Source organism: Sorex fumeus, unplaced genomic scaffold (genome assembly GCF_029834395.1).
Source record: "Sorex fumeus unplaced genomic scaffold, SorFum_2.1 ptg000021l, whole genome shotgun sequence".
Taxonomy (NCBI): domain Eukaryota; kingdom Metazoa; phylum Chordata; class Mammalia; order Eulipotyphla; family Soricidae; genus Sorex; species Sorex fumeus.
The window spans coordinates 4,628,444-4,772,622 of record NW_026606078.1 but is presented as its reverse complement, the minus strand read 5'-3'; the positions used below and the strand labels follow the sequence as shown (position 1 = coordinate 4,772,622).

The 144,179-nt window shown below is 40.0% G+C and overlaps 1 protein-coding gene and 1 pseudogene across 3 annotated transcripts; one reads left to right on the top strand and one right to left on the bottom strand.

Moving 5' to 3' along the window:
* Nucleotides 1–61,225: 61,225 nt before the first annotated feature.
* On the top strand, nucleotides 61,226–143,218 carry TARBP1 (TAR (HIV-1) RNA binding protein 1). 3 transcript variants are annotated; one of them, XM_056113584.1, is made up of 30 exons: nucleotides 61,226–62,160; nucleotides 64,253–64,350; nucleotides 67,346–67,415; nucleotides 70,465–70,613; nucleotides 71,486–71,538; nucleotides 74,947–75,044; nucleotides 79,840–79,975; nucleotides 80,898–80,994; nucleotides 81,774–81,863; nucleotides 83,279–83,420; nucleotides 90,241–90,340; nucleotides 91,380–91,552; nucleotides 98,457–98,554; nucleotides 105,398–105,559; nucleotides 107,330–107,517; nucleotides 108,311–108,572; nucleotides 108,852–109,040; nucleotides 110,984–111,174; nucleotides 111,333–111,404; nucleotides 113,394–113,514; nucleotides 115,800–115,910; nucleotides 118,658–118,807; nucleotides 122,676–122,762; nucleotides 124,843–125,039; nucleotides 132,598–132,679; nucleotides 134,675–134,846; nucleotides 141,500–141,691; nucleotides 141,891–142,015; nucleotides 142,414–142,550; nucleotides 142,863–143,218. In XM_056113584.1, the coding sequence occupies exons 1-30, from the start codon at nucleotides 61,233–61,235 to the stop codon at nucleotides 143,026–143,028; spliced, it is 4,836 nt and encodes a 1,611-aa protein (XP_055969559.1). In that variant the 5' UTR covers nucleotides 61,226–61,232; the 3' UTR covers nucleotides 143,029–143,218. The 3 variants fall into 3 exon arrangements, 2 of the variants coding, with proteins under 2 accessions (XP_055969559.1, XP_055969558.1); XM_056113583.1 differs by having other exon boundaries at nucleotides 90,238–90,340; XR_008792316.1 differs by lacking the exons at nucleotides 141,500–141,691; nucleotides 141,891–142,015; nucleotides 142,414–142,550; nucleotides 142,863–143,218 and adding an exon at nucleotides 133,453–133,533 and having other exon boundaries at nucleotides 90,238–90,340; nucleotides 134,675–134,808.
* LOC130023092 (uncharacterized) lies at nucleotides 125,512–125,647 on the bottom strand (annotated as a pseudogene).
* Nucleotides 143,219–144,179: the final 961 nt, after the last annotated feature.

The window sequence follows — 144,179 nt, the reverse complement described above, 5'->3', positions numbered from 1 at the left end:
CTATTACTTTTCTGTCGGCAACTGAGCCTTGCTAGATTTGACTTCTGAGATGCTGAGAACAAATTAGAGTTTATAAATCCAGGTGCGTCCAGCCACAGTGGAAGTGCAAACAAAAAGGAACACCTGCTGTGCAGGTGGGAAGACCTGGTCATACCGCCACGGTGGCATGACCAGGCAAAGAAAAGAATGACGGAAAAAATGGACCCACTACTCCGACTGTCATAAGCAGGAAAGTTGCACTAGGGAACAGCTCAGAGGTCACAGGAGCTGGCTTTGCCCTCCAAGCACTTTGCTCTGTGCACTCTCCCTATTCAGATCCAGCAGGCATTAACGTTAGAGGGGTCATGAGGACAAGCAGGGGACTTTCTAGACTAAGAGTCAGACTGTGACGCATTTCCCAGGCATTGTAACATCCAACCAGACACTCGAATCATTGACCTTTCAGGCTTACCTCTGTGAATAATAATCATCAATATTTTATAAGCACCCTTCATCTTTCCGCACACCCATGTGAATGATCTAATTTCAGAGGAGAGCAGAGAAGTCCTAGCCCAGTTTCCTCGTGTGGCAGATAGTCTCTTTAGCCCTATTTTTCAACTACAGAAACCAAACTTGGGTGGGTTAGTGACCTGACCTAGCTCACTCATGCCAAGGACTGTTTTGGATGACACAGAAGTTACCACACAGTTACTCTGGAGGCTTAGGACAATTGATTTTTGATTTCTCCCCCCTACCCCCCCCCCAATCCTGTTTCAGTCACTAGTTTTGTTTTTACCAGGGTACATGCAAAAACTTCTGTTTTTCCATTCCTCCCACCTGTGAGCTTGGCATGTGCTGCATTACCTCTTGTCTTCAGGCAGACCAGATGCCCACCCCTCTACCTGGCCAGAGCTTTTGTGTTATTACTACTTAATTTACTCACTGACAACCACAAAATGAGAAAAATCCACACTTTTACTAATAAAGTTAGTATTCGAAAGGATTGCTAAAATTATACACTTTCAACTCAGACCTACTGATAAGTGTTTAACTATTTTATCAGGTGTGTTTTTCCCAGAACCAATGCCATTTTTGTATTTGCTGATCACCTACTAGCTCCTTAATAGCATTGCGTTGAGGGTCTACAAGCTTAGAATGATTGTGGGTACATCTGGATACCCAAGTATTCTAGAAACGCTCTTCCTGTGATTTGACACAGAAACTCCGATTCTTCCTGTTGACAGCACTAGCTGTGAGAGAAATTAAAAGTGCTTTCTTGGAATAGTTATCTGTTACTTCTAAATATGATTGCCACCAAAGGACCTTCCTGCTATCTAGTTAGTTGAGTAACTGTGTTTATGAGGAAAGAAAGAGGCAAATATAGCTGTCACTTTTGTTTCTAAACATCAAGGACTGTTTTTGTTACCATAGCATAAGTATTAGTTCTTCGTACTATCTTTACATCTTATTTATGTAATACTCAAAGAACTTAAATATTTTTACATATCTTTCTATGATTTTTAGATTTCTTTGATTTCAGACTTGCTAAATCACAGTGAAGAGCTCTTTTATCTATATAGGTGCATTTATTATTTTTATTGCTATATAAAAAATTGTCACAAGTTTAGCGGTACATAAAGCAATACAAATTGCTTATCTCATGGCCTCCATGAATTAGCTGGATCTTTGGATAGAATCTCACATAACTGCAATCATTATGTTATTTGGATCTGGCGTCTCATCTAGACTAAGACTTGTCAACCAGGCTCAAGAGTAGAACACATTTCCTTACAGCTGTTAGATTTCTTGGCAGTTTGCTTCTTCAAGGCCAGCAAGGGAGAGCTTTGAATTTCCTTGAAAGGTTAGAGGCTTCTGATTAGGTCAGACCCATGCAGGATAATGTCTCTTTTGATTATTTTTAAAGAACTGATTAGAGTTTCTAATATACACCTGCAAAATCCTTTCACTTTTTCCATAGAACATAATGAAATCACAGGAAAGGTATCCTGTCACTTTTGTCATGTCCTTTTGGTTAAAAGCAAATAAAGATCCTGCTCTGACTCAAAGGAAGGAAAGCATATGAAGGCCTCAGGCTTTGGTGGATTGTTTTAGATTATGCCTACTACAGTAAGTGATTTGTAAATAGGAAAGTGGACTTGCATCTCTTCTGATCTGTTCTGCCTTAGCAGAGCAATAGGACTCATTAGAAAAGTAACAGAGTCAGGGCTGGAGTGATAGCACAGCAGGTAGGGCATTTGCCTTGCACACGGTCGACCAGGGTTCGATTCCCAGCATCCCATATGGTCCCCCGAGCACTGCCAGGAGTAATTCCTGAGTGCAGAGCCAGGAGTAACCCCTGTGCATTGCCGGATGTTACCCAAAAAGCAAAAAAAACAAAAAACAAAATAAAATTAAAAAAATAATAGAGTCACTGAGAATTTAATGATAGAAAATAAATCAGTATTTCTAAAACACCACATTTCTTCTAGAGTACACTTTAAGAAAGGTTATTTCTTTCCCAGTTGGTCTTAATGGGTTGAGGCTGAGGAAAGCATGTCACTGTCACTGTCACTGTCCTCCCGTTCTTCATCGATTTGCTCAAGTGGGCCCAGTAACGTCTCCATTGTGAGACTTGTTGTTACTGCATTTGGCATATCGAATATTTGACGGGTAGCTTGCCAAGCTTTGCCATGCGGGCGAGATACTCTTGGTAGCTTGCTGGGCTCTCTGAGAGAGGTGGAGGAATCAAAGCCAGGACATCTGGGTTGGCCGCATGAAAGGCAAACGCCCTACCGCTATGCTCTCACTCCAGCCCAAGGGGGAAGCATGACTTGGTAAAAATTAAAAGAGCATACACTAAAATTTAAAAATGAACTGGGAAATTCATTTGGAAATTCTGTCCAAATTCCAGTTTGAGCTTCTTTTTTTTTCTTTCTTTTTCTTTCTGTTTGGGTCACACCCAGTGATGCACAGTGGTTACTCCTGGCTCACGCACTCAGAAATTACTCCTGGTGGTGCTCAAGGGACCATATGGGATGCTGGGAATCGAACCCGGGTTGGTCACGTGGAGGGCAATTGCCCTACCCACTGTGCTATCACTCCACCCTCCCCCCCAGTTTGAGCTTAATAAGCTGGAAGAGTTCACCTTGTCTGGAAAGGCAGAGGACGCAGAATGGGCCTTCCCTTACAGGGCTGCTGGACAGGCAAAATGAGATAATGAGCTCAGAAGACTTTGAAAGAACAAGCTGCAGGTCCAAACATTTTATTGTCCTGGCACAGATTGCTAAGAAGCTGGTGGTTAATAACCTGCTGCTATCTTTGAAAGTGGACATGACCAAGAGAGTGTTTTGTTTGTTTGTCTTTCTGTGGACTCTTTCATGTGATAACTGGCAAACTATTTTTGGGAGACAGTCCTAGCTCTCCCATAAACTAGGAAAAGCATTTTATTGGGGAAGAAATTTTATTTCAAAATTTTTATCCCAAATTTGAGTCCTAGGTTAAACACTTCTTTGTGGGGCCAGAGAGATAGCATAGAGATAAGGTGCTTGCCTTCCATGTGGCCAGATGTGGTTCCCCATGTGGTCCTCCGAGCACCAATAGGTGTGGCCCATACACCCTCCCTGCATCTGATAAGAAGAAAAAATTATTTTTAGCAGATTCCATAGCTGGCTTTCATAACCCCTGTGTAGCTCTCCAAATCACAGTGAAGAAGTGAAATGGTTAGAGACTGAGGTTCTTGAGTGGCAACAACAAAAAGAAAACAAAACCATGGAAAAATATCACAATAGGAATTAGTGTACCTAAAATATAAAATTGGAAAAAATTCAGCATAATAATGTTTATGTATTTTTTTAAAGATGCCTGAACCTGGTAAAGAAACATTATTTACTAGTATCATGGGGACAGTCATAAAAGAATAAACTGAACCATAAATGGGGAGTGTTTTCACCAATGAACTTAACCAAATAGAGGAAAAGTAGAAGCCAATGGAATTACTTGTATTTCACTTCTATTAGTGACAGATTTTTTTCTTTATTTTTTTATTAGTGAAACACCATGAGGTACAGTTATAGACTTACAAATTTTTGTGCTTGGGTTTCAGTTATACAGTGATCAAGTACCCATCCCTCCACCAGCGCCCATCCTCCACCACCATGGGTCCCAGCATCCCTCCCACCCCCCATTCCCCCATCCCAACCTGGCTCTGTGGCAGGGCATTCCCCCTTGTTCTCTCTCTCTTCTTTTGGGTCCTGTGTTTTTCAAGAGAGGCATTGAGTGGCAATCATGTTTGGTTTATAGTCTGCTTTCAGCATGCTTTTCCCACCCTGGGAGGATCCTCCCAACACCCTTTATTTGGTGCTCTCTTCTCTATCTGAGCTTCCTTTTCCCCTAGCACGTATGGCTGGCCTCCAAATCATGGAGCAGAATTCCTGGTACTAATCTCGGCCACTCTTGGGTGTTAGTCTCCTATTTTGTTACTTTATGTTCCCCAGATGAATGCCATCTTTCTATGTCTATCCCTCTCTTTCTGACTCATTTCGCTTAACATGATACTTTCCATGTAGTACCACTTGTATGTAAATTTCGTGACTTCATCTTTTCTAATAGCTACATAGTACTCCATTGTGTAAATGTACCAAAGTTTCTTTAACCAGTCATCTGTTCTCGGGCACTCAGGTTTTTTCCAGATTCTGGCCATTGTAAAGAGTGCTGCAATGAACAAACAAGTGCGGATGAGTGACAGATATTTAAAAAAAAATTTCTTTTTCCAACTGTACCCTGCAGTGCTTGAGCTCTGTGCTCAAGGGTTGTTCCCAGCAATGCTTGCAACCTCCAGGATCAAACCTGAGCCTCCTGCAGACAGAGTATGTGCTCAGCTCAGCCCATATTGAAATATCTCTTAGGTCCTACTTTCTTAAATGAATGGTACTGTTTTCCATGCATTTGTGGTAATAGTGAATTATCCACTGGTAATATTAAGTATTACACTGATGGTAATACTTCATTAATGAATGGCTGCTACAGGAAAACTCCTTCTGAGTCAAAGTGAAATGGCTGTGTGGGAGGGCCATGGTCACAGTCCAGGAGAGGGAGGCAGCTTTGAAGATCGACCACCCACTGAGCAGTCATCTACAAGGAAAGAGTCTGATGATAATGTGTTCAGATCAGATTAATGTAGGAAATAAACACGTAATAAATAACAATAGTGTAATAATAGCAGTTGTCACTGCAACCATTATATCTCTTGAAAATATGAGATCTGGGCTATGGCTTTCTTAAGCTAATTTTGCTCTTATTTAAAAGAAACTGACGGCTGTACTTTATAAAATAAGGTAATTTTAAAATGAAAGGACTGAAGAGCACTGACTCATTTTCCTCATTTAACTATTGCTTTAATATTTTGATATGGAAAGGAAAATTGATTTTGCTTTATTAAAGAACTGATATTTAGATTTTATCCTCCATAGCTCCCACATTCTTCTCACACCCCTTCAGCACCCACTGTAGTTATAAGGAGGCTTTGCCCAGGGTTCTAATTTCTCCAGAAAGCAATGAGACCTAAACCTCATTCCAAAGCCATTGTCATTTACTAGGAAAAACACAGACATTTTTAATGTTATGGGAATGGCTCAATTTATGACTTTCACACTTCAAAGCTTTTGGTTAATGGACTCATCCCAACAGCACTTTCTCAGACTAATATTGCTGACTGGTCAAAAGAACATTCTCTTGTTGAGAGAACCTGGGATGTTATTTTTCTTGTAGTCCCAAATCAAGTTCTAGATTTGGGTCCCAAATCTATTCTAGAACACAAAACCACCTTGCATTTGAATCATACACCTGAGATATTTTTATATCTGCAGTGCTTTAAGTACAACTAACATCTGATGGGGGACATACACAAACAAGGCAAAGTTAGAAATAGGAAGTGAAAAATCTTGTAATTCCCATCCTTTCAGGATTTTAGATTTCCTTGGACTTTTCAAAGGAGGGTAACTTGTTGTTAAAAGCCATATTGACAAATTGATACTATATTTTTAACATGACTTGAATGAAAAACATGTAAGATAATGTGAACAATGTATTTCCAAATATGTCACATATTTATAAAACACAGTAAATGCATGACAGATTGAGAGGGATATGTGGAAAAAAATAACAGCTGTGGTACACCCTATTTCTTAGTAAATTCATACACAACAAATGACATTCATGTCCCATGTTTTGCAAATCTACTTTTTAAGCACTTTAGAAGTAGACAGAGAGAGAATAAAAACAAGTTTCCTGGGAAAAAATCACAAGATGGATGAAAATTAAGTGACATCTAATTATTATCTATAGAACTAACTCTGAACAAGTTACCCCACCTCACCCAGCATGCTTCTTTTAGATAGAAATGGTGTTAAGTGAATCATTTAGCAGTGATCTATATTTTAAAGTGGAGTAAAATGTAATATCTGAGGAAAAGCAAAGAATTCAGAATATGAAACAAGTAATATTGGGCCAGTCATGATGAGATTCACTTAGAATAAAATTTGTGTCAAAGACCACAGTTTGTGGCACCAAAAACTAGAATGGGTTCTGAATAGAGAAGTCTGACCAGGAATACTTGGATTTGAATTATAGGTCACAGAACCTATGGTTAGTTCTAAGGCAGAAATTAACATGAGAAGTGGTGTTTTTGAGGGGACAGCTTTAGCAACTGTGGGTTGCTAAATAATAACAAAGCAACCTTTAAGGAAAAATGTATGAATCCTTTATACTTGTTTTGTATATGCTTGTGAATTACAAATGAGTTTTCTTATTTTCAAATGCTTGATCTTATTTGAACTAGGTAACAATTCTGTGTAGCAGGCGAGAAAGTTTCATCAGTTGCATCTTCCTCATAAAAAATCCAAGAGTTTGTGAGAGCAGGGTCATGGAAAGAGAAAGGACAAGTGCTTATGACAACTAAAGTATTTGCTCTTTTAGGAAAGATGGGGTTACAGATATTTCTTTCCTTCCTCTCTTTTTTACTTTGATTTCTTTAATCTCTTCCTCCAATGAGCAAATGGTAAAACTATGAAAATGGTATGAAACATTATTGCTTCAAAGAAGAGACAAAATAACCACTACAGTGCCTTCTTTTTGGTCCACTCTCTTTTCTCAACTCCCAGTTTGGAAGTGGGTTCTCCTGGACCAGTTAATCCTGGTCGCTGTTCCTGAAATAAGAAATTGAACTCAGAAAATCCACACCTTTATTCATAGGAAGAGCTGGTATAAGTCAAGGAAGAAAAGACCAAGCTATGATTCAGGAGAGTTGAGTTTGTGCCCTATTTTCCACAATGCAGGGAAGTTCCTTCATATCTGTCATGCTAGTTTTCTATTCTGTATTCTTTCTGCCAGATATGAAGATGTTCAAGATTCTGAGGTAAACATCAAAGACAGGTGATATGAAAAATTTCATTCTTCTGGGATAGTTTTAAAATGCTGAAATACTGTTGAGTCCTCTGTTTAGTCTTGTCCTCACTGAAGGAAAAAACTGGCAGCCGGAATGTTGGAGGGTGGGATTGACTGCCACGGGAGACAATAGAGAGTGATTATAGGTCAAGTTGAAAGGAAACTTATCAACAGGCATCCTGAGCTTCCTCTAGTCTTCCTCTCATAAGAGTCTAATGGGACATTCCTGACTAATGGCCATGCCACACTAACTCGTACAATAAGGCTGAACTAAAATTTTAGATAATCATAGGTTGGGCTACACCCTTGACCTTGGGCAAGCAATTTAGCCTCTCAATTTCTCACTTTCCCTACCTGTAAATAAATTATCTCACAGGGAGGCAGAGAATAATCAAATATCTGAAGGATGTTTAACTCCTTGTTATTCATCCTTTTTAACCTTTAGGAGGAAAAGCTTTTGAACTCTTTTGAGAATCTGATGAAAAGTAGGAATTCTCCCAGAAAAATATGTACATACACATCAACTTTCATTAAATTCACGTGGTTTTTAGATTTCCTGAAGCTCAAACTTCTCTTAGGTTAAAAAAATATCTATCTTAGAAGGAAAGTGCCACAAATGTCACTGTCACTTTCTTCCCATTGTTAATCATTTGCTCTAGCAGGCCCAGTAACGTCTCCATTGTGACACTTGTTATTGTGTTTGGCGTATCGAATACGTCACGGGTAGCTTTCCAGGCTTTGCCGTGTGGGCAAGATACTCGCACTAGGGGTGGAGGAATCGAACTTGGGTAAGCTTTTTTGGCTGCGTGCAAAGCCAACGCCCTTCCCGCTGTGCTATCACTCCAGCCCCTCACAAATATGTAAAAAAAAAAAGGAATTAACATTCTTATCATGTAAAATAAAAAATTAACCTTTTTATCACGTTGTTAATCCCATCCTTGTGGACTTCATCCATGCATCTAATGTGCTATGTAATCATTATTGCTCTAATTTAATTATTATTAAAAATGGCTCCTCTATCTCTATTGGTACCCATTCTCCCCACCTCCGTAGTCCCTAATTGAGAGCAGAAGATTGGATTACTTATACTCAGAAGGCCTTGACAACAAAGGTCTTCTGTATAAGACAATATTGTTTTCTTCTCCTAAATACAACTTAATAAATAAATAAGAAGATGCATAATTGAAGTGATTCTTTTAAATGGACTCTTTCTCACTCGTGGAAAGTGAAAATTTCTAGAACTGAAAAAGAAAATGAAAAGTGACCCCTCAATCCATTACAGAGGACACTTGACCTGAGGGTTTAATCCAAGACTTATTACAAGTTGCTTAATGATTATTCTTGTATTTATTCAAAAATAATTGAAAAAGGAAGTTATTATTTTTTGAAGAAAGAAATTTTTAAGCTGCACGCAGCCAACATAGCCGACCCGAGTTCGATTCCTCCGCCCCTCTCGGAGAGCCTGGCAAGCTACCGAGAGTATCTCGCCCGCACGGCAGAGCCTGGCAAGCTCCCCGTGACGTATTCGATATGCCAGACACAGTAACAACAAAGTCTCCAATGGAGACGTTACTGGGCCCACTCGAGCAAATCGATGATCAACAGGAAGGCCTTTACCTTTTACCTTTACCAATATTTTATGCATAGGTTTAAAAGGAACTGGTTCACTGCTTCCTAATGCACATTATTCTCCCATTTCTACCCAATGCCTTCTGTTTTCTTCCATCATCTAGCTCAGTGGGGAATTTGACGTGTTCCATTGTCAGACTTTCAAGTAAATAACTCTCACTGTGAAGCAGTAGTCTTTGTAGAGACTAACTCCATAGGAGGATACCTGAGCATATTAAGGTGCTTCTTAGTTTTATCTTGGACTCTCCCAGTCCCTCCCCTCTTCCCCATGTTTGGAATATTGTCTAGCTTTTCAGCACATCAGAATCTGGAGTTCTCTCTCTTTTTCTCTTTACTGTCTTCTATAAAAAGGAGTCTGCTATTGATTGCTGCTGACTGAGCCTCTTGAGCTGATATCTAAGCAACGCTAACCCAGATAGGGATTAGCATTACATCAGCCATCAGGCGAGGGAGCCTGGCTAAAAGCCAGTCTGTAAAAACGGAAGGCTTTTGCGTCACTGTTCCCTTGGTAATGCTTCTTGGATCTCTGTCAGCTGTCCCCTGAGGTTGTTTCCTTAATATGTCAACAGACATTCCTGAATCTTTAATGCTGAATAGCTCTTTTCCTTTTCCAAAAACACTTAGGTGACCATGCAGCTGACGCATCCTGTTGCTATGATCTTTGAAAGTGTGTTTCTTTCAAGAAATAGGTGTTTGTTCTCTACAAAACATTCAAGGGGATTTACAAAGGTTTAGATTTCTGCTTCTCCATGTTAGCAGTCCTATTTTTGAAGGAACAGGGCCAACCAACTTAATGTAGAGAGCCGCTTCTCTGCTTTTATCTTCCTTAGGAAAAGCCCATATTCCCTCACTGGCTTATTCAAACCCTCCAATTATCCTGTTACAGTGTGACAGGTCATAGAATGAAACAGCTGGTTGAATGACTGGCTAGAATGTGTCCCCACTTGTGAATTGCTCTCTAAACTTGCTGGTGAGACAGAAGCACATCTGGGCAATGACCTTGAGCATTCCCTGCTCACCAAGAGTGGTGCAAAACATAGATTTGTCAACACCGCCCATGTGAAAACTGCATCCTCTTTTTCCTTACTTTCACTTACTGCCCTGTTAACTTGATCTTGACTTTCTTTGTTGAATATTTTACATGCAAACATAATATAGTCAAGTGGATTAAGGGAGCCTCCAGTTAACACCCTATTCTTCTCTCTCTGCAAGTAAACAAAGCTCGTTGAAGTTCAGTCAGTTATGTCCCCTGTGCAATAATCAACCAGATCCTTATGCAGTTACCAGAGTAGTTAATCACAGTCAATAGTTTGAACAGTTGGGAGAGAAATCCTTTGGGTTGGAGGCAAGGGAAGGGGTTGGAGTGTGGGTGTTATCAAACTCACATAATCATGAGTGACAAGGAGAGAGTAATTAGGAAAAAAGCTACTTTCTCCTTTGTGAGGGTCAGATCTCACAGTCAGAGGGGCACCCCGAGGGTTGAGGGCTTGTGCTTTGGAATCATGTGAAGAGAGTTTTGTGGCTATAGAATCTTTCCCCGGCTGGGGCTTCTGTGAGCTCTGCCTCCTCATTCTCCAGCTGATGTAACAATCCCTTGTCTGTCCTGCCTGGTCTATGAGCCCATAACACCAGTCCTCCTGGGAAGTTCAGGGCTATCCCTACTTAAGAGCATTGTCCCTAGTTCCCTTCAGCTGAAAAACATGCAGACAGAGCCGCCCAGAAGGGGAACAATTCAGACTCACTGAAGTTCGAAGGGAACTTTGAAAAGTTAGGGAATTTCAGGCTCTTCCTTTATTTTACGAATAAAAAGTTCTTGAGCTGGAGAGAGAATACAGGGGGGAAGCCTCTTGGCTTGCACACAGTTGACAATCAGGTTCCATCCCCGGCACCCCATATGGTCTCCCGAGTCCCACCAGGAGTGATTTCTGAACTCCAAGCCAGGAGTGAACACAGATGTGTATGGCTCCAGAACAAACAAACAAAAATGACGAGAAATTCAAAGTTCAGATATGTTCAATGATCTTGCTGGCATGGCCAAGTTAGAATCAGACCTGAGATCAGCAACTATGGGGTTCAGTTCCAGGAATGGATCACCTGAACATAGCTCTATTTTTCCTGGCTTAGTCAGATCCCAGAGGAGGGTTTTCCTCTCAGCACTCCATATGCAGGGGAACTTGCCATCCTCAGAGAGCATTTGTCCCCTGGCAGGACTGGAGAAGCAACCAGGGGCAGCCCAGCAGTTGTTATGGGGACAAAGTCAGAGAACGTGGATGGTGCTGGGGACATTGAACCAGACTCTCCCTTTTTTCCCTCTGGAGATCAAGGGGTAAAAATACCACAGAGACATAGAAGACAGAGGCGAGGGAAACTTGCATACCCAGGATATGTTTTCCTCCTTGACACCTTCCCTTTCTCCAAACTTCAAGCCTCCCTTGCAGCAAGGGTGACATATGGCTGACTGACCTTGGTCACCACTATGACCCAGAGCAAGAGTTGCGAGGTCCAACCTCCTGAATTTAATCCAGGCTCTGAGGTTCCCTAGCTGTGTGATCTTAGGCAATATTTTATCCTCTTTAAGCCTCAGTTTCCTCATCTGGAAAGTAGAGATAATACTAGAACATTCCAGAACTATTTTAAGGATTAAATAAGATATTCAGTAGTGTGCCTGGCACAAAAGTGATCCATGCAGCTCCTCATTGCCGTTTATTATCACTTTCAGAACTTTCAGAGAAAACTCCCAAGGCAGTTTATGAACCCAGATCTTTGCAGGTATCAGAGAGGAATGCATCGGTAGTTAGTGTGTTTACTAGAAGCACTGAAAAGGCAGCTGTAGATAAGAAGACAGGGTGGTGAAAACAACCTAAATCACCTACACCTTAAGCAAGCAACCTGTCAACAGAAATCCCATACTAAATATGGATCTACGTTGTCCTTGTGGGGCAGCCCCAAATATTACTTTTAATGACTTATAATCCATATAGAGGGCACCCAGTTCTGCCACACAGTCTCACCCTTAGACATAGCTGTGGGCAAGTGAGATCAAAGGAACACAGAAGTAACCCTGGATAGCACATTCATGGCATGATGCAGATTAGGAAGGAATTTACTCATCTCTAAAGAGCGAAGGGACAGTGTTCCTACTTCTGGTTATAGACAACAATAAAATCCTATCTCCTTTTATAGACAAAAAATTATCTAATTCTAAGTCAGTTTTAAAGGATTTGTCTTAGTTTAAGAGAAAATATTCTTGAGTTATTCCATAAATCAATAAACAATTAGATTTTGATGTTTCTGTCCTTTGTATCTCCCTAACCCTACACACACACACAGACACACACACATATTTGTACAGTCACACATGCACACATGTATAGATGTGTGTACACAAGCATGTACACACATACACAGTTGCAGGATTATAAGCATATTTTACATGAGTGACTGACGTACAGTCATGATACATGCTAGAAAGATTCCATGTCTGGTTCTGGAACCACTGTCTGGTTCTGGGTCTGTGTTCTACTCTGTCAGCTCTTAGAGGGACTTTGGGGTATATGGAAATGATGACAGAGGTCTGGGTTCACTGCATTGAGGATCAGATAATCCAACCCAATATGTCACTCAGAGTCTGAGCACAGGATAAGCTGAATATCACCCTTTTTTATCTGCCTCTCTTTTGCCATCATGACATGTTAGATTGGACTGACTTGGAAATCAGTCTTTCTGATGGTTTGGGCTTAGTCATTTGATAAAGAGCCTCACATGCAAATTACAAGCCTTTCATATCACCTATGGGAATCTAGTCTTTAGAAACCATGGTTGGGTTTTTTGGTTTGTTGTTCAACCTCTCACTTGTGCAGGGGAAGGTGTACAGAGTAACACATACCATAGACAACTGTATATATTCATTCTGCTTACAGCTGGATAAATTTAGTTGAGCCTGGAAGGCCCAAGGACTTCCTTTGTTCACTGGATATCTCAATCTCTCTATTATCAGCTGTGGCTTTGCCTCATACGCCTGTCATTCTATGCAGATTTGGTCAGCTACTCACTGTTACCAGGCCTGAGAGCCACTGCTGCATTTCCCATGATGTCAAGAGAGACTCTCAGGGAACACTTGGAACATGCATTGATGGGGAATTTACTTGCTTCAAGTTTTCTACAGGTTTACTCCTTTGGGAATAACTGTCATTAACCAAAATAAAGCCATAGATCTGTTCATTGAAATGTTATCATTGAAAAGATTTTCTTGGAAAGAAAGTAGCTCACATTTTTGTTTGTTTTTGTTTGTTGTTTTTCTTGGGCCAGCAGTGCTCACGGATTACTCCTGGTTCTGTGCTCAAGGATCACTCCTGACAGGCTCTGAGACTGTATGGGGTGTGAGAATCCAGGTCAGCACATGGAAGGCAAGCGCCCTACCTGTTTTACCAGCCCTGCTCATATTTTATTTTGTGGGACCCGCACCTGGCGATGCAACGGCAGTTGTTCCTGGCTCTACACTCAGGAATCACTCCTGGCTGTGCTCAGGGGACCATATGGGATGCTAGAAACCAAACCTGGGTGGAAGACAAATGCCCTACCTGTGTCCAATTGTTCCTGCTCTTTAATAACAAATACTTTTCTCCCAGCAGGGAGTGATTTTTTTCTTAGTACCGTCTGTGATTCAGGCACTGTTCAGGTAGCTGGAGGTTTATATTGTGCTTGTTCATTAGTTTATTGAATGTGTTAATGGACTAGGATCTGTGCTAAGTGATACAGATACAAAATTTAATAAGCATAGTACCTGCCTTCAAGTACCTGCCTTCATTTCCCTGTCATTAGGGCCAGTGGGTATGTGTGGGGGTACGGTGGGGTGTGGGCAATCGGATAACTGTGATAGTGCAGTGCTTGAGCAATGTCTCATCATTTTACTTAACAGAGGCCAGGAGATGGGACATCTTCAAAGAGAGGACACTTGAACTGGGTCTTTAATATGAGTTTAAAAATACCTAAGTATCTCTTAAGAGCCAGTGTCTTGTTGCCAGCCTTTACTCTCTAACATTTGTCTGTGGTGATTGTAAGGAATTTGACCACGTTATTGGCCACCAAGGCCACAAATAAACAACTGTACCAGCCACTTTTTATCAAGTAAGCTACTTAGTATTCTATTTTGTGCAATCAGAGATTAAATTCCAAATTCACTAGCACTGAAGATGAACCAGCTAATTATATATGTAATTGCATTTAAAATCCATGCCTTTGAATGACTGATTAATTTTTTTTTTAATGCTACTGAAACTCAGGGCAACCATCAAAAGACCGTGTCTAACGAAGAGATAGGAAAAAGTAAGATTGTCTCAATTTACAGATGACATGATTTGTACATAGAAAACTTAAAGACTATCCTCAGAAACCCTCTTAAAATTAATAAAGGAATTAAGGAAAGTTTCAGAACACAAATATCAATATGCAAAAAAAAACAGGTATATGTTTATGGTTAAAACAATCTATGAGAAAGGTAGCACTGTATCACTGTCCTCCGGTTGTTCATTGATTTGCTCAAGCCAGCACCAGTAACATCTCTATTGTGAGACTTGTTACTGTTTTTGGCATTTCGAATATGCCACGGGGAGCTTGCCAGGCTCTGCTGTGTGAGTGGGATACCCTCGGTAGCTCGCTGGGCTCTCCCAGAGGGACAGAGGAATCGAAACTGAGTCGCCTGCTTGCAAGGCAAATGCCCTACCAGCTGTGCTACCTGTCCAGCCCCGTGAGAAAGGTAAATTAGGAAAATATTTCTTGTAAAAGCCCTGAAAGGATAAAATACTGAGGAATAAATGTAACCAAAAAGACAACTGATCTATACATAAAAATCTATAAAACAGTGATGAAAGATACTGGACATACAAATAAACGTAAAGAAAATAACTGTTTATGAATTAAAAGACTAATATTTTATTTATTTATTTTTTATGTATGTTATTTATCTTTTTTAAATAATTTTTATTAGTGAAACACCATGAGGTACAGTTGTAGATTTACAATTTTTTGTGCTTGGGCTTCAATTATACAATGATCAAATACCCATCCCTCCACCAGTGCCCATTTTCCACCACCATGAATAATATCCCTCCTACCCCCATTCCCCTCATCCCACCCTGCCTCTGTGGCAGGACATTCCCTTTTGTTCTCTCTCTCCTTTTGGGTGTTGTGGTCTGCAAAAGAGGCATTGAGTGGCAAACATGTTCAGTCCACAAGGACTAATATTTTAAAAAGTCCATACTACCTAAATAAATCTACAGCTTCTGTGTATTTCTATAAAAAAATTCAATGACATTTTTCACAAGAGTGAGAAAAATAATCTCAAAATTCTAGTGGAATGACAAAAGATCTCAATAGCCAATGTAAACTTGAGAAAGAAAAATAAAATGGAAAGCATAATATTTGCTGGTTTCATATACATTACAAAGTTATAGTAATGAAAACAATATGCTGTAGGCATCTCAGAAATAAACTAGCACACACAAGGTCAATAATTTTTCTCAAAGGAACTAAGGATATATGAGGAAAGAAGAGTGTCTTCAATAAATGATTCTAAGAAAAGTGAATATCAACATTCAAAAGAATGAAACTGGACCCTATTTTATACCACTCGAGATGGATTAAAAATTTGAAAATAGACCTGAATCCATAAAATGTGTAGAACTCTATTTGGAAAAAGACCATTGACAATGATTTTTTGGATTTGATACTTAGGCAAAGTTAAACTAAGACCAGAGAAATAGTACAGTAGGTACTTGCCTTGCATATAGCTTACCTGCATTCAATCCTCGGCACTCTATAAGATCTCCCTAGCCTCACCAGGAGTGATTCCTGATCACAGAGCCTTGAGCACCACCAGATGTGGCCCCCAAACAAAAAAATCAAAGTTAAACAAAAAGATTTCCCACAGAAAAGAAACTATCAACAAAATTAAAAGGCACCTGTACAATGGGAGAAAAAATCGTAAACCACATAACCAGCAAGGGATTAATATTCAAAACCCATGCAATTCAGTAGTAATTTAAAAATTTTGATGAACAAATGACCTAAAATTTTTTCAAAAAAATATACAAATGATCAACAGGAAGTGAAATAGAGTACAATATCACTAATAAGCAGAGAAGTCTTGCAAATCAAAACTACAAAGAGGTATCTCTAAGTACTACATGATGCCTATCGTCAAAAAAAGAGGAAATAAATGCAGGTGGGGATATGGAGAAGAGGAATCCTTTTCTTGTACACTTTGATGTGAATGCAAAACGATATGCTGTTATGAAAAAGTATAGAGGTTCCTCCAGAAATTAAAAGTAAGGGAGTGTGAGGATAGTTCAGTGTCTTGCTTGGAAACTTAAGGTCAAGAGTTGATCCTTAGTGCTTTCCCCTTGCAAAGATGTACTCCTTGCAGTCCTGGAAGCTCTGGCTTTTCTAGCTCTCCAACAGAATGTCAAACAGAGCCAGGTGTGTTTGATTCCAGAGAACACTGCAACCACAACATGCATACCCACCACAACGAAAAGGATAAAATGCCCAGTGAGCATATATGCATCACAGCCAAGTGTGTGCAACCCCTGGCCACCTCAACAACAAAAGCAACATAGTGAAGGGAGGGTGAGATAAATTAAAACCAGAACTACTGTACAATCCAAAATTCCATTTCTTGATATATATTCAAAGGAAAGAAAATCATTATCTTAAGAGTAATCCGTAGGGGGTGGGGGGCAGAGCGATAGTGCAGCATTTGCCTTGCACGCAGCTGACCTTGGTTCGATCCCCAGCATCCCATATGGTTCCCCCAAGCACCGCCAGGGGTAATTCCTTAGTGCCAGAGCCAGGAGTAAACCCTAAGCATCGCTGGGTGTGGCCCCCCAAAAAAGAAAAAAAAAACCAGAATAATCTGTTTTCCCATAGTCACAGCAGCATTATTTGCAACAGAAAAGATTTGGAAACAAACTAAGTCGCCTTTGGTGGGAAAAGAAAATGTGGCAGATGTACATTACTGATATTAAATACTATTCAGTTTATTTTAGAGAAATCCTGACATCTAGGTGATATCTTTATGTATAAAATCACATATACATATTCTTTTTCAAAGTCATTTGCATAGAATGAGAGAGTAGGAATACAGTAGTCAGGGTGGGGGAAATGGGAGAGGTGGTGGTCAAAGAGTACAACCTTACATTTATAAGATGGATAAGATCTGAGATCAATACATGTTGACTATTACTGATCACGCCCTACTGTATAAATGAAATTTTCTGCCTGTAAAATTCGTATTCTCAGCAAAAATAAAAATGTAAATGCATAAGGTGATAGATTTTTTAATTAACTCAATTGTGAGACTCCTCTCACAATGTATATCAAATCATCATGTTGTACTTAAAATAATTATAATTGTATCTCTCATTCATACTTCAATAGCCCTTGAAAAAGACTTTTGTAACCCTCTGTCTGTCTATTTTCCAGTTGTTCTCCTGGTGGAAGTCAATTAAGAAGACACGTGTGGTGAATGGGTGCAAGTATTAGTAACTTGTGTTTGTTGTTTATTTTGGTGCCATACCCAGTGGTGTGTGGTGGTGATGGGAACCATGTGGTGATGGGGATTAAACCCAGGACTCCTACATGCAAAGCATATGCTCTATGCCTTTGAGTCATCTCCTGGCTCAAAGGAAGTGGAAAGAAAAAAACAACAACATGGAAGTGGCAGAAATAAGAAAACTGTAAAGTAACATGTAATGATGGTATATGGACATAGCATATATATATATATAGATTCATATATGTAATATATAGGGTCATAGATGACATAAACTATACTACTTGTGACACTGTATACAACATTATGGCAATTTGTTTTTAGTTTCTAATGTGAATTGTTTTCATTTTTGTTTTTGGGCCACACATGGTGATGCTCAGGAGTTACTCTTGGCTCTGCATTCAGAAATTACTCCTGATAGTGTTCATAGGACCACAGAGGATGCTGGAGATAAAACCCAAGTCAGTCACATGCAAGGCAAGTGTTCTACTCATTGTGCTAGCTCTCTAGTCCTTCCAATGTGAATTTTAAGCTTTATAACATAAACATAACATTTTAAATATATACTTAAAACTATAGTGTTCTTACTCAAAATTTGAGTCATTAGTTATGAAAATGTATTCAGTGGTTTATCCGAATGTATTCATAGAATTCTTTGTTCATTATACACATCTAGGGATGGAAGATGCCTAGACCTTCAGTACCTGTGCTTAAGCCAGTGTGTCTGCTCAGGACATGGCTGAATGTCGGAGTAGTTAGAGGACATTCAGTTTTAGTTTTTCTCTAACTTTATTGCAGTTGAAGATTTTGGAATTGTTTCAGTTGGATGAAAAATGAAGGATGTTATGTCAGATGAATCATTTCACTGTGTGTTGCTTTACAGGTTCACTTCCCCTGGATAATTAATAAAAAATTGACAGGAAGAATGTCCCTGAAATAATTAGCAGGCAGTTTTAGAACTGAAAATTTTATTATTTTTTTCCTCATTGTTCAGTCAAACTGAGAACTCAGTTTTACACTTTGAAAAGTTTTGACAGAGACAGAGGCGGCTGGGAACAATTAGAGTGGTCCTGGGTAGAACAGACTGTGGCTGTGGCTTCTAGGAGCATCACAATCTCCTTCCCCTCCTCCTCTCATGGTAATCTGCCTGTGACCTAGGAGAAGAACTTCTGCCTACCTGCTCCAGCCCCAGCTTCAGAACCACCTGCTCCACAAACACTGGGATTGAATTTCTCAGCTCCATGCGGCATCATCAATATGAGATGAAGTCACTATAGGCAGTGAAAAGTCAAGTGGCATTTTTTTTTACATAAAATAACACAATTTTTGTTTTGTTTTGATTTAAGGCAGTACCCAGCAATGCTAGAGGTTTACTCCTGGCTCTGCACTCAGAAATCCTGGTGTGTGTGTGTGTGGGGGGGGGGGGGGGGCGGAGCCATACACAGTACTTGGGATCACACTGGGGTATCCAGCATGCAAGAAAAACATCATAAACTCTGTACTTTCTCTTTAGCTCAGGGTTCTGAAAAAAATTTTTATGGACTATACCAGAGCGATAGCACAGGAGGTAGGGAGTTTGCCTTGCATGTGGCTGACCCGGGTTCAATTCTGCTCCTCTTGGAGAGCCCAGCAAGCTACCCAGAGTATCCCGCCCACACGGCAGAGCCTGGCAAGCTCCCCATGATATATTCGATATGCCAAAAATAGTAACAACAAGTCTCACAATGGAGATGTTACTGGTGCCCGCTCAAGCAAATTGATGAGCAACGGGAGGACAGTGCTACAGTGATACCAGAATTCTAAATCCTCACTGGTTAAAAAGAGAAAAAAAAGAAGAAATCTTAAAGTTCTCACAATGTCTAATTGCCACTAACACTATAAAATAGTATAGAGACAAGTTTTCATTGGCAATTTGGTTCTAAATTCTCACCTGAAGGATCTGTCATTTCTCTTTTTTCTCATTGGTTTTCACACTTTGTTTTTAAACCAATTTGTTCCCTTTTGCAGTTATCCTTTTATAACTGCTTCACTTTGCTGGGGCAATGATTTTTTACTCAATGGTCATGCTGAACTATGTTACAACTTTATTCATAATGATTATCTTAGTATTTAATCATATTATCATTAAATAATAATAGTATTATCAAGATTTGTAATATTAAATATATAACTCCAGCAGTCATGTGTGTGGCCTTCTGACAGTCACTTTATTGCTATGTACTTTAGTTTGTTCAGCTGTGAAACTATCAGCTTTTTAACTATATCATTTCTAGTGGTAAGTTTTTTTTGTTTATATTTCTTTGTGTTGAGGTCTCATCTAGTGGTGGTAATTAGAATTTACTGGCAAGGCTTGGGGAGCCGTATGGGGTATAGGGGGTAGAACCCAGGTTGGCTGCATGCAAGGCATGCACACTGCTTCCTGTACTATTGCTCCAGTTTTCATTTCTAGTTCTTTACAGGGCCCATGATAAGTACTTCTAAAATATTCCTGGGTTGAGAAAAAATGTTCCTGGTTTCAAAGGTTATTCACCCAATACCCATTCAATAAGGGGTTGATATCAAGAATATACAAAACACTGGTTGAACTCCACAAGAAGAAAACATCCAACCCCATCAAAAAATGAGGTGGTGAAAAGAATAGAAACTATATCAAAGAAGAAATCCAAATGGCTAAAAGGCACATGAGAAAATGCTCTACATCACTAAACTACATCTACATCTGGTAGATGCAGATAAAAACAACAATGAGATACCATCTCACACCACAGACACTGGCCCACATCCAAAAGAACAAAAGCGAGCAGTGTTGGCACAGATGTGGGAATGCCGACTGGTTCAGCTCTTTTGGAAAACAGTATGAACAATTCTCAAAAAATTAGAAATTGAGCTCCCATTTGACCCAGCAATACCACTTCTGGGAATATATCCCAGAGAGGCAAAAAAGTACAGTCAAAATGACATCTGCACTTGTATGTTTATGTTAATTGCTGCACTGTTCACAATAGCCAAAATCTGGAAAAAACCGAGTGCCCAAGAACAGATGACTGGCTAAAGAAACTTTGGTACATCTACACAATGGAATACTATGCAGCTGTTAGAAAAGATGATGTCATGAAATTTACATACAAGTGGTTCCTACATGGAAAGTATTATGCTAAATGAAATGAGTCAGAAAGAGAGGGACAGACATAGAAAGACTGCACTCATATGGGGAATATAAAGTAACAGAATGGGAGACTAACACCCAAGAGGTCTGCTCCATGCCTTGGAAGCCGACAGCACATGTTGGGGAAAAAGGCAGCTCAGATAGAGAAGGGAACACCAAGTAAAGGGTGTTTGGAGGATTTGCTCGGGATGTGAGATGTGTGCTGAAAGTAGACTATAGTCGGAACACAATGGCCACTCAATACCTCTATTGCAAACCACAACACCCTAAAGGAAAGAGAGAGCAAAAGGGAATGCCCTGCTACAGAGGCGGGGCGGGATGGGGGGGATGGGGCAGGGGTGGGGGTGGGGGTGGGGGTGGGAGGGCTACTGGGATCATTGGTGGTGGAGAATGGGCACTGGTGGAGGGATGGGCACTCTATCATTGTATAACTGAAACCCAAGCACAAAAGTTTGTAAGTCTACAACTCATGGTGTTTCACTAATTAAAATAAATAAAATTAAAAATTTTTTAAAATTAAAATAGCATGAAAAGTGTAACTAACAGTATTGCAAATCCTGGTACCTCAATAAAAATAATTTAAAAAAAAGTTCCTGGCTTTATGGTGAAACTCTCTAGTAGCTCTCAGGAGACACTGTCTCTCCCTCTCTAGGTTTTCCTTGTTTCCCTGTCTTCATCTCTGCTCTAGCTGGCCCTAGGCACTTGCCTTTCAGCATTTTAGGGGTCTGCTGCCACAGCATAAAAGCTCAGACCCACAGTCCACGAGGACTCTAACCACCCTCCTGAGGCTTCTGTGGAATGATCCATAACTTAATCTCTCTTTCCCCCCATCACAACCCCCAGTTGGGAGCCTCATCTTCCAAAGCTTATAGTCTCTGACTTCCAAGATAAAATCATTCAGTGGTTTTTAAACTTTGCCATCCTGGAACCCCTGACACCAGAAGATAGAAATACAATTCTATGGCTAGAAGAATGCAACTTCCATGAATTTTTTTTGTTCTGTATGAAGAATCTATGGACATTTTGCATTCCACTTCATAGCATATTGATTTGTTGAATTTTAAAAGTCTTGTTTTAAATGACATCGGAGAACCAATCTACAAATAAGATGAAACTCCATGAAAATATCTGAGAAACGTGCATCGACTTCATTTGAAGCTGCTTTTCAATTTGCACAGTCGACAGAAGGTCTGTTTGCGTTTCTTGAGGTACATAGAGCACTTGCTTCTTTCTTCTATCTCTGAATTTATGGCAAATGTGTATTTTAGTGACTTGGTTCCTTGAAAATATCTTTCTGTCTTTAGCCTTTTGGGGAGGGAGTGGAACACTGGACTTGGTCGAGTTTCTCTTCTGCTCCCAGGCTGGGGTAAGCAAGAGGTTGGTGGCTTTGCAAGCACTCTGCACTGCCCATTTCAAATGATTTGGCTGCTACCTGCTCAGTTTCAGGTTGGGGTCCTGATCCTGGGGCATCCAGCTCACCTGAGTTCAGTCTCCATCAACCATTTTGACTCTATTGGGAAATTTGCTCCCTTGACAAGTGAAACAATCCACAGTTAACCTGTTTGTTCTGTCAAGTCTTTGATGAGTTTTGTTTGCTGTGGCATTGGGGAAGCAGCAGTTAACTCCACATATACCTGATTGCTTTATCATGTCTTTGATGAGTTTTGTTTGCTGTGGCTTCCCGGAAGCAGCAGAGCAAGCCACCTTCCTGCTAGGACTGTGTTGGGCTGGGGTCCTGGAGAGGTGCAGCACTCTGAAAGGAGCATTTTTGCAGGGCACACGGAGTTCAGAGAATGATCTCAGATCAAAGCTAAGTGAGCCTTGCATACCTCCCACTACCCCATAGCTGCTCATTTACAATACGGACCTACCTCACCAGAGGGTGTTGGTACACCTGAATTGATTTTATAAGTACTCCAATAAAAAAAAGAGAGAGAACCACCATTAGCATTTTTAAGCCCTGGGGATACTTGAAAATCAGAAACTCACTGAGACCTAGAAAAACTTGCATACGCACAATCACCAAGCTGCCAGCATTTAACTCATCACTGTGCAGACTAATTTGGATTATATCAGTCTGAAAGAAACTGGAAGAGGTAGTAATTTAAAAAACACAACCCTTTTCTATGTGTTCATTCAATCAACCAATATCCACGGAGAGTCAGGATTTGCTCCTGGCAGGGGGGTTGCCTTCCCATCATGCAGCCAGACTCCCTGAAGGAGGAAGGATTCTGAGGGCAGAGGGGTAGAGTGGGAAGGGCTGTTCCTGTGCTGATAGGAAGCAGCAGGGTGCTGAGGCAGATGGGCAGGAAGTGTCACCTCAGAGACCTCCCATGAGGGCCTGGCACCCTGTACACTCCCAGAAATGTTTGTGAATAAAAGAAAGAAAATGTCACAAAATCCAAATAAGGAAAAGATAAATTCAGTCAAACTAGAGGGAGGAAAGCTCCAGGGAGAATAAACAGTGGTGGCAGGAGGTTGTGAATTGAAGTAGGACTAGGTCCTGGGAATTGAGGTGAGCTAAGTAGTTTCTCTTCAAGCAGTGCTGAATCCTCTGGGCACTGGGCAAGGGGATTTGAGTTCACTTTCTCAGTCCTCATCCATGCCACACGCTGGACCTAGGCTTCCTCTTCAGGCAGACTCCTCCTTGCTTCTCTGACAGCATTTTTTTCTGATCCTTTCTTTCACTTTTGTTCTTGCCATGTGTTTCATACATACTTTTTTAAAACTTGGTCTTCACATCAATGATCTGGTGATTGGCATTGACCTGCGGTTCCAGAGGAAGAAGAATCTAGGTTCAGAGAGTTTAAGTAGCTTGCCCAAAAATCACACAACTAATAAATATTAGAGTGACAACTAGTAAATATTAGAGTGAAGGGACAGAACCAAGTGACTTCCAAATTTGGATAACAGTCTTTTGCACCAAGACATCTCAAAGACTTACAAATTCTCCATGCTAAGAGGATTCTGGAAGGTTATCTAGATGGACCTTTTTAATATAAGGCAGGAATCTTTTCAGGAAGTATCAGTACATTGGAAGTCCAGATAGATTGTTTATACTATATTTTTTAATAAATCTTATTAAAGCACCATAATTTGAAAACTTATTCATAATTGAGTTGTACTACAATGTTTCAGCAATAATCCCACCACCAGTCTCTATTTCCCTCCACCAATGTCTCGATATTCCCTCTCACTACCCACTGAACCTCCCAGCCCTTAGCCTACCACCTTGACAGGCACATTTTTTAGGTTTCCTTGTAGAAGTTTGGATCTCATGTTTTCAGTGTTGTTGTCTCTGTAGTTTGCATATTTATTGATACCATTTTTTTTTTACATCACTGATATATCCATATATATAAAACCCAGCTCCCGGAATGCAGCCACGCGACATCTTATTATCTCATTTCTACTTTGGACAAAATGGCAGACTACCAAATGTAACCTGCCCACATGGCAGAGTCTGGCAAACTCCCCGTGGCATACCCAATATGCCAAATACCAGTAACAATGATGGGGCTCATTCTCCTAACCCTGAAAGAGCCTTGAATATGGCACTTTTTAAAAAATCTCAGGGCTAGGATGAAGGAGACATTACTGGGGCCTGCTCGAGGCGATTGACGAACAACAGGACAGTCCTGATCGGTCGTGATCGTGATCATGATATATCAAAATCTCCTTTACTCCTTTGTCCTACTCCCCAACCCACCCCCATCATCCTTCCTCTCTTTAGGGTAAAGAGCAAAGAAGGAAACAAAGAAAGAGAAGGCTGAGAAGGACAGAGGCAGAAATAAATGAAAGATGAAAAAGAGGGAGAAAACTGCAGCCCAGCTTCAATGAACATACTTAGAATTTCATCCACATGAAACTCTAGAAAGAATTATTTAAATTCAGCTTACCTTTACATCTTGTATTTCATATTTAATGTTGGTTTTCCTTTGAGTAGGCTTGACAAGGTTCCCATTGTCATCTCTGGTTGAAAGTCTCTGAAGGCTGGACCTGCTAACTTTGTCCTGGTCTCTTCCCTTGGAGATGCAATCTTTACTTCTCAGATAAAACTCGGTGTCTCACCAATGGTTCTGATTTGCTGTCTTAGTAATAGATCTTCAATATCACATCCCTCAGCTTGATCAAAGTCAATATCATCCCCAGGAAGCATCCATCTAGCAATCTCTTTTCCTTACAAGAAAGAAGGTAGAAAACAAGAAACAAAAAAGAGGGTAGAAAACAGGTAACAGTCTCTTTTCCTGCCTGCTCAGGTTAGGGAGGTCATTTCCCCAGATCTGCTCTTTGGGTAGACAGAAATTCCTATTAGCCTGGAGTTGAAATGGGTACTGTTAGGTACCTTGATTACTTCTCAAGTTATTGGGGGAAGGGAATCCTTGGACCTAAGCACCTACCTGTGAATCTTTCAGTCTTCAGACAGAAAGGCTTTTGTTCTATTTTCTATAGAGCCTCTGAAATTGTAGGTTGGTGGAGGGGAACAGCCTGCAGACAGCACATGGCCTTCAGAAGAAAGACAAGACTGTGACAGAGCTGGACAACGCCGAGCTTTGAAGTTTCCTAACACCTGGAAACAGGAATCTCAGAGGGCAATGAGACATGTTTCTCTTCTTCAGTTCCTTAGAAGCTGAGTGAGGCCAATGAGCCCATGAGAAGACAAAGGTTGAATTACATGAAAATAATGTAAGGGTAATAGAAATGTTTTTAAAGAAGATAAAAAGGGCTGGTGAGATAATCAAGTTGTAGAGTTCATGTCTGGTATGTACTAAGTCGCCAGCACTGCCAGCTGTGACTCCAGCAGCTTTCAAGCACTTGTGAGTTGGAGTCCAAAATAATCAAGCCTTCAATGCTGGTTTGAGCCTTGTTGGGAATGACCCTGAGTCTCCTCCCTCAATTCAGAAAAAGAGACAGTGAGAATGTGGTTTACCAGCAGGAAGTGGAGCAATTTGATGAACTTGAAACCTGGAATGGATTTAGGTGGAGAGTGGGAAGATGAGAGGAAGGACCCAAGGTTCAGTAAATAATAATAATAATAATAATAATAATAATAATTGCTTCAAATTATTGTGGAAAGAACTGAATCTTGACTCAAATTCAGATCTTCCTGACTTCAGATCCAGGATCCTTTGCCCCTCACCAGTTTCTTTTCTTTTTTTTTTTTTTTTCATTTAGTGAGTTTGCTGGGACTGTGGAACCAAAGACCATACACTTCCTGGTGTAACCAACAGAAATATATTATCTCATGACTCTACATGTGAAAAGTCTGAGATTAAGCTCTGACCAGGGCTTCTCTGTGGAAGAGAATTGATTTTTCCCTTATCCAGCACTTGAACCACTCCCTGTCCTTGGTCTAAACACATGGTCTTCAACGCTCTGTGTTAGTCTTATTTGCTCATTCTTCTTCCTTTGTGAGGACACTACTTCTTTTTTTTTTCTTTTTGGGTCACACCCAGCATTGCACAGGGGTTACTCCTGCCTCATGCACTCAGGATTTACTCTTGGCAGTGCTCGGGGGACCATATGGGTTGCTAGGAATTGAATCCGGTCTGCTGCATGCAAGGCAAAGCCCTGCCCGCTGTAGTATTGCTCCAGTCCCCAGGACACTACTTCTTTTTTTTTTAATTAGTGAAACACCATGAGGTACAGTTGTAGACTTACAAACTTTTGTGCTTGGGTTTCAGTTATACAATGATCAAATACCCATCCCTCCACCAGTGCCCATTCTCTACCAGCAATGATCCTAGTAGCTCTCCTATCCCCACTCCCATCCCTCCACCCCATCCTGCCTCTATGGCAGGGCATTCCCTTTTGCTCTCTCTTTCCTTCAGGGTGTTGTAGTTTGCAATAGAGGTATTGAGTGGCCATCGTGTTTGGTCTATAGTCTACTTTCAGCACGCATCTCGCATCCTGAGCGAGTTCTCCAAACATCCTTTACTTGGTGTTCCCTTCTCTATCTGAGCTGCCTTTCCCCCCAGCACGTGCTGCCGGCTCCCCAGCCCTGGAGCAGACCTCCTGGTACTTATCTCAACTATTCTTGGGTTTTCGACTCCCATTCTTTTATTTTATATTCCTCAGATGAGTGCAGTCTTTCTATGTCTGTCTTCTATTTCTGACTCATTTCACTTAGCATGATACTTTCCATGTAGTACCACTTGTATGTAAATTTCATGACATCATCTTTTCTAACAGCTACATAGTATTCCATTGTGTAGATGTACCAAAGTTTCTTTAACTAGTCATCTGTTCTCGGGCACTGGGGTTTTTTCCAGATTTTGGCTATTGTGAACAGTGCAGCAATGAAAATACAAGTGCAGATGTCATTTCAACTGTACTTTTTTGCCTTTCTGGGATATATTCCCAGGAGTGGTATTTCTGGGTCAAATGGGAGCTCAATTTCTAAGTTTTTGAGAATCCTCCATCACGGTCACGGTTCTCCCGTTGTTCATGGATTTGCTCCAGTGGGCCCAGTAATGTCTCCATCGTGAGACCTGTTGTTACTGTGTTTGACATATTGAATACATCACGGGTAGCTTGCCAGGCTTTGCTGTGCAGGCGAGATACTCTTGGTAGCAACAGCACAGCAGTAGGGCATTTGCCTTGTGCTCAGATGGTCCAGCTGAGTCGGGTTCAATTTCCCTGTCCCTCTCGGAGAGCCCCGCAAGCTACCGAGAGAATCGTCCATACTGTAGAAAAGTTGCAGGCCAGAAAATCAATACCCAAAAGTCCATGACTTTCCTATATGCAAATAATGAGAAAGAAGAAAGTGACATTAAAAAAAATCCCGTTCACAATTGTGCCCCAGAAAATCAAGTACCTAGGAATCAGCTTAACTAGGGACATAAAAGGCCTGTACAAAGAAAACTACAAAACGCTACCTCAGGAAATAAAAGAGGACACGAGGAAAAGATAACCCCTGCTCATGGATTGGGAGAATTAACATTGTCAAAATGACAATACTTCCCAGAGCATTGTACAAATTCGATGTGATCCCTGTAACAATACCCATGACATTCTTCAAAGAAATGAGCAAACACTCCTGAAATTCATATGGAACAATAAGCACCCACGAATAGCTAAAGCAATTCTTGGGAAAAAGAAAATGGGAGGAATCAAGCTCCCCAACCTCAAACTCTACTACAAAGCAGTAATAATTAAAATAGCATGGTACTGGAACAAAGGCAGAGCTACAGACCAATGGAACAGGGTTGAATATACTTACAGCTCCCCTCAAACTTATGATCATCTAGTCTTTGATAAGGGAGGAAGAAATGTGAAGTGGAGAAAGGAAATCCTCTTTAACAAATTGTGCTGGCAAAACTGGACAGCTACATGCAAAAAAAATGGGCTCAGATCTCTAACACCATGTAAAAAAGTAAGATCAAAATGGATTAAAGACCCAGGACACCACATATAACGGAGTAATAGCACCTTCTTCTTTGCCTTAACTTGAGGACATTTGCAACCACCCTGTTTCCAATTCACTGGATTAGGAAACTTTGGGAATTAGAACTTCAACCTATCTAGGGAGACAAAGTAAAACTCTTTCATAAGAATCCTCCTGAGAAAGAAACGTTCTTGCTAAGGGAACTGAGGCAAGAGATACAGTGATATAGCCAGGTTACCCGGATATTCAGTGGGGAGCTAGTATTCAGAAATCCCACCCACTCTCTTCTCTTTCCTTTACATATGTGTGTAAAGTGCAAAAAGAAGTGTCAGTCCTGGTTAAAGAAACTTTGGTACATCCACACAATGGAGTAGTATGTAGCTGTTAGAAAAGATGAAGTCATGAAATTTACATACAAGTGGTACTACATGGAAAGTATCATGCTAAGTGAAATGAGTCAGAAAGAGAGGGACAGACATAGAAAGATTGCATTCATCTGGAAAAGATAAAGTAACAAAATAGGAGACTAACACCCAACAATAGCTGAGATAAGTACCAAGAGGTTTACTCCATGGCTTGGAGGCCAGCCACACATGCTAGGGGAAAAGGTAGCTCAGATAGAGGAAGGAGCACCAAATAAAGGGTGTTGGGAGGATTCTTCCAGGATGGGAGATGTATGCTGAAAGTAGACTATAGACCGAACGTGATTGCCACTCAATGCCTCTTTTGCAAACCACAACACCCAAAAGGAGAGAGAGAGAACAAAAGGGAATGCCCTGCCACGGGAGGGAGGGGGGAAGGTAGGGATACTGGGATCCGTGGTGGTGGAAAATGGACACTGGTGGAGGGATGGGTACTTGATTATTGTATAACTGAAACCCAAGCACAAAAATTTGTAAATCTACAACTGTACCTCGTGGTGTTTCACTAATAAAAAATTTAAAAAAAATAAATTAAACTAAATGGGACATTATAAAAAAAATAAGTGTCAGTCATCTAATACTTTATCAATGACTTCATGTTTGTATATTCATTCTCTTGCTGCACAGTTTTTTCTTCTTGTCTTTTGTTATATGTCTTTACATAATTCTAGGGGGAAAAATAGCATCATAGTGTCTTGAGAACCAAGATTTGGGCATGCTCCTTTGTTTGGACACTGTCACTGTCCACTGTCCTCCTGTTGTTCATCGATTTGCTTGAGTGGGCCCAGAAACGTCTCCATTTTTGAGACTTGTTGTTACTGTGTTTGGCATATTGAATACATCATGGGTAGCTTGCCAGGCTTTGCCATGTGGGCACGATACTCTTGGTAGCTTTCTGGGCTCTCCGAGAGGGGTGGAGGAATCGAACTTGGTTCGGCCAGGCTGGCTGCACGCAAGGCAAACGCCCTATTGCTGTGCTATCGCTCCAGTTCCAGCGGTAAATTCTTTAGGCTAATGTCCTTTGGAAGGAAGCAGAATTAACTAAGTAAAAGGTAAAGGTAAAGGCCCTCCTGTTGATCGTCGATTTTGCTCGAGCGGGCCCAGTAACGTCTCCATTGGAGCCTTTGTTGTTACTGTGTCTGGCATATTGAATACTCTCTGTAGCTTGCCGGGCTCTCTGAGAGCGGTGGAGGAATCGAACTTGGGTCGGCCATGTTGGCCACTTGTAAGGCGAACGCCCTACCCGCTGTGAACTAAGTAAGGGAAAGGAAAAATAAATCTTAAAAAAAGTAACTAACAAAAGCAACCGATGCTGGCGTGGATGTGGCGAGAAAGGGACACTCCTTCACTGTTGGTGGGAATGTCCACTGGTTCAGCCCTTCTGGAAAACAGTATGGACGATTCTCAAAAAATTAGAAATTGAGCTCCCATTTGACCCAGCAATACCACTCCTGGGAATATATCCCAGAGAGGCAAAAATGTATAGTCGAAGTGACATCTGCACTTGTTTGTTCATTGCAGCCCTCTTTACAATAGCCAGAAACTGGAAGAAACCTGAATGCCCAAGAACAGATGACTGGTTAAAGAAACTTTGGTACATCTACACAATGGAGTACTATGTAGCTCTTAGAAAAGATGAAGTCATGAAATTTACATACAAGTGGTACAATATGGAAAGTATCATGCTAAGCGAAATGAGTCAGAAAGAGAGGGATAGACATAGAAAGATTGCATTCATCTGGGGGATATAAAGTAACAAAGTATGAGATTAATACCCAAGAATAGCTGAGATCAGCACCAGGAGGATTACTCCATAACTTAGAGGCCAGCCGGGTATCCTAGAGGAAAGGGCTATTCAGATAGAGAAGGGAGCACCAAATAAAGGATGTTTGGAGGATCCTCCCAGGAGGGGAGATGCATGTCGAAAGTAGACTATGGACTGAACATGTTTGCCACTCAATGCCTCTTTTGCAGACCACAACACCCAAAAGGAGAGAGAGAACACAGGGGATTGCCCTGCCACAGAGACGGGGGGATGGGGGGATGGGGGTGGGAGGGATATTATCCATGGTGGTGGAAAATGGGCACTGGTGGAGGGATGGGTATCTGACCATTGTATAATTGAAACCAAAGCACAAAAAATTGTAAATCTACAACTTTAAAAAAAATAAAATAAAATAAAGGGGGAAAAAAAAAAGAAAAAAAAAGTAACTAATAACACTAAATATAATAATTTGGTTCATCTTTGAAAACAGTCCAGCTCTAAGACATACTTAATATTCTAATGAACAGATTTGGGTTGGAATATCCATCACTTTCACCATCTCCAGTGCCACTTTAGTTTCAAGAAAACCATACAATGGCCAAGAAATGGTAGAAGAAAGTCCATAAGGATGTGGATTTCTAGATCATCTAGACTTAGCTGATCTCTAAGATTTATATGGACACATCTAGTGGCTCCCAGAAAGAAGAGGTGTATAATGGCAGATTTAGATAGACTAAAACTTCAGCAGTTAGGGACTTAAACAGTTCATTCTGATTGTTCCCCAACATTCTCTCCTTTTCTTTTAACAGGAATACCTTAATTATTTTACTTTTCCACTCTCATAGGGTTGCATTTGCATCCTTCCTGGACCCTCTTACCAGCATTTACATCCCACTGAGCCCATATAATGGGGGAGTACTCATTTGCTTTTGAAGGGATCCTTCAAAATTGAATCCCTCTCCTCTTATATCAATATGTCCAAATGTTTTCACCTTTCAAATTAATAGATAACTATATAAGTGCTAAGTTTGGTCATGTTGGGTACATTAACATGTCGTAAATTCCAGATGTTTGAAAGAACTTTTAGAGTCTATTCTTTTCACATTTTGAGGACAATTCAGTGTCCTCTGGAGTATATCTGGAACTATTCAATTTGGGACTCGCTCCTAATTCACCCTTCCCAGCTGACCCCTCACTCTGCTTTGAGAGTATCATACCCATCTGAATTGGGATTCGTGGGTCCTACTTACAATTTCCCAGGAACTGGGTTAGGGGTTTGCTTTAGCATCTAGTAATACACCTCCTCTTATCATTGAACTTTCCTAACTTGCCCCAGCATCCAAGAGGCCTGTTCTAAACTCCTGATGATTTCTCTGGTTTGGCACTTCCTTTCCCTTCCAGCTAGATCTTGACAGAGTATGTGACAATGGATTGGCACCTCACCAAATCCCCTAGGTGTGTTTTATATATGTCAACAGTAGATGCCAATCCCAAAATGCAAAGAAAAAAACCCATCACTTACCTCCTTCACTGAATCAAAACACATTATAATTTAAAAAATCAGTCCTGAGCAGACTCTGCCTTTCAGGTACAGACATATCCTCAAGGCCCCTCTCAAGCACTCACAAGGATTGAAAGCGTGTTTTCAAACCCTGAAGCAGGACAAGCATGAAAAGAAGCCATGTTTGTCACCATTTCCATAAGCAAGTTGCACTCTGAGTGTTCAGAATAGTAAATTAGTATGTAAAGTGTCTTTCCTTCATTTTTCATCGTAGCATGAATATTTATTTACGCTCCTGACATTAAAAGAAAAGAAATGGGACTGGGGCGATAGCACAGCGGGTAGGGTGTTTGCCTTGCACACGGCTCACCTAGGTTTGATTCCCAGCATTCCATATGGTCCCCCGAGCATCACCAGGAGTAATTTCTGAGTGCATAAGCCAGGAGTAACCCCAGTGCAACACCGGGTGTGACCTCAAAAAAAAAAAAGAGAGAAAATAAGATAATCATAGTCCATTGGTGCTGCGATGTATGTCAGTAGGGTGTACATATGTGAATATCTCTATATAATAATAGATTTAGAAAAGTGCAAAATACTAATTTGTCAAGAACTGATTATCCAGTTGGAGTGAGATCCAGCCTCTTATTCTTCTTTATTCCTTTCCCTACATCCTCATGCATTTTCATAACACCATTGCAAGCCAGCAGAAGAGAGCCATTACTGTTTTACATAGGAGTTTGAGCAAGTTCTTTGGATTTTTTTAAACTGTATTCTACATAATTTTCCCAATTTCTTTAAACTGGATAATTTCAAGCTTGCTCATAGAATCTTTTTTTTTTTTTTGCTTTTTGGGTCACAGCTTGCGATGCACAGGGGTTACTCCTGGCTCTGCACTCCTGGCAGTGCTCAGGGGACCATATGGGATGCTGGGAATTGAACCCAGGTCAGCCGCTTGCAAGGCAAATGCCCTACCCACTGTGCTATCTCTCCAGCCCCTGCTCATAGAATCTTAATGATTCAAAATACAACAAAACATTTTCTACCTGGTCATGCCAGGCTGTTTTCTCTGCTCCTTGGGCAGGAGTGGAAAGGGGGCAGGGACAGGCATTTAATACATGTCCAGCACAGAGATGGACATAGATATGGACATTTGGGGAAAGAACAAATGGATAGACCCAAAGAGCTGCCTCATAGGAATGCTTTGAGGAATTACTAGTTAGTGGAAAGAAAATCCTATAGAAACTGAAATTGTTTCTGAAAATGCTAAACAATAAGGCATTTCAAATAAATACCTCAGCCACTTCAGTATTTTACAGGGATTCTAACTCCAGCAGCTTTACACAGCCATTATCACTTAATTACAAATATAAATCTCACCAGCACTTCCATAACTTTATTCAAATGATATGCACACCTCCTAAATCATTCCCTCCTTTTCTTTCTCTCCCACAGTCCCCCCTCCACTATTTCTTCCCTCACTAGAGTTTAGAGCAACTTTCTAACAGCTGGGGTCTGTGGGGACCCTGGGCTTGCCAATGTCATTCCAGGCCAGTGTGCCCCTGGAACATGGCAGTGACTAGACGCAGAAACTGTGCTGGGGGGCTAGCGCGATAACACAGCGGGTAGGGCGTTTGCCTTGCACGCGACTGACTTGGGTTGGATTCCCAGCATCCCATATGGTCCCCCCAAGCACCGCCAGGAGTAATTCCTGAGTGCAAAGTCAGGAGTAACCCCTGTGCATTGCTAGGTGTGACCCAAAAAGCAAAAGCAAAAAAAAAAACTGTGCTGGGTTCCCATTCAGCCCCCTGAGTCACCCCCTGCCAAACTTCACCCCCCACCCACACACACCAGGGCAGGGGTGGGGAGAAGTCGAGGTGGACAGACACATGGCAGAAACCTGTCTCCCTCTGCTTGAAAAGTTCACAAACTCCAGTGAACTTCTTTAGAGATCTGAGGCCAGGTTTCCGGTATGTAATGAAAACTGAAACCTGGTTTTGGGTTTCCTTACCCAATTCACACAGAACTGGTCATGAAAAGAGCCACGTGAGCTAATAGGGATAAGGACAACTGAGACACTTGTGTTAGCTTCTATTTCTAGCTTTCCCACCAACTTATGTAGTCTGAAGCCTGTTACTCTCCCCTAGCTTGATTTAGTTAGCTTCTTCCTGCATCCAGACATACAGGCACCCAAAATTTCTGGGATCTGGGTAGATAGTACAGTGGGTAGGATATTTACTTTGCACAAGCTAACCCTGGTTAGATCCTGAACATTCCATGTGATTCTCTAAGACTCACCAGGAATGATCTCTGAGCACAGAGTCAGGAGTAAGCCCTGAGAACTACTAGGTATGGCCCAAAAACAACAACGAAATTTTTTTTCTTATATCTGGGGTAGGGTAGGCTGAGAAGCAGGGAAGTTTTTTTGAGATAGTAACATTCTTTGAATGCCATTTAGTTAAAGCATATTTAACTTCAGAATATTGCAGTAATGATATCTGGCTGCCATTATATTATTTATTTGGTGTTCAATGTTTGGAAAATGCTGGGAAAGGATTCCTGCATTATTTAGAGAGTTTATCTAAGTGATTCATCAGATCCCTCCCAATTTGGCAAATTTGAGTTTAGGAAATGGCTTAATGAGAACAAAATCAAACTTTGAAGTCAGACTAACCTGGTCCAAATCCTACTTCTTACCTTCACTAGCTGTGTGACTAGACAAGCTACTAAGCCTCACTGGGTCTATTATTTCTCACTGAAAAACCTGGGCTAATGCCAACCACCAAAACATTGCCATGAAGATTAAACAAAGTACTTATAAAAGATAGAACAGGATGCCTGATATATAATAGGAGCCAAGCTAAATATTAGATTCTGCTTTTTAAAATTTGCATTCATCTCTGATGTGTCAAAAAGGTAGGTCACTATACATTTGAATATTACTTCTGTCTTCACTGCAGAAAGAGAAAGAAGGAAATAAATGGTAATTCTCCAAGGTCCTTTGGAAAGCATCAGCCATTCATTGAAATGTACTTTCCATTCAAAAACTAGGTTATTCATTATTCGTTGCTATTGGAACTGAAAATAAGAACAGAGCTCACTGCTTATGACCCAGGGTTTAACAAGAATAGAATTCCAATTGCCTAATTTCAATAATTTCCGGGTATCTATGTAATAATATATCCCACAGTATCACACAGTATTTGAGAGTCAACAAGTGTTAGACCAAACGTCTGTCAGAACTATTTAGTAAATGCCCTGGAAGGACTGTTCACTTTACTTTCATTTCCACTCCAGGCAGTGAATTTCTGGGTAATTATTTCACTGCATGGGTGGCCCAAATCCCTTGGCCTTCAGCCTTGTGGCTCATTCCACTCCTCTGGGCAAGCAATAACCACCCCCAAAATGCCAGTCTTTCTTTCATGCCCCAGTGGCATGAGTAACATCATTAACTGTTGGGGCTGAGGCTAGGGATTACGTAAAAACCTTACACCCCACGGTGTTAGCCATCAGAATTCCCAAGTAACAAAGTGTTTGCAGAGTTTGTTTTCATGCCAGAAATGTGGTCACCCTAATAAACAATCCTTGAGGGTGTTTTTTTTTCCTCCCTCACGATTACATTTCATCAAGCTTGTGGGTTTCAAAATGGAAGCTAAATGTTCCCTACTTCTGCTTCCATTGACTCTAAATGTGCCCAGAAGAGATAGGGCTCTGAAACGCTCCTTAAACAGGGCGAGATGCCGCTGACATGGTCCCCAGGAGGGACAGGACAGGAAAAACACAGCTGGCAGCGTGGTGTTTAACATGCATCTCTATCGATGAGTTTTCTAAAGTGTAAAAACGTTTCAGGGCGCTCCATTAGGAGGAGACACAGTAACACATTTCCTACCAGCCTTTGGGCCAGCTCGGAAACAGCCACGCCGACGCACGTGCACTGTGGATCCCGCGTGCCACCTGGTGGCTAAAAACTGGTACTGCGCGCACCATCCGCGTTTTTAACCCTTTTGCCATAGGCTCAGAGAGGGGATGCTTTTACCTCCTGTTAGGAGCTAATAGCTGGGACCTTGGTGTGGAAGACTTGAGGACTTGATGTTCTGAATTGCATTCCTAATTCTGCAGCTTAATTAGCAGCCTCCGGTTCTCCTCCAAAAGAGCTAACAGCTTTTCTTTAAGGACCCCCTTTCCTCTGATACATCTCTGAACAATCTGGCCCTTCATGCCTTTTTCTTTTGTGGTGACAGTCTCAGGTCTGAGCTCAGAACCTGTGATATTTTGCCTGGAGCACACTTGCGTTCTCGACTCAAGGCTTCAGAATCCTACTCTCCAAGACTGATTCACAACCATCTTTATCTCCTTTTCCTTTGTTTATACTAATGTTTCCCAAACATGTTCCAAGAATATTGGTTTTAGTGTTTAGAACTGTGTCTTACAAAAATATGCATTATGCATGTATGAAACTCTGGTTACACCAAGCAGCTAAAGCCTCTCGGATATTATTGTGTTGCATCTCTGATATACTGAAGTAGAGATTTTTTTTTTTTTTTGGTGAGACATCATGAGGTACAGTTGTAGACTTAAAAATTTTTGTGCTTGGGTTTCAATTATACAATGATCAAATACCCATCCCTCCACCAGTGCCCATTTCCCACCACATTGGATCCCAATATCCCTCCCACTGCCCATGCCCCCATCCCACCCTGCCTCTGTGGCAGGGCATTCCCTTTTGTTCTCTCTCTCTTATTGTTGTGGTTTGCAAAAGAGGCAATGGGTGATAATCATGTTTGGTCTATAGTCTACTTTCAGCATGCTTCTCCTATCCTGGGAGGATCCTCCCAACACCTTTATTTGGTGTTCCTTTCTCTATCTGAGCTCCCTTTTACCCTAGCAGTGTGGTTGGCCTCCAAGCCATGGAGTAAAATTCCTGGTACTAATCTCAGCCATTCTTGGGTGTTAGTCTCCTATTTGGTTACTTTATGTTCCCCAGATGAATGCAATCTTTCTATGTCTATCCCTTTCTTTCTGAGTCATTTCGCTTAACATGATACTTTCCATGTAGTACCACTTGTATGTAAATTTCATGACTTCATCTTTTCTAACAGCTACATAGTACTCCATTGTGTAAATGTACCAAAGTTTCTTTAACCAGTCATCTGTTCTCGGGCACTCAGGTTTTTTCCAGATTCTGACTACTGTAAAGAGTGCTGCAATAAACAGACAATTGTAGATGTCACTTCGACTATACATTTTTGCCTCTCTGGGATATATTTCCAGAAGTGGTATTGCCGGGTCAAATGGGAGCTCAATTTCTAATTTTTTGAGAATCGTTCATACTTTTTTCCAAAAGGGCTTTTTTCCAGTCGGCATTCCCACCAACAGTGAAGGAGTGTCCCTTTCTCACCACATCTGTGCCAGCACCAGTTGCTTTTGTTCTTGTGGATATGGGCCAGTCTCTGTGGTGTGAAATTATATCTCATTGTGGTTTTGATCTGCATCTCCCTGATGATTAATGATGTGGAGCATTTTCTCATGTGCCTTTTAACCATTCGGATTTCTTCTTTGTGAAAGTTTCTATTCATTTCATCTCCCCATTTTTTGATGGGATTGGATTTTTTCTTTTTGTGGAGTTCAACCAGTACTTTGTATATCCTTGATATCAACCCCTTGTCGGATGTGTATTTGGTGAATATCCTTTCCCATTCTGTAGACTGTCTTTGTATTTTGGTCACTGTTTCTTTTGAGGTGCAGAAGCTTCTTAGTTTAAGATAGTCCCATATGTCTATCTCTGTTTTCACTTGCTTGGCCAGCGGCATGACATCTTTGAAGATACCATTAGCTTCCATGTTATGGAGGGTTTTGCCAACGTTTTCCTCAATGTACCTTATGAATTCCTGTCCGATGTTGAGGTCTTTAATCCACTTTGATCTTACTTTGGTACATGGAGTTAGGCAGAGATCTGAGCCCACTTTTTTGCATGTAGCCGTCCCGTTTTGCCAGCACAATTTGTTAAAGAGGCTTTCCCTGCTCCACTTCACTTTTCTTGCCCCCTTATCGAAGATTAGATGCTCGTATGCTTGGGGGGAGCTGTCAGTATATTCAATTCTGTTCCATTGGTCTGCATTTCTGCCTTTGTTCCAGTACCATGCTGTTTTAATTATTACTGCTTTGTAGTAGAGTTTGAAGTTAGGGAGGTTGATTCCTCCCATTTTCTTTTTCCCAAGAATTGCTTTAGCTATTCGTGGGGGCTTATTGTTTCATATAAATTTCAGGAGAGTTTGCTCCATTTCTTTGAAGAATGTCATGGGTATCGTAATAGGGCTCGTGTTGAATGTGTACAGTGCTTTGGGAAGTATTGCCATTTTGACAATGTTAATTCTCCCGATCCATGAACAGGGGATATTTTTCCATTTCCTCGTAAGAGGATTTTTTTTTGTTTTTAAGGAATGATGGCTTGCTATCATTTCTAAATGCATTTGACCAAAATCTTTGCCCTGATTCCACCTTTGATGTGCTTCTTGACAATACTGCATTTGATAAAAAGATAAATAAATCTATCTTACCCACTTGCCTCATGATCTGAGACAAACGTGAATGACATTTATGTTGGTTTGCTCTATTAGTCGCAGCAAATGATCACATGTTGAACCCAATAAGAGAGAGAGAACAAAAGGGAATGCCCTGCCACAGAAGCAGGGTGGGATGGGGGGATGGGCAGTGGGAGGGATACTGGGATCCGTGGTGGTGGGAAATGGGTACCAGTGGAGGGATGGGTATTTGATCATTGTATAATTGAAACCCAAGCACAAAAATTTGTAAGTCTGCAACTGTACCTCATGATGTCTCACTAATAAAAAAAAATGATCACATGTTGAATGGCTTAAATAGCTGAAATTAATTTTCTCATAATTATGGAGGCTTGAAATCCAAAACCAATGTGACTCTACACTTGCTTCCTTCAGCGGCCTCTTTTCTCTCTTCGTAGATAGGCATCTTCTCCCTGTTTTCATGTAGTCTTTTCTTTATGTGTGTGTATGTTTAAAGTCCCTCTTAAATGGGGTTGCAATGATGGTGCAGTGGGTAGGGCATCTACCTTACACATGGCCAACACAGGTTCAACCTCCCACATTCCATATGGGCCCTGAACACCACTGTAGCACTGTAGCACTGTCCTCCAGTTGTTCATGGATTTGCTCGAGAGGGTACCATTAACGTCTCCATTGTGAGACTTGTTACCATTTTTGGCATATCAAATTTGCCACAGGGAGCTTGCCAGGCCCTTCCGTGATGGAGGGATACTCTTGGCAGCTTGCCAGGCACTCCGAGAGGGAGGGAGGACCCTGAACACCACCAGGAATAATTCCCAAGTGCAGAGTCAAGAATAATCCCTGCGCGTCACTGGCTGTGGTCCTAAAAAATAAAAAGGAGGACAAGCAAAAAACACAATCAAAAAAACACAAACAAAAACCTAAATCCCCTTTAATAAAGACATCAGCCACATTGGATTAAGGCCCACTTTAAGGACCTCATTTTTAACTTAATTGTCACTATAATGATCGTGAAGTTGGTGGGCCCCCACGGGTGGGTGGCTTATGTGAGGTGGGGTGAAGAAAGATGGTCTCCCCATCTGCTTCTGTCACCCCGGCAGCAGATGGGAAGACTAGGACTGATAAAGTCCATGATGAGCCCCTTCACGACATGCCACATCTTGCAGTCCCAGAAGATGACTGTCAAGTCACACTTGACGTATGCTTGGTCTTCTTGGCATAGGAGTTAATCCCCACGACCCCTTCTCTTGGGGAGCCACTAACTCAGGCTGGAGTGAGGAATTGCTCTTTGTAGGAAAGGAAAGTCAGTCCTAGGCCTTACCCAGAGTTTCCAGGTTCTTGTCCTATCTCACAGAAAGGAATTTCAGGAGTATATAAGCAGTGAAACACAAACAGATTTTATTCGGAGACTTTTAGGAACAGGAAGGAGGGAATGCAAAGGGAGAGAAAATAACGCACTCTAGGGAGAAAGCAGCTTCTCCAGAGACAGACAGAGCCTCAATACACATCTCAAGAGGGGAGATGGGGGTGACACATGTGCTCGGATACCACATATGCTCAGCCATGTAGGCACAAGCAGCACGTGGGCTCAGTCAGCATATGTGCATGCTTCCTTTGTTCAAGGTGGCTTTGGTAGGGTTTCTCTATTCTGCTCTATGTGGGGCTTTCTAGCTAGGTAAGAGTTCATTGCTAGGATGATTGCCATGGGGAGAGGGTAGAGTTGTGATTGTCTTCTTTGGGTTTAGCTGAGAGTGTTAATCAGATTAAAGGAAGGAATTGGGGGTTCTGAAAGAAATTTTTTCAGGTCCTTTCTGTAGGGAGGATCCAGTCTCCTCAGGGTCTGATGCTGGAGAAGGTTTTATCAGGTCTTGCTTCCTGTATCCACAAGGTAGGTCCAGACAGCCTTAGGACTAGTCACCAGGAATTTCATTGCCATGTCTTCCCTGTCTACCTGCTGACCTACATTAAATTCCCCTCTAGAGATCCTATCTCCAAAGATAGTCCAGGTATGAGGTACTGGGGGAGTTAGACTTGAATTTTAAGTGCACAATTTAATTCATAGTAACACCTTGTTTGTGTTTGTTGAAGAAATTTGTACTTCAGTGAAAAACGATGCATTCGGCTGAAGAAATAGTACAGCAATACAGCAGGTAAGGTGCTTGCCTTGCATGTGAGCAACTCCCGTTTGATCCCTCATACCCGATATGGTCTCCTGAGCCCACTAGGAGCATAGTGTCAGGAATACTCTCTGAGTACTGTTAGTTGGGTGCTTGGTATGATCCAAAAAGCAAAGTACAAACAACAGTATATTCTTTTTTTTTTTTCTTTTTGGGTCACACCCGGCGATGCACAAGGGTTACTCCTGGCTCTGCACTCAGGAATTACCCCTGGTGGTGCTCTGGGGACCATATGGGATGCTGGGAATTGAACCCGGGTCGGCCGTGTGCAAGGCAAACACCCTACCCGTTGTGCTATCACTCCAACCCAAACAACAGTACATTCTTTAGGGCAAAGTATAGCCAGGTATAGTTTTCATATTTGAATAGTTACGTTTCTCAATAATTTTTTTTTGCTGGTAGTTTAATTTTTAAATTTGTTTATTTTTAATTAAAGTTTTAAGCTCAAAGTGGCACTAATTTCTTCACAGATCATCTATAGTTGTTTTCATGTTCAACAGCAGAGTTGGGTAGTTACAACAAATGCTTACAAAACAAACCTAAGAGATTTACTATCTAGCCTCTGGTAGAGAAAATTTGTCAATCCTTGGGCTGGAGCGATAGAACAGCTGGTAGTGTGTTTGCCTTGCATGCGGCCGACCCAGGTTCGATCCCCAGCATCCCATATGGTCCCCCGAGCATTTTAATTTTAATTTAATAATTCCTGAGTGCAATTCCAGGAGTAACCCCTGAGCATCGCCGGGTGTGACCCAAAAAAGAAAAAAAAATAAAGAAAAGAAAATTTGCCAATCCTTTAACTAAAAATACACACATTAAGATGATCTAATTCTGATTCTAGGGCCTCTGTACTTTTCTTTACCTTTTTTTTACAAGTCAATAGCTGGATAGCAATACAAATAATTCTTGCCTAAAAAATCAAAGAAGCCAGTTTTGCTTCCTTTTGCTCATTCCTTTCAAAGTTCCTTTCATTTTTCATTTCATTTCATCATCCTGTTAATCGTCGATTGCCTCGAGCAGGCCCCAGTAACGTCTCTTTCATCCTAGCCCTGAGATTATATTCACGGCTCTTTAGGAGAATGAGACCCATCATTGTTACTGGTATTTGGCATATTTGGTAGGCCACGGGGAGTTTGCCAGACTCTGCCCTGTGGGCAGGCTACATTCGATAGCCTGCGAGTTTGTCCAAAGTAGGAATGAGATAATAAGATGTCGTTCCGGGATCTGGATTTTATAGTCTCTGAGTCTTGGCCACTGATGGGATTACACGGCGCCGGGGGCCAGGTGGTGGGTGTGACCCCCGCCTACTGGAATTTGGAGGATCTGGGTGGAAGATGCTCGACTCCAAATCGAGTAGACTTGGAGGTCTCGGCCCCGGAACCCGCGTGGCTTTGTCCCTCTGCCAGTACCTTCATGTGTGCGGAGAGTGGTCTCAGCATGGTGGTGGCTGGTCCTGGAGGTCTTCGGCTGCCGTAGCCCTGGTCGGGGCTGGGAGGAAAGCTCAACCCGCTCCCCTCCAAGGGACTCCGGGAAGGAACACCCAGGCGCGGGGGCAGAGACTGCACAAAGTTCCTTATCTCTAAATATATCTGTTCTTTGACTTTTCTTTTGGAGTGATTGTGACACTTAAAAGTTCCCTTATTAATCATGAGTTAAATAAAATCTTTAACACATGTTATAGCTGGACAAGAGCCATAATTTTACCTTTTTGAAAAATTTGAAAATGTTTCTTTAACATATCAATGTTATTATACTTTAACATATCAATGTTATTACAGTTGGGTGTGATAATAACAGTTAGGATTATGAAGAACAATGTTTTTGTCTTTAGAAGACACATATTGAAACATTTAGGGCGCAGAGTCATGATGTCTACAATTCACTTTCAAATAGTTCAACATATGGAGAGGAAAAGGGAGGGGGGGGGAGGGTGCCACAGAGCACCACCGACTATGACCCCCAAACCAAAAACCAAACCAAAACGCCACTGTTGTTAACTGTGAAAGTTTAGGATTAAAATTTCCTGCCTGCGGGCCTCATGGGAAGGGGGGCGTTCTGGGCCATCCTTCACGCCCGACCGAGGTCACCAGCTGCCCCCCACGAGCAGCTCTCCGGCACGGCCACGGCCCCAGAGGCACAAGGACTTAGCACAGAGAGCCAGCCACTTGGAGCAGAAAAGCAAATGGACTATGTGTTAAACCGCGCCACCAAGCCTGCCCGGAGGGGAAAGGGTGTTGTCCTGCTCGCCTGCTCCTCTCTGGAAAGAAAGATGGCGGCCGCACGGGAGCCTTGTGGACAGCAGGTTTGAGCCGGGGGTGGGAGCGGCAGGGACCTCATGGGAAGGGGGGCGTTGTGGGCCGTCCCTCACGCCCGACCGAGGTCGCCAGCTGCCCCCCACGAGCGGCTCTCCGGCACGGCCACGACTCCAGGGCACAGAAACCAATCTCTTAACTATCTAACTTTTAATATAAATTCTTCCAGGGTCAATAAGTAAAATAGTAGAAATCCAAAACCATGCGGCCGCGATAGCGGCCGCGTGACTTCATTTTATTCTTAAACCAAGTTGTAGAAAGCAAATCATTTCACAACGCTGTTTCAGCATGTCTGATTGTGGGGGGTGGGTTGTAAACTCTAAACAATAATTGTGCATCTTCTATCGAAACAATGTATCTAGTCAAAGTAGATAGAGTATTAACTAGAACTCATCTGCCTCACAGGAATTGGGAGGGGTGGGAGGTGGGGTTCTATTGGGGTTCGGGGTTAAAAATAAGTATTGGTAAAGGGAAATGTGTTTGATATTTACATGACTGAGACCTAAACCCGAAAGCTCTGTAACTTTTCCCACAGTGATTCAATAAAGAAATAAATTATAAAAAATAAATAAATAAATAAAAATAAAATAAAATTTCCTGCCTGGGGAGAGCATAAAAAAATATGAATGCTGCAGAATTCTGCTATTTCTAAATCTAAGGTTGAAAATAATTAAAAATACTGAGCTGCCTAGAGGCTTCTTGAGAAGTCCAGCCAGGTGGGGATTTCTGTGAGAATCTGTCCTTCAAAGCACCCCTGGTGTGTGCAGGCATTCTTCTGGGTTGCCTTTCTTTCATGTGGACATGAGGAGACAGGACTGGAGTTGACAGTGAAGTTCCTTAATTCCCTGAGAAAAGGACATTTTCTCTGTTGATGGCTCTGAAAAGAGAGGCATGATGTAAGGGATCCTGGCCAGGGCTACCTTCTTCCTATCACCATGGGCACCAAGCTATTTAAGACTCTGATGCTTTAGAGTCTTATAGCACAGTGGGTGGGGCTTTTGCCTTGAGCGAGGCCAACATGGTTTCAATTCCTCCGCCCTTCTCAGAGAGTCCAGCAAGCTACCGAGAGTATCTCGCCCACACTGCAAAGCCTGGCAAGCTACCCATGATGTATTCAATATGTCAAACACAATAACAACAAATATCACAATGGAGACGTTGCTGGTGCCTGTTCGAGCAAATTGGTGAACAACGGGAGGACAATGCTACAGTGCTACAGTGATGCTTTAGAGTCTTAAGTGTCTTACTTGTGAGGCAGGCTTGAGTGGTGGTGGGAAATTTTGAAATAATGTAGGTGGGATTGGTGTTGAAATATTGAATGTAATCAACTTTCGTGAACAACTTTATGAAAAATAAATTTTTAAAAAAATAATTAATAAGTAAATAATTTTTAAATTTTTAAAAAAGACTCTCCATGGGTGGTTTCTCCTCTGCTTGTCCAAAAAATATAAAAACATTCATAATATTAATCATTTTGTATGGACACAGTAAGAGATGCATTAAGCTTATAGAATTGCTCTCCTGGGGTCATCTCAATCTCAGACTACAGTGCTCAGGCCAGATTAGTCTTTCCTATCCCTAGCAGGGTCCTAGTCTCATCGTTACTTTTGGATCATGACAGTATTTGTCATGATCAAGCTCTTATCTTATAATTAAGAATTGTGGCGCTTTGGCCAGGCCCATCTCCATGCCAGGGTAGCACATAGCTTACCGTCTACCCTGGTTCCATCCCGTCCCTCGTCGGGACCATGCTTTTGGGGGCGCTAGGAAGTGAGGGCAACTGAGGCTTAAGTTGAGAAAGCAAATGCCTGGGAATGAATAATATTTGAAGCCAATTAAATCCCAAGTTACAAAAGCATAATATTAATTGTCTTCTTGTGTCTATACAAAAGGACATTGCTTTAAAGTAAACTATTCAAAAGACATAAAGAAAAGAGAAAGGCAATATTAACTAATAATACAAGCTCAGTGTCCTAGAAAGATCTGACCTTAAAATTAACAGAACTAATTAGGGGACTAAGGTGATTAACTGTTTCGGGATAGAGAGCACAGAGAAGTAGTTACAAATAAACAAAAGAATGGGAGTGACTCTAAAGCACTGGGATGGGTGTGACCCGATAAACCTAAAGTTACCTGGACAAAGCAGTGTTATCCTACAGACTCTGATGCTTTCCCCCCCCCCCCTGGAATATTGCTATAACCTCCTATCTTGGATTCTTCAGTTTAACCTACTTTAATTCATCCAACTTAAAAGATCCAAGATAATTTTTCATTTCTTTTTTTTTTTTTACTTTTTAGAAATCAAACCACTAACCAAACAAGCAAAATAGATAACTAAATAAAAACAAACAAACAAACAAACCCTTTCAGTAGTTCTTTATCTTCTATTAAAATATCCTCTTCCCTTAACTTGTTGTCCTCTTAGCCAGCCCTTTATTTCCAACTTTATCATTTACCTCTTATTCATCAACTCCACTGAAAGCTAGAAAGAGAAAGCATGTTACTGTTTATGTTGGAATCAAAGATTGTGTCATATTCATTTTGCAACCTCCCCTCACCCCAACACACACACACACACACACACACACACACGCACACGCACACTAGTGTTAGTGTGATGTTGTTCCTAGAAAGAAGTTTCAAGAAATAACCCGTGAGGGGTCAGAGGCTTTGCATCTATAGGATTAAATGCCTGGTACCACATGCCTTCCCTCTGTACCCTAGTATCATCAGGTATAATCCCAGAGTTCCCCAGCACTGCATCCTTAGGCCCAAGTGTTAAAAGCACATCATTAAGACAATATGGTCCTTGAAAAACCTTGTTTATACAAGGAATAGTCAGATAACAGTAACACGAAAGGCAGATATGGGTAAAATATACCCCAAAAGTACACTGCACAGTGATTAGATCCACAGACAGCTAGGAAGAACAATGAAAATCAGCAGAAAACAGAGAGGACAAGAGAAGAAAACAAGAACAGCAGAGATGCTGTGGATTGACTAACGATGCAGATGGCAGCAAGAATTTGTCAGGAACACAGAGCAGCAGTTAGCGGTGGGGGTTGCTTCCCTGTCATGGATGTTCCTGTTTCAGGGGCTGCTCACAAAGATATACCTGCATGGGTTATGAAATAAAACATGAGCTGTTAAATTAAGACATCTGGTGCCTGATGTAATCATTTTACATGGTGTCCACAGGATCTGGAAACATGCCGGTCTGCTGTGATACAAGCACTGATCTAGCCCCGTTGTTCAAGAATCAGCCACAAAAAAATAACGAAAGAAAGAAAAAATAGACTTTGAAGGTATAGATTTCAAAATAGTGAAAGTGGGGCTCAAAATATATTTATAGTTCCACATTCATAGCATTGTCACTTAAAGTAGCCAAGAAGAGAGGCCATCCAAGTGTTTGTTGGATGAATGGATAAACAAAATGTAATCTAGGCATACAATGAATTACTCAGCTGCGTGTTCACAAAGTGTGCGTGTGGGCGCTGACTACATGTGTTAGGTGGTCATGAGCTGCTTTCCAACCCCGGTCTACAGCTGCGCCAAAAGATGCTTATTTCTCCTTTCCTTAGTCCACATACATTTATTTAAACAGTCATCTTAAATTTGCTTCTTAATAATATTAGTCATTTTATATGGATACAGAAAGAGATATATTAAGCTTAAGGGGTGGCTCTGCTGGAGACATTTCACTGTAGATCCCAGACTACAGTCCTCAGGCCAGGTTAGTCCTTCCTAACCCCAGCAGGGTCCTTATCCAGGCATTTCTCTTTGGATCATGACAGAATTTGTTCATGATTGTGCTCTTAATTTATTGTTAATTTTTATGGCGTTTGGCCTGCCCCATTTTGACACCAAGGTAACTTACCGCTTGCCCTGGGTCCATCCAAGTCCCTTTGTCAGGACCCTCCTTTTGGGGTGCATGGAAGTAAGAGCAACTGAGCTTTAAGTTGAGTAAATATGGCAGATGCCCAGGAGTAAATATTATTCAGTGTCAATTAACTCCCAAGTTACAAAAGCATAGCATTAACTATCTTCTGGTGTCTATACAAGAAGGACATTGCTCTACAGTAAACTATGCAAAGGACATAAGGAAAAGAGTAAAAGCAATATTTCACTTACAAATACAAAATCCAGAGTCCTTAGAAGGATCTGACCTTACAAGTTACAGGGTCTGATTTGGGGATATAAGGAATTAAACAGATAGGGGAAGCAGAGGACAGAGAAGTTAAAGATAAACACTGAGGAAAAGAAGTACCTCAAGATGGTTGTAGCTGTGATGGGCGTAACACAATAAACCTAAACTCCTTTCAGCAAGGGAGACAGAGTGGAGGAGAAAGGACAAACCAATGCTATCCTACACACAGCTTGTTTTTTTTCTCATTAATAGGTTACATTTATTTGGGTTATGTTACAAAATATAAGAAAATCATGTAGTTTTGAGTACTGATATTCAATTTAAATGTACAACCTCTATATACAAAAAACAGCTCTTTCATAAATGCTCTAAATTTGGTGATTAGAATTGATCTGAAACACTACAGGGCAGTCTGATTCATTTGAAAATGAAAAAACTTTAAAAAGCCTGATTTTTTTACTTAGAGTCAAGTCTGAAATTCTTTTTGTGTTTTGTATTTTGGTTGTTTTGTTTGTTTGTTTGCTTTTAGCTTTTTGGGTCACACCTGGTAATGCACAGGGATTACACCTGGCTCATGCACTCAGGAATTACTCCTGGAGGTGCTTGGGGAATCATATGGAATGCTGGGAATCGAACCAGGGTCATCTGCTTGCAGGGCAAACGCCCTACCTGCTGTGCTATCGCTCCAGCCTCTGAAATTCTTTTTGTGGCTCTAGTGGCTCTAGGAAGGTCTGTGGAGGTTGCCATTAAGTTCCCAACTGGTGATGTTGGGAGCAGAGTTGTGAGTCATACAACCTGCTCAAGTCTGAAAATCTTAACATAGCTACTACTGGTCTACCTGTATCTCTGTCTTTTTCTCTGTCTCCTCTGTCTCTGTCTGTCTGTCTGTTTGTCTCTGTCTCTGTCTCTGTCTCTGTCTCTCTCTCTCTTTCTCCGTCTCTCTCTCTCTCTCTCTCTCTCTCTCACACACACACACACACACACACATTCTTTTTACTTTCCATATTATCTGTTTCCTGATCTTTCCTGTCCCAATGTTTTTTTTAATGTTTATTAGTGCAAGTCATTTTATTTTATTTATTTATTTATTTTGCTTTTTGGGTCACACCCGGCGATGCTTAGGGGTTACTCCTGGCTCATGCACTCAGGAATTGCTCCTGGTGGTGCTCGGGGGACCATATGGGATGCTGGGAATCGAACCTGGGTCGGCCATGTTGGCTGCGTGCAAGGCAAACGCCCTACCCACTGTGCTATTGCTCCAGCCCCATGTCCCAAGGTTTTTATGTAATGCCCCCTCGGGGAAGCTTTCAGAAAAGTTGCTTTGGGTTAATTCTCCACATTCTTTAGGTATCTGCTGACCAGCCATTTATCTAGTGATTTAGCCCTGACAAACAGACCAGGTATCTGATTGTGAAGATGGGATCACTGACTGCCCCCAGTGAAGTACCTGGCATTTTGCATGCATTCAAGTATCTGCTTGATGAACAACCTTAATTTTGTGCTGTCTCTGCTCATATGGACTGTTTTGCCACTCTATTTTCAGGGAGATGACAACTACAAATATGCTGGACAGAGTAAATTTTGTTTGTAACTATTGATCATGCTCAGTGCTAAAAAGGGTAAAGCTTTAAGTATTATGAAGTTTCTTCACAGCTCCTAGCCAATGGGCATCAATATTTATGGAGAACTGTGGTCAGATCCTAAACTCACATTCCTGCTCCTTCTCATAACACTAGTAGTTCCTATAATATTAACTCAGATATAAGAAGAAATTGCCCAATACTAAATCTATTCCTACTTTACTAATACCCAGGTTTTAAAAATAAATGAAAGCAAGGTCAAGGACTATTTCTTTTGCATTTCTATAGACAAGCCCAAAATTTTTCTCCTCCTTGCAAAAGAAATTGGATATTAGTGGTAGTGTGGTACATTTTACAACAACTTATACATTGCTGGTGGGAAAGTAAATTGGTATAGCTATTACATTTTACAGTATAGAAAGAGATTCTTAAAAAAATCCATTCATAGCTGCATGTCCATGTTAATCATAGCATTAACCCAGTAGCCGAGAGTTGAAAACCATCTGAGTGCTCAATGATGCATGAGTTGAATAAAGATTATATATAGATAGATAGATAGATATAGATACATACATACAAAATAGCTATTTTGCACTATTCAAATAGCTGAACATTGTTCTGGTATAGATACACACATACATATATATGTATATATATGTATGTGTGTGTATATATATATATTCAAATAGCTATCTGAATCATTGCATATAAACACTACAATGATTCCATTTATTTGTGGTACATAAACAAAGCAAATTAACTAAAATTAAGCCAATTGTTTAGACTTTAAGATAATCAGGACAGGAGATTAGGGATCTGGAGATAGTACTAGTGGTTAGGACATGTGCCTAGCATGCAATTACCAATAACACATGGTCCCATGAGGATCACTGGGTGTGACCTTGGAGGCCCCTGAGCATTGCCAGGTGTGGTCCACAATACCACCGGGATGGCCAGGTAGCTCTGGCACTGCAGAGCCCAAGCAGTATTGTGTCCTTGGATCTTTGCACTCAAACAACTGCCTAGCTGGCCAAGACTCATAGGTGAGGTCTCCGGACCTCCTGAGCACCTCATCTAAGATCCTTCTTCCCATAAGGAAAGGAGTATTGCATAAATCAGGTAAAAGGAGTCTATTGTGTGGTGAGAGATGAAATTAGACTATTATAGTGAGTATAACATAGTAATAAGTTGACTTATTATGCATGCCATTATGATGTATATTTATATACACAGAGATATAATATTTATTATAAGGAGGTAGTCATGAAATTATGAAGCTGTAAGTCCATGTTTGCAGAGTACACCAGCAAGCTGAGTCCTAAGAGAGTGAATGGTGCAGGCGAGGTCTGAAAGCCATCTGGTGCAGTATTTTCTCTTCCTTAAGGGGCAATACTTGCTTTTTTGTTTGCTTCATTCAAGCCATCAACCGATTGGATGAGGTCTACCCTCATTATAAGAAAGTCTTCTTTACTCAAAGTTTATCCATCTATTACTCTTAACCATTCAAATGAACACCTAAGACTGCACAGCAAAGAATACCTTTAAGTGAGAAACTTATAGAATACACACTGCACAAGAACTCGAACCAAGCTTGAAAATTTCCTTGCCAAAGTTAAGGATGCTGATGGCATTTTTGTAGGGTATAAATTACATCTACCCTAACTAAGCAGGAAGATTAAGTCAGCCCTACTGAATGTCTGTATGAAACCTTGGAAACTGCTTTTCATAGTTCACCTTGAGTCTTGTCACACCCACAATGAAAAATCAGCAATATCTATGAATACCCTCTGGCTCAGAGTTCATAAAGTCTATGCCAAAACTTCTCTAAGAATACCACATGGAAAGGGAATTCCCACTGTTACAGGAAAAATTTCTTTGGTAGCTATTTGGTGAGAATTTGATTAGCCTGATTTGTAGAAGTCTGACTTAACAAATCAGGGATGACATGATTGGCTGTGCTTTCTTTTTTATAGAGTCCAATCACTGACCAGTGGGCTAGCAAAAAAAAAAGACAATGGTAACAGATTTTATTTCCTTATTTATTGCAATTGCAGCCCTTAGAGGCACCTTCTGCTCACCAACTGGTGAGAACACTCTGGGCTTCATCTTCTTCCGCAGTGATGTGCTGTCTGCTCTGGAATCATAACCCATCATCTAATAGGAATCCCCATGTGGCTGAATATACCACCATCTCTCTGGGCCAGAAGCAGCAGAGTGAGTGATTCTGACAGCCACAGACAGCCTAAGAATTCTGATTTTTGCCTCAGAAATAGCCTGGATAAACAGACAAAAAATCCTGCCTTCTTTGCCAAAGTCTTAGGGATCTGACCAGGCAAACTAGCCCATAGAAGGAATTCTCACTGAAGTTGGTCATTCTCCACCTCCCGGAACAGAGTTACATGTAGTCATAGACCCCTTTTGCGTGCAGAAAAGCATAATAGAAAGGAAAAGAGCTAGTGTGGAATAAAGGTGATTTTTTTTTTAAAAAAAGCTCTAACATAGCGTTGAAAAGACAAATTGATGGAAATTTTGGTAATCTTCATTGGGAACTCAGGGAGGAGCTGCACAGGGCACCCTGTGCCTAATAGGCATGTCCTGTGCAGGTCAAATTCCCGAGATGGTAATATCCCTTATTTCCTTTATTTGGTCTGTGAATCTCTGTACATTTCTGACTATACATCTTCAGATGTGCAAGGCAGTTTTGAGTGGCGGTAATACGGTATCTGCCTATAGGAGTAGTTCTGAAAGGATGGCTTGTCCCCCAAATATTTATGACTGTTTGCTCTGACTGTTCATCATGAGAGTATATGAGCAAGGACAACATTCTCTGCCTGATTACAGAACTTAAAATAAAAATAAGGAAAAGAAAACTTAAAAAGTTAAAGACAAACATTTGTGTTTTATATTCTGAGTTTTTGATTTAATTGGTCTGGATGAGGTCCCAGAATTCTACAATAATGGGCTGTTCCTAGGAATGGAAGTTCCCAGTGATTCTACTTGTATAAAGTTGTATACACAAAGAGAAGCACTGGGTGGGGTGAGGCAACCCAAAAGAAGATCTGATTTCCTAAAAAGGAAGAGCTAACATCTAAGTTTTCATTGGGTGCTAATGGAAGACCTAACAAACTTCATCTTGATCAGTCTGTTCACTTGGATCTGAGTTAAGGGAAAGTGGAAGTGGAAATGGGGGCTTAGAATCAAAGGTGCCACTTCTTCCTTTTGTGTTGGACTAAACAAAAATAACTGTAAATGAAGTAAATAGGAAAGTAAATAGGCAAGAGTAAATGTAGGTTTAATGTCAGAAATGATGGTGATCAGAGAGAGATTCAGCCTGGAAACAGTGAGATGCTCAAAGCAATTAAGCTAATAATACCAAATAAAATGCAACTGAGACGGAGTTCTGTTTCAACTGGCCACAGGAAACTCAAGAGAGGCTTATGCAAATAGAGACTTATTTTTCTCATATAACAGTAAGCCCAGAAACAGATACTTGCTATCCTGGGTTGAATGGTCACAAGCCTTCCAGGTTCTGTCTACATGGGGAGTTTATTATGATGTCTTATTCTCCCAGGGGGTCAGGTTGTCTGTGTCAGGTTCAGAAAGCATACTGTGTTTAGGCTTGACTATAGGAGGTGAGGAGTACTGTGGTAGTATGGCTTCAAGGTCTTTAATCAGAAAGCAAAATCTTTCCCCCCTCCCACCCCCACCCCTAGTAAACTTCTGCTTGTCTCATTATACAGGACATGTCCACTGTGATTCCCCAACTGTAAATTTGGGAGAGTAAGGAACAGCATTGTCCTGTTGATTTTGTAGACATAAGCCAGTGCTCAGGGGTTAACATACTGCAATTCTGAACAAAATGAGGATTTTGTGAGCAAGGAAGAGAGGAAGGTTAGATATTAGCTTAAAATAACTATTGGTGTCTGCCACAGATCCCTTCAGGGAATTTGGATGTTCTAAATGGCACCCTTAACTTAATCCTATTATTGATAGTGCTACAACAATTTTTCTCGTTGGAGATTCTCCAAGGGCTTTCATGAAAAACATCTCATACAGAGTCCATTAAATAGCCCCCTCACTTTCTTAGACCTTCAGAGGCAAGGGGCCTAAATCTTGCTATGTCATTGGTATTTTATATCTTCTCATAAGTATTTTCCACTTTGCAACTATAAAAATAAAGTTGGACTGAGACTAAAAGCACAATGCATTGACAATAGCACCATCTTCTGTCCAGAAAATTGTCGTCGTCAAAACAAATCTCAGTATTTGGTTCCAGAGTATGAATCCATACAAGATGTGTGATTTTAAGAACTTTTTCAATGGTCTTGAGCATTATATAACTAGCTCAAGTTAGCATGTTTATTATATTTAGTTTTCTGTAGGCATTCATTAGCATATGTATTAGTTCTTTAGCACTCCTAGCATGGTGGTTCTCTTGCCCGTTGCTTCCCAGGAAGCATCATGAAAGACCAAAATAAGGACCAGCAGTTTGCAACTGCAACAATAACAAATGGAGGGTTCATGTAGTCACTCCTACAGAATGGAGACATTTAAACGAATTTACCAGGATCATTTTTATTTTCTAAAGTGATTTTTCCACTTCTCCTAACTCATACCTTCTTTTCTCCCACTCATTCTTGCTTCATTACTTAATCCTAGGAATAGGAAAGTGATATTCATTTTATTTTATTTTTTAGTTTATTTTTTCTAAATTTTACTTTATTTTTATAAAGTTGCTCACAATAATTCATTACATTTAATATTCAAACACCAACCCCACCACCATTGCACCTTCCCACTTTTGAGTGCTTCCACTCCAAATAGTGCCCGCCAAAGCAGAACAAAACAATTAATTCTGTATTGCTTGTTATGAATAATCTGCTAAAAATGGTCCAATAAAGTTTCCTTAGAGGAAAGTGTGTGACGATTGTTGTATTTCATCCTGGAGCCATTAAGCCCTTGTATAAGAGATTACAAACATGTTTGTTCAACCCAGTAAAATGTTGTGTGCTACACTTAGTATATCAGTGGGGTAGAGTATGAGAGGTCCAGGAATTCTAAAATTTGGAATATGATTATATAGCAGATTCACTCTTAGATGAGGCCTATCTTGCTCTCTTCCAGCAGTTTTATTTCTGAGTCTCTGGATCTTGGCCATTGATGATATTATATGGTGCCAGGGGTAGTTTATGGGTGTGACTGCCAAGCTACTGGAAAAATTGGGAGATGGGGGGAGGAGGCCTATTCTTGCTCTGAGCAAGCTTGAAGATTTCAGTCACAGAGCCCTCATACCTGGGTTTTTCTGCAGATTCCCTCAGAGAAGGGTAAGGCTTTGTCTGAACCTGTGGAGAGTGGCCATGAGCATGGAGTAGACACCATGTACCATAGACTTAAATAATTTGTTTATGGAACCAAAATGTTGAAGCCCAAACAAGACAGTCATTCAATTGTGACAGCTCATAAATACCTCTCCTATTCTTAGTTCCTTATCTATAAAATGAGAAAAATAATAGCATTTCATTTATAAATTGAGGAATAAATTCAACTTAATATAAAGATAGTACAATATCTTATTTGTAGTTAAGCACATAAGTAGCTATTAGCCGTCATCATTACTGTTAAAAGTTTGAAGAATACAGAGGTAGAAGTAGGTTTGACTTTGGGTATTTGGAATTATTTCCTAGAGATGCCTTGTAATTTGGGTCTTCATGGAGGAAAAACAGATGGCTATTCTGCCAAGAAGTGTGTTTTCTTTTTTTGTTTCTTGGGCCACTCCTAGCAGTACTCAGGGAACCATTTTGGGTGTCGGGGATCCAATCTGCATCAGTCGCGTGCAAGGCAAGTGCCTTACCCTGCTGTATTAACTCCAGTCCCGGTCAATAAGCATTCTTTTTAAATGAACTAGAGCTGGAGATACAGGTGCTTGAATAAATGTGAAAAAAGTTTAAATTCATAATATCTTCCCAGATTTCAAACTCTCAGATAGGGAAGGTTCGTAGAAGTACATGTGTGACAAACTGTGTTAGAGATATGCCAGGAACACGATCATCCTGTTGTTCGTCAATTGCCTCGAGCAGGCACCAGTAACATCTCCTTCGTCCTAGCCCTGTGAAATGCTCTTTCAGGGTTAGGATAAGGAGACCCATCATTGTTACCAGTATTTGGCATATTGAATACGCCACGGGGAGTTTGCAAGACTCTGCCAAGCAGGCAGGATACATTCGGTAGCCTGCTGGGTTGTCCAAAGTAAGAACGAGATAATAAGATCTGGAAGCTGGGTTTTATAGTCTCTGGTCTTGGCCGTTGATGGGGTTACCTGGCGCCAGGGGCAGTTGGTGGGTGTGACGCCTGCCTACTGGAAGATGGGGATCTGGGGACAGTTGGTGGGTGTGACGCCTGCCTACTGGAAGATGGGGATCTGGGTGGAGGATGCTCAGCCTCGATCCGAGCAGGCTTGGAGATCTCAGCCCTGGGACCCGCATGCCTGTGTTCCTCTGCCGGATCCTTCATGCATGAGGTTTGTCCAGATGTGTGGAGAATGGTCTCCGCATGGCTGTGGCTGGTTCTGGAGGTCTTCGGCTGCTGGAGCTCTGCTCGGGGCGAGGATAGTGCTAGAGCAGGTGCTAGCAAAAAGTGATCTCACAATGCCAGGATATTTGGGGAATTTGGAAGAGGGTCACCTCTCACTGGTAGTGCAGTGTGAGTGATGGGAGTGAACTATAATGCAATGACTTTCTGTAAAGATAACATAATGGTTTTTAAACAAAAATAATCACTCAGGTAGAGTAGAAACAAGGGTCTTCTAAAAGAAAAAAGGTTTTTGAAAAGAGCACATCATGTTATTTCTTTTTTAAAATTTTCTAATCTGTTTCCTTAATTATTGTCAAATTACTCTGGTTAAGATCTTATAACAAATTATTTATTTGAAATTAAAATTTTATTGTAATTTAGATAACATGTTTACAATCTCACGTTTTCATTCGCTGTACAATCACAATAGTGTTAATACTTATGATTTTGGTGTACAAAATTACCATGCCTTTACAGCCACTAATGTGTATATGATAATGTCTTAGTTTTTTCAGTGCATAGCTGTATATGAAGCCATGGATTTTCCAGCCTTCTCATGAGGCATCTTGGATGTCATACTGAGAAATTCAAACAGTATTTGAAGTCTAAAGGGAGTTGATGTTTCAATTTTAGAAAGATTTTAGAAAGATCATCTTGGCAGCAATATGAAGTATATGTTGGAGTAGAGCTTAAAAAGGAAAGAGGTTATGGGAATTATCTTAGCGAGAAATGAGCAGAGTCTAAAACTAAAGTTCTAGTGGAGCACAGAGAAAAGAGGACCATAAGAGACTTACCCTTGAATTCTATGATAGAATCAAGCAAGACGGGGGGTGGGGGGAGTGGGGAGTGGGGGGTGGGGGGGGCTCAGGTTTTTTTGAACCTTGAGCAACTAAGTGAATAATGGCCTTTCCCCTGGAGCGATAACACAGCGGGTAGGGCGTCTGCCTTGCACGCAGCCAACATGGCCGACCCGAGTTCGATTCCTCCGCCCCTCTCGGAGAGCCCAGCAAGCTACCGAGAGTATCTCGCCCGCATGGCAGAGCCTGGCAAGCTCCCTGTGACGTATTCAATATGCCAAACACAGTAACAACAAAGTCTCCAGTGGAGACGTTACTGGGCCCGCTCGAGCAAATCGACGATCAACGGGAGGGCCTTTCCCCTAAACAGGAAATATCTGGGAAGAAGAACATTGGTGGGAATCAATGAGGAAAGAGATAGAGATGGGGGAATAAGGATCATGAGGTTAGATTGTAAAAATAACCATCACTAAAAATTAGGCCCTGCGTAGACAATTGGATACATACGTTGGGAGATCAGGACAGAGACCACAGGTGAAAATAAGACATCTTTTAAAAATCATTAGTATATAAAGGGTAGTATGATCTATAGCTTCTTGAAGTTTTACAGGAAAAGTTTCTAAGAACAGGAGAAATATACGGTGACAGAGAGAAAGGATAGAGGTTAAGGCACATGTCTCTCATGCAACCAACCCTGGTTCAAATCCCTAGCACCACATTTGGTCCCCTGACCCCTGCCAAGGGTCACTCCTGAAAATAGAGCTAGGACTAGCCCTTGAACACTTACAGGTGTGATCCTAAAGCAAACAACAAAGACTCACAAACAAACAACACACAAACAAAGTTAAAGAAAAAAGCAGAAATGTAACGATCTCATGCTTGAAACATCAATATGAACAATTCAAGGAGAGAAAAGGGAGTCTATCTTCAACAGGATGGGGAAGAAACAGTTGGAAAATGATGAAAAAGGGAGAAAAAAGAAACAGGCAAGAGCTGTTTTATGGAAATCACATGAAGATACTGTTTGAAGAAGAAACCCTCAAAGGAATTAGTCTGCTAAAAGGCAATATGAAAAAAAAATCAGATGAGGCAAGAGTACTTTGCAGACCGGAGATTGCTGTCCACCTTGCTGAGCCATGAAAATGGTGCCTTGTGGAACATATTCAGTAGAGAGTTCAATTTGTATAGACATGCAGGACAATGGAGAGGTGTGTGTGTGTGTGTGTGTGTGTGTGTGTGTGTGTGTGTTTGGCATACAAGGCAGAGTAGGGAGAATTAAGTTATGAGATTGGTTGATTTTCACCCGCATCCTGAGAAGTCTCAGTATGTTTGCTCAAACTGGCTCTATTCTGTAGGTAATAAGGATCAAACACACAGGACAGCATTTTTATAACTCTCTCCCTCTCATCCTTTAAACTGAGGTAAATCTTACACACACTGAAAAACTTAGATGATGAAGGCTTAGGGAATTTTTACAGATGTGAATCAATACCCTGATCAAGTTTATTACTTCTACCATCTCCCAAAGTTCATATGGGCATGATTTCAGTCAACCTTCACATCCTACAATTATTAGTATCATTTGTATTTAATAGATTATTTTTGCCGAGTTTTGACTTTTATCTAAATATACTCATGTAGTATATATATTTTGTCTGTGGTTTCTTTAGATACAATGCAATGTTCTGAATATATGGTGTCAGATAAATATGTAAGTTTACATAAAACTCAGTATGCAAAAACTACTTTGAACTATATAAAAATGACTTAAATTCCCGGAAGAGAGCAACATAGAATATCCAGACCCCATGCCAGGCTGTCTTCTAGGGGAAACTTGGTGGTGGGGTCGGGGGGGGGGGTGTTGAGTTTCCCTCCCTGCTCCAACAGAGGTCCGGCAAACGAAAACCTCCAGAACCCAACAACCGCCATGCTCACGGCTGCTCTCCTCAGGCTCAGATGAGCCTTACCCTTCTCTCAGAATATGCAGAAAAACCCAGGTATGTGGGACTGAAATCTCCAAGCTTCCTCAGAGCAGGAAAGGGCCTCCTCCCCCATCTCCCAATTTTTCTAGTAGCTTGGCAGTCACGCCCACAAACTGCCTCTGGTGCCATATAATCTCATCAATGGCCAAGATCCAGAGACTCAGAAATAAAGCTCCTGGAAGAAAGCAACATAGGCCTCATCCATGAGCGAATCTGCTACACAATCATATTCTAAATTTTAGAAGGTCTGGACCTCATACTCTACACCACTAATGTACTAAGCTTCCGAGGGCATGATTTGGGATTTGCAGTAGAAACATTCGAAATATGGTGGTGGGAAGGCTCAGTGGTAGTGGGATTGGTGTAAACAAAACAAAACAAAACACGTGACCCAAAGCATTTATTACCCAATATAATTGTGATCCCCTGGCAAAAATAAACAAATAAAAATGAACTTAAGGGGTGTGGTGATAGCTCTAAGGGCCAAGCACATGCTTTGTGTGCAAGAGTTTGATCCCCTGTACCGCATGGTCCCCTAAGCACTGTATGGATCCCAAATACCTCAAGTACTTATGTGCGTATCTCCTGAACAAAATAATCTTAAGTTGAAAAAATTATACTTTATTTAGGCTGGGCAGATAGTACAGGGGGTTAGGGCACATGGATTTGATCCCAGTACCAGGTTTACCAATCATAGCTGGGAGGTCTCCAGAGCACCACTGGGTGGCCTTGGTTGTGGGAAGCCAAGAGCCCTCTCATAGACCCTGGCCATGGTTCCCATGTTAGGAACTGCTTGGGACAGACATTGGTGACAGTCTCCCAGGACTTCCTGATCTCAGGGGATACCTGATCTATAGCCACACATCAGGCTGACAGCTTATCTGGCCTTGTCTACAGTAACCTCCAGGATGCATCTACTGCCCTAATATCCTTTGATATACAAATGTAAAGCTCAGGATGCACCTACTGCCATTAGACCCTTTGATGTACAAATGTCTACCTTGAATGTTAGGTAAAGCTCTTGTTGCTGACCTTACCATATATGGTTATACTGCTTCTGCTCCTGACTGAGCTGCCCAGACTCTATATAAACAGCCTGTATCCCTCAATAAAGTGCTGTCCCTTTTTCTATTTCTAAACTATACTCTGTCTCTTGTGTCTTGTGTTCATTTGGTTGGTCCTTCCCTGCACCTACGGATCCTAGGGCCACCTCCGCGGGTTGGAGAGTGGTTACGGGGGCTCCCTGCACTTGGTGGTTCCTTCCAACACAGGACTGAGCAGTAGCACATCTTCCAGTCCTACACTGAACCTTTGGCCAAGTTGGTCAAGAATCGCAGGGATCCTCTGAGTATGCTTGGGAACCCTCCTCTCTCCCCCTCCCTATTTTATACTTTGTTTCTTTTTTTTTGCTTTTTGGGTCACAACCAGCGATGCACAGGGTTTAGTCCTGGCTCTGCACTCAGGAATTACTCTTGGCAGTGCTCAGGGGACCATTTGGAATGCTAGGAATTGAACCCCAGCTGGTGGCGTGCAAGGCAAATGCCCTACCCACTGTGTTATCGCTCCAGCCCTCATATACCTTATGTTTCTTACATGTCAAACTCTTCCAGGTAATATTGTGTATTCTTTGTTCACTGAGAAGTCTTTTTGGTTAGAAGACCGCTTCTAACTGCTGATTCAGGTTGCCTGGGATTATTTGAGCCAGGAACCAAGCCAGTCCCCTACAAATTAACCCAAGATATTGTTTCTGTATTTAGCAGTAGAGGCTGTTAGAAATACAGAAAATACAGAAATACAGGCTATTTTTGAGCTTGCATGTGGGAGTACAAGCATTGTTTGGGATGATCTGCATACTAGAGTGGGTTTGGCATTTGACAGCAAATGCTGAGTGGACATCTTGTTTTTCTGTCCCATGGCCAAGCACATAGCCATGGCATTTTTCCAGGCCTTTAACAAGTTCTTATATTTTTGTTATGTCTTATTTAGTTTTTGGGCCACCTGGCGGTGTTCAGTACTTACTCCTGGCTCTGTACCCAGGAATCACTCCAGGCAGGAATTAGGGGACCCAAATAGGGTATGGGGATGGAACTCAACTCAGGTTAACTGTGTGCAAGGCAAGTACCCTACTCACTGTACTATGGCTCCACACTTAGTTTTAATTTGGGGGCCACACCCAGAGATGCTCAGGGGTTATTTCTGGCTTTGCATTCAGGAGTTACTCCTGGTCCATGCTCTAGGGACCGTCTGGGATGACAGATATCTAGTCCGGGTTGGGCATGTGCAAAGCAAATGCCCTATCTGTTGTACTATCACTCCTGTCCCCCTTTGGTTATGTTTTAAAATAGGTATCAAAAACCCATTTTATTTTATTTTATTGCTTTTTAGGTCACACTTGGCGATGCTCAGCAGTTACTCCTGGTTTTGCACTCAGGAATCACTCCTGGCAGTGCTCAGGGGACCATATGGGATGCTGGGAATCGAAACTGGGTCGGCCGCGTGCAAGGCAAACACCCTACCTGCTGTGCTATCACTCCAGCCCCCAAGAATCCATTTTAGATTTACTGTGTCAGTCTCTTTCTAGGTGTTGAGAACCTGCATTTTTTTTTTTTTAAATAAGCTAGGTTCAGCCAAAGAGATAGTACCTCTAGCACTTGGAAGGGTTTGACCAAGATCTCTGGTTCTGCTTGTAGCTCCCGGAGCCCTGAGCAATTGCCAGGAAGTAACACGGGGCACTTCTCAGTGTGGTCTAAAACCCAAACCAAAGACACACAAGAATGAACTAGGTCATAGTGATACACACTTCCTATGTGTACCTCAGAGGCATGTTCACAAGTAGGCCTAACTGAAGAAACCTAGGGACAGCTAATTTGCAACTAGAATTGATGGAGTTTGTGCAGGTATATTAAAGACTTATTAATGAGTTGCTTAAAGAGCTATTTAGTGAGTCCCAAGGTAGGTAGGTAGGAAGGAAGGACGGAAGGAAGGAAAGAAGGAAGGAAGGAAGAGAGGGAGGGAGGGATGGAGGGAGGGAAGAAGGAAGGAATTCGAGGGGTGAAAAGGGGAGAGAAGGAAAGGAAGCGAAACGAGAGGAGGGAGGGAGAAAGGGAGTGGAGGGAAAAACAAGTGCAGCGAGAGAGGTTAATTCCCGGCAGGGACAGTGAGTGGAACCTGCTCAAAGCCCAGTTGCAAACCCTCCCAGGCGGCGCGCGCCCGCCTGGCCGTGCACGCGCACGCACGCGAACACGCCGGCGCCTGCCTCGGTGCGCGCGGTGTCGGTGGCGCGCGCGGCAAATGGAGGGGGTGCTCGCAGAAACGCTGCTGTCGCAGGTCCCGGACCCCCGGGTCCTGGTGGGAGCGCTGTGCCGCGGGGAGGCTTCCGTGGAGCGCGTGGAGGCGCTGCGCTTCCTTCTGCAGCGGCTGGAGGACGAGGCGGCGCGAGACGGCGGCGGCGGCGGCGGCGCGGGCGCGCTCCCGGAGGCTGCGCTCGAGGCGGCCGCCGGGTACCTGGTCCCGCTGCTGCGGGGCCCGCGGAGTCAACCGGCGGGGAACCGGGACGCCGGCCCGCGGGCCCGCCAGCGCCGACGGCTGCTGCGGGCGGCGGGCGCGGCGCTGCGCTCGTGCGCCCGCCTGGCCGGGAGCCCGCAGCTGGCGGCCCGCGTGGCGGAGGAGGCGCTGAGCGACCTGCGGGCCGGGCAGCCGCCGGGCGGCGTGGACGGCGGCGGGTGGGAGGCGGCCGTGGAGGTGCTGGCGGCCGTCGTGCCGTGCCTGCGGCCCCTGGAGGACGGGCCGCTGCTCGAGCGCGCGGGGCAGGCCGCCCTCACTCTGGCGCTGGACTGGGACGAGGCCGGGCCCGCCGGGGCCGAGGCGGAGGCGCTAGTGGCCGGGCGGCTGCTGCCCGCGCTGGGCCAGTGCGGCGGCGCTGCGCTGCGGGCCGTGTGGGCCGGCCTGCTGGACCCCGGGGCGCCCGCGGGGTCGGGCCGCGTCGGGCCGCAGCTGCTGGTCCTGAGCGCCCTGGCCGAGATGCTGCTGCCGGAGCCCGGCGCCGAGACGGGCCCGGACGCCCGCAGCAGTGGGCGGTTCTGGAAGACGGTGCAGACCGGGCTGGCCCACGCCCAGGACGCGCTGGCGCGCAAGCGAGCGCGCTACCTGCTGCGGCGCGCGGTGGAGGTGTCGGCCGAGCGGGGCGCCCACTGCGCCTGCGGTCCCCGGGAAAGACACGGTACTTGCTGCTCTCCTCCCCCTCCCAAGCCCCGCCCGACTTGGCTTTCTGGGAAAGGGGCTACCTGCTTCTGCCAAGACCCACTTCTTGCGGGGGCGTCTCCTCTGAAATCCGCACACTGTCCGCTTCTTTCCGTGGTCCCCCTAAAGCCTGAAAGCCTCGAGGGTGTTCTTTTAAGTGACGTGAATCACGACATTGGAGAACAGTTTGCATCTCCCCAACCTTTCGGAGCAGGTTGGTTGACTGCATCCGTGGGTTAATCCAGGAACCTGGTTGATTGAGCCTCTGCGGGATCTAAGCACACTTGCACTCCGTTGCGGTAGGTTTGTTCTAAGAAGGGTTCATGTTCATCACCTAGGAAGGAATTCTTGGCCTGGATTCACCGATAAATTGAGTCCAGATTCTAGATTGTGAGAATTCTGCCACGGAAATCTTCACGTTCTTTTGAAAATTCACTTTTCCCATTCTCAAGGCTCATTTGTGCTCTAGTCTTGGGAGCAGGGTTTCCGGATATTTGTAAAGCATCCTTAGGACGATCACTTGAAGGTATTTTTACCATTGGTTAAATAATGAATCAGGTTTTAGATCATTTCAAAACACCTTTTATTTTTTGCACCTGCGCTTCACGCTTTATCTCAGAACGTCAGTTTGTGAAATATCCAGCACCCCACTGAGGAGTGGGTTTATTACTATTGATAGATTCATAGAGATGTTAAAAGTACACATCAATCATACTCAGTTCATTTTTGAACTATTCAAGTCCAAAATAAAAATGAACTCAATCTTTGGAAATTTCTTCTTTTTTTCAGTAACTGAATGTTCATTTATTCTTAATGGCTTATGGGGGGGCAGATAAGTTGTGAATGGATTAGATTTTCAGAGTTTAAAGTATTAAATGACAAATATGCCAGTTAAGGTCATTATTCCATGAGCATTTTCACGGAAAAATTGCCAAAGTTAAACATTTTTAAAGAGTCACTTATTTGCTGGAGTTTAATAATAAGCAGTAGTCTTTCTCTGCTTTCCCCCTCCCTCCCTTTTTTACACTTTTATCTCTTTAGCCAGTTTTTTCTGGTATTTGCCCCTGTGACTTGAACTAATTTATAGACATATTGCCATAGTTAAAATATTGAATGAATCTGTACAAAATTATGACTTGAAATACTGTTCACAGCTGATAAGTAATTTGTAATTATTTTCTTCCTGTCAGTTTTTTTCTACAATTAAACTCATTATAAAATCTAGCCAGGAGCTACCTGGAGCACCAACGGGTGTGGTCTAAACGTCCCCGATTTGGGGGTAGGGGGACTTGATTCTCTTTCACCCTAATTAGTCCCCAGTTTCTATCCAGTTATCTAAATATTTCTGTTACAAAATAAGATAATGGATCCTGAGCATCCCATATGGTTTCTTGAACACCACCAGGAGTGATATCTGAGTGCAGTAACTCAGGGTGTGGCCAAAAAACAAACAAAAATTTAGAGAATCTGGTATTTTTCTGCACAAGTTTCTCCTAGAGTCCTCTCATGTGCAACTTGGTACACAGCTGACATTCTCAGATTGGCCTTCACCTTCATCCCGAGTTCTTGGATCCCTTTACCTTAAAATCCTGTGCTGGACCTCTACTCCCTGGAGCTACTAGCTTCCTGTTCTATGGTTTACTCTTTTAGGTGTAGTGTGGTGTGTCTCAATCTGATTTTGATTTGTGCCTGCCTTCCAGCCTTGTTTCCTTCCTGTGACTCCCTGCCCTGTGGTTCATCATTTATGTAATTTTTCACCCATGACCCTCTTGGAATGTGTTTAAGAAACATTGGTGTAGTGCATTTTCCAGTAGTTCACTGTCGTTTCCATCTGACACAGTTTCCATCAACTGAAAAGTCCCTTTGCTCTGTATTTTATTTACCTTTACCCGTCAGCTGCTCTAGTCATAGATTTGTAGGGATCCTCTGTGTGAATCATCTCTAAATCTTGTTTTATTTTCTGTGTATCTCTTGGGGCCACTTTTTTTCAGTAGAGACTGAAGTAAATATGCCTAGAGAAACTTAGATGTTTGCAAAAGGAGAAAATAATGCTCTCTTTTAAACCATATCAGGTCCCACTCTGTTTTGGTGGTCTGAGAAGAAAAAAGATGAACTGCTGAAGTTTTGGGAAAACTATATTTTAATCATGGAAACCTTAGAAGGAAATCAGGTAAGTATTTTTGTATTTTAACAAATCCTGTGTAGATGCAGTTTTTAATTTTTTCAAGCGTTCTGTAAAAGCAGTTCAAAGAGACTTAGATATCTCATAATAGAATGCAGGTATGTTATTGCCCTTGACCAGCTGGAGAAGGGGCACAACTTGATGAATGAATCAGGTGATTCATTCTAGTTGTCCTCTGAATTGTGATTGGGCATCTTTGGATTCAACCAACTCATTTCTAAGGTGGTTTGAGTCTGAATGGAAACCAGCAGACAGAAACAGATGTGCGTAAAAGCGGACTTGTACAGTTCTCAAACTCTGCTGAAGGGTCAACTTGCTTTGTTTTCTGGCATTTATTAAAAAAAATGGAGTGAGCTAAGGAAAGTGGAGAATATTTTTAATTGTTATTATCTCTAAAAGAATTTAGTTTTATTTGATCTTTTCATGCGTTGCACGCAGCCAACGTGGTCGACCCGAGTTCGATTCCTCCGCCCCTCTCGGAGAGCCCGGCAAGCTACCAGAGTATCTCGCCCGCACGGCAGAGCCTGGCAAGCTCCCCGTGACGTATTCGATATGCCAGACACAGTAACAACAAAGTCTCCAATGGAGACGTTACTGGGCCCGCTCGAGCAAATCGATGAACAATGGGAGGGCCTTTACCTTTACCTTTACCTTTACCTTGATCTTTTCATGACATTTACTTTTAACGTGTTTTTTTTTGTTTGTTTGTTTAAATGCCACGGATTAACATGAGATAGACCATCACCAAACTGTTCATGATGGGTTTCAGTCATACAGTGTTCCACCAGTACCCATCCCACCACCAGTGTACATTGCTTACCTCTAATGTCCAGTTATCCTCCCCCCACCCCCCCAGCTTGTCTCCATGGCAAGCGCTTTTCCTCTCTCTCTCTCTCTCTCTGTCTCTCTCTCTTTCTCTCTCCACCTCCCTTCCTCTTCCTCTTTCATGCATTAGGTCTTGCTTCCAATACTAAGTGGTCATCGTGTTCGTTCAGAGAGTTCAGTAGTTTTATCGGGAAGGTACAACTGGAGTAGCCTTTTACACTGGGTGGCAGCTTTGGGGTGTGGACTTGACTTCTGGGGCTTCTGGAAGTACAGAGAGGTGGGAGAAGGTAGCCCATTCTTACTCTGAGGAAGCCTGGAGATTTCAGTAACAAAACCTGCATACTCGAATTTTTGGCCGATTAGTATCTTGGTGAGGTTTGTCTCCAGACAGTGGAATCTGGCTGGGGGCATGGTGGCAAGTTTGGGTTGGGGGGGCAAGTGACTGCCAAGGACTCTGCTTGGGTCCCACTGGGCTTACCCACCTGGCTCTTATGTACCCCAGATTATTCATCTATACACAGGTTCAGGAAGACTTTATGAGATTCTGGAGCAAAGCCAGTAAATGAGTTTGCATGGTGGAGCTGGAGGTAGTTTATGGTGTGGCTCTCATATACCTAAATTTTGACAATTTCTTGGGAAACTTGGTCCTAGGTTTTTGGGTCCCTAGGTTTTTGGAATCTGGTCGGAGGCATAGTGGCAGTTTTAGGGCATCGGGAAATAGGAGGACACATCAGGATGCTGGTGTTCTTGCTCCGTAAGTCCAGGTTGTCTGCCAGTTGTGGCATTGCACCCTTTGGGCCCCAGTGGTGGCATTAGCAGCAGCCTTGCAGGGACCAGGCCCAGGGCCAGGGCGGTTACCATATGTGGCTCTGGTGTTCCAGGCAAGCGCCACCACCAGTCCAGCAAAATCTGACCAGTGGGCACTCACCCGCTCTTTGGATCCATCTCCAACTTGTGCAGTTCTCAAACTCTGCTGAACTGCACAAATTGGTGCTCAGGGAGATTTCCCTCCATAATATAATGCGTGGGGCTCTGGCAGCTAGGGCTGGTCTAGGGGCACCACGGCAGCCAGGGTGCCTACTGATAGCCACCATGCTGGGAACCTGGGGTGCCCTCTCAACTCCGGGATCCACTTCGCTCACTGTTCACGCAGAAATTCTGCTGCCACTGCCATGGCCCCTGAGAGCTGTGGTAACTCCATCAGCTTTAGAGCATGCAGGTGCTGTGACCATCTGCGAGGAGCTCCATCACGGTTGCCAGCTTGGTTTCACTTAAGGCCACTCTTTCTTTCTTTCTTTTTTTTTTTTTTTGGCTTTTTGGGTCACACCTGGCGATGTACAGGGGTTACTCCTGGCTCTGCACTCAGGAGTTACTCCTGGTGGCGCTCAGGGGACCATATGGGATGCTGGGAATCGAACATGGGTCGGCCACGTGCAAGGCAAACGCCCTACCTGCTGTGCTATCTCTCCAGCCTCTCAAAATTGTTTTGATGTCAAGCAATTTGGTAGTTTGACATATTTTCCATGGCTGTAATATTTCCTCTGGATTTGTGAAATAACAGTGAGCAATATTCATTATGTTCTGAGTATGAAATAAATTCTTTTTTTCAACAGCAAAAAAGAATAATAGCTTAGAAAATTTGATCATTTTATCCTTTATTTTTATTTCTTCTACCTTTTTTATGGTTGCAATGACCAGTGGTTACACATGCCAGGTTGTATTGTATCAAAGATCAAACTTTTTGTTGTGGTACCAAGATCTTACTTGGCACATGTGAGGCATTGTAGGAGACTGAATTTTTTTCTTCAGGATTACCAGACAGGAACACTTTAGCACTGAACCATCTCATTCCTAACCCCGTTCCTTAAATTTGTGCATACCTGGTCCTGAGAATAAAAACTTGAGATTATTTTCAGTTGACTTTGCATTAGTTTTTTGTAGAATCATAGAATTTTTAAGTTCATAGCAGTCTTTTAAGATTGCCTATTATAGTACAAACTATAGTGTGCATTAGAGTCACCCAGATGGCTGTTAAAATATGAGTTGTTTGCAATAACCCCTGCGGTTTCTGATACATCTTGGATGGGGCCCAAAGAATTTGATCCCTCAAGTATTTTAAGGTAAATTTTTCTTTTTTCTTTTTTGCTCTTGTTTTCAGATACATGTTATAAAGCCGGTTTTACCAAAGCTAAACAATCTGTTTGAATATGCAGTGTCAGAGGAAAATGGTAATGGTTACTTTAATTTTGATATTTTTTTAAAATATAATTTTTAGTTCCCCCTTCTTGGTTTTATAACTGTTGTTTATTTTAGAGAATTTGGAAGGACTGAAAGTGTAAAGAAGAATTTATAAGTCTGTTGTCAGTAAGAAGTATTTTACCTTTAAACACTTTGGATGCATACCTCTGGTAGTTTTTTTCTTATTTTGCAGTGTGTATATACATCCATTTGTTTATCTTTAAATTGTCTTATAATTTTAAATGGCTACAGAATATATAGAAGACAGAATATAATTTTAAATGGCTACAGATTTTTTTTTTTGGCTTTTTGGGTCACACCCGGCGATGCTCAGGGGTTACTCCTGACTCTCTACTCAGGAATTAACCCTGACAGTGCTCAGGGGACCTTATGGGATGCTGGGAATCGAACCCGGATGGGCTGCGTGCAAGGCAAATGCCCTGCTGGAGTGTGCTATCACTCCAGCCCCCAAGATTTTTTTTTTAATAATTTAGAGGCATGTTTAATTTTCTAAATTTTTTATTAGGGAAATTTTCAAACAGTTGTAATAGAAGGAGAATTATATGTACCATCATTGAGCCTCACTAGTGATCAACTTGTGGCCAGCCTGTTTCTTAGATGTAGCTTTTCTCCCTCCCTAGCAAATAGTTTTGAGCATATTCCTAGACAGTATAGCATTTTATCTAAATATTTTAGCATATATCCTTAAGGCTAAGGATCTTGGTAATGTTTAAATGATGGCTCTACATTTTTCGAACAGTATAAATACATAAATATGCATTTTAGTTGCTTTCCATTATTTTTTTCTGATTTGTAATTTTTGGGGGTAGTTGTTCTGTATTTTGGACTGGGTGTAAAGTCGTTAATTAGTACTTTATTATGAGAGCTATTACTAGAGGAGAAATACAATGATGCTGCAGCTTTCTGACATTACTCTATGAAATTATGTTTAAATCAGTAAAATATGCAGGCTGACCTTGTTTCATGTTCATATAAATGATAAAATGATATAGTAGCATTTTTTTTTTTTTTTGCTTTTTGGGTCACACCTGGCAATGTGCAAGGGTTACTCCTGGCTCATGCACTCAGGAATTACTCCTAGTGGTGCTTGGGGGACCATATGGGATGCTGGGAATCAAACCCGGTCAGCCGCGTGCGTGGCAAACGTCCTACCCACTGTGCTATTGCTCCAGCCCGTATAGTAGCATGTTTGCACGTGAAAATTAACCTAGGTAAATGGATTTTAGTGCCTCTTTGAGATAATTATGCTTCAATTGTTTGACCCCTTAGGTATTGAGGTTTATTCAGCTGATTGCTGGAGTTGTTTTCTGATACACTGGGATTTTTCACAGACCTAAGAATCGATAGTCCACCTGGGGCAACAATTAAATTAAATTCTCTTGTGATTTTTCTTTTGCCTTTACTATTAAAAATGATTCCCTTATTATATTTTGCCCACAGCTCTTAGCAAACTAAATAATGGCGACAGATTTTGAAAAAATTACCATTGCTAAAGATTTGAAGACACTTGTGTTTCTGCATATTACAATAATTTATTAATAGAATGCAATCAGTTTTAAATATGGACTCTTTCTAATAGAAATGAAAAGATATTTCAAAATATTTAATAATTAAAGTTTATATGTTTTTTCTTTCCGGCGTGAGGGGGAATAGGTTCGGGCCAAACCTGGCAGTGCTAGAGGTGCTCAGGCTCCCGGTGATGCTCAGGGGACCTTGTTGTGCTGGGGCTCCATTTAGCCCTTTGATATCTACTTGGTATCTCTTTACAATATACACTAAGACTCAGGGATAAAATGGTGAGGCATTTTACTGTTGATTTTGTTTTGGAGCCACCTCTGGTTGTCCTCCCTGACTCTGCTTAGGGATTACTTCTGGTTGATGGATCATTTGTAGTGCTGGGGATTGAAACTGGTTTGACTGCTGTGTAAGACAAGTGTACTTTCTTTTTGGCCCCAGACGTGTAATAATTTTCAGATTCATATTTTTGTGTGTTTTCTACAGAAAAAAAAAGTTTTGATGGTAAGTTTTATGAAAGCAACAAACTGGGGGCTGAAGTGGAGTATGTAGTGATTGGGGCCATGCCTTAGAGCAGGGCTTAAACTTTTTCCACTTGCCACCCCTTTTACCTGAGAGATGCAACATGGTGAGTGCAGCCAGAAATACTTCAGATTCATCATGTGTTTGATTTTTGAGTGTTGCACATGTGGAAAATTTTCACTCTTACCAACTTTTCCATAACCTTTACAGTTTAAGAAGCTATTGCTCAGGAAGGATGTTAGGGAATATCTGCCTTAGGAAAGCTGAGAAATGAGAAGATAGCATCTGAGAAGGGAATAGCAGGGTGGGGGAGAGGATATTAAACAGTGTATTAAACAGCATCATCACCATTGTGGCATTGGGGAATCCTGCCAGTATAGGATAGTGGAGTAGGCTTAGAGAAATCAGAGTTTGTGCCTTGCTTGGAAGACAGAGCAGCTCTGAGAGAATTAATTCGAGGGCTTTTGCAGAGCAGTGAGAGTTTAAGATTTCTGTATGAAAAATGGATTGAAGTAGAGTGAGAGAAAAGTTGGTTTAAACCATCCAAGGTTTCAAGCTATGAATTTAATTTATTTAATTTTTGTACTTTGTGGGAACTATAACATTTTCTTTTTTCTTTTCGTTTTTGGGCAACACTGTTGGTGCTCATACTCCTGGCTCTGTGCTGAGGGCTCACCCTTGGCAGGCTCAGAGGCCTTGATGTATGCAGGGTGTTGAGCTTGGGTTGGCCACATGTAAGGCAAGTGATATTTTATCTCTCTGGCCTGTGCTTGTAGTCTTTCTTAATAAAATGATCTAAATATGGAATGCTGAATACCAGTAATGTTTTGTTTATGCAGTAATTAAATAACCTTAAATATGATTATAAAACACAAAGTTTTGTAATACCATAATAATGTTAGTTTTTGAAAATAAAGTCTTCATGCATGAAGCAATATAATGCAAGAATCAATTGCCAAGATTGCATTTTTATTTCCACAGGATGTTGGCTCTTTCATCCATCCTGGCATTTGTGTATTTATAAAAGAATGTTTGAAAGTGAAAACAAAATCCTGACCAAGGAAGGTGTTACCCACTTTCTAGGGCTGTATGAAACAAAGCTGCTTCCATTTTCACAAGAATTTTCTGAGGTAATGACAGCCTCTTCCTTTCCTCCCTTTATAAAAATGAACTATAAAGGATTTTGTTGTGTCATATGTGACTTTTATTTTTAAAATAAGACTGTAACAGCAAGTAGTATTTAATAGATTTCTATACTACAAAAGCTTTCTAACAAGTTGTCATATTGGAAAAAAGCTTACTGTACTATAGTTGGCAACAAGCTAACTGAATTTTGAAAAGCGTTCTTTCTGTGGTATCAGTATATTAAACAACATAGGACAAGAATATAAAAAGTGTGTTGCAGAAGCTTGTTAGTAAAACCTTTTCCTTAACCTCTGCACTTATTCTCTACCCCTGTAGCTGGTAGTATGTAGTATGTGTTATGTTTGTAGTGCCCAATGTGTCACATGATTATTTTGATAACTTTCCACTAATTTAGAGGTTAACCAAGTAAACGTTCTTGTCTTCTGTTGTGTTTTGATGTACATCATTTTTCAAAATTCTATCTTTGTGATTCTTGTAGGCTTATAATGTCTAGTAATATTTTTGGAGATAATTTTTCCTTTTAGGCATAGAGACTTAAATTTTCTCTTGGATATCTTTTGCTTTTCCTTCGTTACTACCCATATTTTCAACAAGGCTATTTTTTCTTCCTTTGGGTTCTTTCTTGACTTAGCATTAACTCTCTTCTTTGAATCCTATACATTTTTATCAAGTGGGAAAATTATGTTCATTCCAGGGGAACTAAGGTCCCTTTCAGAACCTAAAGTAGTTTATTGTGTAAGATATTAGCTTTACTTATAACAGCTCTTCTGCAACTTTGTGTAGGATGTACAATTAGGGAAAACTGATTTTTCAGTTGTTGTTACAACTTAACATCAGTTATTTATTTATTTTTTAGTTTATTATTGGACCATTAATGGATGCACTTTCTGAAAGCTCACTATATAGCAGGTAAGCAGATATTCTTAAAAGCCATGCGGTAATAACACTTGTTATATAAATTTAACATTCATGAAATATGAGTATACTCAGTATATTTGGTATATATTTTGTGTATAAAAATATGTTGCCTAATGGACATTAAACTTCCTTTTATGCAGTTCCTTCTATGTTTATTAACTTTTTGTTGTATCCAGTGTCCCTTTTTCTCTTGTATGCTTTAAACCCTTCCATTCTTGGACTTTTGGATAATACATCTTACATAACTGCCTTCCTCTTGCTCTTGATTTCTGTCCTTTTGGATACTGTCTTTGACTAGCCAACACTTTAAGATTTTTCTTTTTTAAAACTTTTCATTTTGACTTATATGAAAAGTTGGGAATAACACACATAATTTCCATTTATTTTTAAAACCCCTCCCCCAAAACGCACAAACACAAACCTACACACATCTGTTTTACTACATTTTCTATAGGAACAATTCTCTTTGTAAGTGTATGTTTATATCAATTTCATATCTCAGTTGTTAAGCAGACTTACCTCAGTGATGTTTCATTGTCCGGTTGTGTATCAGTCCATCCATGAATTCATGCTACCGTATCCAGTTTCAGTCCATTGCCATAGGCAATTCATTGCCTTAGAGTTTATTTGACTTCCCCTTTCCATAGATGACTGTGGCAGCTATTAAATGTAATATATTTGCCACTTTCACTCTTCGAGAGGTTGACAGCCAGAAGTTTGTTAGTGTTATGTTGTAGCCCAACATTTAGAGTGTTTACTATACTCTTAAATTATATCTTAAATTTCCTCTGTTTTTGAAATTCTATATATTACATTTTCACTTGCAAATATTCTGCTTCACATCCCCTAGTAAAACTTACCACCAATTAAAAATGTAAAAAAATGGGTGCTGCTGTATTAGTCTCACTTTTTTTAAAATTTATTTTATTTAGGAGTACTGCTATTTATTCAGCCACTGATTAGACTGATTGAATTGTGCATGAACTCCACCTTACTTTTTTTTTCCCCCATTTTTTATAATTTTATTTATTGAATCACCATGAGAGCAGTTACAAAGCTTTTGGGTTTAAGTCTTGGCTATATAACAAAACACCCGTTCCTTCACTACTGCCCATTATCCAACACCAGAATCCCCAGTATACCCGCCATCCTACACTCTCCCCCTACCTGTGGGGCAGATGATTTCCAAATTTCCAAATTACTCTCTCTATACTTTGATTACATTCAACATTTCGACACCATAACCACCATTATTATTTGGGATTTTACCCCAACACTCAGTTCTGCTGCAAAGGCAACAGTAGACAATTTGTTTTCTATTGCTGGTTATGAACAACATATGATGTCGCATGGTTGCAGTAGTGGCTGTGCGATTTTGAAATTCCGAAATTTTAACAATTAAATCTGGAGGGATATCTTGCCAAAAGCCGTTGGGTTTTGAGATTTGTTTCTGAGTCTCTGGGATCATGGCTGTTAAGTAGCTTGATCAAGAGCCAAAGAGGCCGTTCGTGGGCTGCCACCCCGGGTCTCATTGGAACAGGGAGGAAAGGACCGGCTCCACCCCTATCCCATGAGGCCCCACGTGTCTTGTCACAGCAGCCCAAACCTGGACTGTCCAGTGGCCTCTGGAAGATGGCGGCCACTGAACCGCCTAGGGGGAGCAGGCGGAGGGACAACACTCTTTCCCCTCTGGGGTTTCCCGACAACAATAACCTACTGTGTGGTCTGCACACACTTCTGTATTAGTCTCATTTAATATCAAAAGTAATTGCAATGCTTATCAAGAAATATTTTTAATGTACAAATACTCATTACTATTGAAGAGTTTTTGTAAAGCAGTTAGACAGCTGCAGAACAATTAAGCCAACTTGGTGCTTTCTAAAAGAATTGATAAACACATTTATTATAAAATGCTTCTTTTTTCTAACACTAATGTATTCAAGTAACAGATAATATTCCTAGCAGAAGCATGTAGCAGATAAAAGTAGATGTTAACATTGAAAGCCACTGGGAAAAATACCAGTGTGTCTTTGAAGTATTTTATCATTTATTTAATACCAAACATTTTTTTTTTAGGATAAAAGTGTGCTTTAATGTTTGAACGGTCAATAAACAGGCAGCGTGCAGTATCCAGTGCATGGTAGAGGAGTAAAGATATTATATGGGTCATATGAATTAATTGAATACAAAAAGTTGTAGCTCAAGATGCCAAGATCTAAGTGAAAACTCGCCACTGTCTTCACATAGGCTGTTCGTAGGGCCTAGACATGGTCTTACCTGGCTTCTGAGCACTCTTCAGCCTAGACACGGTTGCCTTGAAAAAGCCAGTATTGGCTTCCAAAGTTTCTCAAACCAAGCTCAAGTCGTCATTCCTCTTGTGTGGACTCAAAGCCCTTCTCAGTCTTAATACATTTTCTTGTATTTTTTTTTTTAATTTTTATTAGTGAGACACCATGAGGTACAGTTGTAGACTTACAAATTTTGTGCTTGGGTTTCAATTATATAATGATCAAATACCCATCCCTCCACCAGTGCCCATTTCCCACCACCACGGATCCCAGTATCCCTCCCACCCCTCATCCCCCCCATCCCACCCTGCCTCTGTGGCAGGGCATTCCCTTTTATTCTCTCCTTTTGGGTGTTGTGGTTTGCAAAAGAGGCATTGAGTGGCAATCATGTTTGGTCTATAGTCTACTTTCAGCATGCTTCTCCCATCCTGGGAGGATCCTCCTAATACCAAACAATTTTAAATCATTTAATTATATGTTAGAGATGGTCATTTTTAGATCTTTAAAAATACTATTTAGCAAGATTCATGCATGGGTCAGGGAGAACATCATGAAAGAAGTTCATGTCAACTTAGTGTAGAATGCAGTTAACACACATTAGTTTTCCTACAACACCGTGATAATATTTTAAAATCAGAAAGAAGGCTTTTCGGAATTTCTTCTGAATAATAAAAGATAGATTCAGAAAAGTATTATTTTATTGTTGAAAATTTAAGTATGATTATTTGTCAGTTGATTTTTTTTAATTTAAATTTTATTTTCATAAAGTTTTTCACAGTAATTGATTACCTTCAATATTTCAGCACCAATCTCAACCACCATTACACCTTTCCATCACCATTATTATTTTGTATTGTTATGAATAGTATGAGATGTCTGTAAGGGTCTTTTTCACAGTGATTCGACAACAAAACAAAACAAAACAAATATATAGTATGTGATGTTCCACAGCCACAAAAGCGGCTGCACACTCCTGGAATTATGATATTTTAAATAAATGGGGTCCGGAGCCATCTCTGCCGTGAGCTGCTCTTGTTCCGAGATTCATTTGTGAATCTCCTGTCAATAGGTTTTTAAATGATTTTTTCCTCCTCATTTCTCCTCTTTCTAGGTTTCCGGGCCAACCCATAGGAAGTGGTTCTCCACTAGGATTGAAATTACAGAAGTTTTTAGTCACTTATATTTCTCTTCTTCCAGAAGAAATAAAAAGTATGTATCAGTAGAGTTTTAAAAAGTTAACTTAAAATTTTTAAAAGTTCAGTATTGCCATTATAAACACCATCCTATCATTATTATAATTAGTATTTCAAATGAGTTCCCTTTTTCCAGGATAGACATATATTGTCAAAATTATACAGGTAGGTAGGTGTTCTGTATAATTTAGTACACGCCTTTGCTATTTTATGTAATGCCACACTGGTATTGATTTAAATACTATGGAAATTTATAATATGTGCTATAAATTAATGACTTCTGATTTCTTAATTTTAAGAATTAGTAAAATACCCCATCCAAAAATGGGGCAATGAAATGAACAGAAACTTTCTCAAAGAAGAAATCCGAATGGCAAAAAAGCACATGAGAAAATGCTCTACATCATTAATCATCAGGGAGATGCAGATCAAAACCACAATGAGATACCATCTCACCTCAGAGACTGGCCCACATTCAAAAGAACAAAAGCAACCGATGCTGGCGTGGATGTGGCGAGAAAGGGACACTCCTTCACTGTTGGTGGGAATGTCCACTGGTTCAGCCCTTCTGGAAAACAGTATGGACGATTCTCAAAAAATTAGAAATTGAGCTCCCATTTGATCCAGCAATACCGCTCCTGGGAATATATCCCAGAGAGGCAAAAATGTATAGTCGAAGTGACATCTGCACTTGTTTGTTCATTGCAGCACTCTTTACAATAGCCAGAAACTGGAAGAAACCTGAATGCCCAAGAACAGATGACTGGTTAAAGAAACTTTGGTACATCTACACAATGGAGTACTATATAGCTCTTAGAAAAGATGAAGTCATGAAATTTACATACAAGTGGTACAATATGGAAAGTATCATGCTAAGCGAAATGAGTCAGAAAGAGAGGGATAGACATAGAAAGATTGCATTCATCTGGGGGATATAAAGTAACAAAGTATGAGATAATACCCAAGAATAGCTGAGATCAGCACCAGGAGGATTACTCCATAACTTAGAGGCCAGCCGGGTATCCTAGAGGAAAGGGCAGTTCAGATAGAGAAGGGAGCACCAAATAAAGGATGTTTGGAGGATCCTCCCAGGAGGGGAGATGCATGTCGAAAGTAGACTATGGACTGAACATGTTTGCCACTCAATGCCTCTTTTGCAGACCACAACACCCAAAAGGAGAGAGAGAACACAGGGGATTGCCCTGCCACAGAGACAGGGGGGATGGGGGATGGAGGTGGGAGGGATATTATCCATGGTGGTGGAAAATGGGCACTGGTGGAGGGATGGGTATCTGATCATTGTATAATTGAAACCAAAGCACAAAAAATTGTAAATCTACAACTGTAAAAAACAATAAAATAAAATAAAGGGGAAAAAAAAAGAATTAGTAAAATATTTTAACAAAAGAGAAAATCTGAATTTAGGGGAAGGTTAAAAACAGAATATTTTGGAATTGAAAAGAGAGTGTAGGTGGTCAGGCACTTGCCTGGCACGTGGCCAACCCCTCTTCTTCCTGCTGCTGCATCTGAGCACTGAGCATTGCTAGGAATGACCTCCTGAATAGTGCTGGTTTTAGCCCAGAGACGCATACAAACTCCACTGTAGCAGTTATCTGTTTATAGATAAGAAAGAAAAATACACTTGATTTAACACTTTTTGTCCTTGAAATATCTCACTGCTTAGATAGGGATTTTTTTTTCTTATGTGATAACTTGCTAAGAAACTTGCACAGAAAGTTGGTAATCTTTTGTTTGCTTGAATAGCAAAAGGATTTACTCTTACCTTTTTTCACTCATGGCTTAAAGTGACTGTGGATGTGAAGTATATATTTTTCCTTTTGTGTTTAATCTACAAGAAGGTTGAGATAATTACAAGTGGCAATATCTGTTCACAAATTACGAAAGAGAGGGAAAAGGTGACCTGCTGTAATCACAATCTTAGATTTATAGAAAGTTGTTAAGGTATTTTAAAAATTTGTTAACAGAGCAGACAATTGTCATAGTCATTCTTTGGTTTCCCGGAATTCAGAGGTTTGAGCACTTGGTGACTGCCTTCACCTGTGCCTGTCAGTAGCATGCTGCCAGACAGATGTCACAGCCTTTGTCCCTGTTGAGTTGGAGTGCCTTGCTTGAGGCCTAGAGTCAGACAATTAATAGACCCTTGTAATTGTGTTGAATGAATGTGAAATGGAATTGTGGTTATTGCCATCTTTCTTGTCATGATTTGAAGTAACAGGAAAACATAGGCACTTAATTTTCCAGCAGAAGAGTGGACAAGTATAATATTTAAATTTTTTTTTTTCAGCATAGCACTGTCCTCCTGTTGTTCATCGATTAGCTCGAGCAGGCCCAGTAACATCTTCACTGTGAGACTTGTGTTACTGTGTTTGGCATATCGAATACGTCACGGGTAGCTTGCCAGGCTTTTCTGGTTTTGTGCTACATACTTTGGAATCTATGAAGAATAAGCTTCTATTCAGGCGTTTCCAATGATTTCTTAAAGACAGTTCTATAATGATGATCTGAGTGTTCATTTTGTCACTAACTGAATGCCTTAAGGTGTCTTCAAGCGATGACATACATTAGCAGAGAGGTGGAATGGAGACCAGCCCTTTGTATCTCACTGTAGAAAAATAAAAGTGGTTAGTCCAAGGTAGGTTAAGAAATAGCCTGTGAGAAAGATTGAAATTACATACATAGTAGTTACAAACAATATCTTTAAATCTTACTTTTCTTTAGTTTCCAAAATAATGATTTCTGAAAAATAAAGCCCGTATGGTTGCATAGTTAGCAAAACTTCTGTGTAATGATAGAATGTTTATCTTGGGAAATAGGAATGGAGAGAAAATACAGGGGTTAAGGTTTTGACCTTACATGCAGCTGATATAAGTTCAATCCCTGAACAACTCAGGATTGTTTCCCTGAGTACTACCAGGTACTGCCCTACACCATCCTCTACAAAAACAAAAAAACAAAAAACACACTTTTTTCCCTCAAGGGAATGGAATTGGAGTATAAATGTTTTATGTTCTTACAGTTTTATTAAGATATGATTTGCTTACCAAAAGCATTACCATGTTCAATGCAGTGATTTTTGTATATTCACATATCGGTACATTCATAGTCATTTATTTCGGAAAATTTTCGTCACCCCAAAATGACACCCCAAAACTCGTTCTCCTTTTTTTTTCTAGTTCCTGTCTGCCAGTAGTCTTTGTCTTTATAGGTTTGCCTGCTTTTCTTATAAATAAAATTTATAGGAATATGTCAACAATTTCTCCTTTTATTTTTATGCCTAGCTTCTTTCCCTTAGCCATCTTTATAACTATTAAAATTTTGTTTGATTTTGTGTTTTGGGCCACATCCGGCAATGCTCAGAGCTTATTTATGTATTATTGAATTACTGTGAGATACACAGTTACAAGGCTGTTCATGATTGGGTTTCAGTCATACAATGTTCCTTCACCCATGTATATTTCCCACCACCAATGTGCCCACTATTCCTCCCGCCACCCCCAACCCTAGCCTGCCTCTATGTCAGGCACTCCTCTCTGCCTCTACTCTCTCCCTTCCCTTCTTCCCTCCCTCTCCCTCTCCCTCTGCCTCTGCCTCTCCCTCTCCCTCTCCCTCTCCCTCTCTCTGTCTCTCTCTTTCCCCTCCCCCTTCCCCCCTCTCTTCTCTCTCTCTTCCCCTTTGGGTGTTATAGTTTTCAGTACAAATACTGAGAGGTTATCATGTTCTTTTTCTTTACCTGTTTTCAGTACATGGTTCTTATCCAGAGTGATCATTTCTGACTATCATTGTCATAGTGATCCTTTCTCTGTTCAGTTGCTTTCTCCCCGACCACTTGGGGCAGGCCTCCAACCATGGACCAAACCTCCTGGCTCTTGTTTTCACTATCCTTGGGTATAGTCTCATACTAGTATGAGGCCTTTTAATGCTTATTCCTGGTGGAGCTGAAGGGGGGAGCCATATGAAACGCTGGAGAATCAAACCTGGGTGCTGCATGCAAGCACTGCGTTAGCTCTCTGGACCACTTAGCATTTAAAAAAATATTTACCATGTCTTAGTATTTCTTTTTTGTGGTTAAATGATGCTTGACTTTAAAAATTATTTTATTTACCCATAATTTTTATAGTTGGTAGACATTTATACTGTTTTCTCTCTTTGACTATTTAGATTAATGCTATGGATATTCATGTGCAGCAATAGTACAGTGGGTAGGGCGTTTGCCTTGCATGCAGCCAACCGGCTGACCTGGGTTCGATTCCTCCGCCCTTCTCGGAGAGCCTGGCAAGCTATTGAGAGTATCTCACCCACATGGCAAAGCCTGGCAAGCTACCCATGATGTATTCGATATGCCAAACACAGTAACAAGAAGTCTCATAGTGTTACTGGGTCCGCTCAAGCAAATCGATGAACAACAGGAAGACAGTGCTCAGTGCTCAGTTATGTGCAGTTTTTTTTTTTCATGTGCAGATTTTTGTATGAACATAAGTGTTTAATTCTCTTGTAGTGAAACTGTTGATTCCTCTGGCAATTCTACGTGCACATTTTAGGGCTCTACTGAACTTTTCCACACTGACTACATCATTTAATATTCTCACCAGCAGTACATGAGGATTTTATTTTCTCTACTTTTTGGCCCATGCCTGTTACTGGCTGTTCTTTGAATGATAACCGTTTTCTCTGTCTTTCTCTTTTTTTTTTTTTTCTATCACTATGGTTTTTGGTTTGTATTTATTTAGTGCTAATGATGGTGAGCATTTTTCCTTATGAGTAGTGGCAACAATTTAATTCTTTTCTTTCAGGCAGTTTCCTTTTAAAGTTTATTCAGAAGATGACAAGTAGACATTGGTGTGCAATCCCTATTTTGTTTATATCTAAGGCTTTGGCAGGTATCCCAAGATGTAAAGCTCTGGGTCTTGAAGGGCTTCTTGCACTCAGGTAATTTACTGTGTTCTGTTTATATAGATTTTTTGCTCTTACTTTCTATTGGTAAATTTTGTTCTGCCCTACATTGTAATTTATAGTGAGTGGTTTTAGGTAATATTGGCATTGGAGTTTTGGGATGTTAATCTGATATAAGAAAAAGTAAATAAAAATAATCTATTAGTGTATCTCATGGTGATTCAATGACAAAATAAATTTAAAAAATCTATTCATATAGTTTAGCTTCTTTTCTGTGTTTTTTTTGAATTATTGATTTGAATTGTACTATCTAATATTAGATTTTGAGCATTTTAAAGTAGTGCAAGCTATTATATTTTTACAATGGTATGTAAAAAATAGAGATAAACTATCAAACTGTAATACTGACTAAAGAATTTAAAAACTATTGCTTACAATTATCTTCATTGATTGTCTTATTATTATTTGGGGGAGGGCTGGGGGTCTCCTATGAAGTGTTCGGGGGACCTAGGGCCCTCTCTTAGTAATACTCGATCAGCAGGGCTGGCAGTTCAATGTTAGGGCCTGAGGCTGTGAAACTACCCAAGTCCTGTGGTACTGGAGACCGTATAGTCTCATTTTGAAAAGAAAATGGTTTTAAATTATAATTGAGCTATACTGGAGGTATTAGTGAAAAATAATAGCTTTGACATTCTACTGACAGGGGCTGAAGAGATAGTATAGGATTTCAGGCACTTGTCTTGCATGTGGCCACAACCCTGGTCTGATCCCTGGCACCACATATGGTCTCCTGAGCACACCGCCTGATGTGGAATGTGGCCCATGCACCCTCTCCATTAAAAAAAAACAAGTTCTAATGACAGTGACTGCATGTTAGAAATTATAGTACTGTGTAGATCAACATCAAAGTTATCGGACCTTGGCAACATGGGAATGCTTGTTTTGTCTTCAATATCAGGGATGTTCTTCAGTGTACTATGATCACACATCAGATTCTGCTGAGAGGGGCAGCTCAATGCTATCTTCTTCAGACAGCTATGAATTTGGTTGATGTGGTAAGTTTTTCACTCAAGCTCCTTCATTTGATGTGTCTAACTTGGGAGAGGCAGGTGTGCAAAGAACCCAAAAAGATCCATTAGACCTATAACTCAAAACCCCTGCTTGTAGAGTTGGTGTGGGCTGACTCATGGATGCTGGCCTGACTGAGTCACTCACTGTGAGTGATCACTGTGCCTGACGTATTTTTACAGAAAATGTAGTTTATTGTGAGCACTTTTTTTCCTTGGAGAGTTTGGCATTTTAGTAGATGCTATGCAGTGTCTGTCGGACCAGCTCCCAGTAGAAACCCTGGGCAATGAGTCTGACGACCGTCTCTCACCAATGTTTCACACAGGTTATCTCAGCTCCTTGCTAGAAAAATGAGACACATCTTGAGTGCTAATTTTACTGGGAGGATTCTTGGAAGCGTTTGCTGCATTTCCTCTGTGTTTTGTTGGCAATTTTTTCCTGAAAGTTAATGTTCAAGCAGTATATATTTTTTCAGTAGTTTTTTTTACAAAGTCCAATGATATTATTACTGAGATGTGGTTCTTCACACATTTTCTGTGAAGAGTCCCATACGTGTATATTTTAGACGTTGACCCACTAGGCCACTGTGACAGTGAATGGCTTTGCCTTCCAACTCCCCCACCCCCTTCACCAGCTGTTGGGTTGAAAAATGATACAGCTTTCTTTTAACTGACGACATTCTATTTTAAGTAGCATACTAGATTGCTTTTACAGAGATTTTTTTAAATTTAAAATTAAAAAGTGAATTAAAACTGTTTGCCCCCAGGAGAAAGTGTCACTTTCCGATGTCTCAACTTTTCTCATGTCTCTGAGACAAGAGGAGTCCTTAGCACGAGGAACATCACTGTGGAGAGAGGTGAGATAGAAAGTAGTTTAAGGTCTTTGAAAACCTAACTAAAAGTTGTATCTAGTTGAATATTACTAGTCTTGTAAAAACATAGCAATGACTCTGTTATCTACCAACAGAAATTTTAAATATTGTATATTTGGTATCATTGGACCTAATGAAAAGTGCTAAGATTCTTATGGAGAAATTGGAGATAGGAAAATATTTGGAATAGAGAGAGACGTGTTTAGAAGAGAAGATGGTGCTAGGAGGCAGATCTCGATTCTGGGTGAGATGTATTAGGGTTAATGGTCATGTTAGGTTCAAAACCAATAACACAAACCTCTTTGTCATTTTTCTGTCAGTATTGTCAGTTTTCATCTGCCGAGTGCTCAAATCTTACATTTTATAATTTGTAATTCTGAATGTATGCTTCATCCTGAAATCCTAAATACTTTTTATTGTTCTCATGGAGACTCTTTGTTACTTGTGTTTTCACGTGATGACTTCTTGGTGCTAACTCTGGTCTGCTGTTGCTGGGCATTGGGGTCTTCAAATCCAGTTATAACATGGTTCTGTTCTTCGTGCTGGGCCCTTTATGGTTTGATTCATTCTTCATTTTTTCTTTTTTTTCTGTTGTAAACTCTACTAATCAATACTACTGAGTTTAGGTATTATATATTATAAACTTAGTTGAATTTTAGCCTGTGTTATTTAAATTTTTTTTGGGGGGGGCAGGAACTTTATTAAAAATTTTTTTTTCTGTGGTGGTTAAAGGTCACTAAAACTAGATAAGTGACTATTTCTTTTGAAAAAAGTCTGGCTATGTATGTTTATATGTAGAGAGTGAAATGAGAAATCAGCTAATAGAACTAATTCAAAGCATTAAAATTCTTATTTTATAATATGAAGCTGGTATTTCTTTTAAGCTGGTAGTTTTTGCTTAATGTGTTTTTTTATGAAGATGTTATTTAAAATACCGTATCAAAAATAATTGTTTAAAATTTTGTGCTTGTTAACAGTATAACTTTTTTTTTGATAAAAATGATATCTGTTGCTAATTAGGTGACTGGTTCTTTTAAAATGTTTTTATTCGAGGCACCATGATTTACAGTACTGTTAATGATTGGTTTTCATGTATATCCTGTTCTGATATTACCCCAACACCAGTGTTCCCTTTTCTCTGCCATTATCCATATATCTCATTCTTCCCCTGCTCCAACTGTTGAAGTTTATAAATTCTAGAGAAACATTAGAAAACTTACATTACTTAGGTTTATACACATTCTTTCTTTATTGTCTGCACTGTGGACTAGTCATGTCAATAAATTTTTGTTGTGTTCACTTCAGTTTATTGTAGAAGAAAGAAAATCAGTGTAAGGAAATTAGAAACTCTTTGTCCAGGTAGGCTTTTAAAATAAAGTTGTGATTATTTTCTTTTGCAGCTCTGTGATTGGTTACATGTTAATGAAAGCAGTTTTAGGAGATCTTCATCTGGTAGCTCCATTGAACTACATGAGACATCCTATTTAAATGCTTATGTAAAGAACCTAGTTCAAGAATATATTAAATCACCTACTTGGGAAAGTAAGTGAAATGATTTTGTGCAGTTATTGTGCAAGATATGTCAAAATAACTTCTAACTAGTGTTAAGGGTCAAGGTAAAGACTTAATGCCAATTTATTGATGTTAGACTTGTATTTCAGCCAAGTAGCATGGATAATGATCTAAAAATCTGTTTTCTAACTTGTATGTTATCTGTTTTATGGACTTATTTTAAATTAAAAAAAAATGCCAGAGTAAGAATTAGTCACAAACAGTTTATTTGACAATTCCTGAATCTTGTGGGGTAGATAATAGAGAAGAGTTTATGGATTTCTGTGGTAGGAAATTTGTAGAAAAGTCTATTCTTCTGTTTATTTTCAAATCATTACCTTTAGTGTTAACTGATGAAAAAAAGTAATATGAAAAAATTTCATTTGAAACGATTTATTTTTTGCTTTTTTATCTACTCGATCAGTTTTGCAACTTCTTCAGAGAAATTTAAGATTGCATGAGGAAAAAAAAAAAGATTGCATGAGGGAATTACCAGATTCGTTAATTAGAATTTTTTTACATTTCTAATGCTTAGTTTTCACTAAAGCCATTAGTGATAATTGGGTAAATTGCATCTTTGAATTTAACATTTCTGAAATTTCCTAGCATTTATCTCAGATTAAGTAATTTTTATCATCTGTTCATTTATTTGATTGTGGAATAGGTCTGAAATGATCAGGGGATTATCTTCCCCAAATATGTGATTTTATCTGTTCATCCTTAGAACATTTCTTTTTGTGTTTTATTCTATTATCTAGTACATTGTGCAGTTAGAAGATTTTATTTTATTAAACTTATCTTTAGAGTATAGAACAGCAGCAGATATGGTTAAGTATTTAGATTAAACAAGAATTTGACATTTCACTCTAAAAATATACTAGTGGATGCTATTTTAAGTTTAAAAAAAGATTTCAGGTGCATAGGAGTCATTGGCTGTCTTTTAAAAATGCTTTATTTGACTATTAACTATCTTAGTGCCTTTATTTTAAAGTTTTGATTTCATTACTGATGACTGAGCAGTTTTCAGAACAAGCTTATACAGGGACTGGAGCAATAGATAGTACAGTGGGTAGGGCGTTTGCCTTGCACAGGGCTAACCCGGATTCAATCCCCGGCATCCCATATGGTCCCCCAAGCACTGCCAGGATTAATTCCTGAGTGCATGAGCCAGGAGTAACTCCCGAGCATCGTTCGGTGTGACCCAAAAAAGCAGGGAAAAAAAAAAACGAACAAGCTTATATAGTCCAAAACAAATATTCCTTAGTTTGAGTTTTTAAAGCTTAAAATACATTTAATAATCAAGTTTATTTTAATATAAAGCTGAGTCTGCAAAAATACTATTATCCATTAGAGTCCTTCTCTGCAGTAGATTTTTTGGGTTTTGATATAGATGTGTGTGTTTTTTTTTAAGAGAAATATTTATTTAAGTATTTTCTAAGTGCCAGACAGTGGAGTTATAGAGACAAAAGATATATATCCACTGCTCCCAGAGATAACACAAGTAAGGAAATTGATAAGTAAGTAGATAATCCTAGCACAGAGCCCTGAAAGACATAAGCAGTGGGATGAAGAAGGAAATTTCTATGAGCAGAGTCTTTTCAGAACATATTGACCCACAAGGGAAGAGGGAGTCACCCCAGAGTGTGACATCTGATGAGTGAAAGAAATTAAGATGTAAAGTAAGAAAGTGCATTCAACAAGGCTTGAAACAACTGAAAATAAGTAGGTATACCTCGTCTGTGTCAGGGAGCCCAGACTGTAATGGTCAGTAGATGTTTAGATGTTGGCTGTTTAGCTCACATTTATGATGTATGAAATAACAGGTCAGGAACAAAGACCACATAAAATTGACAGCTACAAATAAATGCTAAAGAGCTTTTAGAGCGGAGCTGTCTGAATGAAAGGATAGTTTGCACAGTGGTAAAGACTTGTCAGAGCTCAGAAGTGCTGAGATTTTAGTCAAGAAATCTGAAGATAGGGGACAATCCCAAAGGGCTTACTCCTGGCGCTAAGTTGAGGATTGACTCCTGGAGGCTAGCAGGGCCATAAGGAATTGCCCTAGGTCAAACCCAGACCAGTCATGTGCAAGGCAGATACCCTACTGTGTAAATGCTATACAGTTACTGTACTACCGCTCTGGCCCCTATACAGCAGATTTTAGAAACAGCTTTATTGGGGCTTAATTGGCATCTATTAAATCATATTTAAACTGTACAATGGGGTGGGCTTTTGGTTTAGGTATGTGCTTATGAGATTATCAACATATATGTATTTCCCTCTTCCTTCCCACCCTTCCCCTGCCAAATGTCTTTATGCGTCTTTTGTAATTTCTATTCCCAACTCTTTTCTGTTACACTTTTGTTCCTGGACAAGCTCCGATATGTTTTCTGATGCTGTAGTTTAATTTGCATTTTCTAAAATTACACTCAGATTTGGTTTCGGGTGGTGTAGCACGTTGGCTGAATACTTGCCTTGCATGTATGAAGCTCTGAGTTTGATTCCAGCACCTGTACACATAAAAATGATATTTAATTTATTTACCTATCTTTTTTGGCCACACCTGGCAATGCTCAGGGATTACTTCTGGCTCTGCACTCAGGAATTACTCGGGCCCCAGGGGACCATATGGGATGCTGGGGATCAAACCCAGGGCAGCTATTCAAGGCAAGCACCTTACCTGCTATCCTATCACTCTAGCCCCATGCTTAGTTTATTTATGATAGAATTTGATGTTTTTGGGTTAACTTGTATTTAGAATGATAGCCAGTGATTCTCTAGTTCCTTTAAAACCATTGTTTCTTACACTTTTTTCTTTAATGAGAAGAAAGGAACAGTTGATAAGGAGTTCTCAACTAATGAGTCACAGAAAATGTTTTCCAAACTAGTAGCAGCATCAACATTACCTGAAGATAGAAAGGCAAATTCTTTTTTTTTTAAAATTGAGTCACCATGAGACACAGTTAGAAAGCTTTCATGTTTGAGTTTCAGTCATACAATGATCTAACACCCATCCCTCTACCAGTGCATATTTTCCACCACCAATGTCCCCAGGATCTCCCCCCCCACCCCCATCTCCTCCATCCCTCTGTCTCTGTGGCAGACAATCTCCCCTGTACTCTCTCTACTATTGGACATTATGGTTTGCAATACAGATAGTGAGAAGTTATCATGTTTGGTCCTTTATCTGCTTTTTGCACACATCTCCCATCCCGAACTATCTCTCCAACCATCATTGACATAGTGGTCCCATCTCTATTCCAGCTGGAAAGGCAAATTCTTGAGCTCTGTCTCAAATCAGTTGAATCAGAAATTCAGGCTATAATACTCACCCTCTATGGTTTAATAAGGCCCACAGGGGATCCTAGTATATAATGAAGTTTGAGAGATCCAGTGTTCTGTAGCATGGATTTACCTATATGGTGTAAAATACGTGTGAAAAAATCTTCAATGAAAATCCTTGCAGGAATGTAACTTTTCCTAGCTGAATGAGGCACTCATCATTGGTCCTACACTGTGATACCATGAAATCCGAAATACTTAAAAATCCACTAAACTTATTTGTGACCTTTCCTTTAAGTATACAAGATAAAAAAATTGCTTACGGTTTAAAAACAGAACTGGGGGGCTAGAGCGATGGTACAGTGGGTAGAGTGTTTGCCTTGCATGCAGCTGACCCGGGTTTGATTCCCAGCGTCTCATATGGTTCCCCAAGCACCACCAGGAGTAGTTCCTGAGTGCAAAGCCAGGAATAACCCCTGTGCATTGCCAGGTGTGACCCAGAAAGCCAGAAACAACCCCCCCAAAATAAAAACAGATCTGGGGTCTTTTAGAACTCTACTATTAATGCTTTGTTAGAGGCTAGTGAGAACTATCTTGTTAGATAATTTGAAAACCCAACAAATGGGGTGGAGTGATAGTACAGCAGGTAGGGTGTTTGCCTTGCACACGGCCAACCCGGGTTCGATTCCCAGCATCCCCTGTGGTCCCCTGAGCACCGCCAGGAGTAACCCTGAGCATCGCCGGGTGTGACCCAAAAAGAAGAAAAGAAAAAAGAAAACCCAACAAGTGTGCTATCATTATCACTGTCACTGTCACTGTCCTGTTGTTCATCGATTTGCTTGAGCAGGCCCAGTAATGTCTCCATTGTGACACTCGTTACTATGTTCAGCATATCGAATATGTCATGGGTAGCTTGCCAGGCTTTGCCGTGAGGGCGAGATACTCAAAATATGTATTTTTTAAATACAGAAGGTTCCAGCTCACATGCTAATAAATGAAGAAATGCATAAGTGCCATGGGGATTAGAAACATTTCATTCTTGAATAGCACTCACAGTTAATCAAAAGGTATCAGATTTTGTGATTGTTAATGAAAATATTGGGAACTAAAGAGTGTATTGGCATTTTATAACATTTTAGTCTTAATTTATGAATAAATTTTAGTATAATTCATGGTAAAAAAATTAATGTTAAAATGCCTCAGATCAAGTTTCAGTAATTCACCTTTATAATGCTCATACATTTTCTGAAGCACAGTATTTAGTTTTTTAAGTTACAAGCATGTGTGGATGGAAATTAAATATTATTTATAACATTTAAAATACTTGTTTATCTACTTGCATTTTAAACCAGCTATCTTACATGAAAGTATTGTCTGCTTTCTGTACTGTCCCAATAGATTTGTATCAAAATATCAAAACTATCTCCAGTATCTGTTGGAATTTTTAAAACAGCTCTTAATTTTTTGTGTGGTGCCATTTTTGTTGTGTTTGTATATCTAATGTAAGTACTCAAACACACAAAATCACTTGCTGTACTGCTGAGCAACATCAGTGATCCTTCAGTTTTTTGGCGGGGGCTGGTGCATATTTGCTGATGCTCAGGATGCACAGAGATCACTCCAGGTGATGCTCAGGGACCATATGGGATGCCAGGAATCAACCTGGGTTTCTGAGTGCAAGTCAAGTGCCCTGTTTACTATAGTATCACTTTCCCCCGCCCCCTCCCCATTCTTTTTCTATTTTTTAAAAATTTTTAAATTTTTTAAAATTTTTAAATGAATCACTGTGAGATACAGTTACAGTCTTTTTTTTTCTTTTTTTTTTTTTTTTAAATGTTTGAACTGTTTAAAAATTTTTTTTAAATGTTTTAAAAATTTGAACTGTTTAGCTGGAAGCTGGATCTTCTAAATTTTTCTTGGAGTTGATATAGTTACTATAGTAATTTACCATGAATGAAAAAAATAAGGCTTATTTTAATCTAGATCATGTTGAGATCAGAAAATACTAATCTTAGCAGTTAATCAACTTTTCCCTTTCAAAAAGTGTTCCATGAGTCTTTTATATCTTTTAATTTTCATAATACTTTTCATAATAAAACTGGAAATATTAAAATTGCTTAGTGTATAGTAGAGCTGGAGCTATAGCAAAGCGGGTAGGGTGTTTGCATTGCACATGGCCTACCTTAGTTTGATTCCTTCATCCCTCTCAGAGAGCCTGGCAGGCTACTGAGAGTATCCTGCCCACATGACAGAGTCTGGCAAGCTCCCTGTGGCGTATTTGAAATGCCCAAAACAGTAACAAGTCTCACAGTGGAGACATTACTGCTGCCTGCTCGAGCAAATCGATGAACAATGGGATGACAGTGGTACAGTGCAGTGCAGTATATATTATATATAATATATATGCTACAGTGCAGTGCAGAATTTATTATATACTATATACTGCATATATGTTATATATACTGCATATATACTGCATATATGTTATATGCAGTATATAGTATATAATAAAAACCGTTATTTTATAAAATAAATTTAAATGAGGAAAATAATTGATTTTATTTTTGGCTTTATTGGTTTTATCCAGTATTTGATTTCATAGAAGATGGTCTAACTTTGCCAAAAGGATAATTGCCCCAAGTTTTCATAAGGAGTAAGATTCTGACACCAAGCACTAGGGTTCAGATACCAGTGTAAAATGCCATAACTGTTGTCTGTAGCCATGCAGATTACATTTTAGTGAACTCTCCGCTCAACTGAAATCTCAGAATTCCTTCTTGACTGTTCTGACCATTCGTTCATGACCTTCTGTCTGTTTTGCTTCCTCTATAATATCTTTTCCATGTTGCATTGAGTTTCAAAGACATACAATATTCCAACATCCATTCCTTCGTCAGTGTCCACTTTCCTCCACTGATGTCCCAGTATTCCCTCCCAACCCCATTCCTGCCTCAGTGGCATGCACATTTATCCTTTTTCTCCTTTTAGGCACTGGTTTGCATACTGTTACTGATAGGTTATCGTGCATATCACTTTATCTCCTTTCAGCACCCAGTCCTTGTCCAGAGTGGCCCTTTCCCTCTGTCATGTGGCTCCTTCCCTTCCCTATCCTCAGTGGAAAACTTCACACTAGGGACCAGTTCTCTTGTTCTTCATGTTTGTTGGGTATTAATTATTCCCGTACTTTGTTTCTTAATATCCTGCATATGAGTGAGGTCATTGTTTGTCTGTTTCTCTTTCTTTGACTCATTTCACTCAATATGGTACTATCCAGATCCATCCATGTGTCAGAAAATTGCATGACTTCATCTTTTCTTACAGCTGAGTAGTATTCCATTGTGTTTATATACCATAGCATTTTTATCCAGTCATCTGTTCTTGGGCACTTGGGTTGTTTCCGGAGTTTGGCTGTTGTGAATAGTATCATCTTAGCTGTATTTCTCTAGTAATTTAATATTTAGCTGTTTTCTTGAAGCGTTAGCTTTGAAGGACTATATTAATGTTTTATAAACCTTTATTATTATTTAAGCAGGAGAAAACTGCTTTGTACCTGATTGGTTTGAAGCTAGGCTCATTGCTATGATGGTCTTATTGGCAGTTGATGTGGATGGAATGAAGACAATTCAGCATAGGTAAGTGTTTCTACATCTGGGAAAAAAACAAATTATGGCTGGTAATATGACTCAGCCATAAAGTGTATGCCTTGTATACTTGAAGCCCTGTGTTCGATCCCTGGTACCATGTGAAAAAATATTCAGATATATAGCCCATGCTCTATTTCAGTGATTGACATGGACTTAGTCACTGTGTATAAAGGAGGGAACTAAAACATTGGTGATACACGAAGTTCACCACCAAGTAAGCATAAATGTACATCACCAATAAAACACTGGTGACATATATTTTCAGATTAGTGATAAGCAGGATTAGGGACTTTCATTAGTCCTTAAATGAGTTAACTTGTTTAGAGAGTAAAAAACAATAAGATACTAATTAATTGGTTTTATGTAATAATACTAGAAGAATGAGTCTTAAGATTTAATGCAGATTGGGTAAAGAAATTTACTAGATTTATATAATGTGTAAGTTAAAGGATAAAGTAAAATAATCTCATTTTTATTTTGGGAATATGAACAAATCAATTGTCAGTAGTTTAGATGTTTCCAGTAGCATTTTTCTTTAAATAGTATATTTTCATATTATACACTTAGAACATCAAATTTCTTGTCTAGAAGCTGATAAATCTCTGCTCTAGACAGTTTTCTAGTACAAAGTTAGTGCTGTGTTTTAATAAAACCTAAAGTTTTTGTTTTTCTTAGTCTCATTTCCTTGACCAGAATGTTTTTATTTTGCTCTTTTGATATTTTTTTTTAAAAATTACAGAAATAGTCTTAGCATCTTAATTTTCAAATATGTTAGATGTAGACTTTCCTTCATATTTGTCACAGAGTTTAGTATAGGATGTTTTTCCCTGTGCTTTCTCTTCTAGTGGGTACTATACTCACTGAGAAAGCACAGACTGAAAAGTTAGTAAGAAGACTGCAGTCTTCGGACCATCCATAAAAGCAGTTTCTAATTAAATGTACTAGCTATTCAGTTCCATAATTTATAAGTAGAAAATTTCTTTATGGTTTTGAAATACTTTATTTGAGCATGTCTTTTAACGTTTAGTGAAAAGCAGCGAACACAAAATGTTTTGAGGATATTCTTAGATCCTCTACTGGATGCCCTTATGAAGTTTGGTACAAATGCCTACATGCCCTTGCTGAAAACCGACAGATGCCTCCAGTTGCTATTGAAGTTATTGCATACTTGCTTGTTGAAAGGTTCCAGAACCCAAGATGGTGAGGAAAAATAATTTTTGTGGGTCTCTTTCTTTCTATATCTTTTGCATTTAGAGTGAGAGGAAATTACTGACCTCTGTGAATAAAAAAACTAATTTGTGTGTTCAGCAGAAATTTACTGAATATCTCCTCGTGTTGCTGGGGATATAGCAGAGAATATAACTATGGAATTTACCTTCTTTAATTACTATTTGTTTAATTTTTTTTTTTTGAATCACTGTGAGATAGACTTTTACAAAGATGTTCAAGATTAGGTTTCCGTCATACAGTAATCCAACAACCATCCTTCTACCAGTGTACATTTCTCCCACCAGTGTCCCCAGGTTCCCTCTCATCCTCCCTGCCCTCTGCCTGCTCTATGGCAGATAGCTCTCTCTCTCTCTCTCTCTCTCTCTCTCTCTCTCTCTCTCTCTCTTTCTCTCTCTCTGACTAAACAGTTTTAAAATACCTATACTCTTTTGCTGTGAACTCACAACTGTTTCATCTCCATAATCTGGAGACTTGCAATGATAGGCCTTGATTTTTTAAATTACATAGCTTATTGTATTTTGATTTGCATTTTCAGAATCAGTGACAGTGAGCACTTTTTCATATGTGTTTTGACTGTGTCTTTGGTAATCTGTTCAACTCTTCCTATTTGATGGGGTTGTTTATTTTTTTATTACTGAATTTTATGAGTAGTTTATATATCTTTGGTTATTCTTTGTTAGATATGTGGTGTGTAAAGATTTCCCCATTAATTAGTAATGTCTTTTGGTTTTAGTTATTTTTCTTTCTCATGGCAAAAGTTCTTTAGTTTGATATAGTCTTATTTATTTTTACCTTTTCTTACCATTGGCTTTTTTTTTTGGCTTTCTTTTTGGGGGGGGTCACACCCAGCAGTGCTCTGGGGTTTCTCCTAGCTCTCTCTGCACTCAAGAATTTTCTCCTGGTGATGCTCTGGGGGCCATATGGAATGCTGGGGATCGAACTCGGGTTTACAGCATGCAAGGCAAATGCCCTACCCACTGTCGTATTGCTACAGCCCCTGGAGTTGATTTGTTGATGGAGCTTCAGAAACCAGTGTCATGAATAGTTTTGCCATATTTTCTTTGTTTGTTGTTACTGTGTTTGGCATATCGAATACGTCACGGGGAGCTTGCCAGGCTCTGCCATGCGGGCGAGATACTCTCGGTAGCTTGCCGGGCTCTCCGAGAGGGGCGGAGGAATCGAACTGGGGTCGGCCATGTTGGCTGCGTGCAAGGCAAACGCCCTACCGCTGTGCTATCGCTCCAGCCCAGTAACAACAAAGTCTCCAATGGAGACGTTACTGGGCCCGCTCGAGCAAATCGATGATCAACGGGAGGGCCTTTACTTTACTTTTACTTATATTTTCTTTGATGTCTTTTGCACTTTTGGGTCTTGCATCTAAATCTTTCATTTAATTTGAGCTAAATTTTGTGTATGGTGTGAGATAGTGGTCACATTTATCTTGCATGCAGCTATCCAGTTTTTCCCCTGCATCATTTGTTGACGAGATATTCCTTTCCTCATTTTATACTCTTGACTTCTTTGTTATAAATTGTCTAAAACTGAAAGGGATTTCTTTTATTTCATTTCTGTTCCATTGGTCTGTGTTTTTGTTGTTGTTTGTTAGATTTTTTTCAGCCTCACCTGACCATGCTCAGGGCTTACCCCCGGCTCTGAACTCAAGGATCACTCCTGGCTAGCTTGGGGACCCATATAGTTTGCCAGGGATCGAACCCAGGCCAGCATGGACAAGATGAATGCCTTACCTGCTGCACTATTGCTCTGGCCCCCAACATTGAAAATTTAAAACGAGAAGTATTAGTATTAGGTTAAATCTTAGTATTTAATAGTGGTAGTTTAGATTTTAGTATATGCTTATAAAATATGAGTTTCTTTTATTTTTATACTAGCAGAACCAAACACTGTATACATAGCCAACTTTTAATAAGATTTTTATCTCCTGAGTCAGAGAGATAGGAGTTACGGCACTTGCTTTACATGAAACCTACTTTGGTTCAAATCTCTACCTTGACATATGGTCCCTTCTCTCCCCTCCCCACTCTTTCCTCCCATCAAGCTTCCTTGTGTGTAATCCCTGAGCTGAGAGCCAAGAGTAAGACTTAAACACTATCCTGCCAAAATGAAAGATTTTAATCTCCTTGAGGGCATAACTTTGTATTTCTTTGGTATATCTCGACTGGTTTTAACAAAGCTTATTTAGTGTTTCCAAGTATAGGACTGGGTTATGGGTATATGGAAAATTGTCATTGTTGTTTCATACACACAAAAGCATGATGGTACATTATACATTATAATGCAGGATAATTAAATACCTGTAAACGCACTCCCTAATCTAACAACTAATTTGATTATTACTTGTCTATTTCCTTTTGGCTCGTTGTTTTGTCCTTATGGCTTCGTAAACTTTAAAAATGTTTCTACAACTACGTAGCTGTTTCTTAATAATATCTAGTTTGCCTGCTTTTTTAACTTTATAGAACTCTTACTTTATTACAAGAAGTCTCATGTAACAATTTGTGCTAATATATACCTAGATGTCATCTAGGAAGAGGAAATGGCAAGGAAGAGGCCTCTGAGGAGGTTGAGAGGTGATGAATAATAGGACATAAATTTTGAGAATAAAGCAGGAAATAGAGACCATGTGAAGGCTTTTGCAGATTATTTTAAGGGATAGACTTTTATTAGATGGTTTTGAGCTGAGTGATAAGATATGAATTAAAAGTTTACTTTGTAGGTTTGAGGATAATTTAGACTGGCTGGGGCCAGAGCTGGAAAATAAGCTACTAGTCTTGTACCAGATATCAATTGTGTTAAGAAATTTGAATATATTTCAGTGTTTTTTCTCCAGGATCTACCATTGGTTTGGATATAGGTTGTGAGAAAAAGCGAGAATATAAAGATTACTTGATTTTTGGAGCAGTTAGATAATTAGAGTTGCCTTTAATTGGTATTAGAAAGATTATAGAGTTAGAAAAGGTTTTGAAATAGTGATAAGAAATTCTGCTTTGGATAAAACTTGTGAGACATGTTTGAAATATCCCAGTGAAGCTGTTGAGTTGTCATTTGAAGGGAGTTCAGAGAACAAAGTATACATTAGGGAAGCTATAGCTGATATTTAAAAACCCATAAAACTGCATGCAAAAGGAACAAGTATAGAATTCCTAGTACTGTGGAGAACAACAAGTGATTGGTGAAGAGGAACCAGCAAAGGATACATAGGACAAATTCTTGGCGTTAATAAGAAAAACAGGAAAACAGGATATCCTGTAATCTAGTGAAGAAAGCATTTCCAAGAGGAAGGAATGAGAACTGCCTCAAATGCTTCTAATAATAAGAACCAAGAATTCACTGTTAGTTTTAGGAACATGGAAACCATTAGTGACCTTAATTGAAGCTATTTTGGGGTGATGGGCCTCCAGTTCATGGAGAGAAATCAAGATTGGAGTACACAAAACTCTTTAAAGCAGGGTTTGTGCATAGGGGAGGAGAAAAACAGGGCAGGTCCTAGTGGAAAAGAAAAATTTTATTTCCATAAGATGGAGCTCACCTGGAGGGAAAATTTGAAGATACAAATTATGAATAGCTTACTGGTGTCCCAAAGATGATTTTATGCAAATGCAATTCATAGTAGAGAATCAGATCTTGATGGGACAACTAACAGGGAGACAAATGCAGGTAGGTGGTAGATCTAGGAGGCTGTATGATTTTATGAGGGCTGGAGCAATAGTATAGCGGGTAGGGCATTTGCCTTGCACCTGGCCGACTCGGGTTCAATTCCTCTGTCCCTCTTGGAGAGCCCAGCAAGCAACCGAGAGTATCCTGCCCGTATGGCAGAGCCTGGCAAGCGCCCCTTGGTGTACTTGATTTGCCAAAAATAATAACAAGTCTCACAATGGAGATGTTACTGGTGCCCGCTCGCGCAAATTGGTGAACAATGGGAGGACAGTGCTATGACTTAATGATTCTTTGATGATTTATCACATTTTCTTAGTGAAAGAATGGAAAGGAGTGATTATTGAGGAAGAAGTATTGAGGAAGATTGATTGGGGTGAGTATTTAGAAAAGAGTATTAGCAAATGAGCGAGGGAAATATAGTCTCATTCGCTAATACTGAAAGTACATTTGAAGCTAGTGATCATGAACTTATTTATTTATCTGGCTTTGGGACCAAACCCTGTGGTGCTCAGGACTTCCTCTTCGCATTGCTCAGGGGAACATATGGGATACTGGTAATTGAACCGCAGTTGTCTGTGTGCTATGCCTCGCATTGTGCTCCCCATTGTACTATTGCTCTGGACCTGTAGTGATCATAATTTAAAGTGAAAACAGCAAGGCTATTTTCCTCTAGTTATGATGTGTAATACTGTCTTAGACAATATTTAATCAGATCAGATTCAGGGACTATAATTCTACTTTTGGTGCATATATATGAAGATATTTTTTAAAAATAATATTACTTATTTTTTAAAAAATTTAAAACAAATGTTTTTATAAAAGTGTTTTTTAAAAGTGTTTAAGCAATTTTTTGATGAAATGTTTTTAGCCTCTTGTAGCTCGCACTGTAGTTAAATCAGATTATGAAGACCAAAGTGACTGGCCTTAATGAAATTCCTTTAACTACTTGCTGAATTTCTTTCATTTGGTTATGTCTTCTGAAGAATGTTTTTTCTGGATATAAAATTCTGGTTTGCTAGATCATTCAGCAATTAAAAATATTTCTTTCTGTATGGTTTCCCATCAGAACACTGTAGTAATTCCAATTGTTCTTTTAAGTAAAGCTATTTTTCTCTGCTGTCAAGATTATCTGTAGTTTTCAACAGTTTGGTTATATGGAATTACATTGCATATTTTTAAAATGTTTTCTAGTTAGTTGACTCTTTCCTTTTGCATCTCCATGGATAACATCTGTGTGTGTGTGTGTGTGTGTGTGTGTGCGCGCGCATGTGCGTGTGTGTGTGTGTGTGTGTATGTGTGCGTTGTTTTTTTGGCATACCCAGCGATGCTGGGAGTTGGCTACTGGTTCTGTGCTCAGGAGTGATCCCTGACTGTCTCAGATACCATATGTAGTACTGGGGATTCAAATCAGGATTAGCCTTACCCTCTGTATGATCAGGTGCCTTACCCTCTGTATGATCTCTCCAGCCCTTGGTATTTTTATTTCAGGCACTTTATTTTTTTATTATAAAATTTCTTTTTGGTGTTTTTTTTTGTTGTTGTTGTTCTTTTTATTTGATGACACTTCCTGCCATTTGTTTTAAGAGTTTCTTGATGTTAAAGAGTGTTAAAACATTTTTGTAATAGCTGTTTTAAAGTTTGGCTAGATATCTCAAACCTCAACATCATTTTAACATTGTTGTTTGTAGCTTATCTCTTTCCGCATGAGGTAGAAATTTTCTGATTCTTTATATGTTTATTTTTTTTAATTGTAGTGTATTTTGGAATCTAGGGGATTCTGGATCTTGTTTACATTGGAGAATATTTTTGTTTACTAGTCAGCCTGGTTTAGACCTCAGTTTAGATACCGCTTTTGCTTTCGTAGTGATGGTTCCATTCAGTATCAGTTTGTTTCCCGTTCCATTTTTAGTGCCATCTGTTTGTTGTTCTCGTTGTTTTGTTTTGTTTTTAAGTTTTGGGGCCATACCTGACAGTCTTCAGGACTTACCTCTGGCTCTACAGTTAGGAATCAATCCTGGTGGTGCTCAAGGTACCATATATGAGATGCTGGGGATTGAACCTAGGTCATTCATGTTAAGGGAAGGGCCTTACCCACTGTGCTATCTCTCAGTTTCCACAAATGCCACTTTATCTATACTGTGTATGTTCCACCCAGTGGCCAGTCTGGGACTTGAGCAGTTGTAGTTCAGTTCTGAAAGTCTTTGTTTTGCTTATCTGTAGCAGCTCTATTTTCAGCAGAGTGGGGGTGAGCCGAGGAGTTCATCAGCCATTTTCTGGGCTACTTTTCCTGATCTTCCCCTCCCTTGAGTCTTAGTAAATACTAGCTGCTTCTTTGGGGTTATTTTCAAATCTCTGAGCTCTGTGCTCAGGAGTACAAACTTACTGCTCTTTAGTATTACATTCTTTCTGTTTTTTTTCCCCCCCAAACCATCTGCTGCTTTTCACCTTTCTGATATTATTTTGTCTAGGTTTTCTGTCATTTAGTGATTGATTATTTAGGTTATTCACTCATCCAGTGACAGCATATGGTGTATCCCTATCTTCACTGTCACTGTCACTGTCCTCCCGTTGTTCATCGATTTGCTCGAACGGGCCTGGTAACGTCTCCATTGGAGACTTTGTTGTTACTGTGTTTGGCATATCAAATACATCACGGGGAGCTTGCCAGACTTTGCAGGCAATACTCTCGGTGTAGCTTGCCGGGCTTTCCAAGAGTGGCGGAGGAATCGAACTCGGGTCGGCCATGTTGGCTGCGTGCAAGGCAAACGCCCTGCTGCTGTGCTATCGCTCTAGCCCATCCCCATCTTACCCTATCCAAAACTAGAACTCCTAAGTGAATTTTCAGAAGCAAATATTTCTTCTTGTTTCGGGCAGTTGAATTATTAAAATTCGTTTTGGTAAATGATTCACCCTTGTGCATAATTACCAGAGTTGTACGGTAATAGAACATCTGGGGTGTGTGTGTGTGTGTGTGTGTGTGTGTGTGTGTGTGTGTGTGTGTTTTATTTCTTTGTTTTGCTTTTTGGGCCACATCTGGCCATGCTCAGGGGTCACTTCTGGCTCTGCATGGAGGGATCACTCCTGGCGCTGCTCTAGGGACCATATAGAATACTGTACTATCTTTCTGGCCTCAAACATCAAGGTTATTTTGTACCAAAGAATATCTTTCATTTATCTGCATATTCTTTTCCCTATACAGATGAAGTATTTACTGTTCTTCAGAACTTTGTCATGTCTACTTCAGAGAGTATTTCTCAGTTTATACTCAGAAGACTTACTATGAATGAACTAACTAGTGTAAGTATTCTTTGCAGTAACTTCACCAAAATTTGAGTAATTGAAGACTGTCAGAATCTGTATTAACTTAAAAATAAAATTACCTTTAACTTTTTTTTTTTTTTGCTTTTTTGAGTCACACCTGGAGATGGGTTACTCCTGGCAGTGCTCAGGGGACCATATGGGATGCTGGGAATCGAACCCGGGTCGGTCGCGTGCAAGGCAAACGCCCTACCTGCTGTGCTATTGCTCCAGCCCCTACCTTTAACTTTTAATGTAATCAATTTTTTATAAGTCTCAGTAAGTAGAAAAAATAATGAACTTTGGAATTTTCTAGTTCTAGTTCCATCTGCGTAATGGGAAAGTTAGCTTTCCTGAAACTCATCTTTATTAGTTTCCTCATCTTCAAAATGGAAATTTTACTTCGAACTCCCAGCATTTGGAAAGTTTCAAATAGTATAACACATTTGAAGTACTTAGCAAATTTGTTATGTATTCTGTCTCAAAGTTTGATTTGGCAGATGTGGGATGGGATCAGATATCAGTACAAATATATTTTTAAGATACCAAAAGTGATTTGAATATCAATTAGTGTTGTAAACAATCTGAGGTAAAGCAGATGCTTTCTGAGTACCTATCTTTGTCACTTTTTTCCCCCATGTAGTTTGTTCTTTATAGGACAGTTGAAATTTAATAAAATTTCCACTCTTCAAGAATATTTTGAAACAACCAATACTTATAGAAATGCCAGTTATTTTTAAATTGTTGAATTGGATTTGGTTGGATTCTCTATGGATACATATTGAAGCTATTAGAACCATTAAATTGGCAGTAAAGTTAAAAGACTGCTCAATTAAATATGTTTGCTAGTTAACTGACAAGTATAAAAGATATAAGAAGACAAATTTTATACTCAAGACTTCATAGCATAGGGAGATAAGGAAATAGAAAGGAAATATCCTCTGGAGATAAGGAATGTTTAGCTTTTAAACAATTAGGTAATTGTTCATAACAATTTTGCTGATAACTAAATTTCTTCTTTTTTCATTTTATTTATTTATTTTATTGAAACACCGTGAGATAGAGGTACAAAGCTTTCATGTCTGAGATTCAGCCATACAGTGTGTGAATACCCATCCCTCCACCAGTGCACATTTTCCACCACCAGTATCTCCAGTCTTCCCCTCCACCCCCCCACCTTTCCTAGTCCTCACCCCACCTCTATAGCAGACAATTTCCCCAATACTCTACTACCCAATTCTCTCTACTTTTGGGCATCATGATTTGATCGAAGTTTCCACCACCGTTCAAGCCTGCCTGCCAGGGGTATATGCTAGATAATTTATTTTCCATTGCTTATTTTGAGTATGAGAGCTTGCGTAGCCGCAAAAGTGTCTGCGTGCTTCTAGATTTCTAGCTTGTAAATGCTTGGGTTCCAGAGATATCTCTGTAGGGCACTAATCCATTTTGGGTTTCATTTGGGAGTCTCTGGACCAGGGCTATTGGTGCGCTAAGATGGCACCCAGAGGCAGATTGTGGGCATGACAGCCAGGCTGCAGAGCACGGGGAGCCAGAGGGTACAACCCAGCTCCTCTGCCGCCATGTGGCTTGGAGATTTAGTCCTGGAACCCACGTACCTGGGCCTTGCTTGTGGAAGTTCTTTGTCGCCAGGACTCCATCTGGAGTAGGCGTACCTAAATTTCTAAGAAACGTTTTTTGTATTTTATTTTTATAAAGAAGTTCACAATATTTGATTACATTTAATATTTCAACACCAATCCCACCATCATTACACCTTCCCACCACCGTATTTCGGATGTTTCCATCCCAAACCACAAACTCTGTCCCAAAGCAGAACTGAAATAATTTATTTTGTGTTGTTTGTTATGAATAAATTGCTGAAAATTCTCCAGAAAATTTTCTTAGAGGAGAGTGTGTGAAGATTGTTGTATTTAAGCCTTTCTATAAGAGATTACTAACATGTTGTTAAAGGTTGAGCCTTGTGTGCTTATATATATATATATATATATATATATATATATATATAAATACATTTTCTTCTAAGATTGGTTGCCTTCTACTTTAAACCCCATCAAATGTGGTGCACTACTCTTGGAGTGTGAGTGGTGTGACGTATGAGATGTTGTGTGGCCGCATTTGTGGTTCAGGAATGGGTTCATGCATGGGTGAGGCTTGTCCCCAGTGTGTGGAGAGTAGCCGTGAATACATGAGCATGGTGGCAATTGAGTTCTGGAGGTTTTTGTCTGCCAGAGCTGGGTCCCTTGGGGTGTGGAGAAGAACTCACCCACTCTCCTGCAGGTTGCCTTGAATAAAACAACCTGGCACAGGGTCCAGTGGCATGGCTATGGCATGTCGTTTTATGCTCTCTTCTGAGAGATTATAATGAGTTTCTGGATCATGGCCGTTGGCGAGATTATATGGGATCAGCCAAAGGTGGTTTGTGGGTATGACTGCCAAGTTGCCGAAGACAGGGGAACATAGGGGGAGGTCACCCATTCCCAGTTCCGTTGAACCTGGAGTTTTCTTTCACAAGTTCCACATTCTAAGAAACATTCAATAGAGAGCTTTTTGCTTTGACTTCATGTAATTTTATTATCATCAGTATTATTTTCAGCCCTTTAAATTTGGATATTTCCAGGCATACATGAAAGTATACTAAATTTCTATATACTCATTATAAAACATAAATGCTTTCATGTTTTATAATGTAACTTAAAAAAGGAAAAGATTATAAAAAATATAAAAATATATAATACGCACAAATAATGGAAAGATTGTTATATAAGTATATTTTAATTTAGTTTTGGATCATACCCAGCTAAGCTCAGACTACTCCTGTCTCTGTAATATTTATTTATAAATAACATATTTATAATACATATTATTATTACAATACATTGTATTATATAATGATTATTATAATACACTATTATATAATACATAATATATGTATTATGCATTATATATATAGCATTGTAGCACTGTCCTCCTGTTCATCCATTTGCTCGAGCGGGCACCAGTAACATCTCCATTGTGAGACTTGTTGTTACTGTTTTTGGCATATCGAATACACCATGGGGAGCTTTCCAGGCTCTGCTGTGTGGGCAGGATACTCTCTGTAGCTTGCCAGGCTCACCGAGAGGGACAGAGGAATCAAACCGGGGTTGGCTGCATGCAAGACAAATGCCCTATCCACTGTACTATATTATATATAATGTAATATATTATATGTTATATATAATATATAATATATTATAATATGTACACGTACTATATATTATATGTTAATAATATATATAATACATATTTAGACTGAAACATTTACTCTTTAATGAGATCAGTATTAGAATTCCCAAGTAAATACCTCTGTTTGGTAGTTCAGAGTTCAATCAGTTTTTTTCTCCACATTTTTTCTCTCCTCAGCAGTGTGATGCTTGTTTAACAACTGGTTCTTAGGGACAAAGAAAGTCGCTCTGATTTGTTATTCATCAGTTTTTCATGGCTAATTTCAGCTGTCAACATGAGGGACATGAACTATCAGCCTTCAGTATGCCGTCGCTGCCTCTCCTTACTTCACAGAGGAAATAACTGCCTATGTGAAATTTCCAGCTGTTAAATGTCTAGGTGCTCACCCACACCTGAGTCCATTCTTCTTGTCTTCTCTCTCTGAGATAAGATGGTCTGGGTTTCATTTTCTTCCATTTGCTGAAGGACTTTTCACTTTCTTGTATTTGCAGCCTTCCCTTTTCTCCTAGATTCTTTTCATGAACAGTAAAATTGCTTTTAAGACCCTATTGTAAAATAGCTCTCTCAATTTTCCTTTCCTTTTAGCACCCAATTTCTTTCTCTTTATAGACAAATCAATAAAGACCTTCAGCTCCATTCTTTTTTTTTAAATTGAATCACTGTGAGATACAGTTTCAAAGCTTTCATGATTGAGTTTCAGTCATAAAATGATCAAACAGCCATCTCTCCAACACCCATCCCTCCAACAGTGTACACTTTCCACCACCAATGTCCCCAGTATCCTTCCTGCCACTCCACCCCACCTCCTGCCTCTGTGGTAGACAATTTCCATCTTTCTCTCTCTACTTTTGAATTCATCCCCATACATACCTGGTTTCTACCTCTATCATTATACAAAGTTGGCTTTCTCTGAAGTTGACAATGACCCCTCTGTTATAAATTTAATGACAAATTGAATGATTTAAACTGAACTTACTTTCTTTCTTTCTTTCTTTCTTTCTTTCTTTCTTTCTTTCTTTCTTTCTTTCTTTCTTCTCTCTCTCTTTCTTTCTCTTTCTCTTTCTCTCTCTCTTTCTCTTTCTCTTTCTTTCTGTCTTTCTCTTCTTTCCTCTTTCCTCTCTTTCTCCCCTCCCTCCCTCCCTCCCTCCCTGCCTTCCTTCCTTCCTTCCTGTACTTTTTCTCAAATCCTCAAATCAGATTTTTCTTGACTCAGCCCCATTTTGTACTGTTGACCATTTAGCTTCTGTGACATTATTTTTTTTGTTTTTCTCTCTTTTCTCTTCATCATTATACCCACTTTTCCTTTGAATGTTCATTCTCTACTATCTAGCCTTCAAAGTGGGAGTTTTTTTCCTTTTACTTTGTTTTGCCACCGGGCTGCATCTCTTGTCCCGCAAAATGTTGTTTGTTTTAATAGCCTGTTTGGCCTTGTTCCCCTTTTATGTTCTGTTCTGCCTCAGTGATTTTATCTGCAGCCTCAGCATCAGTTTTGCCAGGGATCTTCATATCTTTGTCTTTATTGCAGATCACTATTCTGAGCGTAGCGTTCATTCAGCCAGTTGCCTATTGACAACTTGTGTTGGATCTATTACATGTACACTGTTAACATCTTTGCAGAGGTTCTCCTGGTTTCCTTCTCAGTGAATATACCACTATTTAGCCATTTTTTCAAGCTCCAAATTTAGTAATCCTCCCAGGCACTTTTACTTCTCAGTCTCAGGCGCTTATATGTATACCCTTTGTTTAATCTCTGACCAGGCGCTGCAGATGTTAGCTTTTATATTTGGGTTGTACTCTTAACATCTGACAAAGTTCAATACAGTGGTTGCTCAGTAAATATATATTAAATGTATAATTATATGCTTCTTTCTACCAGAAAGACCCTTAAGGTAATTGGTATAGAAATAATAATGACCTGGGTTTGATCCCATATATGGTCCCTGAGCATTACCAGGAGTGATCTCTTGAGTGCAACCACAAGTAAGCCCCTAGTACAGCTGGGCATCTACCCCAAACAAGCAAAATTATTAAGGTCACATGTCATTACTCGTCCACTTAACATACGTTTTCTTTTCTTTAAAAAAGATTTTTTTTATAAAGTTGTATGTTTTCTTAAATCTTTTAGAAACCTTGTGAGGATAGAGAGACACTACTCTCACCATTTTATGGATAACAAACCTGAGGTCTTAGAGGTTAAGTAATTTCCCAAAGGTTACAGAGAAAGTGGTGGGAGACGTGAATGGAAGCACGTTGCACCAGGGTCATTCTGTGAATCAAAAGGACATGTACTTAATTCTCTCTCTCTCTCTCTGCTACTTACTAGTTCTGAGATGCTGGGTAAGTGTTTAACCTTTCTGAAAGATTTTAGGAAGTAGCAGGGGTGGTGATCTCTCTTGTGAGAATCGACTGTTGTAAACTGCCTAAAACGACGGAAGTGGTAACTGCCATAACAGCTATAGCTATTTCTGAGCTGGAGCAATAGTACAGTGGGGAAGGTGCTTGCCTTGCATGCGGCTGACCCCTCTCTATCCCTGGCACTGCATGTCGTCTCTTGAGGTCTGCCAGGAGTGATCCTGAGTGCAGAGCCAGAAGTAAGCCCTGAGTACCTCAGGGTCTCAAACAAAAACAAGAAGAAGAGCTATTGCTATTTCTGATGAGGTCGTCCTGGATTGCAGTGATCGGTGGAACATAGTTGCTCTCTTCCAGCATTTCATAGTCAAAAGATGAGTACATTGTAAAATGTGCGAGAAGTGTGTGGAATACAGACTGTGTAAACAGAAACTATCTCTGCGTGGGAACATTATAAAAGGCTTCTGGGAACAAATTACTTTCTTTCATCAGTATTTTAAAATTTAATTTAATTTAAATAAAATATTTTTACAATATTTGTTTACATTTAATATTTCAACACCAATCCCATAACCATTACACCTTCTCATCTCCATATTTTGGATGTTTCCATCCCAGACCCCAACCCCTGCCCCAAAGCAGAACTGAAATAATTTATTTTATATTGTTTGTTAAGAATAAATTGTTGAAAATGCTCCGAAAAACTTTCCTTAGAGGAGAGTGTGTGAAAGTTGTTTATTTTATCCAGGGGCCATTAAGCCCTTCTATAAGAGATTACTAATATGTTCTTAAGGGTTGAGCTGTGTGTGCATATACATATACACACACACATGTGTGTATGTATATACATACGTGTATGTATATGTATACACATATATGTAGAAATATATTTTCCTCTAAGATTGGTTGCCTTCTGCTTTAAACCCCATCAAATGTGGTGTGCTGCTCTTGGAATATGAGTGGTGTGAGGTATGAGATGTCGTGGCTGCGTGGTCCAGGAATAGGGTTATGTGTGTGAGGCTTGGCCCGACGTGTAGAGAGCAGCTGTGGGCATGATGGTAGTTGGGTTCTGGAGGTTTTTGACTGCCTGCTGGGGCTGGGTCCCTTGGGGCGGGGAGGGGTCTCCCCTGACCCCCTCTGGGCATGGGGTCTGGTGGCATTTGTCAGTGTTTTTTTAGTGCTCTTAAAAAAATTTATTTTCTGTCTGACTCTCAGTTTTTTGAAAATCATGGACCCTGCTTGTCTTAGATTTCAGATCTGGATCGCTGTCATTTATACCTGATGGTATTAACTGAGCTTATAAATCTCCATTTGAAGATTGGGTGGAAAAGCGATAACCCTATTTGGAGAGTTATTTCTCCTTTGAGAAATGTATCTATTCAAAATCTTCAAGAGACGGACGATGAACAGGTAATCTTTGACTCAGGTGAAGGTATTTTGAGTATATGTGGAATATATCTATATTATATTTTTTTGATATGTTATAAAGCATCTGCTGAGGGACCAGAGATTGTACAGGGGGAAGATGCTTGCCTTGCATGCAGCTGACCTCCCAGTTCAATCTTCACCTACCTTACATGGCCCCTGAATACCGACAAGAGTAATCCTTGAGCACTGCTGCACGTGCCTCCCACCCTCCTCTTGTTCCCCAATCTGCTAAAATTTAATTGTAAAAATAATATTCAGTGTTCATAATATTTTCTGAATGCCTAGCATGCTATTAACTATATTTCAAAGGAACGTAAATATTATCTTAAAATTAGATTTTTATCAATTTTATCTTTTATGTAGACTTTTATCCATGCAGACTTTTATATATCAGTACAAGATACTTTAATGTACCCAAATTTATTAGGCTTCTGTAGCCCTTTATACTTGATTTTGTGCCTGTGTGTTGCCTAATCATTCACTGCCTTGATTCTTTTCCACAGTGCCCCTATGCTTCATTCAAAGAAGGCTGCCACACACACTTTACACAGATTATAAACCCATGTCATCTCCTTCCTCATTTAGGTTTATGTTCCATCTGGTCTTCCCTGTTTTCAAAAAAATACCTGTCAGTATCTGGGGGTCCCTCCTCCTGGTGACTTTCTGCAAACTGGGCCAGCAGCTTGAGGATCAGTCCCTCAGGGCACTGTGGTGCCAAGTATTCTCTGGGACATCTTGGTGGTGTCTGGGGGGCCTCCAATACATACATACCTGGAAATACTCAATAGGCGTCTGGGGCTGCATCTAATGATGTTTGGAGGATTATGTAGTGTGAGGGATCAAACTGAGGTCTGCCGCATGCAAGGCTCAAACCTTAACTCCTGTCCTACCTCTTCATCTCCATTTTGAAGCACTGCAGATCACATTTTCTTCTTGTGTGTATATCATTCTTTTCTTCATTTACCTATTGTTCTTTTAGTCTTAATATTAAAAAGTTTGCATTCACTGTCCAGGTACAGTAACTTCTCAGACTAGGAGCAAGGACAAAGCCAGGTAGCCTAACTCCAAAGCCTGTGTGCTCAGCCCCTACACTTTGTTGTCATGTTCCTTTTCCTCCTTGCAGGGGAATCCAGAATATCGGACAGTCAGGAGTGTGTGGTAGTGAGAAGTAAGCTCATAATGTCACTGAGCCATTGTCTAGGTGCTTTCTTACTGGGGATTTTTTTTAATCCTTTTTCCTACTCTTTCCCCTTTTCTTTCCTTCCCAGTTCTGTTCTAAACATTCTTTAGCTCAATAGTTAAAATAAGAATGACCTGTAGGAATGTTGTATCTAGTTTGTGTATGCAAGTGAAAAAGATTGAGAAGTACTGATTTGTATGCAGTCTGGGTTCTCTGTGTAGCCAGTCTACTGTATACTAATTCCAGGCACCCACCTGCATAATGAAGATATCAGACCATTTCTTAGTCTAAAATGCTGAATTTTTTTTACTAGGTTATAAATTTGTTGTAGATTTTACAAGTTTATATAGATTATGTATATATACTAGTTTGTGTAGGTTTTACTAGTTTATAAATTTGTAAATGATAAAAATAATGTGCACTGAATGCTCTTATATTGCCTTTGATGTTTATAGCCTACAGAATGAGGAAGGCATGAAATTTTTCAGAGATGACAGCTAACGTCCTTACTGCATGACATGCCTTTTAGTTCAGACTTGCTTCTGTTAAAGACTGTCCCATCTCCTCCTCAGGAACCGACACTTGGTAGACAGATTCAGAGAGTCATTAGTATGGCCTCCTTGGCCATGTTGTGTGAGACCACTGACCACAAGCCTGACATGCAGCTGGACCCCTTGGATGCAGGACCCACTGACAGGTTCCTTGCTTCTCTACAGTTCAATCAGACATTGCATAAACCCCACACAGAGGAGCAAAGCAGGTGTGTTCACCCCTCAGTGTGAAGCGTATATGAAGGGCATCTTATTGCTGATATTTAAAGATCCATTTTTGTATCAGTAATTAGATTAATTAGAGATTATTAAACATTACTTTTAGGTCTCTGAAAATTTGATAATGCATTATGACATTACTTATCTTTTACTGGAAACTCATCTGCCTTTTTTCATTTAGGTTTCACCATTTAAAGTGAATACTTAGAAGACTACTTTTTGTTTTGTTTTGTTTTTGGGCCACACCCAGTGATGCTCAGGCTCTGCACTCAGGAATTACTCTTGACTATGCTTGGAGGGCCATATGGGATGCTGGGAACAGAACTTAGGGTCAGCTGTGTGCAAGGCAAGCACCTTGTCCAGTGTACTATCTCTCTGGCCCCTTAATGGTTTATTTATTTATTTGGTTTTGGGGCTATACCCAGTGGTGCTCGGGGCTTATTCCTGGCTCTGCACTGAGAAATAACTCCTAGCAGGCTTGGGGGATCATATGGAATGCCAGAGATCTAATCCAGGTCAGCCATGTGCAATGCAAGTGCCCTACCCACTCACTGAACTATCACTCTGGCCCCCAAGATAACTTTTTAGAGTAATTGGAAAACTGAGAGCTATGTGATTTTCTTGATTTTGTGTGTGTGTGTGTGTGTGTGTGTGTGTGTGTGTGTGTGTATACACTGGGATCTTGACTGATAATGATTCTCTATTTTATAAAGATTGTGCAAAGAAAAATTAATACTTATGGAAGATAGAGTAGTGACTTTTTTTTTTGTTTGTTTATTTCAGTTTCTTTGAAGAATCTTTACCTTCCCAAGGATGGGGAAAAATAGTTGCACAGTATATTCATGATCAGTGGGTCTGCTTCTCTTTTCTGTTGAAAAGATATCACACTCTTATTCCAACATCAGAAGGTGAAATTCTGGAACCCATTTTACCTGCTGTTCAAATGCCAGTAAGGACTTTACAGTTTGCACTAGAAGCCCTCACAGTTCTTCCTTCTGATCACGTTTTACCTGTGTTCCATTGCATGAAAATTTTGGTTCCTAAGGTAAGTTAAGATGAGATAAAAATTGAACAGTGGGCTGGAGAAGTAGAGTGGGCAGTGTGCTTGCCTTGCATACACTGACCCAGTTCAAGATGCCATATGTGGTTACTGAGCCTACCAGGAGTGAACCCTGAGCTCAGAAGCAGGAGTAAACCCTGAGTACCACTGGGCATGGGCCCCAAACAAAACAAACCAAAAATGAAGAAGAAAAACACCTATAGGATTAGAAATCAGTTTCAAAAATTAAATAATAATTATCTTTTTTTTTTCTTTTTCTGCCAGCTTCTGACATCCTCTGAATCACTCTGCATCGAGTCTTTTGACATGGCTTGGAAAATTATATCTTCTTTAAGCAATACTCAGTTGATATTCTGGTCTAATTTAAAAGCTTTTGTTCATTTTGTTTTTGATATGAAAGTTCTTACCATTGCTGCAAAAATCAAGGGCCAGGTGTATTTCAAAATAAAAGAGGTAACTTTTGACATGGGGGGGCATTATAGTAAATTTATTATCTTAACCATTTGTGTGTGTGTGCACTCTTGCATATCTTTTTTATAATTTTTAAATTATTTTAAAAATTTTGTATTAAAGAACCATGATTTACAAAGTTATTCATATTTGGGTTTTAGACATACTATGTTCTAGCACCAATCCCAACACCAGTGTCTGCTTCCATCTATGAGGGTTGCCAGGCCTTCTCCCACCCCCTGTTCCCCCATTCTCTTTCTCTTGACAGGCACATTTTTAATTTTGGTTGTTGAAGTTTGGATCTCCTGTTTTCAGTGTTGACTCTGTGGTTGGATATTTAGCCCTATCACTCCTTGACACCGCCAGCCAGTGTTACACACCAAGGATCCCCTTGACCCCTGCTCCCCATTGCTTCTTTCTATCTATCTATCTATCTCTTCTTTCCCTCTCAATTTCTTAACCATTTTTAAGTATACATTTCATTAGTCTTACGTATATTCACTTTGTTGTAACATATCACCAGAACTTTTTTTTTCTTTCATAGTTTTAACTGAGTACCCATTAAAAATTTTTTTATAGCACCATATAAAAACAAATTCACTTTATTTTCTCCTCCCCAGTCCCTGGTTACGAGCACTTTTCCTTCTGTTTCTGACTTTGAGAACTAAAGGAACTTAACTTTTGTTATTAATGTTTGTGATTTGGACATGAAATAGGGACCGTCCAGTATGGTAGAGGAATGCTGACATGGAGTGTGGTGTTAGAACATTGCTTGTGAAATTGCTGGATGTTAAAATAATTTATGCCTAAAGCTCAACTATCAATAAGTCATAGTTCTTCAATAAAGAAATTTTTAAATAAAAACATTGCTTATAAAACTATCATTAACAGTATTATAAATTGCTGTACCTAAATAAAAATTGGGAGAAAGAAAGAAGTTACAACTATATACTTGGCCTGTTGATAATGTTTATTTTTCTGTTAGTCAATATGTTCTGAATCTTCTTCATTATCATGAATAGGAGTTAGAATATGTTAGATTATAAGAGTATGTGCAAAGCCATAGACTGTGAATCACATCTGCCTCACAGACTTATTTTATTTGGTTAAAGGAGATTAATTTTTTTTTTCCAATTGTTGGTTTTAAAGAATTGGGGAATTTGTATAAAGATTTTGGAAGAACTGACATAAGAACTGCCATTCTTATGTAATAACCTGTATGGCCCAAGTTCAGTGTCCATCCATCTAGGACATGTCCTCTTACAATTTTTTAATGACTTCTCCTTGTTACTGAAGGCACAAGTCTAGTACTACTTGTCATTGCAATTGTAATTCTTTCCTAGAAAAGTGTTTCTCTGAATATAGCCTTATTAAAAGGTCTTTATGGTTTTCTGGAGGCATCATAAAGTAATCTGCCTTCACAGCAATTAGTACATAGTCTGAATAATACCAGGATGAAATAATATCATGCCTAGAAATTCACATGTGCCTCCTTATCCAAAGAGGAAAATGGAAAGTTAAAGTCCTTTTCTTGACTGTCATTTACTCCCTCTCTGTTCTTTCCTGCCACACATCGCTTGTCAAAACTATACTCTTTCTGCCCCCAGAAAAGGATAACATTGGTAGCATGCAGAGAAAGCTGAACATATAAAGGATGAAGTGTTTTCTTTTCCTTCCATTCTCTTATTTGGGGCAGTTGTTTCTCTTGGAGAATTCAAAATATCACTGGGTGAATATCACTGTCATTAAAGTAATTGAGAAATGAAAACTTAGTATTCTGCAATCACTGATCATTTTGCAAAAGTTCTAGCAAAAGACTTTTGAAAAACTACTTATGGTTATGTTGAGAGTATCGTTTAAATCCATTCACATCGATTCTTAGTAGTACTTTTTAGTTGTTAAATAAATTGGTTCAAAGATAAAATGACCATTGCTTTTCATTTCAGATTATGTCCAATGTAATCGAAATGTCTGCTACAAAAACTGGCGTCTTCAATGTACTAATAAGTTATTGCTGCCAGTCTTGGATAGTTTCTGCTTCAGATGTGTCCCAAGTATCATTATCAAGTGCTAAAAATTATAGTGAACTTATCCTTGAGGCTTGTTTGTTTGGAACTGTGTTTAGGCATGATCAAAGGTAAAAAGACGCTGTTATTTCAACGTGTCATAACTTAAGTACATCCTTGGGTAGGGGGTTTCATTAGCAGAATGTTAAGTACTAGTTAGCTTTAAATTGGGGGTGATAATTTTTTTTCCTATCTAACACCCGTTATTTGTCTTTTTTTTTATGGAAAGACTTATTCAGGATATACATACCTTCGTAGAAAATCTTGGGCATGAATGTGCAGCTAACATTATTATTGAAAAGTAAGTATTCTAGGTTTTCTATGTCTTGACATAGATGAAATATATAAAATTTAACATGTGAAGCATTTATTTGTTAAATTTAATGAGAGCTTACAGTGATACTCAGGATATTGAACGAACCTTCAAAGTTATTTTAGAAAGTGTGTACCCTTGCTAGTACATTTTCAACACATTTTCTTCAGATTTCTCACTATTAATATGTGTTATACCTTACAAAATAGTAATGGACTACCATCTTAAACACAGTAACTTAACTATAATAAATTTTAAAAAATTAATCTAATCTGGATAATAAAGTCCAGCATAAATAAGGAAATAACATAGGGTATAATCTTTGGGGTGGTTGTGTGATTGTCAGCACACACATTTAATTTTTTTTTTTTTTACTAAAACTTACCATTTATAGTCAGTACACTACATTGAAAAAATAAAACCTCTATTGGAACAGACCCTAAAATTTTGCTGTCCAGGGTATAATTAAGCTTTTGGGATTTGTTTAATAGCATTTTTAATCATATTTTTTAAAGATCATTTTTAAAAATGCTTGTGTTCATAGAGAAGATAAAATGTTACAGTTTGATTTTAGAATTTAGGGCAACAAATGACAATTGTGTATAGTTATCACATAGCTTATTATTCTGAGTCATAGCTATAATTCCAAAACCTGACATCCGATTAGATTTTTTTTTTTCAGTTGTTTTCATTGGGATTTAATTTTTTGTTTGTTTTATTTTGTTTTGTTTTGGGGCCACATCCTGGCTCTGTTCAGGGATCACATCTGGTGGGCTCAGGGGACCATATGGGGTGTCAGGGATCAAGCTCAGATTGGCCACATGCAAGGCAAGTGCCCTACCTGCTGTGCTATCACTCTGACCCCATGGAATTTTATATTTTGACTGGTTTATGATAACAATAAAAGTGAATTAGTTGATAGCTTCTAAATTCTTTCATTCCTGCAGACAGATACTCTTGTTAAAATTACATTCAAGTTGTAAGAGCTGCAGTGCACTTGGAAATAGTTCTTAACAATTTGATTTAAATTACCTTTACACATTTGAATATTGAAAATGCTGGGTTAGAACATCCTGTGCTTCTAAGAAGCTAATCCCCCCCTCTGTTTCTCTCGCCCCCCTCCCCAGCATGGCCTCTTCCCCCCCGCCCCGCTATCATCTTCCCTGTCTCCATATCTCCTTTCTCTTGTCTCCCATTCTTCTCTTCTCCTCCTCCAGTCTCATTTGTACCCTCTCTCCTTTGCCTTCTCCTTAACTTTCCTTTCCTTCCTTTGTTGTTGCAATGACCAGAGTTTTGTATACTTGCACATTTTTTTCATCTAAGTTGCATAGTAGCAGCTGGTTGCACGTCAAGTGTTTCAAACTTGGGCAGGGTGCTCTCAGAGGTTTGCACCCCTTTAGTTGTGCTCGCACACATGGTAATTAGATTGCACTCAGCCGAGACACACAAGTTATGGTTGTGGGCTCACCAGAGGTTGCTAGTACTCAGCAGAGTTAACAGTTCTGACTTTGGAAACTGCACATTTTTTTAAAAATTTTTATTTGAATTTGCACGTCTTTTTAAAAATTTTTAAATTTTATTCATTTGTATGCTTTTGTTTTTTTTTAAGGTTATGGTGGTTGGTGGTGGTGAACCTTCTTTGTGTGTGTATGTGTTTAGTGCTTATACATACCTGACTGTAGAGTGATTGACAGTCACTTGCAGCCTTGGGGAATCACAGCGAACCAGACAGCATCACTCTCTGCATGTGGAAGTTATCTTGGGACTATAAGTTTGCAAGGCATGCATTCTAAGGGTTTTTCTTGTTACCTTTTATTTATCCTGAACTTAAAAAGCATTGTTAATAAGTGTGGACCTATACAATTTTATAACACTTTGAAAAGTTTTGATACTTGTTATGATACTTTTAAAATAATTCTGGATATATTTTTCTGTTTTGAAAATATATTAACACAGCCTCATTTTATATTTTTTTAGTACTAAAAGAGAAGACCATTATGTGAGAATTTGTGCAGTCAAATTCCTCTGTTTATTGGATGGATCAAATATGTCTCAGAAGTTGTTTATAGAAGACCTTGCAATCAAGCTCTTAGACAAAGTAAATATACTTTATTTCTTTTTAAGGTATCTTTGTCTTTATATATTAACAGATCAGAATCCAATACTCATTTTTATACATTCACAAAATTTGTATTTCTAAATCTTTTTGTGGGGCTGGAGTGATAACACAGTGGGTAGGGCATCTGCCTTGCACGTGGCCTATGAGGGTTCGATTCCTCCACCCCTCTCGGAGAGCCCAGCAAGCTACCGAGAGTATTTCGTCCTCAAGGCAAAGCCTGGCAAGCTCCTTGTGACTTATTCAATGTGCCAAAAGCAGTAACAAGTCTCCCAATTTGGTGTGAGACATTACTGGTGCCCACTCAAGCAAATCTATGAACAACAAAAGGACAGTGCTACAGTGCTAATATTTTTGTGAAGTAAAACATGAGGTTTGTAAAGTTCTATACATTTTCTTTGATTTTCCATGGTACTCTGCATGGATGTGCAGACCTGGGGGGTGGGTGCTTGGGCCTGAGCAGGCTTGTGGAACTGGAAGTCACCAGGCAATGCCTGGGCCGCCATTTAGACCTTGGAAATTGAATCCGGCTTGTGGGGCAGTGCTGGGGATCTAACTCCTGACCCCATTCTTGGAAAAAAGATACTTTACCACTGGACCATAGATAATCCATGTTATAACTCATATAAATAGTTAATCCATAGATAATCCATGTTATAATAGATAATTTTACTTTACTTACTATAATAGATAATCCATGTTATAACTCATATGAATAATCTTGTTTTATCTATTTCCCCAATACAAATTATTTTGAATTAAATCTCAGACCATAGTTTTATTTTTAAGTATTTCTGTATGTATCTACAAAAGATACAGATTAAGAACATTTTTTCTTTTTTTCCTCTTGAGGCAGGAAAGTGGTTTGGGCCACACCTGGAGGGCTTGGAGGCTTATTCTGGGATTTTTGCTCTGGGATTAAACTTGAGTTGGTCTCCTGCAAGGCAGGTTCCTTAATTCCTATACTGTCTCTCCTGATAAGGAATTTTTAAACAAAAATTTAAGCTATAAGTACACCATTTGTACTGCTAACTTAATAATTTGTTAGGTTTTTTTTTTTTTTTTTTTTTTTTTTTGCTTTTTGGGTCACACCCGGTGATGCACAGGGGTTACTCCTGGCTCTTCACTCAGGAATCACTCCTAGCTGTGCTAGGGGGACCATATGGGATGCTGGGAATCGAACCCAGGTCGGCTGTGTGCAAGGCAAATGCCCTACCCGCTGTGCTATCACTCCAGCCCTGATAATTTCTTAGTTTTTATCAGTTATTGACATCATGTTTAAACTTACCTGATTGTCTTAAATTTTTTTTTTTGTTTTTTGTTTTTGGGTCACACCCAGTGATGCACAGGGGTTACTCCCTACTCATGCACTCAGGAATTACTCCTGGCCGTGCTTGGGGGATCATATGGGATGCTGGGAATCAAACCCAGTCGGCTGTGTGCAAGGCAAACGTGCTACCCGCTGTGCTATCACTCCAGCCCCTGTCTGAAATTTTTTACCTAGCTTTGTTTGAAAGATGACCCAGGTAAAGTTCATAAACAGCAGTTGATTGAGATATCTCTAACATCTCATTTGCAACCCCCCCCCACCTTTTTTTTGTTTGTTTGTTTCTGTTTTGGGTGCATGGGTACCATGTACCAGGGAACATCATGCTCTTGCCTACAGAGCATGCGCTTCAGCCCTTTGAACTTCTCCCCAAGCCCTTCGCCTCTCTCTCTTTTTTTTTAAATTAATTTATTTTTTTTTTTATTAGTGAAACACCATGAGGTACACTTATAGACTTACAAAGTTTTGTGCTTGGGTTTCAGTTATACAATGATCAAGTACTCATCCCTCCACCAGCGACCATCCTCCACCAACACGGGTTGTATCAGTTTGCAGATTCCATTATTCCAGACTTACACAAGACATGCAGTTTTCACCTTATGTACTGTGCATTGTAATATGTCTGCCTAAAATCTCAGTTACCCCCTGGCTGTTTCTCTGCCTTAACTGGCCATGAAGAAATAACAGTGTATTACCAAAAACTTCTTGTAGTAAATACAGGTTTATGTTTCCTTTTTAATTTTAAAAGCAGACAATGTATACAAAAATAGCTAGTTTTTTAAAAAACTTTTCGGATAATGTTTTGAAAGGTTATGAAAATGATGTGCTTAGAAAATGCCTTATTCTCTTTCTCCCTTTGCAGAGAGTAGGCTGCTGTGGCATGTTTAAACTTTAAGTTGTGGTTGATTTTGTTCGTATTAATCACCCTTCTGCCCCTCAGGATGAATTTGTGTCTAAGTTTAGAACATGTTACTATGTAAATTCTCAACAACATCGAGTGAAAAATCGAATATGGCAGACTCTGCTCATCCTTTTCCCGAGATTTGATCAGGTATTTATTATATTTGTACCTTTAACCAGAATTTTTTCCTGTGAGTAAACTAAGAGGAACTCTCATGTCATGTGCCACTTTAAAATTTAGAATGTAATCTTAAAATTTATGCTTCAATTTTTAAAATGAACACTAAGAGAAAAAAATAAAATGAACACTAAGGCAGTTAGCTCCATAGATGTGAATTAGAAAGTGGGCTCGATGGTCCCATTAAATGCTCTGTTTTTGATATATTAATATATATTTAACTGTTTGAAATCTCATGTCACTGGTCTTCAGCAACGGGCCTATGGAGTTAGTATAAAAACTGCAGGTATAAAAAACATGAAAACTACTATGCTCGAGCGGGCCCATTGGAGACTTTGTTGTTACTGTGTCTGGCATATCGAATACTCTCGGTAGCTTAGTCTGCTTCAGGACCAGTATGCAGACAGATGCTGATCCACAGATATATCAGAGGTTGAAGAATGTACCCACTTTTATCACTATTTTTCAATCAATAATTTTAAGGGGTATTGACTGAAGAGGTTGAAGAATGCTATCATATGCCATTTGATTAAAAAATGTAAATACATTAAATTCTGATTTACTAAGTAAATTTGGAATATTATTTTGAATTACCTATATACCATAGAAAGGATGCAGATTGGGTCATTTAAAATAGTCATTCTGGGGGCTAGAAAGATAGGTCAGTGAGCAGGAGTTCAGGCAGGAAGCACTACGTGGTCCCCTGAGCACTGAGTGGGGAATAGTCCTCAACATAGTGCTGGGTGTGACCACCCTCAGCCTCCACCCCAAAATGTTGTCATTTCCCATAATTGATTTTCTACTCTCTATTAAATATTTGGGTGAAATTTAAGGACATATACTCTATTGATCTCCAAGCCTGCTCGGATTGGGGCTGAACATCCTCCACCCAGATCCTCCATCTTCCAGTAGGCAGGGGTCACACCCACCAACTGCTCCCCCCTCCCGGTGCCGTGTAATCCCATCAACAGCCAAGACCCAGAGACTATAAAACCCAGTTCCCGGAAGCGCGCGGCCACATTTGCAGCTGTGTGACATCTTATTATCTCATTCTTACTTTGAACAACCTGGCAGGCTACCGAATGTAACCTGCCCACACGGCAGAGTCTGGCAAACTCCCCGTGGTGTATGCAGTATGCCAAATACCAGCAATACTGATGGGTCTCATTCTCCTAACTCTGAAAGAACCTTGAATATGGCACTTTTTAAAATCTCAGGGCTAGGGCAAAGGAGACATTACTGGTGCCTGCTCAAGGCAATCGACGAACAATAGGATGATTGTGATCGTGATACTCTTTTGAAAAAAAAATTATGTATTTCACCTTTTTGTTTTGTTTTTGGGGGTCACACCCACCAGTTCTCAAGGATCACTCTTGATGATACTAGGGAACCCATATGGGATGCAAGAGATAGAGTCCATGTCAGTCACATGCGAGGCAAGTGGTTTACCCACTATACTGTCACTCAGGCTATGTTCTTTAATACAGTTTTACTGGAGGGCTGCTTATCTAGGGATTAAGGTGCTTTCCATACATACAGCCTCCCCTGGTTGGATACTTAGCACTGCATATGGTACCCTGAACACTGCCAAGAGTGATTGCTGAACACTGCCAGGCTCCAAACAAATAAAAACCAAAAGTCTTGTATCTGTGAGAGCTAGACAGTGACTAATTATATCAGTATATCCAAGTAAATTATTTAAGTTTTGTATAAATATAAGAGTAAATTGTTAGGAGAGTTCCTTCTGAAGATGTGTGGTGGCACTGCTGATTTTTATGATAGGTGTTATAATATGCGATTTTTAAATGCTACATATACCATACTTCATTCAACTTGAAAATATTTTCCAAAGAAACATTTTAATTTTATATATAGTAGGCTCAGATTTGATGCCAACATCACACAGTCCTCTTGAGCCAGAAGCACTGGAGGCTGTACAGGGCAGCAGGACAAAACAGTCCATGCTGACTTTGGCACCACTTGTCCTTTTAAACCCATCTCGGGGTTAGTATACCACTATAGTACAGTGGTATAGTCTAGAGGGTTATAGTACAGTGAATAGGGTTCTTTGCACGTAGTTGACCAGGTTCAACCCCAGCACTCCATATGGTTCCCCAAACCTCCAGGACTGATCCTTACAGAAGTAAGCTCCGAGCATCACTGGGTGTGGCCCCCAAACAGAAAGGAAAGCAAAAGAAGCATAGCATGTTGGCTCATCTTGATTTTAATCTGAATTCTGCCACTCAGTATGTATGTGACTTTGAAAAAATTCTTTTACTTTTTCTCAATCTTTTCCAGTAAAAATACACAGGCTATAATCCTTCCTCATAGAATTGATGTCAAACTAACATGTAAAATACCCAGTACCCACTTTTATCACTATTTTTTAATCAATAATTTTAAGGGGTATTGACTGAAGAGTCAAATTCAATAAGTACTGATAATAATGAAGTTATTTTTTACTATCTGTTATTGTCCAATTTAATAAACATTTGTAAAGTGACTAAGAGAATTCTCCAAATTGTTTTGATTCCTATAGCGAAAGAGAAATGTTGTGATAGAGATGTTAACTAATGCTGGGATGATATTACAATTTTTAAAGTATCAAACCAATAGGTTTGATGCTTTAAACTTATACAATGTTATATGTCTATTATAACTCTAAAAATGTTTAAAAGTAATCATAATAGTTTTAAATTGTGAACTTTATTTCTTCTCAGAATTTCTTGAATAGAATTATTGACAAGATTTTCGAGGCTGGTTTTGTCAGTAATCAAGCATCCGTAAAATATTTTATAGAATGGATTATTATATTGACTCTTCATAAATTTCCTCAGTTCCTTCCAAAGTTCTGGGATTGCTTTTCATATGTAAGTAAATGAAATATTTTACATATTTTTGAATTTGAAGCTAAAAAAATATGAGTTTCAGAGAAGTGTGGACTCTTGGGATGAGAGTTTTCGGTGGCTGGGAATTGTCTCCTGAAGCCAGTCGATGGCAACAGATGAAGAAACAGGAACCAAGACTGGTTGGTAGTCAGTTTATATCTCTCTCCTCCCCAATGTAGTTTGATCTCTCCCCTTACAGCAGAGTAATTTCTCCTCCTTTTTTCCCCAGAGTAGTTCAACCTCTTCTCTTACAGCATAATAACTTCTCCTCTTTTCCCCATTGTAGTATTTCTCTTTCCTTTTCCCTAGCCTAGTTAGATTTACACCCTTGCAGCATAATAATTTCTCTTTCTTTTTCTCATCATCATCCCATCTCTCCTCTTACAGCATAATAATATAGAAATCATGAAGGGTGGGGCTACACATAGGTGGGGTTGAACATTGTCATAACGACAAACAGAGCCTCTCCTTCAGGGGAAGTTCTAGGAGATTAACTCAAGGACAAAATCTCATCTGAGGGTTCAGCACTCTAGATTACTAGGTGATCTGCTCAAGGGCGGGATTCCATCTAAGGTGTATTGTTTTCTTCTTTCCTCAGCTAGTAATCCACTTAACCAATCTCAGTAAATTTACTGATTATTAATATTTCTAGGGTTGGAGTGATAGCACAGCAAGTAGGGCATTTGCCTTGCATGCGGCTGACCCGGGTTCAATTCTTCAGATAGCCCAGCAAGCTACCAAGTATATCTTGCCCACACGGCAAAGCCTGGCAGGCTCCCTGTGATGTATTAAGTATGCCAAAAACTGTATCACTGTATCACTGTCATCCTGTTGTTTGTTGATTTCCTCAAGCAGGCACCAGTAATGTTTCCTTCGTCCTAGCCCTGAGATTTTAGAAAGTGCTACATTCGAGGCTCTTTCAGGGTCAGGAGAATGAGACCCATCATTGTTACTGGTTTTTGGCATATTTAATATGCCACGGGGAGTGAAACCCAATTCTGAACAGCTTTGTAATGGTCTATCTTATGAATACTCAATTAAAAAATTTTTTTAAAAAGTAATGTGGAGTTCATGGTCAATTCAGTCAGCTTAATCAGTGGCTGAATAAATAGTACTCCTACATTAAAAGAGAGAAAGAGAGAGAGAGAGAGAGAGAGAGAGAGAGAGAGAGAGAGAGAGAGAGAGAGAGAGAGAGGCCTGCAAATCTTGTGTACTTCTTCGTCCTTTCATGTACTCACTTCTGCACTTCAAATACTCCAAACCTCAGGCCGGAGGGATAGTACAGCGGGTAGGGCGTTTGTCTTGCACTTGTCTTGTCTAGCCAACCCTGGTTCAATCCCTGGCACCCTTCTGTGTTCACTTGAGCACCACACCGCCTGAAGTAATTCCTGAGTGCAGAGCTAGGAATAATCCCTGAGCATCGTCAGGTGTGACACAAAAAAACAGAATAAAAACCACTCCCAAACTCAATGGTGTCAAGAACAGTGTTTTACTATTTTTTCATGATTTTCAGTTGACTGTGCATCCAGCTCGCTTCTTTGCTCATGTTAACTTCAGCTGCAGATTGGTTATGGTTGCTGGACTGAGCTCTCTTATATATCCATGGGGGTAGCAAGGTCCTTTTCCATAGTGGTTCTGGTTTTCAGGACTGAGACCTGCCTTGTACATGTGTTTATCCGGTCTCTGGATGCATCCTGCTTTCTATATCATGGGTCCAAAGCAGGTGGTAGGGGCCTTCCTGAACACCAGGATGCCTGGTCCCTAGGGTCCACACTCTTGACTTTGACCTCCTGATTTTCACTTTTATTCCAGGCCTTTCAGTCCTCAGGCTTTTTGTGGCCGCTATCTAAAATAGTCTTCTGCTTTATCACTCTGATTCTTTTCCTTTAGATCTAAACTTGTGCATCATTTGTCTTCTTTCTTAAAGGAAGTTACCTCCTTGAATAATTTGATCCTCTTTTTATGGATTTTTGTAGCCTTACAGAAGTAAGGCAATAGTTAAAATTTAAATTTACTGTTTAATTTGATTTTATGTTTACTCCCCACTGTCAGCTCCTTAAAAGATAGGGACCTTATTTATTACTTCTGGTTTTCCTTCTTTCTTATACTACACCCAGCACATAGTAGAAATTTAATCACTGCTGGTTAAAGGAGTTGCCCGTTTGATTTGCCTTTTGGAGCAGTTTCTGAACTAGTGTTCTTTCCAGTCTAGTATTCGTTAGTTTACTATCATTACTAATGTGGTCTGCGATTCCAGATCACTCTTAAGGGGAATGTTTCATACTCTTGGTGACTTTTCTTCTTTTTGATTAATTAATTTTAATTAAATTACCATTAAATACATCTTCATGATTGGGTTTCAGTCATACAATGTTCCAACCCCATGCCTCCATCAGTGTACATTTTCCGCCACCAATGACCCCAGTTTCCCTCCCACCAACCCTCTCCTCAGTCTGCCTTTATGGCAGGAAGCACTTATCTCTGTCTCTCTGTCTCTGTCTCTTTCTCTCTCTTTTTCCTTCTCTTCTTCTCGCCCTCAAATTTTGGCATTATGCTTTTCAGTACAGTTACTGAAGGGCTATCATGTTTGTCCCTTTATCTACTTTCAGCAGTGTTCTTTCCCAGCATGATCATTTCCAACTATCATTGTCATAAAAAAAATTTTTTTTCCTCTGAGTGCCTTTTCATCATGGCATTAAAAGTGGTCTACTTTAAGATCCCATTTCAAGGGAATGCCCTGCCACAGAGGCAGGGTGGGATGGGGAGGATGGGGGATGGGAGGGATACTGGGATCCCTGGTGGTGGAAAATGGGCACTGGTGGAGGGATGGGTATTTGATCATTGTATAATTGAAACCCAAGCACAAAAATGTGTAAGTCTGCAACTGTACCTCATGATGTCTCACTATTAAAAATAAATACAGAAATTAAGATCCCATTTCACAAATTAAAAAGCCTTAGCTCTGCCACTCCCCTGTCAGTCTCCCTTTGCCTGCCTTTTATCTCTGTCTCTGTGTCTCTTTTGGTTCTATCTATTTGGTGGCAACACTTGGCTGTGCTCAGGGACTATTCCTGGCTACAGGCTTGGTGGTTGTTCCCGGGGTTGCTCAGGGACAACTATGTAAAACTGAGGATGCAACCTGGAGCTCCCACATGCAAAGCATTTATTCCAGCTCTTTGAGCTGTCTCCTCAGTCCTGTCTTTGCTTATCTTTGTCTTATTTGCTTTCTCTCCCTTCTGCTCCTCTCTGCCCTCCCCTCGCATCAATAAAGGCCCAGTTGCACTGAGGTGAGTGTCACTCTTCCACTTCTCAGTTTAAGTATCTTCCATCTTCCAGTAGGCAGGGGTCACACCCAACTGACCTCCCGGTGCTGTGTAATTCCATCAATGGCCAAGACCCAGAGTCTATAAAACCCAGCTCCCGGAAGCCGCGCGACATCTTATCTCTTTCTTACTTTGGACAAGCTGGCAGGCTACCGAATGTAACCTGCCCACATGGCAGAGTCTGGCAAACTCCCCGTGGCGTACCCAATATGCCAAATTGGGTCTCATTCTCCTAACCCTGAAAGAGCCTTGAATATGGCACTTTTTAAAAATCTCAGGGCTAGGGCGAAGGAGATGTTACTGGTGCCTGCTCGAGGCAATCGACACAGGATGATCATGATCATGATAATATCTGCTAATTGCTGTCTTGGCATTTGGCTGTAGGACATTCCTGCCCTTTCTTCTATATTTCTGTGTAGGGAAAAAGACTGCTTCCCGTTCAGAGTCAGACCCATTGACTTCTGTGCTTGTTGGGTACACAAGAAGTCCTCAATAATTATTTTACCCCCTCCCCCCCTTTTTTTCAGGGTGAAGAAAACCTTAAAACAAGCATTTGCATATTTTTATCAGTTCTGTCACATTTTGACATCATTACTGAAAATATTCCAGAAAAGGTGAGTTTAAATTACCTGAGGAAGAGTTTAAACTTGACTTGCAGGAGAACTTTGTATATTTCTTGATCCCAAACACTGATGATTCTGAGAGGAAAGGAGACTGACATTCCCTGAGTCCATGGCACTTTAATCATGTTGAATCTTTGTAAAAATCCTGTGAAGTAGGTATAATGTTCACTTTACATAATAGAAAAACTGAAGAAATACAATTTTTGTTTTGGGGCAACACTCAATCAATGCTTAGGGCTTAATCCTAACTCTGTGCTCAGCGATACTCATAATCAGTTCATGGGACTATGGTGCCAGGGATAGTACCCAGTCTGTACAAAGCAAATAAATAACTTACCCACTATACTATCTCTCTGGTCCCTGAAGAAATAGAAATTGTCTTAACCTGGGTTGTACAGATCAGCGTTCCCCTTCAAATATTATACCACCCTTCTATAACCTTAATCCTCACTACAAGCTTTAATCAAATCTCTTTAGTTTTTACTAATTTCCTTTCCTGTTCCCATTGAGCATACCGTGCACTACATCTCAACTTTACCTTAGTCTTAGGCTTAGTGGCCTTAGTCTTCTCTACGCCTTGATTGTTCTTCAAACTTTCCTTGGTTTTTAGTGAGTTGGTCAGTTTTGAGACCCACATGACAGGCATTTTGTAGAATATCCTTTGATAGGGATTCAGCCCTGAGATTGTGATTAGACTGAAGTTATATTTTGGAAGGGAGACCACAGAGGAAAATAGTCATTTTCATCACATCATGTCAGGGTACATACTATCAGTATGATTTATTACTGTCTCAGGTTTCCCCAATTTAGAGTTGCTAGTTTTCTCTTCAAATGTACTGTAGATGAAATGTTACTTAGATAAATCTAAAAGAATAGAGCTTATATTAAGGGCGCTTACTATTTATTTTTTTTGGAGGGGGTACATTGGATCACACCCAGCAGTCCTCAGGGGTTACTCCTGGCTCTGAACTCAGGAATTAGTCCTCACTATGCTTGGGGGACCATATGGGATGCTGGGGAATTAATCTGGATCAGCCACGTGCCAGGCAAATACCTTCCCCACTGTACCATTGCACCAACCCTGCTAAGGGTCCTCCTTAAGGTTGTCTATGTGAATTATTCCATGGGTTGTGATCCAATAATGCTTAGTTTTGTTGTTCTAGTTGTTCAGCTTTATTCACTGGAGGTTTTTTTGTTTGGGGTGAGGTAGGATCAGTATATGTCTGTGTATATAAAGCATTTATTTACTTAGAATACTACTGGTCTCCAGACCTATATATTTGTTTTTGGTCCTAGTTCTAGAGTTAGCTATTTCTGCAGTAATCATTGATTCCTTTATTAGAAAATAATACCAGAAATTATGATTTTGGATCTAGTGTTCATTTCATGAGAATGGGGGAAAAATCCATTCTCTAGGGAATACAGTCCTTACATGACTGCTGTATTTGAAACATACTAGTATTGCTTCTGGTCATTTGTCTGGGCCTGGCTAGGATATTGGGCCCATTAAAACTCCTATCAGTACTAGAGAACTAGTATAGGAGTTTAGGCACTTGCCTTACATGTGACTGTGACAGCAGTGACCCTAGTCTGAATCTTTGGCACCACATAGGATCCTCCGAGCGATCACAGAACCAGGAATGGTCCCTGAGCACCTCCAGGAGTACCCGTAGAAAAAAAACAGTAGCTCACAATAGCACTCTGTGAGATTTCTTGCTTTAGGATCACCATCATGTTCATTACAAGTGGTACTCTTAATATTTCTAACTTTTCATCCAAGCTAAATTGATAAACGATGGAGGGAGTTTTTAAAACATGGTTATATAATGGTCATAGAGGATGAGGCAAATGGATTATAGCCTTTTAAAACTAAATAGCTGGTAGATTTTCTTTCTTGAGGAAATATTTAATGACATGCCTCTACTTTGAGAAGAAAGAGCTGCCAAAGCAAGCCAGCGAAATAGAGTTGATTCGCATTTTTAGCACTTGAGTACCTTGTTTTGGTCATAAGATCAAAGCTAAAAATGATCCAGGTTTACATTTGAAAAATGTTCTCTCTCTTATTTTTCAGAAACTAATTCTGAAGCAAGCCCTTATTATCACACTGAAGTGGTGCTTCAACCATAATTTTAGTGTACGTTTGTATGCACTAGTTGCGCTTAAGAAAATCTGGAGTATGTGCAAAATGTTGCATATTGAAGAATTCGATGCTTTGACTTCTGTTATTGAATCAAGCCTTAATCAGGTGGAAAATATGCATGGAGCTGGGTAAGTGAACCTTGTACCCTTCGTGTTCCTCCTTTCGAATACACAGGGAAGATGCAGCCAGTGCTGTGCTGTTGACTATCTCATCATACTATAGAACATATAGCTTGGATAGGCAAAGTTTAAACAGTTCACTATATGAGGTACAGAATTGCAATTCTTCGTATTGTCAGTTTCAGCTCTTCTTTTGATTGCCTTTTTAATTCTTTATACTTTATATTTTAAAATATGTCCTGGGACTGATGAGTAGTACAAGAGGTAGGGCACTTGCTTTACACAGTGCCGACCAGGGTTCTATCACTGGCACAACACATGGTCCCATAAGTCTGTCAGGAATGATTCCTGAGCATGGCTCTTTCCCCCCCCCCCCCCCCCCCAAAAAAAAAACCTCTGAAATTTTAGCTGCTTTTCAAAAAAAAAAGCTAGGTGCTTTTTTTCCTTCTTCTTCCCCACTCCCCCTGCTGCCCCCCACTCCAACCCACAAATTATGCAGTCGAGTTTCACACGTTTGGGGAAATCGCAGGGGTCAGTACATTCAGAGTGCAGTGGATAAACCTCGCCCTGGGAAAACCACCTTCATGATCATGGTATCTTCCCTGCCAAGTAAGCATAAAACTAGGTGCTTTTGTTTCCCCTTAGAGAACTCCATACCCCAAGCGAAATATATTGTCCAAAGCTCAGTATCAGAGATAAAGTACTGCAACCATGGATGGAGTGTAGGTGTAGGAGTGACCCAACATTTTTAAGGCCCCTTTTGTCTCACATCCATTCTGGGTGAAAATGACCATGCAAAAGCAGGCAAGCAGACATGTTCTGCATGTCTTCTAATATCTGAACTGCCTCATCTCCAAGGTGGTGTTTTGTTACTATACTATATTATTGTAATATATAATACTTACAACATTGTTAATATTTTTTATTGTAATTACAATTCACTGTGTTCAGAGACCTAGGCAGGTCTAATGTACATAAAAGGCTTTTCTTTAGAATGTGAAAAACATATACACAAACTGATAAAGCTTGGAAACAACTATTAGACATGAGAAATAACGGAAATTGGGAAAACCTGGAACAGTTAGGAGCTTTACCTGGAGCATCAAGTTAGCATGTGGTATCAGACTTATTTCTTTATTTTTTATGAGTCTTTACAGTTGCATGTGGTGGCACACCTGAAGGATATTCCATTGCCCCAAACTACGTGATAACTCTTTTTCTAAATTTTTGATGAAGTTGTTGAAAAAGCCCTATTTGAGTAATTAAGTGGGTAAGGGAGGTTTGGGCATCACAGGAGAAAGTGATTTGATTCCACAAATAGGAGACCAGAATATAATTACATAAGATAGCATCAGAAAAGAGAATAGAAGAAAGTTTGTTGGAAAGATAGGATGGATATTAGATGAGGAACACATGGCCAAAAGGAGTGAACACCTCACATCTGTCTTACATTGTTCACTATACTGGAAAACCATCTCAAATACTGGTCCCCACTAACACTGGTCATTATCATTGGTGATTTACCATCGCACTGCCTAGAATTCCTAACTTTCCAGGCATATCTTTGCCAGTTAGAATTCTTAATATTTTTCAAGTAGCCCCCTTGAAAATCTCATTTCTGTTTGGTATTTGTGTAAATTTTGACATGAATATTTTTTAAAATATATATTACTATGTAGTAATTCAAACTCAAAACTGCTGAAAAGTCTAATAATACTTTAATATGCATGTTAGTGAATTTATGTAAATATTTTACTGTAACATAGTAAAATACTACATACTATAACACAGACCTCTGTCTGTATAGTGTGCAACTCTATGTTTGACAGTTAAGAGTTAGTGACCAGGGGATGTCGCCCACAGTTAATTCATGAACTTCCATTTTTTAAAATTTTTGTTATTTTTAAATTTTTCTCTAGTCACAGTGAATAACAAAGTTATTCAGGATTGGGTTTTCGGCATATCATAGACTTTTAACCTTAGCTTAGTGGAAGGTTCTTGAGGGAAATGCTATGGTTTTTAACATGCGGATAGGTGCAGTTTATAGTTGTCTCTATGATTAAGTCACAGTTTATAGTGAATATTGAATTCTCTTATTTGATTATCCTCTTCAAAATGGGAGCTGCACTTTGACTTCCAAAAAGTGACTCAGCTCATATTTTCCGCGTGATAAAAAACTTCTTTGGGGGAAGAGGTGTCCTGTCAGCACTTAAGAGCCCTGGGGCCTTTCTGGGTGGTAGATACTTGGCTGGCAGTGCACAGCCCTCAGCCGCTGGGAAGATACCAGACAGTTCTGGGTGAAAAGTTCTGGGAAGATACCAGACAGTTCTGGGTATGAAGTTCCGTTCCAGGGATCAAACTCTTTGAGCTAACTCCCAGGTCTATAAACATTTTTTTTTTCAGTGCCAGGGATGGGCTGGAGCGATAGCACAGTAGGTAGGGTGTTTGCCTTGAACGCAGCCAACATGGCTGACCCAAGTTCGATTCCTCTGCCCCTCTCGGAGAGCCCGGCAAGCTACCGAGAGTATCTCGCCGGCATAGCAAAGCCTGGCAAACTACCTGTGACGTATTCGATATGCCAAACACAGTAACAACAAGTCTCACAATTTGTTGTGAGATGTTACTGGTGCCCACTTGAGCAAATTGATGAACAACGGAGGACAGTGCTACAGTGCCAGGGATCAAACTCAGGGTCTATCCGTGTAAAATGTGTGCTGTACCACTCAGCCACTGTACCACTCAAAACACTTACATGATCTTTTTCTCCCTAAGTTTTATTAAGACACTGTGATTTATAAAGTTATTCATAATGGAGTTACTTCAGGCATACAGTGTACCGACACCGTGTTTTCAGGCTTCCTACCACCCTTTAGCTTGCCCTCTTGGCAGGGATATACAAATTTTTTTCATATTACTTGCTCCAACATAGTGGATGGCAAATGGAAAATCAATAAATGCCAATTTATGATGATTCATTGCTATGTGATTTTAACCAGTGTAAATAAGACATTAATCCATTATTGAAAAATACATAAAATGCTTAGCAACCTAGGAATAAACATATCTTTCCTAATCTAGTAGAGGACAGCCATATGCACCATTTGACAGAGATAGATACTTGATGCCACGTGTTGGGAAGTTTGTCCTGTCATTTAGAGAAGGTCTTTTAACACTTCTTGCAAAAACCGGTTTCAAGCCTATGTTTTCCCTAAACTGTTGCCTTTCCATAAAGCTCTGTATCATCCCTTCAAATCTGAATGATAATCTAGCTGCATAGAATATTCTTGATGAGATGATCATTTTGTTAAGTTTTTGTACTCTGTCTCTCCACACTCTTTTGGCTTGAGTTTCATTTGATCTTGTGTACAAGATATGCTTTTCTTTGTATATTAGTTTCTTTTTTGATCTTGATGCTTTCAAGATTCTCTGTCTTTTTTTTATTTTGTCATTTTTAGTACAATATGCCTTGGAGTTTTCCTAGTAGAGTCTTTTTGCTTTTTGGGTCACACCTGACAATGCACAGGGGTTACTCCTGGCTCTGCACTCAGGAATTACCCTCACAGTCCTCAGCGGACCATATGGGATGCTAGGAATCAAACCCGGACCAGCCGCGTGCAAGGCAAACGCCCTACTGCTCCTGCCCCAGTAGAGTCTATTTTTTGTTGGGACCCTTTGGTCCTCTTGGATCTTGGTGCCTGTAATTCTCAAGTCTGGGAAGTTCTTATCAATGTTTTACCTATCATTTCTGCATCACATTTGCCTTCTTATTCTTCAGGGCCTCCTATGATTCTTACATAGTTTCTTTTGAGCTCATCCCAGAGTTCTCTGCTATGCTGTTCATATTTTTTACAGACTATTTTCTACCTTCTGCTGTTTCCTAGTGGATTCCTCCCTCAAATCTTGGAGCTTCTCGATCTTTTGCTCAGCTGGTGTTATTCTGTTGTTCTAAACTTATGTTTATTTTTTCCCTTTTATATCACCTATCATGTTCCTCATTTTTGTCATTTCTGATTGTAGTATTTTTCATTTCCACTCTTGTGCTTTCTTGTGCTTGGAACACCTCATCAAATCGTATTATTGTTTCTTAGAACATCCTCATCACAGTGTCTCTGAAGACATTGACGATTCACCAGTGTTATTTGTGTCTTCGATGATGCTGTTTTCACTCATTGAGCTTGGTGGTTATCTACATGTTTCCCCTCCTGGTTTTCTAGCATTCTTGCTGTGCTGGGCATGACTCTGTTGTTAGATCCTCTGGAAGCTATTGAGGGATTATACAGAGGTTGCTCTCTTTCTTCTCTGCCCCTCTTCATTAAATGACAGGAAGAATAACTCTGAGCAGTGCATAACTTGTTGAACTTCAAGAAGCTGTGGTGTGACCCATTTGTATGGTACAGGTCGAATGTAGAGGCTGCTGAAAGCTAGCTGGAGGGGATAGGCTGCACTAATCCTGTTCTGGATTAGATCTAGTGATGTCAGCCAGCAATAGCACAGCGGTAGGGTATTTGCCTTGCACGTGGCCGACCTGGGTTCGAGTCCTCCATCTCTCTCAGAGAGCCCGGCAGGCTCCCGAGGGTATCCCACCCACATAGCAGAGCCTGACAAGCTCCCCATGGCACATTTGATGTGCCAAAAACAGTAATGACAAGTTTCACAATGGGGACGTTACTGGTGCCCGCTCAAGCACATCAATGAACAGTGGGAGGACAGTGACAGTGATGTCAGCCAGAGGCATGCACACCTCATGTGGAATGGTTGAGCAGCAGGCAGAGGATCCAAAATAACATCATCTTTTAAAATCTTAGTACTGAGTTGGATAAACAGTAAATACAAAGTAAGGAGCCCTGAGCCACAACTCATCTCTTTTCTTAGAATACACATCTGCTAAGAATCAACTGAAAGGCAGGAATAGGCTATGTGCTGAGGTATCAGGGACGTAGACAAATGAAGTTAGGTGGAAATGAACAACAAATACCTAAGTGTTCCATTTAAAAGTATTAAATAATGGAGAGCACTGTAATGGAAAAATGAAGTTTGTAATGAGAAAATGCAGGCTCTTTAGTCTGGATGGTTTAGGAAAGTCTTTTCTAAACATTAATATACTATTTTAGTTGCATTATAAAGGATAAGTAGGAACAAGGTAAATGAAGAATCGAAGGGGAAATACTCTGGCTACAAAAGGAACATCCTGGTGTATGGAGACTGTTGGGGCGGGGTGGGTGTGTGTATCTGACTTAGGAAGAAGCAGAGCAGCATTGAGAAAGGTCGGGTCAGGCAAGCCGGATTCTGCTAAGTGAAGTGGGAAGCCAGTGAAGAGCAATGAGAGACCAATAGGAGGGATTAGGAGAGAAATTTTAAATTAGATTAGTGTGAGATTACTGAAAGGATTGAGAAATGTACAGGATTTTGAGGTAGGTATATTAAGAGCTGAAAACATTACTGAATTCAGCAAGAACATTTCCAGTAGTGTGGGGCAGAAACTAGATTAAAGTGAAACATGGTTGGGTTGGATGGGACAATATATTAACATTTAGTCTCATATTTATTCATCTCAAATTATTTTCTTTACTGAATACTTAAAATGCTTTATGTTATGTTTTGAAAACGGGTGATAAAGGCAAAACAGCTAACTTGCACAGATAATTTTTTCCAAAAAATTCTCTGGAAAAGATTGTAGGAAGAATAAAAGAGTTGCAGGTATACTGTCAAAGCCAAGACATATTTTTCAGTAACATTAGTTTTTTAATACGTGAGTGCTGTTGCTGTAATTTGTGTTACAAATTGTGTTACCCTAATTCAATGGGTCTGGAGTGACAGTACAGCGGGTAGGACATTTGCCTTGCACGCGGCTGACCTGGGTTCCATTCCCAGCACTTCATGGAGCACTGCCAGGAGTAATTCCTGAGTGCAGGGCCAGGAGTAACCCCTGTGCATAGCGAGATGTGACCCAAAAAGCCAAAAAAAAAAAAAAATAAAAACCAAAAACTTATTCAAATGTCGGCCATTGGTGGCATGTGTGTCATGTTTTAGATATTCATGAATAAAAAATTGAGTGTACATGAAGATGTCCTTACCTATCTGCCTTCCTTTCTCCCCCCTCCTCCCAACTGTCATTCTTGCAAATGGGCCTCTTTTTTTGGGGGCCCTCACTCTTCCACTATGCTCAGGGATCTCTCTTGGCAGTTTTCAGGGAGCCATATCTGGTGCTGGGGATCAAACTGGGTCTCAGCTGCATATAAGGCATGTGCTTGATCCCCTGTACTCTCTCTCCAACCTCGCATAGCTCCACCTAAAAGTTATCTCATAGTTTGACACTGATGCTTGATAAGGCTTTTGTCTAGTTTTCTTAAGATTGGACATTAAAGCCTTTAGAATAATAGGTTGAAGAAAAAGCTGGCATAGAGAAGAGGGGAGATGAAGCAAAACCCACGAAAATAGATTAGAGCAGTGATCAGGATCTTTTCCTTTGATGAAAGCCCCTGAAAGTGAAGAGGGGCCAGGGAGGTAGTACAGAGGTTAAAGTACATTCCGTGGACACTGCATATGGCCCCCTGAGCACCACCAGGAATTATGCCTGAGCATAGGCAGGGCAGAAGTAAACCTCGAACACTGCCTGATGTAGCCCCAACCAAACTAAACCAAAAAGTGAAGGGATAAAGAGGACAAGTGAATAAAGAGTTGACAGGTGATACAAAGATCTTCCACCCAAAATATTTTATTTCTCTCTTCAGTAATAGTTGATTAACCTGCTGGTGACTGGAGGTGAGGAGAAGCGCTAAGCACTTTTGGAAATGAAGAAGATACATTAGTGTTAGCAGGAAATTGATCTTGCTAGGAAAACGGTCTTTAAATAACTTGTTAACTTTTGGGTTGTTGATCGTCAATTAAATTGAAACCTGCTAGTCATGTGTCATTTTGATCCTACCACTCTGCCTTTTAAAACTTGATGGGTAGGTTAAGAATTTAAAATCTGCTTGTATTAGATTTGAGTTACAAAAGCTGAGTCTATTTGGTTATGTCTTATGAATCTCCATTGTAGAAGAAAGTGAATTATGTACAAATTTTTCAGCTTCTGGGGAAGAAAATTGCATTTTCTGCTCTGGAGAGTTTCAGGGATTCCAACCTAGATTTCTTTTGCAGTTTTCTTTCATAATTCTGCTTCTTCCCCAAGCATGTAACTTTTGTATTGGCAGATTTTTCCTGAGGTTTTTGTCATCTGATCAGCTGACAGCCACCTTTTTTCCTCTCACATTTGACAGAGCACAAGACTTCACACTCAGCTGTGTTCATCTACATTCTTATAATAACTGTTGAGAAATGTGTTAAATTCTGGTTGAATCCTTGTTTATGACTCTGGAATAGTTCTTTGTCTTTGAGAATCAAGTCAAAATCTCAAAGTCTCTGTCAGTTTTGAAAGTATGTTACTTTGAAAGTATGTTATTGGCATATAAATTCTTAAAATTTTGTTTTCTATACTCTGAAGTACTTTTAATATATAATTGACATATTCCCCCTTGTCAGAATTGTTTCAATTGTCCGTATGACGTACCTTATTTTCATTTATTAGGAATGCCAAGAAGAATTGGCAGCGCATTCAAGAACATTTCTTTTTTGCAACATTTCACCCACTTAAGGATTATTGTCTGGAGGTAAGCAAGGTTATCATGTATAAATTCTTTGTTATTTTCAGTGTACTCAGTCCTCCTGCTCCTTTTCTGCCATTAGTTGTTGAAGAGTTATGATCAGGTTAATTTTTTCCCCTGTACTACAAATGTCACCTTGATACTAATCTGTTCTCACATTAAAAGGAATAAGTGAGAACATTTGTGCAGGTGAGAAGCCCATTTTTAATGAAAGAATCAAAAGATCTTCTCTTTTGGTAATTGCATTTTTTAGGTTCTGAGTGACAAAAATATAGCAAATATACCACCTCATTAGCAGAATGTGTATATATATATATATCTATATATTACATAGATATATATATTACATAGATATATATGTTGTATAGATATATATAATTTTAAGAACCATAGCATGTTTGTTAGTTACATGCGAATTAATTTAATATATAAATTATAAAATTAAAAAATTTTTTTCAACTATAATTATAATTTTCATTTGAATTTAACACACTGACACTACTGCTGAAAGTTGTGCTAAACATGTAACAAGACTTTTTCAATAAAACAAATACCTGAAAGCATTGATAACTTTATGTAACTTTATGTAACTATATGTAAAAAGAGTGCTTCTTTGGGTTTTGATGGAATTCTGTTAAACTGACCTTTAAAACATGGATTCACATATTGTGAGATAAGCATCCTAGAACATTAATGTGTGCTTTTGTTGCTTCATTACAAAAATCTAGGAATTTTAAAAATATTTTAACATGTTCTGTTCTGTGTTCTTTACCACCCAGAATTCTTTGACATCTCTCTGAAGAACACTCTTAATAACTCTAGTGTTAAGTCAGCATTTTCTGTTCATTTCTGCAGCAGGAGTAAGTCCCTTGCTTCCCTCTTTTCCCCATCCTGCCTTTAATTGCCTTATTATCTTATATTTTACATCTTATTCCCCATTAATTACATGCATCATAACTATATAAATAAAATAATGACTTACAAGAACTCTGCACTTCAGGGCCAGAGCTATAGTACAGCAAGTAGGGAATTGGGTGTTTACCTTGCACTCAGCTGACCCAGGTTCGATTCCCAGCATCCCATATGGTGTAAAATGCCAGAAGTAATCCGTGTACAGAGCCAGGAGTAACCCTTGAGCATTGTGGATTGTGGCAAAACAAAAACAAACAAAAAATAACTCTGCTTTTGGAATTTGGAAGTATACTTAGCACATGTTTTATTTTATAAACTTCTAGTTGTAACCAGTATGCCCGTTTAAATTTTCACAAAACTGCTAGTATAAAGAAAACCACATTAATCCTTAAGACATATAATTTGCACATTATTATAAGCTTATGTCATTTAAAATTAGTTAGTATTTGCATGCTTTTTCACCTTTGATGGTGTTCTGGTAGTTTTCCTGTGTAGAGGACATAATGTGTATGTAATGACTAGATAGTTACCATTGACAATACTGTTATATTGTGCAGTTTAGGAAACACTTTCATGTGCTGTTTAATTTGATTTCATCCTCATTTTACAAATGAGGAAATTGACAGTAAGACTAAGTAGCTATCTAATAGCTAATATGTAGTCAAACCAAAATTTAAACTTGTCTGATGATAGAATTCAGTATCAAAAGAGCTTAAACTTTATTGTTATAGAGGTGTTTGGTTATCAGCAAGTAATATTTTTTCCAAATGCTCTCCCATACTGATACTGATTAATTCCAAAACACTTTTTGGCTTTATCAAAATGTTTAACAACATAGTTTGTTACATAGAGATGGAAATAAGTCATGAAAGACCAACCTGCTCTCAAGGATTTCCTAAGTTCTCATTTCTTAAGATAGGAAATAGATAGATAGATAGATAGATAGATACTTGATACGTGTTATAAATGAAAGTATGTAATGTGATTATTATGTGGATAGTATGAGACTTTCAGTAATAAGTTAAACTTAAACATGTATATTTGTTACTTTTAAGGAAAATATTTTAAATTTTACCTTTTGCTTTTCAGACTATATTTTACACCCTTCCACGCCTTTCAGGCCTTATTGAAGATGAATGGATCACCATTGGTAAATTTACCAAATTCACTGAAATTCCTTTAGATGCAGAATTTCAGTGGTACAATTCTTCAACTCAACTTTGTGAATTAAATGCAGGTGACTGGTCTCAGCAGGACATAGGTAAAAATAATTTGTTTTTTTCCTATTGACCTACTTAGGCTTATTGATTTACTTAGAATAGGTGGTTGCTAATAGCACTTTTTCATTGATATGATGACCCAAGCTCTACCATTCAGGAAAAAGACAGTGGGAAAAACTATATTTTTAACTAATGCTTTTAATTGAGGTAAATATTGCTATTTTAAAAATTACAAAGAGAGCTGAATCTGCTTTATTATATAAAGCAGGGGTTTCTCTTTTCTTTTAAAAATACTGCTAATTCACGATCATCCTGTTGTTCGTCGATTGCCTTGAGCAGGCACCAGTAACGTCTCCTTCGACCTAGCCCTGAGATTTTAAAAAGTGCCATATTCAAGGCTCTTTCAGGGTTAGGAGAATGAGACCCATCATTGTTACTGGTATTTGGCATATTGGGTATACCACGGGGAGTTTGCCAGAATCTCCCATGTGGGCAGGTTACATTTGGTAGCCTGCCAGGTTGTCCATAGTAGGAATGAGATAATAAGATGTCGCGCAGCCATGAATGCTCGGGGCGGGGAGGGAAACTTAACCCGCCCCCCTCCAAAGGGCCCGGGCGAGGACAGCCAGGCACAAGGGCAGGAAATTCGCTGTTCTTTGTTCTCTTCCGGGAGCTGGGTTTTTATAGTCTCTGGGTCTTGGCCATTGATGGGATTTACATGGCACGGGGGCGGGGGGGGGGGGGCGGGAGTTGGTGGGTGTGATCCCTGCCCTACTGGAAGATGGAGGATCTGGGTGGAGGATGCTCAGCCCCGATCCGAGCAGGCTTGGAGATCTCAGCCCCGGGACCCACATGCCTTTGTTCCTCTGCCAGTACCTTCACACGTGTGGAGAGTGGTCTCAGCATGGTTATGGCTGGTTCTGGAGATCTTCAACTGCCGGAGCTCTGCTTGGGGCGGGGAGGGAAACTCAACCCCGGCAAGGACAGCCAGGTGTGGCTGTACTTTTTTTTTTTTGGTATTATTTCTGTAAAAATATTTTAAGAGAGCCAAATTATAAAATTTCCCCTATTTTTCCTATTTTTATGGATATAGGAAGCTAAATGGAAGCAGATTTCTTTATTGCAATCCCTTCTTGCTGTGGACACCACTCATATGCTATCCCTTCTTTCCCCTTCAGCTTCAGCTCCTTCACAAACTCTGTCCCTTCGACTTTCATTGGGACTCACATTACCCTTGATTTCTCACCTCATCTTTCTCCTTCTCTTCATTAGTTAAATGCTCTTAAAAACAGCAAGATTTAAGTCCCTTTAGGTCACAGGTCATCTCAATTATTGGGAGTTGTGGTCTGCATTCTCACCATTTGTCACATTCTTTCCCTATTCTGGCTTTCCTTAACCCATAACATCACTGAAAACTCTTTGAAAAAATAAAAACTTTGCTTTCTTTAAAATCTAAATAGATGTTCTTATCATACCTACCTTAAAGTATACTAGCATTTATTTGCTATATTCTTATATTTTAATGGGCTGGAGCGATAGCACAGCGGTAGGGCATTCACCTTACAAGCGGCCAACATGGCCGACCTGAGTTCGATTCCTCCGCCCCTCTGGGAGAGCCCGGCAAGCTACACAGTAACAACAAAGTCTCCAATGGAGACGTTACTGGGCCCGCTCGAGCAAATCGACGATCAACGGGAGGGCCTTTACCTTTACCTTATATTTTATGTCCTGATTTTCCTCTAGATTTTCTTCTATGGCTTCTTATATTTTTATATATAAAATGCTCCAAAACTGAAAAATCAAAATTCCTTGGACATCTTATTGAAAGTACAGATCCCAGGGTAAAGTACAGCAGATAGGGCATTTGCTTTGTACACAGCTGACCCATGTTCAGTTCCTAGGACCCAGTATGGTCCCTGAGCCCACTCAGAGTGTTCCCTAAGATCAGAGCCAAAAGTAAGCCTTGTGCACTGCTGGATGTGACCCCCAAAAAACAACAGTCCAAAAGTACAGAGCCCAGGGGCTGGAGAGAGAGCACAGCGGGTAGGGTGTTTGCCTTGCACACGGCTGACCCGTGTTCGATTCCCAGCATCCCATATGGTCCCCTGAGCACTGCCAGGAGTAACTCCTGTGTGCAGAGCCAGGAGTAACCCCTGTGTGTTGCCAGGTGTGACCCAAAAAGCAAAAAAAAAAAACAGTACAGAGCCCACCCTTAGATATTAAATCAGTGTGTCTAGTGTAGAGTTCTTGGCAGGTGGTGTTTGTTTTCCTTTACTTTCCAGTCAAACAGATAAGGTAAAGGTAAAGGTCCTCCCGTTGTTCATCGATTTGCTCGAGTGGGCCCAGTAACGTCTCCATTGGAGATTTTGTTGTTACTGTGTTTGGCATATCGAATACATCACGGGTGGCTTGCCAAGCTCTGCTGTGTGGGCGAGATACTCTCGGTAGCTTGCTGGGCTCTCCGAGAGGGGCGGAGGAATCGAACTCGGGTCGGCCATGTTGGCTGCATGCAAGGCAAACGCCCTACCGCTGTGCTATTGCTCCAGCCCCTGGGCTCTGTATCTGTATCTGTATCTGGAGCCTACTCGGATTTGGGCCGAGCATCCTCCACCCAGATCCTCCAAATTCCAGTAGTCGGGGGTCACACCCACCAACTGGCCCCCTGGCGCTGTGTAATCCCATCAGCGGCCAAGACTCAGAGACTATAAAAACCAGCTCCCGGAAGAAGAACAGTGCAGTCTCCTACCCCCGCGCCTGACTGTCCTAGACGCCGGGGCCCCTTGGAGGGGAGCGGGTTGAGTTTTCCTCCCCGCCCTGACCAGGGCTCCGGCAGCCAAAGACCTCCAGGACCAGCCACCACCATGCTGAGACCACTCTCCGCACACATGAAGGTACTGGCAGAGGGACAAAGTCACGCAGGTTCCGGGGCCGAGATCTCCAAGCCTACTTGGATTTGGGCCGAGCATCCTCCACCCAGATCCTCCAAATTCCAGTAGGTGGGGGTCACACCCACCACCTGGCCCCCTGGCGCCGTGTAATCCCATCAGTGGCCAAGACTCAGAGACTATAAAAACCAGCTCCCGGAACCGCGTGGCCGCATTCGCGGCTGTGCGACATCTTATTATGACATCTTATTATCTCATTCCTACTTTGGACAAACTGGCAGGCTACCGAATGTAGCCTGCCCACACGGCAGAGTTTGGCAAACTCCCTTGGCGTACCCAGTATGCCAAATACCAGTAACAATGACGGGTCTCATTCTCCTAAAGAGCCTTGAATATAATCTCAGGGCTAGGATGAAGGAGACGTTACTGGGGCCTGCTCGAGGCAATCGACGAGTAACAGGTTGATTTGTGATTTGTGATTTTTGTGTGTCTACTGTGCGCTGGAGCGATAACACAGTGGGTAGGGCGTTTACCTTGCACGTGACCAACCCAGGTGATTCAGGTTCCATTCCTCCGCTCCTCTCAGAGAGCCCGGCAAGCTACCAAGAGTATCTCGCCCGCACGGCAAAGCCTGGCAACCTACCCATGACGTAGTCGATATGCCAAAAACAGTAACAAGTCTCATAATGGAGACATTACTGAGCCCGTTCGAGCAAATCAATGAACAATGGGAGGACAATGACAGTGGACAGTGTCTAGTGCAGATGCTTGGAAAAGTATTTTTTGTTTAAATCAAATATGAGGAAGGTTCATTAATGCTATGTAACTTTCACGATATAACTTACTTTCACACTTTTTCTCTGCCCAGCCTCTTTTCTGAACCTATTGGATATTTGTGTCCTGGTAGTTCATATGCCTGATTGTTTTTAAACTTCATTTGAGGCACCTTGATTTATAGTACTGTTAATTATAGAGTTCAGTTCATATCTCTTAACCGTTAACATAATTTAGATCTAATCTTTTTGCACAAACAGGCCTGCTCTATAAACCCTTTTGTTTTCACCTGGTTGTTGTAGAAGTCTTATCTTCCCCAGTTTTCTCTCTCGCTGTTTGTTTCATATATTATTAAATCATCTTATTCTGCTTCCCAAATCTGGTTTCTACTCTTTCCCACTTGCCATGACTTAATTTAGACAGTCTTTGCCTGGACTCATACAAAAATGTACTAAAGGCATTCCAGCCCTGGCTTAATCTCCACATTGCTTTTAAGACGGTTGCCCCCCCCCCCACACACACATAAATCCAAGTAAAGAATTTTCTCTCCTTCTACTGGGCTTATGAGTACATAACATAACATAAACATGTTATTAGTTGAAAGTACACTGTCAGGAATACTGACTGAAGACTGCAGCTCTTGCCTGCTATCCCTTGTATTGTAAGAGAGTATTGTACAGGATCTCTACCAAATCCGTATCTCCTTCACTAGCTTGAAGGCAAAAAATCTTAAGTTAAAGCACTGTTAAGTTGGAAACCGTCATAGCTGATCTCTCCTAAAAACTCTGTGGTTCCTGTCTTTAGAATAAATTCTATCCGTTGCATGCTGTGAGTTACTATGATGCTCGGCTAGCGTGATAGCTAAAGGGGCTGCACTCATGCTTTACACACAGGCGACCCAGGTTCAGTCACTCACACTGCATGGGCCCCTGAACATTGAGCCGGGAGTAGCCCAAGAACACTAGGTATGGCCCCAAATCAAAACAACAAAGTACCACTGTTGTCTCAGCTGTTTTCTTCCATATCCTGTTGCATGTGCATATACTTATCGCATCTACACTGTTCTTCCTCTCTCTGCCTTGACAACTGCAGAGTCCCTTGAACCCTTTAGGTCCCACTTCATATATTAATTTTTTTTTTTTTTTTGTGCGTGAGCATACCTCACTCCAATACTGCCATGTTAGTTACTTGCATGTCTCTCCATCCCTCGTGGGCTCGGTGCTCCTGGATTGATCATTTGCTACTCTGGAGTGGAACAGAATTGAGTAGGAGTCTGAAAGGACAGCCTGAGTCCTGTGCTAGAAATTACAACACTCCAGCTAGAAAGGTCAATCACATTGTGGGTGTCCATCAGGTTCAGACACCGTTTCTTCAGAGGCTATCTTTCACTTAAGAAAGTTCCACCAAATACTTGTGTAGTAATTTAAGATAAGGATTGTATGGTTTTTAGGAATGTAATTTTTCTACAGGAAATTCTAATCAAATGCATTATTGTTTGGACCAAAAAAGTTTTAAGAACAAATATTTATTTATTTATTTATTTTCTTTTTGGGTCGCACCTGGCAATACACAGGGGTTACTCCTGGCTCATGCACTCAGGAACTACTCCTAGCGGTGCTCAGGGGACCATATGGGATGCTGGGAATCGAACCCGGGTTGGCCGCATGCAAGGCAAACGCCCTACCTCTGTGCTATCGCCCCAGCCCCAAGGACCAATATTTTTAAATTATAAAAATAAATATAGAAATGACCAAAAATGTAAAATTAACAATAAAATTAAAAATTTTAGAGAAATTTAATATCTACTCGAGCGGGCCCAGTAACGTCTCCATTGGAGACTTTTGTTGTTACTGTGTTTGGCATATCAAATACGTCACGGGGGGCTTGCCAGGCTCTGCCGTGCGGGCGAGATACTATTTTTTTTTAATTGAATCACTGTGGGAAAAGTTACAAAGCTTTCAGGTTTAGTCTCGGTCATGCAAATATCAAACACATTTCCCTTTACCAGTACTTATTTTTCACCACGAAGAACCCCAATAAACCCCCACCCCCCCACCCCTCCCAATGCCTGTGAGGTAGATGAATTCTAGTTAACACTCTATCTACTTTGACTAGATTCATTGTTTCGATAATAGATGCACCATTATTATTTAGAGTTTACCCCCCAAATCACACATGCTGAAAAAGCATTGTGAAATGATTTGCTTTCTACAGCTGGGTTCAAGAATTAAATGATGTCGCTCGATAGCGGCCACGTGGTTTTGGATTTCTGCTATTTTACTTTTTAACCCTGGAAGTATTTCTGCGGAGAGTCAGATAATTAAGAGATTGGTTTCTGTGCTATGGAGCCATGGCTGTGCCGCAGAGCTGCTTGTGGGGGGCAACTGGTGACCTCGGTAGGGCATGAAGGACGAGCCGGAAACGCCCCCCTTCCCATGAGGTTTTAGTCGCACCGTCACCACCGGCTCATACCTGGCTTTCCACAAAGCTCCCAAGCGGCTGCCATCTTTCTTTCCAGAGGGAAGAAGGCGGAAGGGACCAACACCCTTTCCCCTCCGGTCAGACATGGTGGCGTGGATTAACACATAGTCCGTTCACTTCTCTGCTGCAAGCTGCTGGGCTCTGCATTAAGTCCTTGTGCTTCTAGAGCCATGGCTGTGCCTGAGAGTCTCATGGGGGGCAACTGGTGACCTCGGTAGGGTGTGAAGGACGAGCCGGGTTAATATCTACTATTTGTAAGATAAGTCTGTATTTTATATGCTTTAAGAAAAAATTATACCAAACAATTATACCATATCTATAAATTCTAACACAGGTATTTTTTTAGTTTAAATATTAATTTTTTTAAATGAAAATTTTGTGAAATTTTCATGTGGTTATAGAACTTGAATTTAAAAACTTAAAATTACTGTTGAAATGCTAATTGTGTCCATTTGCAATAGTAGTTAATGTCTTTCTAATATATTTAAATACTTAAAATATGTGTATAATAAGTATACATACATATTTATATTGGATTTTTTTTCCTTTCCTAGGTTCTAACTCAGGAGAAGCAGATAACCAATCAGACTGGACTGATGTTCAGAAGAAGATTATCCCATGGAAAAATTATGTTCCAGAGTTAGATCTGGAGTTAGTTCTTCAGGATCGTGCTGCCAGACTTGGAAAGTTGATTACCAGACTGATTGTTGTAGCCTCACTCATTGATAAGCCAACCAATTTGGGAGGTAAAAGTCTAGTTTACTGTGGAACTTGCTTCAAACCTTTGATCCTGAAAGTTTTTACTTCTTCCATTGTAATGTTTGCTCTCCCCCCCACCCCACACACACACATACATTTAGCCCTCTTTAGGATCTTCAGAGGAACGTATAGAACCTTACCAAGCTTAATATACTAGAAACAGTAATTGCATTTTGTTGTGTGTAGGACTGTGCCGGACCTGTGAGGTTTTTGGGGCCTCAGTGCTCGTTGTTGGTAGTCTGCACTATATCAAGGATAAACAGTTTCAGCACCTCAGCGTTTCAGCAGAACACTGGCTTCCTTTAGTGGAGGTGCGTGCAATATGATTATTAAAATTTGTGTTTGTTAAAATCTTTTGGAGTACTCTATCTTCATGTATCAGCCTTTTTTGGGGTAGAATTTATAGTAAAATACTTTTAGAATAATACATAGACTATAACTCTCTTTTGTTCTGCCATTTTTTTATTATCTTTCACATCGTGTGTTCTTATAAGTCATCAGTAACAAGAATTCCTTTCAGTAAAATCTGTATCATTGAATCTGACTTTTTATTTAAGAATTATTTCCACTATCATGATGGGAGGTTTAACTGAAAACTTCTGTTCTTTTCCTTTTTTTCCCCTTTTCCTTAACAAGCTTAATTTGCTTTTTGCAGATTTTGTTCAAAGCAGGATTGTAATTAAGTCATCTGTTCTTTTTGAACTTTAAGGTAAAACCACCTCAATTGCTTGATTATCTGCAGCAGAAAAAAGCAGAAGGTTATACTATCATTGGTGTGGAACAAACTGCCAGAAGTGTAGATCTGACTCAATACTGCTTTCCTGAGAAATCTCTACTTTTGTTGGGGTAAGAAAATTCTCTTAATGGGTATTTATTTTGTGAGTCTTGGACTAGAAAATATTTCAGAAATCCTGCAGTTTGCTAAGAGCTATACACATAATACAGCTTCACTTTTGATTTGTGAAATCAAGTTTTTACTACATTTTAGATGACGAGGTCAACACAAATAAACATACAGAATTGACCTATAAATCTTTTTTGTTACACTTACTTTCCTGGTACCATAGACATTGGTATTGTCACTTTCAGTAACATTCAGAATCTAAGAAAAAGTAGAATTATAAGAAAAATAACCTACTTCATTTTTTTTTTAATCAGAAATGAACATGAAGGAATTGCAGCAAATCTGATCCAACAATTGGATGTCTGTGTGGAAATTCCTCAACAGGGAATTATTCGCTCACTTAATGTCCATGTGAGTGGAGCTCTCCTGATTTGGGAATATACCAGACAACAGCTGCTTAAGCATGCAGACAATGTATGATGAAGTGTGTGCTTTATGTGAGACGAATTATTGGTGCTATTGGAACATTTTTGGAAATGCTTTGGACTAACAATTATGACATTTACTAGGAAGAACTTTATTTTATTTTTTTGCAGTGTGATGCCAAAACTTTTTCATGTGCCTTAAATATAAGATGTCCAATTTAATAAACATTTATTTAGCTAAATTGTATTGCTATTTGAATAAAGTATTTTAAACAATCATGGAACATTATTAAAAGGTATTGACTTCCTTTGAAACTAGTATTGTCAAAACTATAGAGTACCCAGGAATATGGTAAAATTAAGACAGATTTAATCTATGAAATAAAATACTGCACTATTAAGTCATAAGGAAGCATGGTGAGCTGGAAGCAAAGGTTTCACATGAAAAGGAATTATTAACATCCTTTTGCTGCTGTGATCTACTTACTCTTAGGTAGAAACATGCTTGGCAAGATTCTGAGCCAGCTTTTCTAAAAATTTCATAATATTCAGTCTCAGATTTTTTATTTCATTGGGAGAGGGTTAGAATGTCCGTGCTCTGGGCTTATTCCTAGCTCTGGTCTCAGGGGTCACTTCTGGCACATAGGTTTTGACGTGACCATAGGTTTTCATTTAAAACCATGAGAAGTATATCATAATCATTCAAATGGAGTAGTTAAGAAGATTTCCATATATCATCTTTGCTCACCAGTTCAAATAGTAGTTTAAAAGTCTCTGTTCAGGGACTGAAGAGATAATACATGAAAAAGCACTTGCGTTACACACAGTCAACCCAGGTTTGAGCCATGGCACCTGGTATGGTCCACTGAGCTCCACTAGGAGTGAGCCCTGAGCACTAAGCCAGAAGTAAGTCTTGAGCACAGCTGGGAGTGGCCTCAAACCAAAAATGAAAATGTCTAGATTTACACAACTCTTGACATAGATCCAAAAAAGGCTAATTGCTCTTATGCATCATTACTATAAGTGAGTTTGTTAACTCAAAAGGGATGAATTTCTGTTCTCTTCATTTTTGATATTTGTATTACATTACATTTGATAATTATTTATCACCATTTAAATGAGTAGATGAACCTCACTTATGTCTTCAGTTATAGTTTAAATAATATTTAAATTTTCAGTGTATTACCTATATATTTTTTTATTTGC

Bases quoted from the DNA above. Each gene is read 5' to 3' on its own strand.
- TARBP1 (XM_056113583.1), top strand. From the start codon at position 61,233: ATGGAGGGGGTGCTCGCAGAAACGCTGCTGTCGCAGGTCCCGGACCCC. The intron at 111,175-111,332 runs GTAAAAAGACGC...TTTTATGGAAAG, and splicing joins GTGTTTAGGCATGATCAAAG to ACTTATTCAGGATATACATA. The intron at 115,911-118,657 runs GTATTTATTATA...ATTTCTTCTCAG, and splicing joins TTTTCCCGAGATTTGATCAG to AATTTCTTGAATAGAATTAT.